Source organism: Schistocerca gregaria, chromosome 7 (genome assembly GCF_023897955.1).
Source record: "Schistocerca gregaria isolate iqSchGreg1 chromosome 7, iqSchGreg1.2, whole genome shotgun sequence".
Classification (NCBI taxonomy): Eukaryota; Metazoa; Arthropoda; class Insecta; order Orthoptera; family Acrididae; genus Schistocerca; species Schistocerca gregaria.
Window position 1 is genome coordinate 122,721,134 of NC_064926.1, and position 144,179 is coordinate 122,865,312.

The following is a 144,179-nucleotide window of genomic DNA, read 5'->3' on the forward strand; positions in this document are numbered from 1 at the left end:
TCCATCTCGCCGCCTACAGAATTCAAGGTAACGAGCGGCAGCCATTCCTGTTGTCTTCCGTCGGCGTGAATGCATACCGTGTGATAGTCAAATTATTTCCCCGACGCGACGTAGCAACTCTGTCCTTCGAAGAAATTTTGTCTGCCTTAGATGCATATTTCAAAGAGTCAGTCAACGTAGTTGCCAAACAGTATACCTTCTTTCGTACAAAACGTACGGCAGGTCAGACTAATCTGGAGTGGGTTGCAACCTTGCAAGGCCTTACTAGGGATTGTGCTTTTGAGTGTCAATGTGGACTCCCTTATTCGGATACTATGGTACGTGATGCAATTGCACAGAACGTTTCTGATGTTCGTATAAGGGAACAGATTTTGAAACTAGTAAATCCCTCCCTTCAACAAGTGATGGACGTATTGGATCGGCAGGAGACACTTGACATTGCTCAAGAATCATTTGAAAGTTCGCTAGCAGTGTGTCAGGTTAACCGCCCCCCCCCCCCCCCCCCCCTTGCGAGGTGCGCGTAGCAGTAAACAGCCCTCGCGCCCGGCCGCGCCGCTGCAGCCAGGCTCTCAGCCACGTGTGCCGCGCCGACAAGCAAATGCAGTGATCAAATCATGCCCGCGGTGTGCTACTAAACATTCGCGTGAGAATTGCCCGTCACGCCAATCTATTTGCTTTTATTGTAATAAAAAAGGACATGTTCAGAGTGTTTGCCAGAAAAAGCTCAGATCGGAAGCTCAAAACCGTTCCAGGCCCTTTGCTTCGCGCCGGAATCGGAATCGAACCAAGGTTACTCAGGCTCGCGAAACTTCGCCCACGGAAATTCATGTAGTTCATTCCAATCTACCCAGTGCCATTCTCTCTAACAGAGACTGTGTTCGTCCCAAAAATAGTGTGCGTCGACATCGCCGGAATTCCCGTCAACTAGCAAGTGATATGTACCAATGTCAGTTCTCGTTGCACGAGACAGTCGCTCAGGTCGTCAGCAGGACAATAAACTTTTTGTAGACTAGGACATTCACGGCAAAGTGATACCATTCCAGCTCGGTACAGAAGCTGCAGTTTCACTGATCAATCAAGACACTTTCAAACTGCTGGGCACACCTCCGTTGCGTGCCGCAAATGTTAAATTAAGTAGTTATTCAGGACAAAACATCCCCGTGTTAGGACAGTGCAACCTTTTTGCAACATACAAAGGACAAACAAAACTTATATCATTTTACGTCCTTCGTTCTTCGTCTACAGTGAACTTGTTTGGTTTCGATTTATTTCAGTTGTTCAACTTGTCTATAGTCAATCAAGTCGTATCAGTGAACTAGACGGTGCCTTCAGACAGTGTTTCTCGTCTATGTGAAGAATTTGCAGACATTTTTGCACCGGGCCTCGGTTGCGCTAAGAACTATAAAGCACATTTGGAACTGAAAGTAAACGCGCAACCGAAATTTTACAGAGCGCGCAATGTTCCCCACGCATTGCGTGATGAGGTTGCAAAAACGTTACACGATTTGGAATCACAAGGTGTAACTGAACGTGTGCGGGCTTCTCTCTGGGCATCACCCTTAGTCATTTTTCCAAAACCTTCCGGAAAGTTGAGACTTTGTGTGGACTTCAAGGCAACAGAGAATCCACAACTAGTGATTGCAACTTTTCCTTTACCCTGCCCGGAAGATCTTTTTGAAAAACTGTGCCTGGGTAAATATTTTTCGAAGTTGGACCTGGCAGATGTGTACTTGCAAATACCGGTGGACGAAGAATCCCAGCCCGTGTTGGTGGTTAACACGCATCTTGGTTTGAATCGATTCAAACGACTGCCATTCGGGTGTGCATCCGCCCCTGCATTGTTTCAGCAATATCTACAAACTGTTTGTGCGTCGGTCCCTACTGCAGCAAATTATCTGGACGATATGCTGATGTCCGGAAAGACGGAAGAAGAACATTTGGCCAATCTCAGAACATTATTTCGGGTCTTGCGACAAAATGGTCTACGCTTGCGTAAGGACAAATGTGTGTTTTTTGCTCGTGACTCGCCCTACTTGGCACATGTACTCAATGCCCAAGGCATACATCCCAGTCCAACGCACCTCAGTGCCATACAAGAATTGTCTTCGCCGCAGAATTTGAATCAGCTACAGAGTGTGCTGGGAAAAATAAATTACTATAACAAATATGTTCCACATGCCTCTTCCATTTCGGCTCCGCTTCATCGATTACGCCGTAAAGGTGTTCCGAAAGCGCCTTTCGCCAGTTGAAATCGGCGTTGCTTTCCAATACTTGCCTTATGCCATTCGATCCCCAGAACCCCTTTTTGTTGATGATGGTTGCATCGGATTTCGGGATCGGTGCTGTGCTTGCGCACAAAGATGGATCGCACGATCGCCCTATTGCCTTTGCGTCCAAATTACTCTCGTCTGCTCGAAGATTATTCACTGATCGAGAAAGAAGCATTGGCTCTCGTATTTGGTGTTACAAAGTTTCATGATTTCTTGTATGGTCGTCACTTTACCATAATCACAGACCACAAACCTTTGACATCGCTTTTTCATCGGACCAAGCCTGTACCTCCACGTACAGCGCAGAAATTCATTCGCTGGTCTATTTTCCTCTCGCAGTACCGCTACGATATCTTGTATCGGTCCACTGCTAAGCACGGAAACGCCGATGCGTTGTCCCACTTGCCGGTTACTGAGGATAGGGCATTCGATTCCTCCGACCTTGCTTGCATTTTCATTGATGCGGAAACCGATGACGTGGTCGAATCGTTTCCGATTGATTTTCGTCGTGTAGCTACAGCCACAGCTGCCGACCCTGTCTTTGCTCCCGTTCTGCGTTTTGTTGCTACGCAATGACTCTTGTCAGTCACGGATCGGGGACCCGTTGGTTCGCCGATTTTTTGCTCACAAGAAGAGACTTTTTGTTCGACGTGGTGTTTTGCTGTTGCGTTCTGATAATGATCAGTCGAGGGTCGTGGTACCACGTTCGTTACAGTCCTCTGTCTTGCAGCTTCTCCACCAAGCACATTGGGGTATGGTGAGAACGAAACAACTTGCTCGTCAGCACTGTACTTGGTTCGGAATCGATGCCGCGATTACGAATATGTGCTCTTCTTGTATGGTGTGTGCCGAACTACAATCAGCACCACCACGGAAATTCTTTGCATGGCCAAAAGCCACATCCCCTTGGCAACGCTTACACATCGATTTTGCTGGTCCCTTCTGGAATACTCGATGGTTGGTTGTGGTAGATTGATTCAGTAATTTTCCTTTTGTTGTCCAGATGTCTTCCTCGACGTCATTTGCCACCATCCAAGCGTTATCTGCTATCTTTTGCATTGAAGGTCTTCCACAGACTATTGTTTCCGACAATGGCCCACAATTCATGTCCGCAGAATTTCAGTCATTCTACAAGGCCAATGGTATTCAACATCTGACGTCTGCGCCGTTTTCGCCACAGTCAAACGGTGCCGCTGAACGATTGGTCAGGACTTTCAAGTCACAGATGTTGAAGTTGAAAGAGTCGCATTCTCGGGAGGACGCGTTATTGCTCTTTTTGTCCTCGTATCACTCTCAGCCCCGAGATGGTCGCTCGCCGGCTGAGTTGCTCCACGGTCGTCATCATCGAACCTTGATGTCTTTGCTACATTCGCCGCATCAGGTTCCTGTGCAGCGGCAGACACCTGCTTTTGCTCCAGGCGACGTAGTCTACTATCGCCACTACCGAGGTTCACGGCGTTGGCTCGAAGGGTGCATTCTTCGCTGCCTCGGACGCACTATGTATCTGGTTTTGGGGGCCTCTGGTGAGGTGCGTCGGCATCTCAATCAGCTGCGCCTCTGCCGTCGCACGGGATCTGCCGCTCGCCGTCGGCTTTCAGCGACGGTGCCGTCTGGTCAGCGACCTGGGGACCCATCTACTGGCTCTCCTCAGCCCCAGGTGTTACCGACGCTGCCTTCCATTTTGCCCCATGGCGAAGAGCCGCCGCAACCGCCGGCGCCGCCGCAGCCTGTTCTCCCGCCGGCGACGCCCGCAGTGGACGCGTCGCTGCAACGGCCGGGCGCTTCCCTGGGTCACGCGCCGCCGATCGCTTCCCGTGGCCAGTTGTCTTCCGACATGGAACTCGTGCCCGCTCCGGACCATATGTCGTCTTCGTCCGTCGGGTGCCCCGGCCTGATGGAGGTCGACCCTTCGGCCCCTCCTGTCTCTCTACGTGCGCATACACCGCATGTTGACGTGCACCCTGGAGCAGGTTTTCAGGCGTTTCCTAGCTCCCGCGGTCCGAATGGCAGGGTGCGGGTGGCACAGCCTCTCCTGTTGTTAGGCTCCCCACCTCGTCGCATACGTCAACATGCGGCCCTCCCCACGACGGGCGGAAGCCTTATGCCACAACCGTACGCCGATTTGCGGGGGAGAATGTGGTGTCACCGCCAAACACCACACTTGCTAGGTGGTAGCCTTTAAATCGGCTGCGGTCCGGTAGTATACGTCGGACCCGCGTGTCGCCACTATCAGTGACTGCAGATCGAGCGCCGCCACACGGCAGGTCTAGAGAGACTTCCTAGCACTCAGCCCCAGTTGTACAGCCGACTTTGCTAGTGATGGTTCACTGACTTCTACGCTCTCATTTGCCGAGACGATAGTTAGCATAGCCTTCAGCTACGTTATTTGCTACGACCTAGCAAGGCGCCAGTATCCGTACTATTGATATTGGGAATCATGTACCATAAAGAGCGACATTCTTCATTAATGGATTAAAGTTAAGTATTCCACCAGCTACGTCCGTTTTTCTCAATTCTCATTCCCTTGTCATGTTCCAGACCTCACGCCAGCCTGCGTGGGCTAAAACGCGTGCATTTCGGCCTCCTTTAGGAACACGGTTGGCTCTCCTGCCACCACAACAGCAGGCTTGAGCATAAATGCAGGGACTACACAAAGTTGCAGGTTGCGCTGTTGTATGTGACCACGAACGCCACATGTGCAATGTCCTCAGTAGCTTGTATGTACCAGTCGTGATCAGAACAATGTTCCGTGGTGCAGTGCTCGCATGGTCGCTGCTTTCGTAACCAAGGCAGTTGAAACGTTTGATGTTTCGAGAGGCACCATATTGATGATTTATACCGCATACATGGAAAGTGGTAGAGCGCCACTTGCTAAGTCACAACGCCGACGAATGTGCGTATTCAGTGATCCTCACAGACGGGTATTGAAGACGATTGTGACGAAAAAGAAAAGGACGAAAGCTGCAAAACACCTTGCTGACCTAAATGGAACATTCGCAAACCCTGGCAGCACAAGAACAACAAGACCAAAACTCCGTAAGCACGGAATCTCAGGGTGAGCTGAAGTTTCAAAACCACTCATCAGTGATACAAATATTAGTAATAGGAAAACGTGGTGCCAAAGATGTAAAACCCGGAGAATGGAGCAGTGTACAAAAGTCGGAAGAGTCTTGTCGCAGTTTTTCCAACTTCTGGCCGAGTTTTCGTCCCAAGAGTGAAACATGGATACAGCTGGTGATGATTTGAGTAGCCATATCATGGTTTTCCATGGACTCTGTGTGTACTCTGAAAGGTTACGCAGATAGGGCTGGTGATGATTTGAGTAGCCATATCGTGATATTCCAAAGGCCCCATGGGGACTGTGCAAGGTCACATTATTGCCAAGTATTGTGAGAACATTTTGGTTGATGAGGTCCATCCAAGATACAATGTTGTTCCCCAACGTTGATGCTCTGCTCCGAGACAGGGCTCCCTGCTCACACAGCTCATACTGTCCAAGACTGGTTTAGTCCGCGTGAGGCTAAATTGTCGCATTTCCACTGATCGCTACAGTCACCAGGATCTGTATTTGCACATTCCAAGACGACTGGAAACTCTTTTGCGTGAGAATCGTTTTCCTACACCATATTAGGTGTGATAACAAGTTGCGTTTTTGGTGCTTCCATAGTTTTGTCCACCCCCTGGAACTTTCATATGGGGCCACATTGTTTCCAGGTGGTCTTCATTCCTACCCACGATGAGCTTTCTGAACAGTCTAATAAAAGAAATAAGCGATGAAACATCTCGTAGAAAAATGACCTTCAGATCGTTAAATATATTCTTATGAAGTTTACTTAAATGGGAGAACATACTGAACTTACAGCGCTTCTAGCCTAAACGTTTTCGTATGCTGGATGATTTTCGATGTAATATCTCGTCAGTGGGCGACTATGTTGCATTCAGATGTTGTTGTCAAACACAAACGAGAATTTCTATTAAATAACGTACCTCCTTTTAAGAGCCCGAAAAAACAGGTACCATCTTCATATAGTTAAGGCTAATTGGCCATCGACCTTCTTCTTCTGTACCGCATGCACATGCATTGCCTGAACTCTTACGTGACTCGATAAGATAGTCTGAGGCGAGTAATGAGTGTAGTGGGCAGAAGCACTACGAATGGAGTGTGTGGACATTAAGTTCGGAATTTGGGCCTCACAGGGAACTTGCAAGGGATAAATCCCTGTAGTTATACTATCCTCTGTGCTCTTAGTGGCTCAGATGCATAGAATGTCTGCCATGTAACCATGTAACCAGAAGATCCCAGTTTCTAGTCCCACTCAGGGCACACAATTTTAGCTGTCCGTGTTGATGTAGGTATATCAACGTCTGTCGACAGCTTAGGGTCTTGATTTAATTATCATTTCATACACAGATAGTTTACTTACTTGCATTGTGAGAGGATTGCCTTAAATATGTGCAAATATAGTCATTTCAATACCCGTTATGTGCTCTAAATTTACGACGGTAAATCATGCTTCTTTTACTTTCAGCAACGTCTCCAGGGTTCTTAATTAAAATAGCGCAAAAAAAATTTATTTTCTCGAAGGTATCCCACATCCTATCACTATTTTCTTCATATGATCATTATATCAATAAAATTGTCGAATGTAAGTATCAAAACTAAATAATGAGGAGGTACTGAATAGAGCTGCTGAGAAACGTCAGTGGTGATACAACCTAACTAAAAGAAGGGATAGGTTGTTTGAACACATTCTGACACAAGAAAGGATCACCAGTTTACTACTGGAGGGAAGTGTAGACGTTAAAAATCATAGACAGAGACCAAGAGATGAATGCAGTAAGGAGATTGAGAAGGATGTAGGTTGCAGTAGTTACTTGGAGAAGAAGAGGCCTGCAGAGGATAGAGTAGCAAGGAGAGCTGGATCAAACCAGCCCTCAGGCTGAAGCCTACAACAACACAAAAAAGTGGTAAAATAAAACACATGTAGCCTATATTAAATGAAAACTCTGGTAAGTAGAATAAAATAATCTTTTTCATTATTTCAGTTTCAGTGGTTCTACATATTAATCATGTATGAGAGGGTGATGTAGCATGCTAGCACCAAGAGGAGCTTCTTCATGTAATTTATTCATATCATATGTTAGCAGTGTGCTGAAAAGATGTAAATATATGTATTCTTGGAGTCATGTGCAAAGCTTAGTAACATATCAGTATTTCACAGGCACTCACAGGTGTTGCATGTGTCATGTAATACTGGCGCTTTTTAAAAATTCTCAGATTTATAAGCAAGATTTTAGTTCCCCAATTAAAAACTTTATTGAGACCCACAAATGGAATTTTCATTTACTTAAAAAATACAATGTTTTTTCCTTATAAATAAGTTCTCCAAGATTGTGTTTATATATTTATCTGCAAACCAAGTTTTCCCTTCCTTATATATATATATATATATGTATATATATATCCCCAAACCATTTCTGTTTGTTTAAAATAATATTTATTACATTTTTTCTTTATGCACAAGTTTTCCAAGATCACGTTTATATATTTATTTACACCCACATACTAAATTCTCATTTTACTCAAAAATTAAAATTTAATAAAATTTCTCTTTATAAATAAGTTTTGTAAAATCTCCTCTATCCATACCATTTAAAAAAATTTCAGCCATAAATGTTTTAATACTTTAATAATCTAATTTTTTACTACAGAGATAAAATTAAAGCAAACTGTATTTCAAGGCTGATCTATGTCAAAACTTAGAAAATAATTGTAATGAAAAACATGGATGAAGATATACTGAATGTGAAAATTATTCAAATTAAACTAGAGAAGTTGATGGGAATTTGCTGATTATTTTAATATGAAGGAAATAAGGAAGATAGGACCGAGATATACAAATATAAAAGAAATGTGAAAAACTGCTAAAACAAAAAAATTAAAAAATTCGGAACTAAATTAATCTTTATTGATCGATCTTATACTAAATCATGTTGACAATATTAATAATAACGATAACAAATTGAAAAAGGAATTTTTAAAAGAACTTCATGAAACCTGTGAAACAAAAAATTTAAGAAATATTTATAATTTAATAAATTAAAATTAATCGGTCTTTTTTGAAAAGCTGTTGACAATATTAATAATAAATGTAATGAAAGAAACAGAATATTGTAAGGAACTTAATCAAATCTGTAAGACTAAAAGTGTAAAAATTATTCTTAACTTAATGAACTACAATCTTAGGGTAACATTAACAATATCAATTATCAGAAATAAACTAAACAAAAACTCTCTGAAAAGTTTTTCTGGTTGAAATTTTCTAGATTATGACAGTTTCTTTAAATCACTTAAACGAATTAATAGAAAAGACCCTGCTTTTAAATCAGGAGTAATAACACATGAGTTTATTAATCTTCATAACAGTGTTGAACAACAAGATTTTTTAAATCGAATTAAAGAAGAAATAATCACTAAATTTAAACATAATTCATATAAAGAAGGGCGATTAATTCTAACATGAAATTTTGTTGTAATTTTAAAAGACAAGACAAAATACAAGAATTTATTTTTAAGACAAGTGATGAATAAACTATTAACTAAATGGAAAAAATGAAAAGGAAAAAATCTGTTTCGTTTTATTGTATATAAATATTTTAGACTTAAGAATTACTAGGCACAACACAATTATTGCTTATTCCAATATCGATTTACCAAAAGAAAAGAAATATAAAAGAGCTCAAAATAATGTAAAAAATATAGATCAACAAGTTTTCTTTTTTCAATGAAATCAGCTTCGTATCAAGTTGATTGTGATGGAGAAAGACTTAGCAAATATAAAAATATTTGTTTATAATTAGATAGTTTTTGAAACAAAAAATCAATTTTACTTTCAGTTTACAGGTATTCCAAAAGATGAACATAAGTCTAATATTTGCATTAATGTTTACACTTATGATGAATAATTTTTTATTTGTACTTTTTACCATACAGAAAATTAACAAGGAAAAATATTGATCTCCTTTTATTTGGAGAAGAAAAAAATTCTAGTTACCAAGTGATAAAAAATCGATCTGGATTAGTTAGTTCACAATCAACTAAGATGGCCATCAAATTATTCCATTGGATAGATGTTTAAGATACATTTATTCTCAAGAAAAATTAAAAAACACGAAAACAATTGTTAAGGGCACAAAGACATAGAAACAGATACAACTGCAGAAGGTGAAACATTAAATTTAAAAATTACAACAATTCATTATGAGTACTTTATGCAGAACTTGAATGTCTTTTAAAAGATGTATTAACTTGAAAGAAATTATATTAATAAATACTTAAAACAGATACATTTTTATTTAGATACTGTATTACACGTTCTAATGGAGATTGTAAATGATCTATAACATATACTGGAAAAGATGCATGGAGCCAATTCGTTTAAATGTTAAAACAAGAATTTATAGAAACTGATGAAAAATATGACCAAAATATTACAATCATAATGCGAAATTAATATAACATAAATTTCTAGAATTCAAATACTTGTTTTATTTCTGAAAAGGAATTTGCTAAAGGAGAAAACAATTAAAAGATCTTTCTCATTTAACCAGAAAATATGGTAGAAATGATCATACAGATTGTAATATAATCAAGTAGATTGAATGACTGCAAAAGGAGATTATCTTTACAAATAAGTTAACAATGAAGAAAAAATAAAATAAACAAAATTGCACCAAACAATATTTTTATTCAAGATTTTATAATAAAATGTACTAGAACAGCAAAATACTATTGGCAAGCAAAAGCAGTTTGCAAAAAAATTAATATTAATAATTAAGATGGATATGCAAAATTATATAATAAGTCTGCTTTTTCAAGATTAGGAGCTATTTTTGAAACTTCTAGAGACGTGTATTAAATCATACAAAGTCCATCTATCTCAGTATTTTACAGAATGTGGTTTATCTTGGAATTCTGTGTTATAAATGACAAAAATTGAATTAGATTTATTAAACGATTATGAAAAATAATCTAATTACATAACATACTTAGATTCCAATGATTTATTTGAATGGACAATGTCTCAATTCTTATGATTTGGAAATTCCGTGTCGTTAAATTCAAATATTTTAGTTCTGAAAAGATCTAAAAACCAGACAATAATAATATGCTTACAATTTAAAAGTCCAGATAGAATATTAAAAATACATTATTTGCATAAAGATTTACCATTCCCACAAGGAGGAAATAGATTATTAAAAAATTCGTTAATAAAAAATATGTTTTACAACATAGAAACCTTAAACTTAATTTAATGTAGATTTAAATTTAACGAAAATCCATAGACTCTTAATATTTGAACAATCAGGCTGGTCTATGTAATGCATTGATTTTAATATGGAAATGAGAAAAAATGGACAAAACAAACTACAAAAACTTTTGATAAGTGAATAATTCATGTTTGAAAAACGATGGAGAATATTAGAGATAGACAAAATATTATAATAATAGCAGATCCAGAAAAATATGTGAATCATATTTCAAAACCAAATTATAAATTTTCTACTGTAGTTTCAAACAAATATAGTTACAGTTCACAGAAATAATCAGTAGAAAAACTGAGTAAAAAAATTATGTTGGTAATAATATTCTACATATTTTGAGAATAAAAATGTGTTGAATTTCATTCTAATGCAAGATTCGGTAATATGGTCATTATATTGGTTTATGTTACATGGATGATGTTTATTTTATTGATGATACAAAAACTGAAGCTTATTGTATATATGTATCATGATAAACGAACTTTACTCAGATGATTATTCAATAGATAATATTTATGAAATTCCATAAGTAAACAAGAAAGTTTTAGGAAAAATGAAAGAAGAAAATATAGGAACAATTGTCACAGCACTTTAATATCAGAGCAAAAAGGTACATTTATACAATAGTGTAATCTAAAATTTCAACTAGTTAAAAAATCTCTTGTAGCTAGTGAAATTAGTTTTGCTGATTATAAAAATAGTTACATAACAAAATAAAATAATACAGAAAAATACTTCATTAGATTATGTAAACAACTCTTGTTTAATACCAAAGATGTGGCAATACATATAGATTTAAAAAAAAAAACATAAAGCCTACTGCAATTTTTCCTCCTATCTATGTGATTATGTAGCTCTCAATTCGTTCGAGCAATCAGCCATTCATGATAGGAAACAATCACTCAAAATGATTCAGAAATTTTACTTATTAGAATGAAATCAGGCGATGATTCTTCTTCTCTGTAGGCTCGTGCTTTGCATCAGTCTGCTAATCTGTACAAATGAAATGTCTCATAATTTTGGGAGCGTTGTATAATCAGTTGGGAAACCTCAGAACAAGTGGATATTTGGCTTTGATGAAGTTTAACCTTCTGAAGAAGTAATGGAGCTCTTGGATTATTAAATGCAGGTTAGTATCAAGTCTTTCGGAAGTTCCCTTCTGATTAACAACTACTAATATATCGATGAATATCATTAATTCTCAGTTGTTAAATACACACCTTTGTTTGAAGGAGCAATATATATATATATATATATATATATATATATATATATATATATATATATATATATATCCCTTTAATCGTACAATTTCGTACCAGTTCTCTTTGGTCATAAATCTCAATAATCAGATTACAGTACTTCAAACAACGTTGAGGCTAATCGGCAAGCAGACAATCTCGAAAGCTTTTTTCTTCTAACAACCACCAGAAAGAGTACTACAAAGAATAATTATGTGCTCATGGCATAGCTATTGTATGAAACTATTTTGCACATGGATTCTGTGAGTATGAAGATAGAAAATTTGTAAACATCATTCAAGGGTAGAATTGTATCAGAATAATTCATCGAATATAAAGAGATATTACACTACAAACATTCAGATGATTAAGTTATTGTTTCTTCAGGAAAAGTTACACTCCCAGTCTAGTATTTTTACATCATTCAAAAACATGCGGAATGTAAAATAAAGCTATGAAGCACAAATAAACTATTTAAAAATCTATATAAAATTAAGCATAATCATTAAAATGGTCAGACGATATATGAAACATGTGTCACATGTACAGAAATTCTACATCAAACAAATGGATTAATGATAGTTTATCACCTCATGTTGGTCCTCAAACAATTGATGAAATTTTGACCTACTTCTGTTATTATATGATTATATAATAATAATTATTATTCCTTTGTATTGGAACCTAATAACAAATGTTCAGAAACAAAAAAAACATTATTAGAAACAGACATCCAAATTTTGAAGAATTATTAGGAATTAGTTATGTACGAAATTCTGAAAATGAAAGAAATTTTAAAAATAATTTCTTTCTCAAATTATTTCAATACTTTGAATAAGAATGAATCAGAAAAATTGTATGATGGCAAAACTAATCTACAAAACATTTCTTAGAATACAAAAAAATGCACTTTGTAATAATTAAATATTAAATACCAGTAATAACCATTTAACACATAATAAAGAAAATATATTAAAACCAGTTGATTTCATTAAATCAGGTTATAATTTTCAAATATTTCTAACATTTATTAATTTCAGTTAGCCTTTCTTTGAATTTCATGAGACACTCTACCCTTTCATTAAAAAAATATATACAATGAATATTATATTCAATATCTAACACGTTTAAATTTTCAATAACTAACTCAATTTACACATACAGTTCTTATTAACATTTTATAACACAGATTACTTTTATATACCCAACCATTGTATGAATTAAGAAATCATAACAATTTAACATATCTTTCTCTCCTTTCTTTGCAATATCACTTCCAAACGATAAATACAGGGTGGTTCAAAAAGAATACCACAACTTTAGGAATTTAAAACTCTGCAACGACAAAAGGCAGAGCTAAGCACTATCTGTCGGCGAATTAAGGGAGCTATAAAGTTTCATTTAGTTATACATTTGTTCGCTTGAGGCGCTGTTGACTAGGCGTCAGTGTCAGTTGATGCTAAGATGGCGACCGTTCAACAGAAAGCTTTTTGTGTTATTGAGTACGACAGAAGTGAATCGACAACAGTTGTTCAGCGTGCATTTCGAACAAAGTATGGTGTTAAACCTCCTGATAGGTGGTGTATTAAACGTTGGTATAAACAGTTTACAGAGAATGGGTGTTTGTGTAAAGGGAAAAGTTCTGGACAGCCGAGAACGAGTGATGAAAATGTAGCATGCATCCAGCAAGCATTTGTTCGCAGCCCAGGAAAATTGACTCGCAGAGCTAGCAGAGAGCTGCAAATTCCACAACCAACAGTATGGAGAGTCCTACGAAAAAGGTTAGTTATGAAACCTTATCGTCTGAAATTGGTTCAAGCACTGTCTGCAGCTGATAAGATTAAAAGAATCGATTTCTGTGATTTTATCCTTGCTCAAATGGAAACAAATGAATCTATCGTTTCAAAGATTGTGTTTAGTGATGAAGCAACTTTTCACACTAACGTGAAAGTCAACCATCACAATGTCTGTATATGGGGCACTGAGAATCCGTGGGAAACAACTCAGTATGAACGTGACTCGCCTAAGGTGAACGTTTTCTGTGCCATTTTACCCAATAAAGTTTTTGGTCCCTTTTTCTTCGAAGGTGCTACTGTAACTAGACTACAGTATCTGGAGATGTTAGAGAATTGGCTGTTCCCTCAGCTCGAACAAGAAGCACAACAATTCATATTTCAGGATGGAGCGCCACCACATTGGCAACTTATCTCTCCATAATTACCTGAACGTCAACTACCCGAGGCGATGGATCGGCCGCTGGCAGCCCGTGACAGAGCACTTCATCACTGGTCTCCAAGAAGCCCTGATCTAGCTGAACTAATTCAGCTTTCTGTAAAGTATCTGTTCGAAAAGAAATTACACTTTGTTCATGAAAGCTTTTCTTATTGTTGTATGTAATTAATTAACAATTTGCATTAATATTTAATCTAATACTCACAATTTTTTGACCAATTTGGGTTTCCCCATTTAGAAACTGAGCAATTATCTTCATGTCGAAGTTTTTCATGTTTGTTTATTAGTCTATCACTATTACATATTTCTGAAAACTTTTTTCTCCTCAAAGAGATGTGACTATTATTATCCATTTACATAGAATAAAAATTGTCTAACTTTTTCAACAAAAATAATTAACTTTACATCAACTTGAACCATTATTATTTAAACTGACCAATAGGTCCTTATCTTGTATCTTCGCTAAATTTGTTAGATTCTAAATACCTGCACTTTTATTTATTTCTATAACATCTTCATTTTCTATTTTTTGGTGTCCTTAACCTCTTCATATTTATTCAATAAATTATTTGTTTGGATTCACTTAATCTATTAACACTTTTGTCAATGTCATAATGTTTAATTTTTGGAATACTGTTAACTTCATCCAAATAATGTTGATTAAAAGGAACCATTTTATCCAACTCTCTATTTTCTTCAATAGCTGCCTATATCTTCTAGTCCTTCAATTTCTTCTTTAATTGTTGTGTTGATAACTCATTGATATTATCCTTAAATTTTATAGTTCGTTATTGATTGTTTTTCCATTCTTATAAGCCTTCTTGATTTGCTCTTTTACTTTCCTGTTTCATCTAGCTTTTCTGACAACCTATGGTTAGTATGTTTTGTTTATTAAGCATTAAAATACATTAATCATTTTCATTTTTTCTTCATATATGTTTAATGTTTTATGTCCAACATCTTATGTTTAACATCATCATGTGCAATGTCTTATGTTTAAAATTTTTATGTTTAAGGTTTTTTGTTTTACAGTAATATGTCTAAGGTCTTTATGTTCAATGTGTTATCTTCAACTTCTTGACTTTCAACTTCCTTATTTTCAATATTTCTATTTCAACATTCTTAGGTTCAACTTTTTATGTTGAATGTTTGAAAGGGTCTTAGTCTTTGCTCTGCATTTACCATTATTAATTTCTCTTTTAACATTTACTGTAATATACTATATTCATCTTTATTCCAACATTTACTGCCTGTATCATAAAAAAACATTAAATTTTCAATCTTCAGATTCAAATTCATGGTTAAATATAATACAAATTTGTTTCACCTTGTCTGCATATACTTAAAAAAGTAGATTGTCTATATTTTCTATTTTTGAAAGAGTTTGAGCTAAGTAAAAACAATCTATTCCTTTAGATCTACCTCTAGTAAAATACTCTCTAACTATATCTTGACTTTCGACAATTTCAACAAATTATTTTTCCATTCATCTAACACAATAATTAATCACTATTTTCAATATAAGGAGCAATATTTTCATTAATTTATTCATAAATGATAACAGCTTGTCACAAATTCTTGATATTTAGGTTGCTGTATGCTTTTTGATGAAACTAACAAATAATTAATTATTCCCAAGTTCACCATCCAGTTCTTAGAATATGATTTTCAACCACTTCTGTTTTTTTTCCACAGCCATTTGGTCCTATAATTGATCATCAAATGGAATTTGGTAAGTGTTTACTGTGTTTATTTTTTCAAGAATTATTATTTTTGGTATCCACTTTGTCATTATGAAACTTTTATTATTGTAAATGAGTACATTTTTCAATTGAATGATAATCCATCTATTCTCAAAAAGAATTAGCTCCACAAATAAAAGAAAAATGTTTCATTAGTTGTTTTTTGTTCAAGCATTTTTGCTCCAAAACAGTGTGAGGACATAATTGAAGAGCTTGTACGTACATATGTTAAATGAAGTGTGAATTCTGAATGAATCTGAATTTTTAGTATATCATTAATTAATTTCATGAACAACTGGCTGAGGAAGCCAAAGATATGTGGAATCAGGATAAAGTTGACATCATACCAATTATACTATCATTTACAGGAGCCATACCACAGAATATCCACCAGTGCATCAATGCAATACAGCTACATCCAAATGTATATATACCACTACAGAAATCTGTAATTATTGATACATGTTCATTTACCCAAAAGTTCCTAAATGCAATGTAACATACACCGTACAGTTAAAAGGAAGTCACACTTGATCAAGGTCCACATCACTTTCCATTTATAACCAACCATTTACTTTTTTGACCTGCATTTTTCAGTGCATAGATTATTAATAGTTTTAATTAAAGTTGTTTGTGACCAATCAAATGATTTACCATCGTAAATTTAGAAACCTTAACAGGCATTGAAATGACTATATTTGCACATATTTAACGCAATCCTCTCATGATGCAAATAGGTAAACTATCTGTGTATGAAATGATAATTAAATCAAGACCCAAAGCCGTCGACAGACGTTGATATACCAGCATCAACAGAGGCAGCTGAAAATGTGTGCCCTGACTGGGACTCGAAACTGGGATCTCCTGGTTACATGGCAGATGCTCTATCCATCTGAGAAACTAAGAGCTCAGGGGATAGTACAACTGCAGGGATATATCCCTTGTAAGCTCCCTGTGAGACCCAAATTTCCAACTTTATCCACACACTCCATTCATAGTGCTCCTGCCCACTAAACTCATTACAGGCCTCAGACAATCTTACAAGATCCCAATACCACAACAGATAAATGCAGACTTTGCAAACAGCAAATAGAAACAGGAGATCATGTCAAAAGCAGATGTACAATACTAGCAAATACAGAATACACCAAAAGACATGACAACGTAGCAAAAATAATACATCTACAACTTGCCATGCAACATAAACTAATAAAACAACACACTCCCACATACAATATGCACCACAAAATGTACTGGAGAATGATGAATACAAATTGTACTGGAACAGAAGCATTATAACACATAAAACGACACCACATAAAATACCTGACATCATACTCACCAATAAAAAGAAGAAATTAACACAACCAATCGAAATATCCCTACCCAATACAACATCTCATAGGGAGATAACGTTCAGATTGTTAAATATATTGTTACGAAGTTTACTTAAATGGGAGAACATACTGAACTTACAGCACTTGTAGCCTAAACGTTTTTGTATGCTGGATGGTGATCCTGAATTGCAATCATGAATCCTTCGATCTCACTGTATGTATTGCCTTTTCTTAGTCATGTGTTGGATGTGTCTTGATTGATGTGTGGCTGTGTTAGAGGATACGGGTACTTGCCATGTAGTGTTTTCTTTTTCCAATTTACTTTCTTCTTATCTGTTGATGTTATGTGGTCTAAAGGGTTATTGAAGTGGTTATGAAATTGCAGTGGTGTAGCCAATGTATTGATAGGAGTGATTGCTTTGTGTATTTTGCTAGTTTCGGCTCGTTCTAGAAAGAATTTTCTTAAATTGTCTACCTGTCCATAATGTAGATTTTTTATGTCCATAAATCCCCTTCCTCTTTCCTTTCTGCTTAATGTGAATCTTTCTGTTGCTGAATGTATGTGATGTATTCTATATTTGTGGCATTGTAATCATGTAAGTGTATTGAGTGCTTCTGGGTCTCTGTTACTCCATTTCACTACTCCAAATGTGTAGGTTGATATTTGTATAGCATAGGTATTTACAGCTTTTGTCTTGTTTCTTGCTGTCAATTCTGTTTTCAGTATTTTTATTAGTCTTTGTCAATATTTTTCTTTCCTTGATTTGTTGCTGCCAGCAGTTTTAGATCATCCGTGTATAGCAAATGTGTGATTTGGTGTTGGTATGTTCCAGTTATCGTGTATCGATAATTTGTATTATTTAACATTTGGGTAGTGGGTTCAGAGCAAGGCAGAACCAGAAAGGACTTAATGAGTCTCCTTGGTATATTCCACACTTAGTCTGCATTGGCTGTGATGTGATATTATTTGAGTTCGTTTGGCTATTAAGTGTGGTTATCAAATTTTTCATTACTATGTTTAGGAACTGTATCAATTTAGGATCTACTTCGTATATTTCCAATACTTGTAATAACCATAAGTGGGGTACACTATCAAAAGCTTTTCAGTAATCAATGTATGCGTAGTGTAGCGACATTTGTTCAGTTTTAGCTTGATATGTCACCTCTGCATCTATTATCAGTTGTTCTTTACATCCTTGTGCTCCTTTGCAACAGCCTTTTTGTTCTTCATTTATAGTTTTGTTGTGTGTTGTATGTGTCATTAATTTCTGTGTAATGACTGAAGTAAATATTTTGTATATTGTTGGTAGGTATGTTATGGGGCCATATTTTGATGGGTTTGCTGTGTGTAGTGGATCTTTAGGATTCAGATAAGTTATTCCATGCGTAAGTGTATTAGAGAGTGTATATGGGTCTGCAATGTAACTGTTAAATAATTTAGTTAGATGTGAATTTGTTGAGGTGAACTTCTTTAGCCAGAAATTTGCTATTTTATCCTTTCCAGGGGCTTTCCAATTGTGCGTAGAATTGATTGCTCGAGTGACTTCATGTTGCAAAATTATCACTTCAGGCATTTGTGGTATCATGTTGTATGTGTCTGTTTCTGCTTGTATCCACCGTGCGTGCCTGTTATGTTGTACCGGGTTTGACCATATGTTGCTCCAGAAGTGTTCCATGTCTGTTATGTTTGGTGAGTTGTCTATTTTAATGTGTATGTTATGTATTGTCTGATAAAATTTCTTTTGGTTTGTGTTCAATGTTTGGTTTTGTTTCGTTCTATTTTCACTTTTTTTGTATCTTCTAAGTCGTTTGGCCAATGATTGTAATTTATGCTTTTTTCATCTAACTGCTCTATCGCGTCTTGTTGTGAGATTTTACCTAACCTTTTTCGTTTTTGTCTGATATTTTATTTTTTTTATAAATTGTGTTAGCTGTCCGATGTCTTTTCTCAGTTTTTCTATGCTGATCTGTAGCCCTTGTTGCCATGCTGGTTTTGTGGGTTTCTTCTGTGTATTGGTTTGCTCTGATCTCTGCCTAGTGTGTATATTTGGTGTAGTGAGCGCTCCTATATAAACCAGTAGTTGTAACTCTTCCATAGTTGTATTTTCATTTATTTTCTTGTGTATGATTGTGCTGATAGTTGTAATTGTTGTTTCGACTTGTAGGTTATTTGGTGGTCTATGCAAGAATGGTCTAATGTCTGCATTTGTGTCTTTGTATTCTATAAATGTTAGCTGAAATTTTTGTTCTATACCCAACATGTGTGTCACTTCATGTTCTATTTGTGCTTGTTCTAGTGGCTGTCTTAAGATTTCATTTTCCTCTGATTGTTTAATTGATGTGTGGTGTTCTTTGTTTGTTTGCTCTGGGATGTTTGAGTCCATTACTGAATTTTCTTCTTCTTGTGATTATTTTGTTCCAGTATTTGTTGTACTTGTTGTTTGATGTTTTCTAATTCTGACTGGGGTATCCTGTTATTTTTTATTATTACACGGATCTGATCAGCTAGTCATTGTTCTGTTACAAATTTTAATTCTGGGTATCTGGTAATAAATTTTGTGTATACTTGTGATCTGTATCCAGTTGTGTTGGTTCCTAAGTTTGTTGCTAGGTAATAACAGAACATGAGATGTCGGTTAACTTCATCTGACCATCTCATCCTCTGTCTTTGTTTTCCTTCTAGAGTGGTTGCAGGAAGCATATCTCACAAAACATCTCTATTTGCATTTAAATTATTTTCCTTGTGGCCAGCAGTGTCGTTACCATTGTGGATGGGCATAGGGTCAAGCATCGTCCCTGACCATAACAGAGTTTGTCCGAGGCTTCATTAGTTCTGTCCTGAACCAACTAATCACACTAAAATGGGGGTTAGCCCTATTAGTGGTTTGTTGTTTTCGTCGCCTTTTACGACTGGCAGAATATACCGAAGGCCTATTCTTTTCCTGGGCCTCCATGGGGATAATAATAATAATAATAATAATAATAATAATAATAATAATAATTATTATTATTATTATTATTATTATTATTATTATTATTATTATTATTATTATTGTAATTATTATTATTATTATTATTATTACTATTATTATTGTCAATTAGTACTATCATTATTGTAGCAACTATAATTAACTTATTATTATTATTATTATTATTATTATTCCTGTAGCTATTTCTGCAATGTCTTTGATATGTGTCATTCCTGGTCACATACCTGTATAACACACTGATGTGGTCAGTGCAATAAATAAAGAAAGAAATCAATTAACCATATTCTTTTAGAGTATGATGCATGATACATGCCTAAGATGTGTCATGCAAAATGGCTGCCCAATCAAAAACATCTGTCCTGAAGTTTGCTCAGACTGTTGTAATATAGAGTTCAGCAAGTGATTGTTCTTGGCTCCAGACCACACGAGACATGGCAAGTATCAGGGAAGGAAGATTGTTATACGATGATTTTAAGGCTGTGCTGATAAAAGCAAGCTCCATACTACTTAGCATGCAAAACACAGTTTCTTTGTCAACATTTACCTTCAGCAATTGCGGTCATAAGGTACAATGTTGCCTTACATACTTCTCAACACTAACTTTTGTTTTTACACATTCCAGTTTTATTAGTCTTACTTTATTCTTGTCTTCCCAAAATCCTATAATTATTTAATTTTTTTATTCGTCTACTGTTATTTCATGCAATTAAATGACATGAATTTGTGTTGCGGGAGTTACAAGTAGTGAATCTACATGTATATAAACACTCTGAAAGCCATCTTATGATGTGTGGCAGAGTGTACTTTGTGTACTAGAGCCACTTCCGTCTTTTGTTGTTCCTGGGATGAATGCCCTGTGGGCAGAACGATTTTTGGTAAAGGTGCTTTCATACCACCACCACACTGCTTCCTGCGCACCAGTAAGGCCCGGCAATGATAAAACAAGCCCACGAAGTCTTACAAGTCCATTTAGCCTACACCATCGCTGCTCACCCAGCTGCACAGTACGATCCTTGCCCAACCATAATATCAAGCTGGTTTGTACTTCACCCCACGACTATTGCTGTTTGTCTTGAAACCTAATCTGTGATTGTCTGCTTTAAGGTCACCTCGGCAGTATCACGTTTGATTCTGCTGGCACTCTGCTTGCTATGTGAATAATTGAAGGACAATTACTCCCAACAAGCTGAGAGGCTTCACTACAAATGTAACAAGGTGAGCAGCGAGCAGTGAGGTCCCAACAGAGAGGCTACAGCATCAACTTATCCTGAATCGCACTGACTTTATCCTCATAGTGTCTTTACCATAAACATTTAGGAGAAAGCAGTACAACAGTTGATTCTTGTGGGACAGTGCGCTCTCAGCACTTTAACAGTAAACTATACAATGATATACAACCGAGCCAAATACCTCACGACATAAGCATCAAACGAAAAAAACTACGAAGAACGAAACTCGTCAAGCTTGAAGGGGGAAACCAGATGACGGTATGGTTGACCCGCTAGATGTCGTTGCTATAGGTCAAACGGATATCAGTTGCGTTTTTTTAAATAGGAACCCCCATTTCTATTACATATTCGTGTAGTACGTAAAGAAAAATAAATGTTTTAGTTGGACCACTTTCTTTTTGATTTGTGATAGATGGTGCTGTAATGGTCACAAACGTATAAGTACGTGGTATCACGTAACATTCCCCCCGCCCCCCCTCCACCCATCTGCCTTTGGCTCGGGAGTGTCATATTTGTGCCACCATTTTCGTGCAGTGTTTTACAGTGTGTGTTTTCCAGTGAGAGTTCCGTGGTGTGTCTTTAGGAAAGTGTAGCGAACAGCCATCATACTGTCGCTGGATGTGATTGTTTATCTCTTGCGAACAGAAACCAGACTGTCGCCATGTTTTTTAATTGTTTGTCTACTATGTTACCTGTCTGATTCCTGTGTATTTTATCGACATTACCAACCCCTTTTCCTTTCGATTTTAACTTTCCGCTTTTTCACGTCCTTTTACACTCCTGGAAATGGAAAAAAGAACACATTGACACCGGTGTGTCAGACCCACCATACTTGCTCCGGACACTGCGAGAGGGCTGTACAAGCAATGATCACACGCACGGTACAGCGGACACACCAGGAACTGCGGAGTTGGCCGTCGAATGGCGCTAGCTGCGCAGCATTTGTGTACCGCCGCCGTCAGTGTCAGCCAGTTTGCCGTGGCATACGGAGCTCCATCGCAGTCTTTAACACTGGTAGCATGCCGCGACAGCGTGGACGTGAACCGTATGTGCAGTTGACGGACTTTGAGCGAGGGCGTATAGTGGGCATGCGGGAGGCCGGGTGGACGTACCGCCGAATTGCTCAACACGTGGTGCGTGAGGTCTCCACAGTACATCGATGTTGTCGCCAGTGGTCGGCGGAAGGTGCACGTGCCCGTCGACCTGGGACCGGACCGCAGCGACGCACGGATGCACGCCAAGACCGTAGGATCCTACGCAGTGCCGCAGGGGACCGCACCGTCACTTCTCAGAAAATTAGGGACACTGTTGCTCCTGGGGTATCGGCGAGGACCATTCGCAACCGTCTACATGAAGCTGGGCTACGGTCCCGCACACCGTTAGGCCGTCTTCCGCTCACGCCCCAACATCGTGCAGCCCGCCTCCAGTGGTGTCGCGACAGGCGTGAATGGAGGGACGAATGGAGACGTGTCGTCTTCAGCGATGAGAGTCCCTTCTGCCTTGGTGCCAATGATAGTCGTATGCGTGTTTGGCGCCGTGCAGGTGAGCGCCACAATCAGGACTGCATACGACCGAGGCACACAGGGCCAACACCCGGCATCATGGTGTGGGGAGCGATCTCCTACACTGGCCGTACACCTCTGGTGATCGTCGAGGGGACACTGAATAGTGCATGGTACATCCAAACCGTCATCGAACCCATCGTTCTACCATTCCTAGACCGGCAGTGGAACTTGCTGTTCCAACAGGACAATGCACGTCCGCATGTATCCCGTGCCACCCAACGGTCTCTAGAAGGTGTAAGTCAACTACCCTGGCCAGCAAGATCTCCGGATCTATCCCCCATTGAGCATGTTTGGGACTGGATGAAGCGTCGTCTCAAAGGGCCTGCACGTCCAGCACGAACGCTGGTCCAACTGAGGCGCCAGGTGGAAATGGCATGGCAAGCCGTTCCACAGGACTACATCCAGCATCTCTAGGATCGTCTCCATGGGAGAATAGCAGCCTGCATTGCTGCGAAAGGTGGATATACACTGTACTAGTGCCGACATTGTGCATGCTCTGTTGCCTGTGTCTATGTGCCTGTGGTTCTGTCAGTGTGATCATGTGATGTATCTGACCCCAGGAATGTGTCAATAAAGTTTCCCCTTCCTGGGACAATGAATTCACGGTGTTCTTATTTCTATTTCCGGGAGTGTACACTTTAAGTCATCATTTTATCGCCTGTTTTTCCTTGTTTCTTTCTTCTTCCTTTTCTTAAAAAAATGTCTGTAGGCTGTAGAGCAGCGTACTGAGCTGCTACCAGCCCGCCCCCCTTCGGGGGAAATTGAAAATCAATAAAGAAAAACAAAAAAATAACATTCCGCCAGTGCGGACGGCATTTGCTCCTTATACATTACCCGTGTTAAAATGGACAGTTTACCAATTGCGGAAAAGGTCTGTATAGAGCTGATGTAGAGCTATTGTGATTAAAATGCGCCGGCCGGGTTGGCGGAGCGGTTCTAGGCGCTACAGTCTGGAATCGCGCGACCGCTACCGTCGCAGGTTCGAATCCTGCCTCAGGCATGGATGTGTGTAATGTCCTTAGGTTAGTTAAGTTTAAGTAGTTCTAAGTTCTATGGGACTGATGACGACAGAAGTTAAGTCCCATAGTGCTCAGAATCATTTTTTATTAAAATGCCCAACGGGCGTGTGCTGTGTAAGCTGCTCGGTATCCTGGACGATATCATCCAAGTGTCCGGAGCGTTCTCCAGATAGTTAAGTTATTTAAGGAAACAAGAAGTGTTCCCCCACGTGTGAAACGTCAACCACGACCTGCAACAAATGATGATGCTCAAGTACGAGTTTTAGCTGCTGTCGCGGCTAATCCGCACATCAGTAGAAGACAAACTGTGCGAGAATCGGGAATCTCATACCATCGGTCTTGACAATGTTACATCAAAACCGACTGCACCCGTACCATACTTCTATGCACCAGGAATTGCATGGCGGCGACTTTGAACGTCGTGTATAGTTCTGCCACTGGGCACAAGAGAAATTATGGGACGAACAGATTTTTTGCACTTGTTCTATTGAGTGACGATGCGTCATTCACCAACAGCGGTAACGTACACTGGCCAAATATGTAATATTGGACAACGGACAAGTGGAACATCAGCGACCTTGGCTGGTTAACGTATGGTGCGGCATTATGGGAGGAAGGATAATTGGCCGCCATTCAATCGATGTCAATCTAAATGGTGCAGTGTATGCTGATTTCCTACGTAATGTTGTACCGATGTTACTACAAGATGTTTCACTGCATGTCAGAATGGCGATGTACTTCCAACATGATGGACGTCCGGCACATAGCTAGCGTGTGGTTGAAGCGGTATTGAATGGCATATTTCATGACAGGTGGATTGGTCGTCGAAGCACTATACGTTGGCCCGCTCGTTCACCGGATCTGACGTCCCCGGATTTCTTTCTGCGGGGAAAGTTGAAAGATATTTGCTATCGTCATCCACCGACAACTCTTGACAACATGCGTCAGCGCATTGTCAATGCGTGTGCGAACATTACAGAAGGCGAACTACTCGCTATTGAGAGGAATGTATTGCCAAATGCATTGAGATTGACGGAAATCATTTTGAGCATTTACTGCATTAATGTGGTATTTACAGGTAATCACACTGTAACAGCATGCGTTCTCGGAAATGGTAAGTTCACAAAGGTACATCTATCACATTGGAACAACTGAAATAAAATGTTCAAACGTACGTATGTTCTGTATTTTAATTTAAAAAACCTACCTGTTTCCAACTGTTCGCCTATAATTGTGAGGCATATGTATGTGTCTATTACAGCGTCATCTATTACAAAGCGAAAAAAGTGGTGCAACTAAAACATTCATATTTCTTTACGTACTATACGAATATGTAATAAAAAATGAGGGTTCCTATTTAAAAAAACGTTGTTGATATCCGTTTGACCTATAGCAGCACCACCTAGCGGGCCAATCATAGCGCAATCTGGTTTCCCCCTTCAAGCTAGACAAGTTTCGTTCTTCGTAGTTTTTTTCGTTTGACGCTTATTTCGTGAGATATTTGGCCCAGTCACGATCAATGGGCCACCCAGTATATTCCTCACATGCAGCATCAAGATTACGATAGAATGCACTATACTATATGACCGCTACAACGGTATTATTTGAGGTCATCACTCAAAAATGGCTCTGAGCACTATGGGACTTAGCATCTCAGGTCATCAGTCCCCTAGAACTTAGAACTACTTAAACCTAACTAACCTAAGGACATCAGACACATCCATGCCTGATGCAGGATTCGAACCTGCGACAGTAGCGTTCGCTATGTTCCAGACTGTAGCGCCTAGAGCCGCTCGGCCACCGCGGCCGGCGTCACCAGTTAGTTTATGTCAAGAGCTGTGCAGGCTTTCCTTGAAACTAGTTACAGAAAGTGCCAGAAAGTAGCACTGGTATGGATCAAATTTAAAAAAGCAGTGGAACACAATTTACTGTAAACATTTCTGCGTATAAAGACTTGAAGATTAAGAATGTCACACTGAAAGATAAAATAAGTTGCAGTGTAGGATTTCACGCGTTTGAATTGCTCACGCTCGCATTAATCACATGTAGCCGAGGCATAAAGTGGAAAAAGGAAAAGGTACACAGCTACAAACGTTTGACCTTGACCTCAGTGGTCTGACTCTCCACTTTTCACACAATTGCTTTCGATGTAATAGAGATTGAACACGAGTGAACGTGTTCCGTCACTGGGAGACAGGTTCCAAAATACACTGAATGAATATTCAGAGCGTTTCAGCGGGACGTTGTTGCAGGGCTCGAACACTCTTGGCAGTCTCGACGTCGGAACTTGTGGGCGGGGTGGAGGCGCTAAGTCCCAAATTACCGGCCATTAGGGCTCCATCCGACAGCTGACAGCGGTCCGCGGCCGGCGGCCGGCGCGCTGAAATATTGCGCAACGGAAGAGCCGCCAGCAGTGCGTGCGTCCCGGCAATAGCTCTGGAATACACGGTCGGCGGGTCTGCCGGCCTTGGCGATGAAGCCAGCGGGGAGGGTAGCGGAGGTAGGGGCCTACAAGCTGCCGTGGCCGTCGACTCGCAGTTAAACAGTGGCAACGCACGGGACTCACCACTGTTTACTACCGTAAGGCAGCAAAACACCGCTCACCAAAGCTACCAAAGGTGTACCTGCAGTTTACATGACATTCAGTCTAACTAACAAAGCAGCCAACAGTTGTTGTTGTTGTGGTCTTCAGTCCTGAGACTGGTTGGATGCAGCTCTCCAAGCTACTCTATCCTGTGCAACCTTCTTCATCTCCCAGTACCTACTGCAACCTACATCCCTCTGAATCAGCTTAGTGTATCCATCTCTTGGTCTCCCTCTAGGATTTTTACCCTCCACACTGCCCTCCAAAACTAAACTGGTGATTCCTTGATGCCTCAGAACATGTCCTACCAACCGATCCCTTCTTCTAGTCAAGTTCTGCGACAGACTTCTACCCAATTCTATTCAGTACCTCCTCATTAGTTCTGTCATCTTGCCACCTAATCTTCAGCAGTCTTCTGTAGTACCACATTTCAAATGCTTCTATTCTCTTCTTCTCCAAACCGTTTATCGTCTACGTTTCACTTCCATACACGGCTGCACTCCATACAAATACTTCCCAAAACGACTTCCTGACACTTAAATCTATACTAGATGTTCACAAATTTCCCTTCTTCAGAAACGCTTTCCTTGCCATTGCCAGTCTACATTTTATATCCTCTCTACTTCGACCATCATAAGTTATTTTGCTCCCCAAATAGCATTTTAAGTGTCTCATTTCCTAATCTAATTCCCTCAGCATCACCCGACTTATTTCGACTACATCCCACTATCCTCGTTTTGCTTTTGTTGATGTTCATCTTATATCCGTCTTTCAAGACACTGTCCATTCCATTCAGCTGCTCTTCCAAGTCCTTTGCTGTCTCTGACAGAATTACAATGTCATCGGCGAACCTCAACGCTTTTATTTCATCTCCATGGATTTTAATACCTACCCCGAATTTTTCTTTTGTTTCCTTTACTGCTTGCTCAATATACACACTGAATAACATCGGGAAGAGGCTGGATCCCTGTCTCATTCCCTTCCCAACCATTGCATCCCTTTCGTGTCCCACGACTCTTATAACTACCATATGGTTCCCATACAAATTTGTAAATAGCCTTTCGCTCCCTCTATTTTACCCCTGACACCTTCAGAATCTGAAAGAGAGTATTCCAGTCAACACTGTCAAAAAACTTTCTCCAAGTCTATAAATGCTAGGAGTGTCGGTTTGCCTTTCCTTAATCTTTTTTCTAAGATAAGTCGTAGGGTCATTATTGCTTCAGGTGTTCCAATATTTCTCCGGAATCGAAACTGATCTTCCCCCAGGCCAACAATATGTAACCTGATTTATACTAATCGTGGATCATCTAACGTAATGAAGGTTTGAGCAGCAGTTTTCAATGTTTGAAAATTTTTTTCGGATTGAAATTGTGTGTCTGTCTACGTAAATACCGCACCTTTTGAGATATCCAAGCATGATTCAGTGCCTGTTCACAGAGTTAAATTCCGCCAGTATCTGTTCTCCTGCCTTTGAAACTTCAGAGAAGATTTTCTGCGTTCTTTGATGGACTACTACTCCTGGAAGAAACGGTTTTCCTGATAAACTGGTTTGTCACGCTGTACAGGACTGTTTCCAGAATGAATTTACACTCTGAAGTTGAGTTCCCCTTGATTTGAACGTCTTCGGCAGATGAAAACGGTGTGTCAAAGTAATTTTCAGCCTGGTACGTCTGTGAAATTTGGGGAGATGTATTGGGGGAAGGTAGCTACGAGGGTTCGTCGTAAATCTTGCCTAAGTAGGTTTATTATTAGAGTAAGAGCGGAGGGAGCGTGGTCTAGGGGTACCTTCTTTGATTCATAATCAAAAACGTCTTCGGTCCCGGGTTCGATCCCTGCCACTGCCTAAACTTTGATAAATAATCAGCATTGCCGGCCGAAGACTTCCGGCATAAGAAGTCAGCCTCGTTCCTGCCAACGGCCTTGTCAAAGAGGGGGGAGGAGCGGATAGAGGTTCAGGGCACTCTCTTGTCCTAGGAGTGAGAAATTGTCCCTAAAGGCGGAAGAATCAGCAATGATCAACGACATGAGGATGCAGAAGGCAATGGAAACCACTGCATTAAAGACACGGAACGTGTATCCACAGGACATGTGGCCTGTAGTTGAAGAAGTGTCATGATGATCTCTCCATTGGCAAAAGATTCCGGAATAGTCCCCCATTCGGATCTCCAGGAGGGGACTGCCAAGGGGGAGGTTACTATGAGAAAAAGATTGAATAATCAACGAAAGGATAACGTTCTACGAGTCGGGGCGTGGAATGTCAGAAGCTTGAACGTGGTAGGGAAACTAGAAAATCTGAAAAGGGAAATGCAAAGGCTCAATCTAGATATAGTTGGGGTCAGTGAAGTGAAGTGGAAGGAAGACAAGGATTTCTGGTCAGATGAGTATCGGGTAATATCAACAGCAGCAGAAAATGGTATAACAGGTGTAAGATTGGTTGTGAACAGGAAGGTTGGGGGTAGGGCAGAGGGTATGTTAGTGTGAACAGTTCAGTGACCAGGTTGTTCTAATCAGAATCGACAGCAGACCAACACCGACAACGATAGTTCAGGTATACATGCCGACGTCGCAAGCTGAAGATGAACAGATAGAGAAAGTGTATGAGGATATGTAAAGGGTAATGTAGTATGTAAAGGGGGACGAAAATCTAATAGTCATGGGCGACTGGAATGCAGTTGTAGGGGAAGGAGTACAAGAAAAGGTTACAGGAGAATATGGGCTTGGGACAAGAAATGAAAAAGGAGAAAGACTAATTGAGTTCTGTAACAAGTTTCAGCTGGTAACAGCGAATACCCTGTTCAAGAATCACAAGAGGATGAGGTATACTTGGAAAAGGCCAGGAGACACGGGAAGATTTCAATTAGATTACATCATGGTCAGACAGAGATTCCGAAATCAGATACTGGATTGTAAGGCGTACCCAGGAGCAGATATAGACTAAGATCACAATATAGTAGTGATGAAAAGTAGGCTGAAGTTCAAGACATTAGTCAGGAAGAATCAATACGCTAAGAAGTGGGATACGGAAGCTCTAAGGAATGACGAGATACGTTTGAAGTTCTCTTACGCTATAGATACAGCAATAAGGAATAGCGCAGTAGGCAACACAGTTGAAGAGGAATGGACGTCTCTAAAAAGGGCCATCACAGAAGTTGGGAAGGAAAACATAGGTACAAAGAAGGTAGCTGCGAAGAAACCATGGGTAAAAGAAGAAATACTTCAGTTGATTGACGAAAGGATGAAGTACAAACATGTTCCAGGAAAATCAGAAATACAGAAATACAAGTCGCTGAGGAATGAAATAAATAGGAAGTGCAGGGAAGCTAAGACGAAATGGCTGCAGGAGAAATGTCAAGACATCGAAAAAGATATGATCGTCGGAAGGACAGACTCAGCATACAGGAAAGTCAAAATAACCTTTGGTGACATTAAAAGCAACGGTGGTAACATTAAGAGTGCAACGGGAATACCACTGTTAAATGCAGAGGAGAGAGCAGATAGGTGGAAAGAATATATTGAAAGCCTCTATGAAGGTGAAGATTTGTCTGATGTGACAGAAGAAGAAACAGGAGTCGATTTAGAAGAGATAGGGGATCCAGTATTAGAATTGGAATTTAAAAGAGCTTTGGAAGACTTACGGTCAAATAAGCCAGAAGGGATAGATAACATTCCATCAGAATTTCTAAAATCATTAGGGGAAGTGGCAACAACACGACTATTCACGTTGGTGTGTAGAATATATGAGTCTGGCGATATACCATCTGACTTTTGGAAAAGCATCATCCACACAATTCCGAAGACGGCAAGAGTTGACAAGTGCGAGAATTATCGCACAATCAGCTTAACAGCTCATGCATAGAAGCTGCTTACAAGAATAATATACAGAAGAATGGAAAAGAAAATTGATAATGCCCTATGTGACGATCAGTTTGGCTTTAGGAAAAGTAAAGTCACGAGAGAGTTTCTGACGTTACGGCTGATAATGGAAGCAAGGCTAAAGAAAAATCAAGACACGTTCATAGGATTTGATTACTTGGAAAAAGTGTTTGACAATATAAAATGGTGCATGCTGTTCAAGATTCTGAAAAAAGTAGGGGTAAGCTATAGGGACAGACGGGTCATATGCAATATGTACAACAACCAAGAGGGAATAATAAGAGTGGACGATCAAGAACGAAGTGCTCGTATTAAGAAGGGAGTAAGACAAGGCTGTAGCCTTTCGCCCCTACTCTTCAATCTGTACATCGAGGAAGCAATGATGGAAATAAAAGAAAGGTTCAGGAGTGGAATTAAAGTACAAGGTGAAAGCATATCAGTGATACGATTTGCTGATGACATTGCTATCCTGAGTGGAAGTGAAGAAGAATTAAATGATCTTCTGAACGGAATGAACAGTTTAATGAGTACACAGTATGGTTTGAGAGTAAATCGGAGAAAGATGAAGGTAATGAGAAGTAGTAGAAATGAGAACATCGAGAAACTTAACATCAGGATTGATGGTCACGAAGTCGATGAAGTTAAGGAATTCTGCTACCTAGGCAGTAAAATAACCAAAGACGGACGGAGCAAGAAGGACATCAAAAGCAGACTCGCTATGGCAAAAAAGGCATTTCTGGCCAAGAGAAGTCTACTAATATCAAATACTGGCCTTAATTTGAGGAAGAAATTTGTGAGGATGTAAGCGTGGAGTACAGCAGTGTATGGTAGTGAAACATGGACTGTAGGAAAACCGGAAAAGAAGAGAATCGAAGCATTTGAGATGTGGTGCTATAGACGAATGTTGAAAATTAGGTGGACTGAGAAGGTAAGGAATGAGGAGGTTCTACGCAGAATCGGAGAGGAAAGGAATATGTAGAAAACACTGATAAGGAGAAGGGACAGGATGATAGGACATCTGCTATGACATGAGGGAATGACTTCCATGGTACTAGAGGGAGCTGTAGAGGGAAAAAACTGTAGAGGAAGACAGAGATAGGAATACGTCAAGCAAATAATTGAAGACGTAGGTTGCAAGTGGTACTCTGAGATGAGAGGTTCGTGTCAGGCTGCATCAAACCAGTCAGTAGACTGATGACAAAAAATAAAATAAAAATAAAAAGAGAGAGCCCGCAAATGACGCAAGTCCCAGGTATGAGTCCTCATCGGGCACACATAATCTGCAGAAGTTTCGAGTCAGCATACTATCCATTGCATAGAGAAAATTCATTGAAGAGTCAATTGTTGCCGTTCTTTACCGCTTCTCTTACATTATTTTGCTATGTGTTCAATTTTTCGACTTATTTCTTCTTTCCTGACTTGCAGACTTGTACTAAACTTTTATTTCTGTTTATTCTTGAACACATATTTTCTATGTATTTTATTTCTTGCTGCTTATTCCGCTTGCTATCAGAGTAAATAATCGCAATGAGTATCTGACCCCAGTACTTGAAAAAGGAAGCTGCTGATAAATGACCAGGCATATCTAAACAACCCTGTCGTAAAACTGGTGACAGAAGTAACACACACACACACACACACACACACACACACACACACACACACACACACGCGCACGCACACATACATATACAGAAACACCATATCCACACATACAGAAACACCATATCCATTAGAAAATACATTTCATAGTTGGCAACACTACATAACACTAAACAGATAGTGTGTGTACAGATTCTGTACTTTTCTGAAATCGTTTATTAACGATAGTGGCAGAGCAACAGCTTCAGCAGCAGTGCAGTAAGAGATCTTACACATCAGTATCAACATACCCAATGCAACAGACTCGAGAACTGCGCCCTTATCAACGCCGCCCCACTCACCCCACGTTATGTGTCGGAGGCAAGCAGGCAGCTGACAGACCGAAGAGAGAGTGCCGCACCCTATGCCCGGACACATTATAGCACGCTAGATTGTTTTTATGAACTGTCCCGTAGGAAGGACAGGATATCAAATCAGGGGGCAGAGCAGATAATTGGATGTCTCCACCTGGCGTGTGACGATAAATTCAAATGGGCGATATACAGTTTTATGAGAGAAATAATCTTTCCAGTTTCATGAGGAAACAATCGTTACTATAAATAGCATTTTCAGTAACTGCGTGTGCACTGTTGCTGAGAGGAAGTGTGGGAAAGATCACTCTGAAGTGGAACGGAGATATAGGACATCAGGAAATGGGGGAGGCTGATGGACAGGGCACAGCATAGCTGTTCTTAACTGGCGGCATGGAGCTTGTCCACTGAAGGAATTCTACCCACAATGAAGTCTGCATATGGTCCTCCCGTCTCAACGTGAGAATTTAGAAATTATGGGCGGTAAAAAAATGTTTAAAGATGATAGTAAACAATAATGTGATTGGCCAGAAGGATAAGAGCCAGAAAATCGAATGTAAGGCCTCGCCTAAGGACGTAACTCTGGAGAGCACAAATAGATTGCCTTGTAAGGGCACTTCTGATCGCACCGGTAAAGAAGACGTCGTCCACACGGAAAAGGGGAGACCTCCTGTCGACAGGTGAGAGGTGATATTTGACTTCTGAACACTTTCCGACCCACTGCCTGTGTGGACGTCCAGTTCCTGACAAGAATTTCTCCGCCCGCCCACTACACGCCACTACTAAGGCGTTGCCTGTTGCCTGGGGTGTGCCTTCCTCCATGCAGACACCAGAGTTATTACCGCCCGGCAAAAATGCACTACAGCTGTCCCGCTGTCTCATATATGTCTGCCTGACATTTCTGTTTGTCTCAGAGCAACCATAAAATTAACACCCTGCTAACGACCTTAAGAATTTTGTAATTGATTATGTGCAAAGTACTATTTTCCCTCTCCTATGAATAGATATAATTTGGAATTTGTTTGATTAACCGTGGAACAATGACGTTTTACATTTACAAGCGACTCGTTTTTAGGACTAATCTCCTTAAATCATTCCTGCTGGAACTCCGAATCATTTTCATTGAATATTCTAACGCCACATTCAAGTGTAATTTTATATACAGGGCTACTCAAAAAGAAGGAACAGATTTAAAACATTTATTGCTTGCAAACTACGTAAGATAGAAATATAACTGAAACCTTGCTGGAAAATCAAAATTTCAAATTTTTATGCATTCATTGCGAGAATTTTAAAAAAATTCTATAAGCACGTCCGAAGTTATCTGAATGACACCATTCCAGGATGTTCGATTGGAAGAGGAGAATATTCATCGCCGGTTACCTCCCAGGCTCCAGACCTCACACCTTGTGACTATCATGTGCGGGGCTATGTAAAACGCGTTTTTATCCCTCCTATCCCTGACGCTCTTGAGAGTCTGCGAGCTGTGAATTCGATAACGGGAGGCCATTTTCTTCTTGTGTGACAGTAAATGACCCACCGATTTGATATTTGTTGCGTAACACACGGTGCTCACTTTGTACGCATACAAAATTGAACTTCTCTCTTTGCAGGAACGTTGGAATTGTGTTTCTATCTTTTGTAGATTGGTAGCAATAAATGTTTCGAATCTGTTCCTTCTTTTGGAATGGCCCTGTATATTGTAACGGTCTTAAAATTGCGACCACTACTGCATTAAGTGATAAAACATGCACTGAGCTAAAAGTACCTCAGTCAGAAATGTTAGTAATTTACACGTATTGGCAGCAGAATACTAAATTTGAAAGTGATGCATACAAATGAACATGGCTTTCAGCACTATGGGACTTACCTTCTAAGCCCATAACTCCCCTAGAACTTAGAACTACTTAAAGCTAACTAACGTAAAGACATCACACACATCCATGCCCGAAGCAGGATTCGAACCTGAGATCTAGCGGTCGCACGGCTCCAGACTGTAGCGCCTAGAACCGCTCGGCCACCCCGGCCGGCCATATGAACATGTATATGTTGTACAGGCCATTGATAATGGCTTCATATTTGGAGCCGAAATGCGTCTGGTAAAACAAATATGGCCTTGTATAAAGAAGGTCCTAACCTAAAATTCATTGCTATGAAGATTATTACGTGCTTATGTTTGGTCAACATACCTGGAGAATGATCTATGATTCAAACCCTCGTGGATTATGGAACTTATAATCTTTTTATTCGTTTCCACAGTATGGAGCCTTATTTCCGAGGGAGTTCAGCCCATGTTACAATTATTTTCCGTTACTGGTTTTCGATACTTGATATCTCTCGTCTCATTGGCGTCTTACTCTGTAAAGTGTTCACTATCAAATTTTTTAAATGTGATCTTTTGACTGGCGATCTTCGATAAGCCATCAACTACTTCACTATATTTAATATTAACAAGTACCATAATCCGCAAAATTTTAAATTTTTTGCAACAGTTTATAACACTACCGTCTGCTACCGCTGTACCATAACCTTAAAGCCGGAAGCAGGTTGTGTGATAAAACTATTTTATTAAAGCAATTATAGTACAACGCAACAGAGCAGTGTTACCCTCTGAGAGGAATTTTGTTGTGTTGACCGTGTTGTACCTAACGGAGCTGGCTTATCGGAAGTGAAAGTCAGAATTACGGAAATATTTGAACAGTAACAAACAAAATTTTGCCTATTTGCACTGTTTAACAGGTAAAGAAAACGGTCGCCAGCCTAACTAGGCAAGAGAATGATTAACAACCTCGTTCAAGAAAATAGTTATGAGTAACTTTAATGGATAAACATAACCTATACTTTGTCACACGCGAGTGCAGTGAACTCTTGACACATACATATGTGTAAGGTAAGATTGAAACTAACAGTTAAAGCAGCACAAACTATTTACAAAATTATAACAGATACCGAAACACACTATTACTTTCAGGGCTTACACAAACTGAATGGTCTTTATAACGTTATTATTACTATTAACTGCAGAATCATTAATTGGATATAGGTTAAGTCTCTCTCAGGTAAATACGTTACTATTTATAATGAAAGTTAATTTGAATCCACTTACAGGTTGCTCCTCACTATCATTTGACTAAAGAAATTAGGGTTTTCCTAGTTAGTGGTCTTTCCGTTACTTGTTACCGAGCATTAACCCAATAGACAAACTGTGGATCCTGTTATATTGTTAATAAGCACTTCTAATACACAGGAGAGACAAACACTTAGCAAACTTGAGTATATAACGTTCCACACTGCAGTTTTCCACTTTTACTACATTGAGACACAAAATTAACATATATGTAAGATACTGACTCACCTTCTGCGATTTACAAGAGGCAGTAATGTGATCATTTACTAAGGAAAGCTTTATAAGCCTCAGTCTTCAGAACTTTTAATTTGAAGTTGGCAACAACACATTAATAAGCAGTTTTAATAGAAAAATTATTTCCTGCAAGCATCAATTACTTTAGTTCACTTTCTTGCCACTTTAACTTTCTTTTTACTATGTTCAAGAAACGTCAATTAGCAAAACACAGGGCTTTAATGTTCTTTCAGTAAGGACACTCGGAAATCACTTTAGTTCAAACGGAGAGGAACCTGAGAGGTGTTATGGTAAGGAGAAAAATCAAGGTAGGTACATAAATGCAGTTATAAATGACCTTATATTTGAGCAAACTAACACATCCATTTAGCTGATCCTTCACTGTACATTATTATAGTACTCCTTTACAGTGATTGCGCAATGTGGTGGCGATTGCATGTCGGTAGGTGGAATTGCAGGTAGAATTGCTGGACTCTGTCATTTCTTGGTGGTGATGATAGATACAAATTCCAGAATAGTTCCAGCTATTTATCCATCCATCCGAAACATTGGAAAGTGGCTGAAAATTCCTCTCTCGGGACCAGCACAATATGCAACATTTACATGGCAGTGCACAGTTTGGTAGCTCGTCCCCGACTGGTGGCTCGTCCCCGACTGACTCTTGTTCCACCTTTTCTACATGGGCCAACCACAATTTGCGCGCGCTACACAGTTCCGTTCCTGAGGGGAACCACAACACCTTATACATACAAACTAACTAAAAACCCTAAGTGAGGATCAGCAGTTTACATAACAGCAACTAAATGCATTACATAAAACAGAACATTTGCACACATTGACATTTCTTCAAAAAATTATTCACACAGATTACAATTATATACAGTAAGTTTTGTTCCCTCCAAACGGAACAAAGAATTTAAATGACAGATACACTACTTTGCATAGAATCAAATCACGACATCAAAGTTTGTACAAAGAAAGGAGTATACAATTTTATGTTATCGATTCAAACAAACACATTTACAGAAGCTCAACGATGTAACATTAAGTAAAACAAGCAAAATAAATCAGTGGAGTAACAGAGCTATGGTGTTACAAGTTTGCTTTTACTCAACAAGGCAATGTCTGTAACTTATGTCCTTGACGAAGAGCACGCGCTCCTGTCGTAGGCGACAAAAGCGATCTCACTGATGTGCCTTAATTGCGCCGCTGGTGGCAGAAGCAGTACTAACCGGATTCAGTCTCTGCCCTCGCAAGTTGATTACAGAGCATGTGATAAACGTCATTAGAATTGCATTTACTCGCAAGCCTAACACATGAAGTTTCAAGTCTGACACCACTGACGAGTGCAGTCAAATAACCCCGAGATTCTGTCACTGGCGGCGGAACATAAATAACTCATAGTCTTATACTGCAACAGGCTCCACGCAAATTAACCGCCAATCTCACTAAAGAAGAAAATCGCGAGATAAACTTTCAAAGATGTGGAAATCAGAATTTTACACCAAAATTAAATCCCCTTACATCCGAGTAAACAATACGGTTTGTTCCAAATTTAATAAACTGAGTTAACTATGTTCCTTTGATGAGTACTTCCTGTAGCAGACCTTGAGGCTCCTGCAGAGGAATAACATCAGCTGGACCTCAACCGCCGCACACTCGACTTTCTAAGTCAGTCGGGTACTACTGCTGCAAACTGCAAACAAAACTCACTCTTGCCTAAGCTCAATTGGAATTGGCGAAAACACTTCACATACAGGTCCTGCTGTATCTGTCTTCTGCACGAAGGTCCGCAATCGACTTCCCATTATAGCGCATCCTGAGCTGCTCAGAAAATTCACTGAACATTTGGCTCTTTAGCCAGTCGTTGCTGTTGCTACGAAATGTTTGTGTTATTCTCTTCACGGGCATACTTGTTATTACAACTTCTCAGCGGCACAACACTCGTGACTATAATATTGGTTTACCAATGACTAAAAACCTTTCCGAAGCGTTATGGGAAACACAGCGAACGGAAAGAATACATGAGTGCCGTAGTATGCACGGAATTGAGAAGAGGTCCACACTTCTCGGAATTGAGAAGAGGTCCACACTTCCTTAGGTTGTCCACAAAGGGTGTATCCCAAGTGCTGTGCAGTTCGCAAAGCCTTCCGCACGTTAAATTGCCATTTGACCTCATTTAAAAGAGTGTAGTTGGCTGTAGCATAGCAATTTAATCATGCAAAACTATTCTTCGGAAGGGAAAGACGATAGAAGAAGTACTTCTGTGACAACCCATTCCTGTCAGCATGGAAAAAATACGATACAATTTTTACTCAGAGTGTCACTGAAAATGTGTGACTGGGGGGGGGGGGGGGGGGGGGGGAGGATGTATAAAATATTTGAAACATTCCTTTCTGTCCAATCCCAGCCCTAACCGCTGACGGTAAGCGGAAAGAAAGATTACACTAGTGAACAGCCATTTTGCATCATCACATAGCACTCTCCGTCTTCAGAGCACAAGTGGCCCATCGCGATCATCCGAGCGCTGTGTCATCCTGAGGTGAGCATGCGGAGAGGAGGGGCGTCTGGTCAGCACACTGCTCTCCCAGTCGTTATGATGGTTTTCTGTGACTGGAGCCGCTACTATTCGGTCGAGTAGCTCCTCAATTGGCATCACGAGACTGAGTGCACACCGAAAAATGGCATCAGCTCATGGCGGCAGGATGGTCACCCATCCAAGCGCCGGCCACGCCGGACAGCGCTTAACTTCGGTGATCTCACGGGAACCGGTCTATCCACTGCGGCATGGCCGTTGCCCATTTTGCATCAGGGATGTGATAAATCAACTAGTATGTATTTTGGTGTGTAGAATCAGAATATACCTTTCAAAATGTTCTAGCACGTACCAGTTTTGAGTTTTAAACGTTTTTCGTAGTCAGTATTTCGCTTTTTGCTGTTCTTCTGTTTTGATGTTTAATTATTTGTTTTTGATTTGCAGAGGAGAGCTAGAAGATCTACAAGTCGTCAGTAAATGGTTGGTTTGGTAATCCAGTGGTGTTAAAGAGATCCTTAGACAGTTTTCCTGTGGAAGATAGTGCTAACATTTTGCGTTTATAACTTACACTAAGAAAAATGGCAACTAGTAAATCTCGTTGCTGTCTAAACCACCTCGACAACTTTTATTATGTGTATGGGAAATTCACTATAAGGCCCAGAGAAAACCAATCACTGATTTGGTATTTTGATTGTCCTGTTTTGCCTGCATAACCTGTGCTAAAACCTTAGCCTAGTGGTTGAAAGGAAAACCCTGAGCCATGGCATTCGCTGTTCCGATGGTGTGGTGTGAGCCTAATGACCATTATTCAGATTGTTACTTCTGTTTTACAAATATTTCTGGACATTCAAGCAAAACTAGACTTTATAAGTGCATTTGCCTGTACCCCATGATGAGGGGTTGCCTGTTGCTGTTTGTAGCTTGAAAGCCACTAAACCAGACACCATGTCAAGTGAATCAGAACGCACTGAACATACTGAACATACAGAAGAGTTCTGCCTTCAATATCATGACACTTCGCCTTAGCTCCTTAATCAAAAGGAATTGAACGATCTGGTTTCGCGACCTAAAACTTCCGGAACAGCAAGCTGAACTCTTGGGATCGAGACTACAACAACGGAATCTTCTAGCACCAGGGACAAAAATTTTCTTTTTCAGATCAGGAGGTGCTTCCTTCTCTCAATATTTCGATATGTAGAATTTAGTGTGTGTATGTAGAGATGTCAATGGTCTGATGTTGCAGCTAGGTGTACAACATAATCCACGGGAGTGGCGACCATTTATTGACTCCAGAAAAACCAGCTTGAAATCAGTATTGCTGTATGATGGCAATGCATTTCCATCGTACCCAGTAGACATGAAATAAACATGAAACCATGTCTTTGCTGCTAGAGGCAATCAAGTATAAGGATCATGAACGACAGCTTTGCTGTGATTTAAAAGTTGTTGCAACTACTTACAGGTTTACAGGCTGGAATCACGAAATACTGCTGCTTTTTGTGTCTTTTGGACAGCCATGACACCAGGACCCAATATACAGTCAGGGAATGGCCTATAAGGAATTCACATCTTCCTGAAACGTAAATGTGAACAACATCCTATTGGTTGAGCCAGATAAATTGGGCCTCATCAAGAACTTTGTAAAAGCTCTGGGTAAAGAAGGCGAGGCCTTCAGTCACTTAAAGGAAAAGTTTCCCAAATTAAGTGAGGAAAAGCTGAGAGAGGGTATATTTGTTGGACCACAAATAAGAAAATTTCTGAAAGATACAACCTTTGATGCCAAACTCGCAGATATCCAATTAGCTGCTTGGTCTTCTTTGCGAAGGGCTTTTTGGGTAACAGAAAAGACAAAAACTATGTTGCCGTTGTGAATGATCTGTTCAACAATAATAAGAACATGGGATGTACGGGTAGAATAACGCTTAAAATTGACATTTTACACTCTCACTTTGATTTCTTCCCGGAAAATTCGTAAACAGTAAGCGATGAGCATGGTGAACGCTTTTACCAACACATGCTTACCATGGAACATCGTTACCAAGGCCATTGGAACCCTCCAATGATGGGTGACTACTCCTAGGGTCTTCTTAGGGAGAGTGATGAAACGGCAAACAAAAGAAGAGTTCTGTCGTCGCATTTTTTAAAAACCAAAGACGATTAAAGGTGAAAATATCTACTGAACTAATCAGGACATGTTATTGGCATCATGCCATACAAAATAGTATTGATTTCAAACGTTCTGTATGAGAATTTTTGTTTGACTCAATTGTGTCAATTTTCGATATTACCCCTTTTTATTCTGCTCAGGTTCAGATGTATACTTTTCAGCAACTCCCTCCTCACTTCGCTATAGATTTGTTTTTAATGTAACTTAAATTCTCTAGTAATTATCATCAAATTAAAATGTTAACAAACTAATACTCCATCATAATATTCATAAAAACAGCATAATTTTTTTGTTAGTTACTAATTGCATGAAAAACTGAGTATTCACAATTTGTTAAAAACCGGCAGAAAAATATGAAATGTGAAGTAGGGAATAAGTCAATTTTTCTTTTCTGAAAGTTGAAGAGTATTATCGATGTATGAATTTTTTCATTAAAGAAAAAGATTTTTTTCACACCTGCATCCAATTTTTAATTTACTTTATGCTGCTAGTGATAATCACACCAGTAATTTCATAGCTCCAGTACTCAGATGCTGCACATTGGACTATGAGTGACTGTGTTAAAATTAACGAAATATTTAGAACATAACAGCACTTGAAGATGTTGTTAGCTTCAAAACTAATGTTTTAGAGTATTTCTGATACTTGTATCATCATACTTTAAGAACTGACATCTGGGCACTAACCTTTAAATCCTATAGGTAGGAAGGAAACTGAAAAGCGTGAGTTGGGCAGGTTGTCTTGCGACTCGATAGCTAGACGACTTTTATCAGTTACACCAAATAAATATTGGTCTATGCTGATTTGGCCATGTCTAACATGTAGCATATGAAAATTCAGACAGAAAACTCACACTTTGATGAACTTTTATGTTCTTTGTCTGTCTTGATAATAAATAATGTTCATACAAATCTCAGAAGGCTGAGCCAGAGTCAACAATACTCAGTGTTAAGCCGAGTACAAGACGGTTAACAAATGACAGAGAGCGACATCTATTTCAGCCTTAATCCTACGTGCAGACTGGTTCTTTAATTTGTGAAGATTTTCGAAAGGACAGGTACAATAATGCGCTGGTATAACCCCTCTATCACGCACTTCGGTGTAGGTATAAACAGTGCACTCAACAGGTGCAAGACAGTTTTTTGCTCTGGTTGTACATTTGTGGTTTGTTTTTCACTCTTTCCCTTGCAGCCCTCGTTCAGTTCTTCATCCGAAACTATTAACCACCTATGGCTTTTTCATAAGAGGCGTTCCTCTTTATCAGGTCAGTCAGTCTTAACAAAAGCAATATATTTTCACCATTAACTACATTATTTCCAGCACACAATGACTCTTTACATTGCATTGCTTTGCAGAACTCAGTTTCTAATCAGGTATGTCTAATGTTATTCTTAGGTCGTTTACAGCAAAACTTTATACGAGAAACAAAGAAAAAACAATAAGAACCATTTTAATAGAAGTAAACTGGTTTTAAAAAAGAACCATCAAAATGAGTCTTCATGTTCCCAAGAACATTTGATGATGCAAGGTAATTCACTGTTAACCAAAAGAACTCTTAATCGGAATATTCTTTCGAGTACAAACATGCCACTGCAATGGAAGATTTCTAACAGAACTAAGCGATCCAAATTGCCTGATAAAACCTATACCTCTGAAAGAAGATTCAACACTTTGCATAGATATAAATGAAAATTGACAGGAAGAGTTCCAAGAAATGACAGAGTTAGACAATGGTGCAGCCTGTCACCAATATTGACTGACAATTACAATACATGAAAATCAAAGGTTCGACCAAGAACTTTCCAGGGTATAAGGATTACACTATACACAATGCTCTATTCTGATCATGTATCCATTATAGAGGAGTGTGAAGATAAACTACAACATTCAATTTTTATTTTAGATTAGGCAGGAAAATCATATGCTCGAAGAGTTTTGTATACTAACAAAGACAGTGGTATACGCAGAGAAGTATTCAGTGAAAACAACATCAAGCAGTGTCGTTAAGAATATAATACTTGATCTGGGAATGGTATACAACTGAATAAAAACAGAACAAATTATTAGTGTTATTCATAAAAACATAAAAAAGTAGTGTTGTAAGGTTACATGTATGTAAGACCTCGACGCAACTCATAACTAAGATAGTGAAAGTTAATACCTCTGTCAAGAAGACTAGTTTCCGCTGCGTAGCGCAGATAAACAGTGGTTAGCATCTCAGTTATACTGTGGACTGACGTCAGTCAGTTACAGTAAGACGGGTGTAGAGTGTTAATTGGCAAAGTTCAATCTGATTATGAAACGTGGTCTGGAGAATTATGTTCCTAGTAAGTGGATAAAGGATGGATAAGACCCGCCATAGTTTAATAAGACATCCGGAAGATGGTGAAGAAGTAGAGGCTGTTGCACTCTCGTTTCAAAGGAGGGCACATAAATGACGACAAGCAGAGAAGACAAGAAAGTTCTGATCCTATGTAAATTCACTAAGTGGATCAAAGGCTTTCATTCAGACCCCTGTTGACAATCCTGGTGTGGCAGCAGTTTTAAATTTCTCGTTGAAGAGTGCGTGAACGCAGAAGAATCATACAAGCATCGGTAATTTTACCATCTGACAGCCTCCCTATGGGCGACATAGTAATAAGCATCCCTGGTGTAGAGGCACAACTGAAAGATTTGAAAGCAAATGAGTCACCAGGTCCGGATGGGATCCCAATTCGTGTTTACAAAGACCACTCTTACGGCGCTGGTCCCTTACCTAGCTTGCATTTATCACGAATCTCTATCTCAGCACAAAGTCCCATGAGACTGGAAAAAACCGCAGGTGGCTCCTACATACAGCAAGGGTAAAAGAACGGTACCGCAACATTACGGACCAATATCGCTAACTTAGGCTTGTTGCAGAATCCTTAAACATATTCCCAGTTCGAATATAATAAATTTTCCTGAGACTGAGATGCTTCTGTCCACGAACCAGCATGGCTTTCGAAAGCATCGCTAGTGCGAAACTCAGCTTGCCCTTTCCTCACACTGCGAACTATGGATGAAGAGCAGCAGGCAGATTCCATATTTATAAATTTCCGGAAAGCATCTGACACGGTGCTCCATTGCAGGGTGTAAACGAAGGTACGAACATACGGAATAAGTTCGCAGATACGTGAGTGGCTCGTTCTTAAGTACCAGAACCCAGTATGCTGTCTTCGACGGCTAGAGTTCACCAGAGACAAGGGTATCAACAGGAGAGCCCCAGGCAGGAGCGATAACACCACTCTTGTTCTCTATACGCAAAAATAATTTGGCGGACGGGGTGGGCAGCCATTTGCGGTTGTTTGCTGATGGAGCTGTGCTGGACGGTAGGTTGTCAAAGTTGAGTGATTGTAGCAAGGTACAAGATGGCTTAGACAAAATTTCTAGTCGGTGCGATGAATGGCAGCTAGCTTTAAATGTGGGAGAATGTAAGTGAATGCGGATGAGTAGGAAATACAAACCTGTAATCATAGAATAAAGGCTTTCACCTGTAATATTCGGATACAGCATTAGTAGTGTGCTGCCTGATGCATTCACGTTATTTAAATTTGTGGGCGTAACGTTGCAAAACGATATGAAATGGAAAGTGCGTGTGAGGGGAGTGACAGGGAAGGCGAATGTTTACTGGGAAACCGTATATAGGACGCGGGTGAGACTTATTTTTGAATACTGTTCGAGTGGTTGGGATCCGTAGCAGGTCAGATTGAAGGAGGACATCCAAGCAATTCAGAGTTGGCGGCTAGATTTTTTTACTGGTAGGTTCAAACAACCCGTAAGTGAAACGTCGATGTTTTGGGAGCTGGACTGAAGGCAACGTTCTTATCGAGGAACACTATCGTGATAATTTAGAGAACCAGCATTTGAAACTGACTGCTGAATGGCTCTATGCCGCCAAAACAGATTGCGCATAAGTTCCACGAAGAGAAGATACGAGAAGGCGCAAAATAAATAGGACATAAGGCATACAGGCAGTTGTTTTTCCCTCGCTCAACACGTGAGTGGAACAGGAAAGGAAATTACTAGTAGCGGCAGAGAGTACTATTCGCCACCCACTACAGGGTGGCTAACGGAGTATCAATGTATGTGTAGGTGTGGATGCAGATGTTGAAACTCAATGTGGAACATGAATGGAAAAAATCTGTACTACAATTATGCGGGAAGAAGTGAAATGTTTGAGACGCACACTTTGATATTCTTCATTAGATAGAACGAGAAACATTGATGAAATACAGTTAATTACAGTAGAACATTTCTGAATATACTGAAATAACACACAGCAAAAGATACGAGGGTCACTCCAAAAGAAATGCACACAATTTTTTTTTAAATCAATCTTTTATTCTACGTGTTTGAAAGATTTACAGTGCGTAGATACATCTTTTGGGAACAATATTTTCATTTCGCCACATTATTTCTATCCGTCTCAACTGCCTTACGCCATCTTGGAACCAACGCCTGTATACCCACACGGTAAAATTCTGGACCAACCTGTTGGAGCCACTGTTTGGCAGCGTGCGCAAGGGAGTCATCATATTCAAACCTTGTTCCACGAAGAGAGTCTTTCAGTTTCCCAAAGAGATGATAGTCACATCGAGCCAGGTCAGGACTGTAAGGCGGGTATTTCAGTGTTGTCCATCTGAGTTTTGTGATTTCTTCCATGGTTTTTAGACTGACATGTGGCCGTGCATTGTCGTGCAACAGGAAAACATCCTGCTTTTGCCAATGTGGTCGAACACGACTCAGTCGAGCTTGGCGTTTCTTCAGAGTCGTCACATATGCATCAGAATTTATGGTGGTTCCACTTGGCATGATGTCCACAAGCAAGAGTCCTTCGGAATCGAAAAACACTGTAGCCATAACTTTTCCAGCAGAAGGTGTGGTTTTAAATTTTTTTCTCTTGGGTGAATTTGCATGATGCCACTCCATTGATTGCCTCTTCGTCTGTGGTGAAAAATGATGGACGCATGTTCCATCACCTGTCACAATTCTTCCAAGAAATTCATCTCCACGATTCTCGTAGTGTTCCAAAAGTTCGCTGCATACCGTTTTTCTTGTTTCTTTGTGAGACACTGTCAACATCCTGGAAACCAATCTGGCACAAACTTTTTTAATGCCAACGCTTTCAGTATTCTGCAAACACTTCCTTCCCCTATCCCACCGTAGCGTGACAATTCGTTCACTGTGATGCGTCTGTCAGCAGTCACCAATTCGTTAACTCTCAGCACATTGTCTGGAGTGTGTGCAGTACGAGGCCTGCCACTGCAGGACAATCATCAATATTGCCGTGCCCGCTTTCATCACGTAACCTGCTTGCCCACCGACTAACTGTACTGTGATCGACAACAGCATCTCCATACATCCTTTTCAACTTCTTGTGGATGTTTCCCACAGTCTCGTTTTCACAGCACAGGAATTCTATGACAGCACGTTGCTTCTGACGAACGTCAAGTGTAGCAGCTATCTTGAAGACATGCTGTGACGGCGCCACTCACAGGAACAGGTTGAACTAAGTTTGAAAACAAGTGGGAAGGATGTATCTACACACTGTAAGACTTTCAGACATGCAGAATGAAAACTGTATTTTTACAAAAAAAGTGTGCATTTCTTTTGGAGTGACCCTCGTAGAATAAATATTCGAGATCGATACCTAGCCATGAATTACCAGCAGCAGCCATAAATTATCACCCAAAACGAAAAATTCATCTACGAAGTGAAGGGGGAAAGAAGAACAAGTAGGACAATTTGTCATTACATATAAAAAGTTGTATTACTCACATTGTTGCTGCCTTCGTTTACAAACTGATCTATGGGAAATGACTAAGATTAACCAAAATAATACAGGTGAACCATTGTTTTCAATCTACACAGCAAGTAAGACAAGGTATGAAATTTGTTCTTTTCGCTACATCTCGTATGTGTTCAGAGTCAGCTATGGCTCAGCAGTACTCAATCGGAATTCAAGGGGAAAACAGATCTTAAAAGTGTAATTAGGAAGAACAATCAACTTATAAAGACAGTCCCACTGCTTTACCCCATCTTTTAACGCTGCAGTAAAGTTAGAGTACTTACCATAACATGTTTCTGAATGTTTCATTTGACTGAACTTCCTCAGTTCTGAAATAAGTTTGCCTTGTTTAGCTATTTGTTCTACGTTTGGCGGGAGACATTGGTGTTCCAAAGTCTCTCGCTTTCGAAGATTACAAGGATTGCTTTTATTGCTTCCGATTATCAAAACGTCTCTCATAGTGGACGAGTCAAGGTTTTTAATCACGTTGCTGTGGCAGAGAATATACATCAAATCCTCCGACTACGAGCCTTTTACGTAAACCCTCACTACAGATATGGGGATGAAGCGTAATTCTAAACGTCTTCGTTACCACCTTACTTTCCGATTGTAAAAGGCACCACTACTCCTCCTGTTCTTATTTCTCTTATTCTTTTTCTACTTCTTCCTTTTCTTCTTCTTCTTATTTATTTGCATCTGAGGAGCTAATGGTGATGTACCAACACCCCAATCTCCCTCCAGTGACTACCATTTTGAGTTTGCTCATTGCAAACTCAATTTTCACATGTCTTTGATTTTATCTGCCTATTCTGGTGTCAACTACGTGGACCTGTCCTCACATGGCTTCTCGTAATTACAGCTATGATCAATTATGTTCAAAGATACAAGCTGCATTTCATACCCACTGGAGTATTTGCAATTTGCATTCTGTACCATTTTTCTTAGTGTTGACATTATCAGAAATCTTATATGGATCAGTGAATGCTGATGGTAGGAGTTAGTTAAATGCCCAGTACAAATATGTCTCATACCTGAGCCATAAATCATTCCAAACATTCAGGGTCAAAATTATATGGGCGGTAAAAGGTTCTAAACTATTTCAGATACGAGGAGATACTGTTCAACATTGTGTACATGGCATGTGTTTCTGAATTAATTACGTTTTTGTATCGTCATCGAGTTACCTTGTAAAACAATACAGTAAATAGGAACCTAGTACTTGTCTCCGTTGTACAATAGATAAGAGGAGCGGATGAGCCAGTGAGCTAAAGTTTTATGCACTGTTGAAATCCATGCATTCAGACCAGCAGTATACATCTGTCGATTTGAACTTACTTCTGTAAAACGTAGCTTGCTTATGCCAGCAAAAAGCTAAATATTAGTCCCATACCTGAAAGAAATCAGTATTCATGATCCTGTATCACTTGTGTAATTTCGACGCTAAGAGTTTTGGTGTGTGTGTGTGTGTGTGTGTGTGTGTGTGTGTGTGTGTGTGAAAGCTTATGGGACTTAACTGCTAACGTCATCAATCCCTAAGCTTACACACTACTTAATCTAAATTATCCTAACACACACACTCATGCACGAGGGATGACTCGAACTTCCACCGGGACCAACCGCACAGTCCATGACTAAGGGTTCTGGTACACTGTGTGTAGTTAATTTCTCTTACTCGTAGTCTGCCTGGCAATTTTCACAGATATGACTAAACTATTATCATAACGCTGCCGAACGACATTTTCACCATTACTTTTACAATAAAAATTGCATTTCTTTCCTTAAAAGGCGCTAGTCTAACAGACACGTTAAATAAACAGAGGGAACCCGAACTGTATCGACAATTTTATGGAGGTCGTCTAAGCGTATGAGGGATATGTGTTCTGCGATGGTTCGTTACGGAATCTATATAAATCTATATAAATGACCTGGGTGACAATCTGAGCAGTTCTCTTAGGTTGTTCGCAGATGATGCTGTAATTTACCGTCTAGTAAGGTCATCCGAAGACCAGTATCAGCTGCAAAGCGATTTAGAAAAGATTGCTGTATGGTGTGTCAGGTGGCAGTTGACGCTAAATAACGAAAAGTGTGAGATGATCCACATGAGTTCCAAAAGAAATCCGTTGGAATTCGATTACTCGATAAATAGTACAATTCTCAAGGCTGTCAATTCAACTAAGTACCTGGGTGTTAAAATTACGAACAACTTCAGTTGGAAGGACCACATAGATAATATTGTCGGGAAGGCGAGCCAAAGGTTGCGTTTCATTGGCAGGACACTTAGAAGATGCAACAAGTCCACTAAAGAGACAGCTTACACTACACTCGTTCGTCCTCTGTTAGAATATTGCTGCGCGGTGTGGGATCCTTACCAGGTGGGATTGACGGAGGACATCGAGAGGGTGCAAAGAAGGGCAGCTCGTTTTGTATTATCGCGTTATAGGGGAGAGAGTGTGGCAGATATGATACACGAGTTGGGATGGAAGTCATTACAGCATAGACGTTTTTCGTCGCGGCGAGACCTTTTTACGAAATTTTAGTCACCAACTTTCTCTTCCGAATGCGAAAATATTTTGTTGAGCCCAACCTACATAGGTAGGAATGATCATCAAAATAACATAAGAGAAATCAGAGCTCGAACAGAAAGGTTTAGGTGTTCGTTTTTCCCGCTCGCTGTTCGGGAGTGGAATAGTAGAGAGATAGTATTATTGTGGTTCGATGAACCCTCTGCCAAGCACTTAAATGTGAATTACAGAGTAGTCATGTAGATGTAGATGAATTTCTTTCACGGTATTTGTTTTGCTTTTCTAACCACTCATGTAAAGCGATATGGACAAGTTTCCTGAGTTGGTCGATGTGCAGTTAGTTTAGTATTCAATGAACGCAATGAACGAACTGCAATACGACACTATGCTTCACTGTTCCCGGGTTTCCCTGTACATTAGTAACCAAGGCGCTCTCCTATAAGGACATGAACCCTCTGGAAAGTAACTCTCTCTGTTCCAGAAGCTCAACTGCTAATTCTTTCTGAACTGTTTAGCGTTTTTGAGACCATGCATTAACTTTCTTCTGAGGTAGATGCAACGAGTTCACACCTCTCTTCAGTGGGGCACCAGATACAATGTCACTGTTTCAAACAAATGATAGCTACACGTACGTTCGTGGGGTTACCTTCAACAGAAACTGTATGTCACGTATCCGTAGTGGAGGTTTCGGAAACATTTAGTACAAACGTAAACACGTATCCTTTGCGATGCGGTCCGTATATGTAGCTAAATAAAAAGGTGTTTCTTTGTGCTATACGCGTTTCATTTCCTTTGTTTTATACAGGGTGTAAATTTTAAGTTGACAAACCAGAATAATTCGAAAAATAAGATTCACACGAAAAAATGTGTAGAATCCAAAGTTGATTATTTTCGAGAGGGACATCTGCTCGTGCTAAAATTCGCCTGCCACCTCAGCCCCTTGGGGGTGGAATGGGAGGTACCTTGAAAATTTCAAATTGGAACCTCCATTTTTTATTGCAGAATCAGATTCTACATAAGAAAACTACATACATTTTGTCTTAATCATCTGTTTTGATTGGCGCTGTAATTCAAGGAAATTCATGTTCTCATTTTTGCGCGGAAAATGGTTACGGATAAATAAAAAATACTTATTTACTTCGTAAATTTTGATTCGCTAAAACTAAAACTCTCCCTCTCTCCCAATAGGGTGGGGTTTGAGAGAGAGAAATTAGAGTTTTACAAATGTTGACCGAATCCTAATTTGCGGAAAAAAATTAATATTTGGGTGAACATTTGTAAAACTCTAATTCCTCTCTCTCAAACCCCAACCTAATTTTAGCGAATCAAAATTTCCGAAGTAAATAAGTATTTTTTATTTATCCGTAAGCATTTTCCACGCAAATATGAGAACATGGATTTCCTTGAATTACAGCGCCAACTACCAAGAATCAAAACAAATGAGTAAGACAAAATATATGTAGCTTTTTATGTAGACTCTGATTCTGCAATAAAAAAATGGGGGTTCCCATTAGAAATTATAAAGTTGCCTCGCGCCCCACCCCCAAGGGACTGGGGTGGCGGGCTAATGTTAGCACCAGAGATGTCCCCCCTCGAAAATAATCAACTTTGGATTCTACGCATTTTTTCGAGTGAAGCTTATTTTTCGAGTTATTCTGGTATGTCAACTTTAATTTTACACCCTGTATATGTAATAACTGCATTACATAGTAATTGCTGATATGTTGTTATATTACTAATATTTGTCATTCTCCTGTTGTTAGGTGAGAAACAACTTTTTGCAGCCAAGGTTTCGTGAAGTTAAATTAGTGTTCGCTTTCGTTTTTGATTTACCATCTTGTAAATTTATCATCTTATAAATCAATATGGAGTTGCATTTAGTTGCTCTGCGTCAATGAAAGTCCTATCAGCGGCCTTTCTAAGCATTTCGATTGAATACCTCATTTTTCACTGCTCTCTAGGTGTTGACTGTTTGTGTTTTTTGTATGTAGTGTTACCAACTGTCACTATGTTTGTCATTCGTCCTTGGTTTTTCTTGTAGTGTCTCTAAGTAGTTTGTGTGTGTGTGTGTGTGTATGTGTGTGTGTGTGTGTGTGTGTGTGTGTGTGTGTGTGTGCGTTCGTTGTGTGGTAATTGTTTTAGTGTGTTTACGTTCTCCATCTGTGTTAACAGTTTAGTGGCTAATATGATCAGTAAGTTACTACTTATATCGACTTCGCGATTTATTACTTCCTTGTTTATTGTATGACAGTGCTTTCTTCTGTGTCCAGCAAATGCAAAATGGCTGTTTCCATACTTGCAGCATTCTTTGTTTATACCTAGATTTGATATTTCTGCCTTCATGTGATGTCACTGGGCAATAATAGCGACTGGTTTGAAGAACATCCAAGATCACCCAATATGAATGGCATCTAACAGTTGCGGGCACTTTCGCAATTGTGGACGGGTGTAGAGGCAGCATAGCTCAACATTTCTGCAGCGGACTTCCAGCTACTTGTTGCCCACATGCAAAGTCGAGATGCTGCAAAATTCCATGCAAAGGAGGTCCGAGACGACATTAGGAGGTATTCCACAACTTTTGTCGTCTGTCATTCTCCAGCGAGCAAAAAATATTTTCGACAGCTCTCACCTCAAAGTTCCATAAGGGGGCTAAATACAGAATAATAAATGTGCTTCGCAATGTAACCGGTTGCTTCGTTGCAGGCTGTCCTCGATGGAAGGCGACGGCAGAGAGTAATCCTATTCACAGGTATATTTATCTTTGTGCCTGTTTATGTGGCTGAGATGACAAATTCCTGACTCTCCCATCTAAAATGGTTGTTTGGTGAGTACAAAAACCTTCATCACGCTCCTTTTCTTGTCTAGGTTTTGTCTGTTTTGCATAAGACAAGAGTTAGAAAACAAAAATTTTATGTCTGGCATGCTTAAGAAAGAAATATGTAAATTTTGGAAAAAAAGAAGAAGTCGTTCCCGCCAAACATTTCGTCGGCTGTATACAGCTGCTGACGCACCTTACGGTTAATACTCTTAACGCCAGAAGTGATGACGGCACGGAACTCAGACTTACTGGCAAATTTGAGCGGGAAGGACTTGCCACAAATGCTGTTACTGAAGATCACCACTGAGGTGTTCACATAGTATCACTTGCGATTTATGTCTCCGTACATGATTGGATTTTTTTTAAGTGAATGCTTCCTTCATTACTGAGACACAGAATTTTATGTTTGTCATTATTCAAACGATTCTTGTGTAGATTCAACGAAAACACCAAAGGCGTAGAAAAAGTCGATGTATACGGGACATAGGAGCGTACAATGTGCTATGTGATTGCAAGTCGTCCAAATGTATGTACAGTTTAAAATCAAAGTACGGGTACAATATAAAGATCATATAGCCTTTCTGAGAGATCAAAACCAGATTTACAGGCAGTGAATTAAATGTCATGAGGCCACCAACAGCTTATGAACCTACTTCACTATAGGACCAGCACTAACACGAGTAGTTTTTAACTATGTTTTCGTGTCTATGCTTCGGGCTCCCCTCATATCTCTGGGAATGCGTCAAGATGTTCCGACGGACTACACACTACTGTGCTCAACAAGCACATCCAACAGGCACCAATAATTATGATTCAATGATACCATCTTACCTGCGGATTCTGTAGCCTTGAAGTATTAAGTTACTGGTTCACGACCGTCTGCCTTGTGAATATCTGTGTTTTTTTATACTGTCTAGTTCATTAAAACATTTATTTTTGCGATATTTTGTTACCAATGGTCTGCGCGCTGCTGTCTATTTGCTCAAATTGTAAGTTTTGGCTTTCAGATTCACCTCGTCGTAGTCTAGAACGTTCTGACGTCCATTTGCCGCAAAGCCGCAGCATGCCTGGTCAGTCAGATAGCTGCTGGTTAATTGCTGAACTGCACTGTCAGGTGGTGAAGGAAGGACGTGTTCCTGGTCACAGGTTAATGTTTTAAAAAAGTCTCGACAGGGAAGGCACACTCAAACACACCCCCGCGGTGTCACAGACTGGGCGTGTACCTCGCCCTCACACCATATTTAAAGAGGCGTGGGTGACTACTCGGTGCGGGAGCATCGTTCCACCTAGCACACACGGACAGCTAACACAGCTGTCAGCTTCCTTCTCCACGCCTACTGCAAGGACAATGAAACCTGCGACAGCGCTTGTCGATTTCGTTTTTTAGCAGCCCGACGCTTTTCCAAAGTCCGTCGTTAAGATGTGAATGGACGCTTACGTTCTTTTTATTTGTACGCTACGGAAAAAGTAGACGGCTGTTCCTCGTTGCTACTTAATACAGAAATACAACAAAATAAAAAAATAGAGATTTTCAAATATGAATGTGAACATTTAAAAGTGGGTGCACGTGAGTGTACACAGCGTGGTCCATTGATGGTTACCGGGCCAAGTATCTCACGAAATAATCATCAAACGAAAAAACTGCAAAGAAAGAAACATATCTAGCTTGAAGGGGGAAACAAGATAACGCTATGCTTGGTCCGCTAGATGGCGCTGTCATAGATCAAACTTATATCAACCGCGTTGTTTTTTTTTTTATAGGAACCCCCATTTTTATACTGGTACGTCAGATCCGGTGAACGTGCGGGCCATGGTATGGTGCTTCGACGACCAATGCACCTGTCATGATATATGATATTCAATACCGCTTCAACCGCACGCGAGCTATGTGCCGGACATGCATCATGTTGGAAGAACATCGCCATTCTGTCATGCAGTGAAACATCTTGTAGTAGAACATTACGTAGGAAATCAGAATACATTGCACCATTTAGATTGCCATCGATAAAATGGGTCCAATTATTCTTCCTCCCATAATGCCGCACCATACATTAAACCGACGTGGTCGCTTATGTTCCACTTGTTGCAGCCATCGTGGATTTTCCGTAGCCCAATAGTGCATATTATGCTGTTTGTGAATAACGCTTCGTCGCTAAATAGAACGCGTGCAAAATATCTGTCATCGTCCCGTAATTTCTCTTGTGCCAGTGGCAGAACTGTGTACGACGTTCAAAGTCGTCGCCATGCAATTCCTGGTGCATAGAAATATGGTACGGGTGCAATCGATGTTGATGTAGCGTTCTCAACACCGATGTTTTTGAGATTCGCGATTCTCACGCAATTTGTCTGCTACTGACGTGCGGGTTAGCCGCGACAGCAGCTAAAACACCCACTTGGGCAATGTCATTTGTTGCAGGTCGTGGTGGACATTTCATATGTGGCTGATCACTTCCTGTTTCCTTAAATAACGTAACTATCGGGCGAACTGTCGGGACATTTGGGTGATGTCTTCCAGGATACCGAGCAGCATACATAGCTCATGCCAGCTGGGCATTTCGATCAGAATAGCCATATTTTTTGTCTCCATATATTCTCTCTCATGAGTGGAAAGGTAAGTTTGGTTGTCTGGTGCTGAATTACTTGAGAAGGGATGAGGAAAATGGTTGAATATTCATTCAGCATGAACTCTGAGAGATACATCGACGTTTTGTAAGCTTGTACGCTGGAAACTATTTGATCTCTTCATCGAACAGTGGTCATTTCTAGATCTGCTGTGCACATTGTAAAAATAGCGTAAACACACCGGAAATCACAAAAATGGGCCGAACATTCACCCAGAAATTTCGCTGTTGAAATGGCACGCCAAGTATGGATCCTTGAAATACATAATCGAGCATGTTTGGACACTAACGATTAAAACTGGAAACTGTGTCATGAACGTACTCAATAGATATTTAGGAATCATATTTTCCTCAGTCGGAGAATAACAGACGAGTATCAAGAGGTACTGTTTGTACGCCCCATTTAAACACTTCTGGCTTGTAATACTAATTTCTTGCTTAAGTTAGTAGCGTTTTTGTTTTCCATGCTGTTGATCTGATTGATGTTGGTTTATTTATCGATTTTCGTTTTTTAATTGTAGTTCACTGTTGCTGTCTCAGTTTGCATACTGTCATTTTGTCACTTGGGTACAATGAATAGAGCTGTGGACGCCAGAAAATGGAGTACTAAGTGGAGAAAACGGAACATTTCCCACATATTCTTCTGCGAGTTCAATAGACGGGGCCACAGCAGCAGAGACAGCCAGAGACATTTGCGCCGTGTGTGGGGATAATGCAACTGGTCAGAGAAAGGGGTTTCCTCGTTTTAAGGGAGATCGTTTTGACACTAGTAACTTCAAAATTGCTCAAATGGCTCTGAACGCTATGGGACTTAACTTCTGAGGGCATCAGTCCCGTAGAACTTAGAACTACTTAAACCTAAATAACCTAAGGACATCACATATATCCATGCCCGAGGCAGGATTCGAACCTGCGACCGTAGCGGTCGCGCGGTTACACACTGAAGCCCCTAGAACCGCTCGGTCACAGCGGACGGCAATTAGTGACTCTCCACTTTAGGAAGACCTACCGGGTTTGATGAAGATCGCTAAAACGCTGTAATCCACAACGATCCACGTCAGAACTGCAACTCGAGAACTGCAACTGTGATGAACAGTGATCATTTGTGCAACATCTGCATACAATTTATAAACGTTCAAAAGCCGAGGGACAGCTTGGTCTGCGCGGAAGATCCTAGTGCAGTCCTAGTGAAGTTCTTCTGTCGGGCACGGATAGGAAATTTCGGTTCAAGGCTGATTTTTCAATGTTGTCGAACCACACAAAAACTCTTATCTGGACGAATGTGGCCCGCGGGCCGCAGTTTGCCCACACCTGGTCTAGACCAAGGGTCTACAGCCATTTAGTACTCAGAGGCCACAGTGTCGAAATACGAACGTCTTTTTGCTCGCGTATGTTTCCAACTTAATATTCTAAAGATGTTGAATGAATAATAAGCAAAACTACAAAACTTTTATTCTCTGCTAGTAACATAGAAATTAGTGTAAGCAAACCATACAATGGTAGCCATTAAAACTGAATACCGTGTAGGCGACGTGCAACAAACGTTAAATTGGCATTAATGTTTGGCTATCAGCATTTCAGTGCAACTACATAATATAGGTATGAACCATGGCATCTAACATCTTTGCATAAGGTTACACACCGGGTTATTTACTCAGAAATCGCACCTGAATATTTGTTGTTTGTGAGATGAACGTGGTATGCCTTGTCTAAGCAAAGAGAAACGTCTTCCAGGCGTAGGGGGCGACGAAATCGTTGCATATTATCACTGTGTAAGATTTATACCTTATTTTTGCAGTTCAAGAAAAGTGTTGTGATTTCTAGAGTCACCTGATGTGTAATACCTCATACACTACGTCATCAAAAGTATCCGGACACCCCCAAAAACATAAGTTTTTCATATTAGGTGCATTGTGCTGCCAGGTACTCCATATCAGCGACCTCAGTAGTCATTAGTCATCGTGAGAGAGCAGAATGGGGCTCTCCGCGGAACTCAAGGACTTCGAACGTGGTCCGGTGTCACTTGCGTCATGAATCGTACGCGAGATTTCCACACTCCTAAACATCCCAAGGTCCGCTGTTTCTGATGTCATAGTGAAGTGGAAACGTTAAAAGGACATGTACAGCACAAAGGCGTACCAGGCCGATCTCGCCTGTTTACTGACAGAGACCACCGACAGTTGAAGAAGCTCCGAATTTGTAATAGGCAGACATTTCTCCAGACCATCACACAGGAATTCCAAACTGCAAGTACTATGACAGTTAGGCGAGAGGTGAGAAAACTTGGATCTCACGGTCGAGCTGCTGCTCACAAGCAACACATCACGCCTGTAATTGCCAAACGACGCCTCGCTTGGTGTAAGGAGCATAAACATTGGACGGTTGAACAGTGGAAAAACATTGTGTGGAGTGACGAATCACGGTATACAATGTGGCGATTCGATGGCAGGGTGTGGGTACGGCGAATGCCAGGTGAACGTCATCTGCTAGCGTGTATAGTGCCAACAGTAACATTGGGAGGTGGTGGTGTTATGGTGTGGTCGCGTTTTTCATGGAGTGTGCTTGCACCTGTTGTTGTTTTGCGTGACACTATCACAGCACAGGCCTACATTGATGTTTTAAGCACCTTCTTGCTTCCTGCTGTTGAAGAGCAACTGGGGGATGGCGATTGCATCTATCAACACGATCGAGCACCTGTTAATAATGCACGGTCTGTGGCGGAGTGGTTATACGACAGTAACATCCCTGTATTGAACTGACCTGCACAGAGTCCTGACCTGAATCCTGTGGAACATCTCTAGAATGTTTTGGATTGCCGATTTGGTGCCAGGCCTCACCGACCGACATCGATATCTCTCCTCAGTGCAGCACTCTGTAAAGAATGGGCTGCTATTCCCCAAGACACCTTCCAGCACCTGATTGGACGTATGCCTGCTAGAGTGGAAGCTGTCATCAAGTCTAAGGGTGGGCCAACACAATACTGAATTCCACCATTATCGATGGAGGGTGCCACGAACTTGTAGCTCATTTTCAGCCAGGTGTCCGGATACTTTTGATCACATAGTGTATCTGTGTACCGTACATTTTTGAAACAGAGCTTTTGAATAGAGGCTAAGTAACTCCATAGCGGTCATGAGTAGAAAAAATGTGATTTTTGGTTGATAGTGGCTTTATCGTTGCTGTAGCATTCTAAGAGAAGCTAGTAAGTTGGATGTTGGTCATGTTATTGAGCGATCTGTTAATGGTTTGCAGAGCACAGAGGTAAAAGTGCGGAGGATGTGAAATTTTGGAAACCTTATATTGTAAAAATTAATTTAAGAACTGAAGATTTCCAGGTACTGTCATTACTGCAATACTCGCTCGCGCGTAATTTATGTTGTGTCTGTAAAAAGCAAAATTGTACTATGATTTTGCTTTATTATTTTGGGGAGGTTAGTTTCATTGTTCATTAAGCAAAGTTATCAACAACACAAGGTACGCTCGGAAGTTACCACTCCTTTACCATTTCAACAATTAAGAGTCATATTTTAAGTAAGGAGTAATTTTTGTGGAAATGGTTATAATAGACAATGAGTTTTATTATTCACAATACAGAAGGGTTGCCCAGAAAGTAATGGATCAAAATTTTTTTCTCAGCTGAAAACAGTGCTACGAATGCGAGACGGCATGTATGCGTTATTTGAAGTCTCCTGAGTGAGCGTGACAAGTTTCCGTCACTTCCGACAGATAGCGTAGATGCAGTACAGTTTCAAAATGGTGTCTGTAGGTGATGTACGTGACAAACAACGTGCCATCATTGAATTTCTCACTACAGAGAAAGAAACTCAGGGCAGTATTCATAAGCGCTTGTGGAAAGTCCATGGAGCATCTGCTGTCCATAGAAGTACAGTTAGTCGCTGGGAACGTAGGGTGAGGCATCAGAAGGCCGTTCGGCGGAACTCCACGATTTGCAGCTGTCGGGGAGACAATCTACGGCGTCGCAACTGACAGCCGTCATGTAGCCCCCTCACACTTCCGCTTGTTTCAGCCATTGAAGGATGGCATTCGTGGAAGACATTTTGAATACAATGAGGATGTGATTGACACAGTAAATCAATATCTCCGCCTCTAGGATAAGGATTGGTACCGACATTGCATACACGCCCTTGTTTTGCGCTGGAGGAAGGCCATAGAACGGCCTGGAGGTTACGTGGAAAACTAGGGTGTGTAAATAAAATGCCATTCTTTCGTGTGTGTAATGCTCATCATGTTCAATAAAGAATTGTTGAAGAAAAAAAATGCGGTGCATTAATCTCTGGGAAACCCTCGTAGTTCTTTAAACGGGTTTAGCGTTCTTTTCAGTCGGTTAACAAGCCTGCACAACCGTCTCCTCACGAACGTTTATTTTATAGTTTTGTTTGTCGCCGCACGGCACTGAGCGGAACAAAGTTGTTTAAAAATAAACCTTGATCTGACTGGTATAGTTGCACGTCCTTGCATTATATTGCGCAGAGCGTTTTGTTTATTTAGCTGATTTTCTGCTGCGGTATGTATTTATGTTCATCGCTTTGAGCAGGACCGAGTTTCCGTTGCCACAGATAAGACATGAAAATTTGTTACTGTTAGTTACAGTACAGTCAACATAACAAGATCGTTCATAGTTAGATGTTGCATTTCAAAATTAATGTCAGGGTAACATTAGGTGCATTTAATTTCAGATCTCATTTCTTACGCAGACTGTTTTAGCTTTATATTGCAGTGTTACATTTGGGAATGTATCATGCAGCGTTTGGAAATTTATTTAATCAGTTCGCGTTCGTAAAGTTACAGAGCATTTTCAGATAAACATTTTAGGTAAGTTCGTTTTGTAGTTGAATGCAGCACTTTTATTTTGTTAGTCTTAAGTTTTGAAACTGTAGGTAATTTGACGTCTAGCACTGCAGCACTGTCCACTGAACTTCAAAATAAAGAACTGCGAGGGAGAGCGTTTTTATTATTCAGTTTTATGTTGTGGTAAACGGTTCATCTGAATACATTTAAATACTATAGCACATAGTTTTGGCGACTCATCTAATCAAACAACGTTTCCGTAAGTACACTACTTGTATTACAGACACACAAGGTTTAAGATAGGTCCAATCTAGGTCCATTTCACGATAAATAAACATTTTTTATTTAGAAAAGTTACAACAGGAATCTATCGTTCAGCAACACTATTGCTGGTCGCTCATGCGAATAAAGAATCCATGGGTTGGAGAGGATCATACTCTACAACATGTCGATCCCAACGGCCGCACGTGACTGGTGCCCTAGAGGAGCAGCATATGGCTTACTCTGCCTTGCTGGATCGCACAGCCACGACAAGGCCCTTGGATCTCGACTAACGCGAGCAGCAATGTCACGATACGATAAACCGTAATCGCAATAGGCTACAATCCGACCTTTATCAAAGTCGGAAACGTGATGGTAAGCATTTCTCCTGGTTACACGAGGCAACACAACAAAGTTTCACCAGGCGACGCCGGTCAACTGCTGTTTGTGTATGAGAAATCGGTTGGAAACGTTGTAGGTGTCGCCATCGGCGGCAACCTTGTGTGAATGCTCTGAAAAGCTAATCATTTGCATATCACAGCATCCTATTCCTGTCAGTTAAATTTCGCGTCTGTAGCACGTCAACTTCGTGGTGTAGCAATCTGAATGGCCAGTAGTGTAGATTCAGCGCATCGGTAACCGTGAAGGTATGAGAGAGACTTTCACGTGGAAAATTATGTGCGCTGTAGACACTGAGATTCGTTCCAGAACCACAGTACTCAAGAGGAGTCATTACATCGATTGGTGTCAGACTGCAACAGAAATAGTAATATTTAATAGTAGTTACTTCAAACTGTTTCGAACAAGATCGGGCCAAGGTATATACGGAAAGTTCTGAAAGTTCTGTTTGTGTAATTGTTCTGATTTTCCTCTCTGTGCTTAGACAGTGCTCTCTTTCCAGACAAAAGGATGATTAACGTGTTTTTGCGAGCATGCACAGACACGATGAAGGCTTTTGGCGATGAGAACGTTTAATGTTTCTGAGACATATGTCGAAAGCAGGACATTACACGTGACGGACGGGCTGTCCCGTTAGGACCATCAGGAGAAATGCATTCTGCGTTATTCTGCGCTATTTTCGTTAACAGGTCCTGTTAGAACAAGAACCTCCATTCAGACAAGCTGAGGCGTCACGAAAGATACAACAAAAATGATAGTTAACTATTTCTGTGAATGTTTACCAAGTGCTAGAAGGGGTTAAAAAGTAATGGATGGCTATCCCATTTCATCTTTCTCAGTTCTGGACCAGCAGTTCTGCATCATCGCGCCAACAACGTTGCCTAGGTGAACAGGTATTTCGACAGGTATTTCCCAGGTGCCATGTATGAAAGGGATGCCGCCGCATCATCCTTGAGGAACCTGAACTGACATCTGCACGTGGTTCCGCAGCTGATGGCTTCAACTTCATGGAGCTGCCAGTGCATCCTGACTCCTGGCAGTATGTGCGGTTCAGTGAACAAGGGAAGGTGGGTGGTGTGTGCTTCTCGGTCGATTCTTAACTGTGTAATTACGTATGATGTGTGTGGCATCACCGTATTCATTGTGCAATCAGAATAAAATGAAGGGTGCTCGATTTAATTACTTCTTACAAGATCTGCATCTTTCCAAAAGGCATAGAATGATGAACAAGAGAAATCAAACACCAGAAAACTTTTTTTGTATAAAGAAACAATATACCCTTGAATTTCCCTTCATGATATCCTTTCTCTCCACAATATAGCAGCCAATTTCCAAGTAGGGGAGAGGGTGAGGGGGGTGGGTGGGGATGGGTGGCATGGATGGGATAAATTTGCTGAAAAATTCTTTAAATAAAGAAACTGTATTCCATACACTGCCCTGAATCCCCTAAATTATTTAAATAAACAATATTACACACATTGTGTAAATTGTTTAAGCAATATTCCATACACTGTAATCGATTTCCTGACAAATTTCTTAACTAAGTAAATAAATTGTATTCCATGCACGGCCATAAATAGTTACACAATGTTAACAGAGTCTTCCATATGTTCTTGGTACAGCAACATTGTAATAAATCAAAAGCACCAGTTTGCTTTTGTTCTACAATATTAGTTTTATTGTGTTAATCTGTTTTCGGCTCACAAGGCCATCTTCAGACATTTAGTATTGTTACGAAGAAGTTACAATGTAACAAGTAAAAAATTGAACAATAAATAAATAAAAATGGAGTAGACACGAAACACTTCAACACAAAATAGGAAGAGCATGCCTACATAACAGTTTCTGTTAATAAACAAAACTAAAAATAGTTACTTGACAAGGCTACATCAGGAGGTATAAAACATGGAGAGAGATACACAAACCAATTAAAATAAGAAAAAATCATGAATGTAACTACAGAATACATAAGGAACATAAGCAAAATCAATAAGATAAACAAAAATAAATAAATTCAGGGAAAGTAAGGTGCTTGAGAGAACATACAGTAAATTCAATCTTTGAGATTGTGGTGGTACTGCATTTTAGCATTAACATTATATTCATAACAGTGGCTATGGAACAGTTTGTATTAAATAAATGAACAAAGGAAAATATGAAAAATATTTGATGAAACAACTACAAGAGGTGTTAAACATGGACAGTAATACAAGTACCAGTTAAAAGAAAATCTTAACTATACACTATATGGAATACTTAGACAACTTTGATAAAACAAAAGAAATTAATGAATACAGGAAAATGGGAATATGTAGGAACAGACAGTGTGGGAAGTAATGAATAACAGAGATGATTTTATAAAGTTGGTGTGTGGGAAATTGTTGAGCTGTGTCTGGTCTAAATGATTGGGGGGGGGGGGGAGGGGGAGGGGACACAATAGCTTAAATGCTTGTCAATCAAAAGCAAGGATTCTTTTAGCAGAATAATAGGTTAAGTGCCTCTCAGCCAAACAGAAGGATGCTTTTAGCAGAACAATAAATTAAATATCTGTCAATCCAAAGAGAACAGTAGGTTAATGACCTGTCAGTAAAAGGAGTACAATAGGTTTGTCACTGAGTGCATACCTACCACTGATGTAGGCAACCCCCACTAACAAAATGTGCTCGTATTAACTTTGCTCCACTACTAATGCTCAGCCACAAACTGCAAGTGCGTCAATAACAGTCATGCAAAATTTTCGATTGTAAGTGTTTGGTGACCCACCATACAGCCCTAACATGTCTCCTTCTGTTTTCCATCTCTTCGCTCAAATGAAATGCTGGCAATGCGGACAACATTTTGGCACAGACAACGAGCTGCAGCTCAGAATGGGGAATTGGTAGAAAGCACCGGGGGCTACCTATTATGACGAGGCAACTAGAAATTTGGTGCTACAGTACTACAAATGTCTAAGTGAGAGCAGCGACAGTGTAGAAAAAAAAGGTAGGGGAAGCTGAAAATTAGTTTCAATTTTCGCTGTTGTTAACACATCACGGCATATCGAAGGTTGGAAAAAAGGTGTGCGTGCGTGTGTGTGTGTGTGAGAGAGAGAGAGAGAAAGAGAGAGAGAGAGAGAGAGAGAGAGAGAGAGAGAAGGAGAGAGACAGAAAGTAGCGGTTGTATAAACATCTTCCTCTGTTACGTGAAATGCTACGTCCATCTTTCGTGATTTTGCTCCTATAGCTTCACTTTCGCCTCCACTAGTGTTGGCATTCTTAATTTAAAAATGTCTTGAAGTAAACATTCTGGAAAAATATTCTCCTGCGCAGTCGGGGAGCTGCTACAGACATCAAAGAGAGGATGGCATTAGCTGCGAGAACGTGTGTGCTCAGGTATACGGTGCAGAGGACCCGAAAGTGCGTATCAACAGACTAGCACGAACTGGCGAGGAGCACGGCAGCGTCTGAGGAATTACTGTAAAGCCGCCACTGCTCCACGAGACTGGATGATTGAGGGTCTCGCCCGAATCTGATCAGGTAAATGCAGCGAGGCAGGGTCCGGGAGGGTTCTCCAGTCGGCGGCGGAGGGATCGCCGACGGTCCAGGGGGCGGCGCGACCGCCCCTCTCAGCAGGGCGGGCTGCCGCTGCGCCTCTCTCTTTGCACAACGCGCGGCCCCCCAGTTCCGTCATCCTCGCAATCTCGCAGCGGCGGTCCGCCCCCCGGATCGGAGCCGGCGCCGCTCCTGCTGCAGTGGATATCAAAGCGGAAGACGGGGCCAGCGGCGGTCGTCTGCACTCGTGCGCCGCCGCCGCCGTCGCTGCAAGGGGAGCGCACCAGCTCTGCGGAAATTAATAACGGGCGCTGCTCCAGCCGGCTACCGGCCCGCGGCGCTGGAGGGCGCGCAACTGTTTCAAAAGTGCGCCAAATAAAGGCCAGCTGAGCTGCGCCGGACCGGCCCGCGATGCACAAAAGGCGAGTCTCCCCTGGCTGCTTTGTGAGCGCTGCCGGGCAGTGACTCAGGCGCTAATCTCCGGACCCACAGTCTGGAAGGTGACTTCGGGAGCGTGCGCGCTCTCGTTTGTCTGCGAGCACACGGATGAAAGGATCGAGTTAGTCAGTGCCGTGATATTGAAAACCGGCCCGCCTGCCAGCAACGGATTTTGTTCAGATTTCATCCACAGTTCGATGCTTAATCTAAGAAAAGAGTTCTTCACAACAAACAGTATATATCATGTATGGACTTCAGAAAGTAAGCTATACACATTTTCCCATACTGAGAGAATCGTGCCACAGGAGTGGCTCATTGTCAGCAGGGAGTATACAAAAATGTTAAGGCTTTCGTTGCCACTTGTTGCGAACTGCCTATTGACTTCTGTCTCGGTTTCTTCGACCGAGCCGGCCGTGGTGGCCGTGCGATTCTGGCGCTGCAGTCCGGAACCGCGGGACTGCTACGGTCGCAGGTTCGAATCCTGCCTCGGGCATGGATGTGTGTGGTGTACTTAGTTTAGTTAGGTTTAAGTAGTTCTAAGTTCTAGGGGACTGATGACCTAAGATGTTGAGTCCCATAGTGCTCAGAGCCATTTGAACCATTTTTTTCTTCGGCCGACTTTCATCTAATGATTTTGCTGGCGTTTCGCCAGCACGAGTGGCTGGCTTTGTGAAAGCTTCATCCTCCATTGCCGGTGGTGAACTGGATCCGAGCTCGCGGCAGCAGATTATATTTACCTGGCGCGCCAACATCCGAGGGCTGCTCCCCGATCACTTCTGGTGCGGTTCTCCTCTTGCTACCTGGGACACAGTGTGTATCGACAACCGACACTCACGGACCGATACCTGCACAAACTACCAAACCACCACCCGAGCCAGAAAAGAGGCATGATTAATACGCTCGTAACGCGAGCAGGACTAATATGTGAGTTTCAGCACCTCAGACGCGAAATGCAACATCTGGAAAGAGTTGTGAGGAGCAATGGGTACTCCACAAATGATATTAGAAGTGTAACAGAGCCAAACACTCGGCGAAGTAAGGAATCAGAGAAAGAAACGTTGGGTACGGCCATTCTGCCATACATTCCCAGAGTGACGGACAGAATCGGCCACATCTTTCGCAAGCATGGCGTACAGATGATTTTCAAACCGACAAGGAAGATCAAAGAGTGTCTTAGACCGGAAAATGAAAGAAGGGACCCACTTGCAATGTCGGGAATATAACGTATACCATGCACATGCGGAAAAGTTTATGTCGGAATGACTGGACGATCAGTTAACACCAGGGTCAGAGAGCATAAGCGACACTGTAGTTTGGGGCCGGTGGAGGAATCTGCCGTGGCAGAGCACGCACTGATTGATACCGACCACGTAATAAAATTCGCCGACACGGTAGTTTTAGCTATAGAGAAGCTCTATCACACGCGCTTGTTCAAGGCAGCTATAGAAATACAAAAACACGCGAAGAGCTTCAACAAGAAAGAGGAAAGCCTTAATGTAAACGGATCCTAACTTCCCGTATTGCAGAGATCGATCGTCGCAGGTAGCAAGAGGAGAACCGCACCGGAAATGAAAGCGGAGAAGCCCTCGGACGTTGGCGCTCCAGGTACATATAGTCTGCGTCCGGGAGCTCGGCTCCAGTTCATCACCGGCAATGGAGGGTGAAGTTTTGACAATGCCAGGCACTCGTGGTGTCGAAACGTCAGTAAACTCATTAGATGAACGTTTGCCGAAGAACCCGATACAGAAGCCAATAGGCAGTTTGTCAGAGAGTATACGCTATCCAATCAAAAATAAAAGGACACCAAAGAGTAGACACTAATATTGGGAACGCCCACCATTCTTCTACATGACGGCTTGAACTCTATCGCTGAAAGTTTCGGTGAGAAGTTTGAGTGTCTGTAGGGGAATGGCAGCCCTTTCCTCCTCAAGAGCCGAAACCATACAAGGAAGATGTTGGACGTTGAGGTCTGGAACATGTCGACATTGTAAGCCATCCCAGAGGTATTCGATTGGGGTGAGGAACAGACTCTTGGCATCCCTGCCCACTTCAGGAATGGTATCGTCCACACACCGTCACCACACAGATGATGTTTTATGACAGGGTATATTAAACTTCCTGGCAAATTAAAACTGTGTGCCCGATCGAGACTCTTTAAACCTGTGCAAAGACCAACACAAAGTGAGGAACAACTTATAACTGAAAAGTAAAACATATGACCCTATTTGAAGCTCCTGAATAAACGCTTAGAGCCACAGTTCCCCTAACGTTGGATGGCAAATAAAAATTTTCTTAAGTCCTTTCCACTTTCTGTGATCATTACCAGCAGACTGTCCAATCTTGCCGTTATGAATACAGCTGAGTCTGTCACAGCTGCAGGTTAAACAGAAAACTATAGCCTTGACTGTGTGCTAAGGTAGATGTGGTCTGTACTTGCAATAACCAAGCAGAAGTATCTCCTGTCCGTTGCCAGCGTAGTCAGATGTACAGATACCTGCTAATGTCGTAAAACAGTCCGCCTGACTCAGGAAATAGCAGAAGAACTCTGAAGAATGAAATACGAAAGGAATGACGAAGCTTCACATTTTCCCAATTTCGGTCATTTCTTACCTACCTCTCCCAATCACAGGACAGAAAACAGTGCAAAGAGTATGTATTGCAAAACTAAAAAGAAAGTCTGTCTAATTCCGCATATTTTTACATACTATGCTTGTCTGGGATCATCTCCTGTCACCCCTCTGACGGCATGGAGTATAAGGCAACGAGTATTTCTCTTTCTATATGTTGCTAAAGTCACAGCGTTCTCAATTCAGTTCGAAAGTTCTCTAAAAAGAGCAAGACTAAACATCTGTGGTCGGGGGACGGATTTCACCGTCCCTCTGCCGAAATTCTTAAGACCTTGACTTCGATGACAGCTGCGTCCCCAATATAGGGTGCGGAACGGAACGCTGTTTCCCCCTGCAATGCAGTGAAAAGTGAAACCTTTTTCAGGATTTCCGCCGAACTTGAAGCCTATTATATACCTCATGGCAAAATTGTCTACTGCCTGCTGCAGATTGAACCGTAAATTTACTTACAATTTTTTCTTAAACAATTTACTTTATTTACTAGCGATTTACCATGAACATTAACACACTTAACCACACTAGGTGAGCGTGAAAGTAGTTGCCAGGAAGTAACTGATGGAAAATCAAATTACCTTTAACAAATGTGAATTTTATTCCTAAAGCCTTTTAAAAAACAGATTGAAAATTACAATCAGAAAGCACCCTCTGTAGGCACCTTCGGGATGAGAAGCTTGCCTGGTCCCTTTCAACACGGCCGTAGTCATGACCTCTCACAACAACCTCTGAAAGAGTACACGGGTGAAAATTGCAACACACTAGCCTACTTTAAACAAAAATTTTTAACAACACACACAAACACGTAAACTATGCGACCCGTAAGAGGGATGGAAATGGTATAACACTCAAATTATTTGCCACCGAAAGTGCAATTTGTTTTCTTTTTTAAGGACTCTTACGGTGGATGGGTGGCTACCTTGTAACCTAAAATGACTATTTACATAAAACCCATAAAATAAAGACTTGCATAAAATGTACAACATGCTCTACATTACACATATACCACCTCGTAAAATGGTAGGCAAGATATAAATGTTGTTGTTGTCTTCAGTCCTGAGACTGGTTTGATGCAGCTCTCCATGCTACTCTATCCTGTGCAAGCTGCTTCATCTCCCAGTACCTACTGCAACCTACATCCTTCTGAATCTGCTTAGTGTACTCATCTCTCGGTCTCCCTCTACGATTTTTACCCTCCACGCTGCCCTCCAATGCTAAATTTGTGATCCCTTGATGCCTCAAAACATGTCCTACCAACCGATCCCTTCTTCTAGTCAAGTTATGCCACAAACTTCTCTTCTCCCCAATCCTAAATATATTTCAAGAATTCGGCCTTTCAGCAATAAATTCGTTAACACCGAATCCGACAAACATGACAGATGCAGCTATTAACGTACGGCATACCGACAGACAGACAGACACTAACTGGCTAGCAAATGCGGACGAGAGACAGAGGAGCAAGCTGGGGACGAGAGACTGACCAAGAAACAAGTAAAATTTAACAAGTAAATGAACAGCATATCACCCGCCACATAACTTCTAATAAACTAAGATTTCAGGCGAAGACCTGGCGCAGCACCCTCAAAACGCTCTCCCGAACCGTCCGCTGCTGGCCGCTTCAACGGACGCAGGAAGGCGCGCCCATCTCCCGTCTCACGGCGTCGCAGCTCGCCCCGGCCAGACCGACGTCGTGGGTTGACTCCTGTTGCTCTCGTGTCGACCGCGAAGCCATTACCCCTCGCTATACTGCGCCGCCACTGGACTTACGTGGCGACCTCACATGCGCCGACGCTCCAGGCGAACTTATCATCTTGTGCGCTACCGACCAACCGATCGATTCAACCGCCAATGCCCATTGCCTGAGGTAACTCGAGCAGACTGGCGGTCTAACATATACTAGCCCTCCGGACGACCGACAGATACAACCGCCTCACCAATGAGGACGAGAGAGAGACCCAGACTAACTTGGCTGATCAACTGACCAGACTCGCCCAGACTGACAAGCTGACTGACTCAGACCGACCATCTGCCGAGCTCATAACGCCCCTTAAATCCACGTTGACAGGCAACTTTTCGCCTTTCACACCAGAGGGAGACACCAAAGCTGCGATTGCCACAGCGGCGCCACCGCCAGCAACGGAGGGCGACTGCTTTACACTACACGCTGTGGCGCGCTTTTCAAAACAGTAATTTTTACTGCGGCTCACCGAGCACATGCTGTGACCCCTTGTGCAACCGTAGCGTCCATCCCAGAGGGTGATGCCACCCTCATGACGCCCTCGCCTCGCCGGCATTGAATGCATGCATCTAAAAGCCGTAGGTTTGCTGCTGGTGTGAAACCTGGTTTCTCGCTTGGCACAGTCTGCTCTGATATGTGCCAGCTTACTGCAGCAGATCCTGAACTACAATTATATGAATGCGTGATGTCTCTTATTTCTGGCGTTCGTATAACTGATTCGCCTAGATGGTCCTTCAACATTGCGGCTGCACGACTCCGTGTGACTTGCTGTGGGGACCTCAGAGTAGCGATCATGGACAGGGTCTGCAGGTAGCTGGCGTTCGGTGGGAATTTGGGTCAGCCGAGAGCCGTGCCGAGATATTCCATGCGGTGATGAAAACACTGTGTCCCTGATGGCGCAGCGGTTGACGCACCTGCGTATTAACCAGGAGATTCCGCGTTTGAATCCCAGTGCGGTTCACGTTTTCACTCGGCCGCTGATTCTGCGTAATGTCCCGATACAGCTGACATCAGTAAATCCTTCCATTTCCTTTCCTTACTCGCCCCTCCTCCTTCATTTTACATGTGAACTGCAAGCGTCATAAGAAGCAGAAAGAAGGTTATTGAACTTATGCACACTCATTGACTTCTCATTCTAATAACATAACAAATTCGCATGGCCTTTCGATTTAATGCTCTGTAAGACACTCAAAATGATAGTTTTACATCAATCAAAATATGAAAGATCGTCGACATTTATTATTGTGCGAGTGAAATATTTAAATAAATATCTCTATGTAGTATATACACTCCTGGAAATGGAAAAAAGAACACATTGACACCGGTGTGTCAGACCCACCATACTTGCTCCGGACACTGCGAGAGGGCTGTACAAGCAATGATCACACGCACGGCACAGCGGACACACCAGGAACAGCGGTGTTGGCCGTCGAATGGCGCTAGCTGCGCAGCATTTGTGCACCGCCGCCGTCAGTGTCAGTGGCATACGGAGCTCCATCGCACTCTTTAACACTGGTAGCATGCCGCGACAGCGTGGACGTGAACCGTATGTGCAGTTGACGGACTTTGAGCGAGGGCGTATAGTGGGCATGCGGGAGGCCGGGTGGACGTACCGCCGAATTGCTCAACACGTGGGGCGTGAGGTCTCCACAGTACATCGATGTTGTCGCCAGTGGTCGGCGGAAGGTGCACGTGCCCGTCGACCTGGGACCGGACCGCAGCGACGCACGGATGCACGCCAAGACCGTAGGATCCTACGCAGTGCCGTAGGGGACCGCACCGCCACTTCCCAGCAAATTGGGGACCTTGTTGCTCCTGGGGTATCGGCGAGGACCATTCGCAACCGTCTCCATGAAGATGGGCTACGGTCCCGCACACCGTTAGACCGTCTTCCGCTCACGCCCCAACATCGTGCAGCACGCCGCCAGTGGTGTCGCGACAGGCGTGAATGGAGGGACGAATGGAGACGTGTCGTCTTCAGCGATGAGAGTCGCTTCTGCCTGGTGCCAATGATGGTCGTATCCGTGTTTGGCGCCGTGCAGGTGAGCGCCACAATCAGAACTGCATACGACCGAGGCACACAGGGCCAACACCCGGCATCATGGTGTGGGGAGCGATCTCCTACACTGGCCGTACACCTCTGGTGATCGTCGAGGGGACACTGAATAGTGCACGGTACATCCAAACCGTCATCGTACCCATCGTTCTACCATTCCTAGATCGGCAAGGGAACTTGCTGTTCCAACAGGACAATGCACGTCCGCATGTATCCCGTGCCACCCAACGTGCTCTAGAAGGTGTAAGTCAACTACCCTGGCCAGCAAGATCTCCGGATCTGTCCCCCATTGAGCATGTTTGGGACTGGATGAAGCGTCGTCTCACATGGTCTGTACGTCGAGCACCAACGCTGGTCCAACTGAGACGCCAGGTGGAAATGGCATGGCAAGCCGTTCCACAGGACTACATCCAGCATCTCTACGATCGTCTCCATGGGAGAATAGCAGCCTGCATTGCTGCGAAAGGTGGATATACACTGTACTAGTGCCGACATTATGCATGCTCTGTTGCCTGTGTCTATATGCCTGTGGTTCTGTCATTGTGATCATGTGATGTATCTGACCCCAGGAATGTGTCAATAAAGTTCCCCTTCCTGGGACAACGAATTCACGGTGTTCTTATTTCAATTTCCAGGAGTGTAATTATTAAAGTAGATGTTGTTTATTATCTTGTCTTCTGTGAAGTTTTGTAATGAACTCTAGTGTTCATGATAAGTACAGACCTAAGTAGTACCTGTACTTGGATTTTTAGTCCAACAGCGGCAGTCGTTGTACTGTTGAACACAGCGATTCCCAATCAGTTACTTCGAACACCAAACGAGAAGGGTGAAACACTGCTCTTACACGTTCAATTTGTAAAATAAACATAGACTTACTTCTTACGTGGTTCTCAAACCAGTAATTAAATTACCCATGTGCGAATCCTACCAGACCGCTTCCTGCTTCATTCCTTTCTCCTACTACGTTTATTTTATTAGTTGTCCTGCTGCTGTACTGTAGTCTCCATCACAGTTACATTTGTGTCTCATGTAACGAACTTAATAATAATATTTTTTCTCTCCACTTAGTCTTTCAGTGACTTAATCATCTGCAGTGTTATTAGGCATAAATACTTGTACTACCGTTGTCTTACGTTCTCTATGCTGTTCGCAGTACCTCATCCGAACTCGTGTTCTGTTCTTTATTATTAAATATCCTCTTACATTACCGGTATTTTAGTTTGTGAAGAAAACCCTCTGATCACCGGTCTAAAATTTCTGTTCATCCTTCAACCATAATTCACGAATTTCTATAGTGTGACATCAACGTTCCTCTTTTCTGGGTCTTTAACCTTCCTCATTAAGTGATATAACATTTCACCATGCGATCTGCAGAATGCCAACCTTTTTCTTTGGAACGATAGCATCCTCCAGAGTATCCTTTCCCTTCCCCCTGGTGAAGAAAGTGGGAGACTATCTCATCACTCAAATATTTGACCCAAAAGTGCGCCAATTTCATTGAGTAACACAGTGCAGCGTAAATTCTTGAGGAAATTTGATAGTATAGTTTCACCTTGCTTTCATTACCAACAAAGAAAGTCAATTAGCGTTGCAATGCTGTATCCATCAGCTATCGAGACTGTTGTCACTGCAACTTCTGAAAAAGCTGCTGCCCCTCTTCAGTAACCACGCGTTAGTCAGGCCTCTCCATGGATACTCCTACCATGTTTATACAGCTGTATATAACGTCGACGCACGCTAGCAATCCTTCCGTGGCAAAGCCACGTTTCTTAATGGGGACTTAATGGGGTATATAACAAAAAATAATTGCAAAATGCATCGAGGGAACTTCCGATTAAGTTACTCATTTAAATACACGAAAAGTCATAAATCGTATCCTGGAGTATATTTTTCAAACGTGAATGGAGCACATGAAAATATCTCTTTAATTCTTGTTCCTTGAGACACTGAACCTACATCAGACAAAATCTGAAGCGGTATGAGGAATCGAACCGGGGTTATTCATCACTAAATGCAGCAGCGATAGCCGCCGTTCGGCTACGAAAGCGGTCGGTACCAGAGCTATACGTGCAAAAAAAAAAAAAAAAAAAAAAAAAAAAAAAAAAAAAAAAAAAAAAAAAAAAAAACCTAGTACAAGAAAAAAATTTAATGGAATGAGGCGTCTGTTAAGGAGTAGGTGACAATTTGAAGCAAAGGATTACAGAAACTGTACAGGATATGACGAAATAGTTGACAGGCGAACGGACGGATATCAGTGTCCAACGGCCACAATTTTCGGCAAGCAATCAAGTTATCACCATCAGGTGCAATGATGAACTGACAACTACCTGTTCACCAACTATTCCCTCATGAACTGCGATGCGAAAGGCTGAAAAAAAAATGGCTCAAATGCCTCTGAGCGCTATGGGACGTAACATCTGAGGTCGACAGTCCCCTAGAACTTTGAAATACTTAAACCTAGACCGAACAGGTGGCGCAGTGGTTAGCACACTGGACTCGCATTCGGGAGGACGACGGTTCAATCCCGTCTCCAGCCATCCTGATTTAGGTTTTCTGTGATTTCAATAAATCGTTTCAGGCAAATGCCAGGATGGTTCCTTTGAAAGGGCAATACCGATTTCCTTTCCAATCCTTCCCTAACCCGAGCTTGCGCTCCGTCTCTAATGACCTCGTTGTCGACGGAACGTTAAACACTAACCACCACCACCATTTAAACCTAACTAACTTAAGGACATCACACACATCCATACAAGAAGCAGGATTCGAACCTGCGACAGTTGCAGCAGCGCGGTTCCGGACTGAAACGTCTAGAACCGCATGGCCTCCGCGGCCGGCGCGAAAATCTGAATAATCAAATCACAGAATATGCTGAATTAATCAGAACTAGTCCTACGCTTTCAGAGAGTAAGAAAGAAGTTACTATATGAATTTCATAAGGTAAATAACTGAAAACAGTAAGACAATGAAGGATATATAGCAAAAAAGAATTTTGGATTGTGGTAATGATATATGATGAGCTGATATTGTATAGGGCAATCTATGACGAAACATAGCAAGATGAGTAGATGTGACATACATGTACAGGCAAACCAATGATCACGATTCAGAAAAAAATTGATGATTTATTCAAGAGGAACACCTTAAAAAATTTGATCGGTTAATAACAAGTTCGTATAACTCTGATCATTATGTAGGCAGTTATTCGGCTTGAAATTAATTGATGGAATTGTTGGATGTCTTCCTAAGGGATATCGGACCAAATTCTGTCCAATTGACAAGTTAGATCATCAAAATCCCGGGCTGGTTTCAGTGTCCTGTCCATATCGCTCTGAACGTTCTCAACTGGGGAGAGATCCGATGACATTACTGGCCATGATAGGGTTTGGCAAGAACGAGCAGTATAAACTCTCGCCATGTGCGATCGGAAATTATCTTCCTCAAATATAAGCCCAGAGTGGCTTGCCATGAAGGGAAACAAATGGGTGGTTGACTATCACTGACATACTACTTTTATGTAAAGATGCCGTAAATGGCAACCGACGTGGTCTTGCAATGAAAAGAAGTGGGATCCCCGAAAATCACTCCAGTAGTGGGATAAAGTGGGTTCTCCAACAGTTCTAATATCATATTTTTCTGAGCAAATTCATTAAATTTTGCCAACTGTTTCATTTATGACCTCAACCTGTTGTTCTGCTAAATACTTTATCACTCCCTGAGGGTTGATGTATGAACCATTGGAGATAATCTGTCCTTCCAAGAAAGACCCTCATCCCATTCCAGTTTCCCTTCAGCTACCCCACCCCATCCTCTCCTCCTCGCCGATACTAGCTCACTTTCAGGACTGAGTAATTCGAATAGTGCCCTACTGCTCTATCAAATAATTGATTAATTAATCGAATTGAACAATTAATTTACTCTCCCTTACCACTCACTCCTCCTTCCCCTCCTCCATCTGGAAACTGGAGTCAAAAAGGCTCAGCTAATAGGTTATTTGGCGGGAAATCGATTTCAGTGCATGGGAATGCAATTTCTGTTAGCCAAGGCAATGTGTGGATTATTGTTTACTTAAACAACCTGTGGAATAGAAAGCTGTGTTTCGAATAGAGCTTATTTATTAATTCAAATAATTTTTCAGGAAATTGAGTGCAATGTATGGAATAGACTTCATATAAAAACTTTCAGAGTGGCAAAGCAGTATGGAATATTTTGAACAATTGCGGCCCTTCTTTTTACAATCGCACAAGGAATACCAGCAACGTAACACACCACACATAATTACACTGTTAAAAAATCTTCCAATCGTGAAACACATGTCGTCCGCCACTTGCCGAACTGCACCACATTCCAGCTGCCTCGCGTATTCCCACATGCACTGGCCGAGAAACAGGCTTGCACGCGGTGCCAGCGCAGGTGGTGCACAGAAGTCATGCTAATCCCCTGAACAAAGGCTTCATGTGGCGGCAACTCTCTCCCATTGAAATCTGAGAAATTTCTGCCGAAACACCTGCTCTCCATCTGTCTTTTTTTCCTCTCTCTTTCCAAGGTGCAAGTTTCCTGCCTGTGTGGAGCAAAGTATGCGAACACACGTAGACCAAGATGCCTCACAACCGTCCTCGCTGTCATCCCTTGCCATCCTCACCTGTCATGCAGACCTGGCATTGGTACTCAACACTTCCACTGCTACAAAAGCCTGTAGCGGATAGCACAAAGACGTTCAAGAAGAAGTAGGTAAGTAGTGGGAAAAAAAGAGGGCACAGGTGTAATTTTTATATCAAATTACAGAATGAAATTTTCACTCTGCAGCGGAGTATGCGCTGATATGAAACTTCCTGGCAGATTAAAACTGTGTGCCTGACCGAGACTCGAACTCGGGACCTTTACTTTTTGCGGGCAAGTGCTCTACCAACTGAGCTACCGAAGCACGACTCACGCCTAGTACTCACAGCTTTACTTCTGTCAGTATCTCGTCTCCTACCTTCCAAACTTTACAGAAGCTCTCCTGCGAACCTCACTCCTAAAAGAAAGGATTTAATATCTAATTAATTGATCAATTAATTAGCTGCATTTCCCCAGCTGCAGCTGGATCATCGGCAGGCAGCCCAGGGAACAAATGGCAGGAAAATCGCATATTATGTGGGGAGCTTCTGGACTGGGAGCACCTCTCGACAATAGACTAACATAGCATCCATAAAACGTAGTTTAAATAATTTTTTCCATGAACCATGGACCTTGGCGTTGGTGGGGAGGCTTGCGTGCCTCAGCGATACAGATAGCCGTACCGTAGGTGCAACCACAACGGAGGGGTATCTGTAGAGAGGCCAGACAAACGTGTGGTTCCTGAAGAGGGGCAGCAGCCTTTTCAGTAGTTGCAAGGGCAACAGTCTGGATGATTGACTGATCTGGCCTTGTAACAATAACCAAAACGGCTTTGCTGTGCTGGTACTCCGAACGGCTGAAAGCAAGGGGAAACTACGGCCGTAATTTTTCCCGAGGGCATGCAGCTTTACTGTATGATTAAATTATGATGGCGTCCTCTTGGGTAAAATATTCCGGAGGTAAAATAGTCCCCCATTCGGATATCTGGGCGGGGATTACTCAAGAGGATGTCGTTATCAGGACAAAGAAAACTGGCGTTCTACGAATCGGAGCGTGGAATGTCAGATCCCTTAATCGGGCAGGTAGGTTAGAAAATTTAAAAAGGGAAGCGGATAGGTTAAAGTTAGATATAGTGGGAATTAGCGAAGTTCGGTGGCAGGAGGAACAAGACTTCTGGTCAGGTGACTAAAGGGTTATAAACGCAAAATCAAATAGGGGTAATGCAGGAATCGGTTTAATAATGAATAGGAAAATGGGAATGGGGGTAAGCTACTACAAACAGCATAGTGAACGCATTATTGTGGCCAAGATAGATACGAAGCCCACACCTACTACAGTAGTACAAGTTTATATGCCAACTAGCTCTGCAGATGACGAAGAAATTGAAGAAATGTATGATGAAATAAAAGAAATTATTCAGATAGTGAAGGGTGACGAAAATTTAACAGTCATGGGCGACTGGAATTCGAGTGTAGGAAAAGGGAGGGAAGGAAACATAGTAGGTGAATATGGATTGGGGCTAAGAAACGAAAGAGGATGCCGCCTGGTAGAATTTTGCACAGAGCACAACTTAATCATAGCTAACACTTGGTTTAAGAATCATGAAAGAAGGTTGTATACATGAAAGAACCCTGGAGATACTAAAAGGTATCAGATAGATTATATAATAGTAAGACAGAGATTTAGGAACCAGTTTTAAATTGTAAGACATTTCCAGGGGCAGATGTGGACTCTGACCACGATCTATTGGTTATGACCTGTAGATTAAAACTGAAGAAACTGCAAAAATGTGGGAAATTAAGGAGATAGGACCTGGATAAACTGAAAGAACCAGAGGTTGTACAGAGATTCAGGGAGAGTATAAGGGAACAATTGTTAGGAAAGGGGTAAATAAATACAGTAGAAGAAGAATGGGCAGCTTTGAGGGATGAAGTAGTGAAGGCAACAGGTAATCAAGTAGGTAAAAAGACGAGGGCTAGTAGAAATCCTTGGGTAACAGAAGAAATATTGAATTTAATTGATGAAAGGAGAAAATTAAAAATGCAGTAAATGGAGCAGTCAAAAAGGAGTACAAACGTCTCAAAAATGAGATCGACAGGAAGTGCAAAATGGCTAAGCAGGCATGGCTAGTGGACAAATGTATCGATGTAGAAGCTCATCTTTAGGGGTAAGATAGATACTGCCTGCAGGAAAATTAAAGAGACCTTTGGAGATAAGAGAACCACTTGTATGAACATCAAGAGCTCAGATGGAAACCCAGTTCTAAGCAAAGAGGCGAAAGCAGAACGGTGGAAGGAGTATATAGAGGGCCTATACAAGGGCGATGCACTTGAGGACAATATTATGGAAATGGAAGAGAATGTAGATGAAGATGAAATGGGAGATATGATATTGCGTGAAGAGTTTGACAGAGCACTGAAAGACCTGAGCCGAAACAAGGCCCCCGGTGTAAACAACATTCCATTGGAACTACTGACGGCCTTGGGAGAGCCAGTCCTGACAAAACTCTACCATCTGGTGAGCAAGATGTATGAAACAGGCGCAATATCCTCAGACTTCAAGAAGAATATAATAATTCCAATCCCAAAGAAAGCAGGTGTTGACAGATGTGAAAATTACCGAACAATCAGTTTAATTAGTCACAGCTGCAAAATACCAACACGAATTCTTTACAGACGAGTGGAAAAACTACTAGAAGCCGACCTCGGCGAAAATCAGTTTGGATTCCGTAGAAACACTGGAACACGTGAGGCAATACTGACCCTACGACTTATATTAGAAGAAAGATTAAGGAAAGGCAAACCTACGTTTCTAGCATTTGTAGGCTTAGAGAAAGCTTTGACAATGTTGACTGGAATACTCTCTTTCAAATTCTGAAGGTGGCAGGAGTAAAATACAGGGAGCGAAAGGTTATTTACAATTTGTACTGAAACCAGATGGCAGTTATAGGAGTCGAGTGACATGAAAGGCAAGCAGTGGTCGGGAAGGGAGTAAGACAGGGTTGTAGCCTCTAACCGATGTTATTCAATCTGTATACTGAGCAAGCAGTAAAGGAAAGAAAAGAAAAATTCGGAGTAGGTATTAAAATTCACGGAGGAGAAATAAAAACTCTGAGGTTTTGCCGATGACATTGTAATTCTGTCAGAGACAGCAAAGGACTTGGAAGAGCAGTTCGACAGTGTCTTGAAAGGAGGATATAAGATGAACATCAACAAAAGCAAAACAAGGATAATGGAATGTAGTCGAATTAAGTCGGGTGATGCTGAGGGAATTAGATTAGGAAATGAGACACTTAAAGCAGTGAAGGAGTTTTGCTATTTGAAGAGCAAAATAACTGATGATGGTCGAAGTAGAGAAGATATAAAATGTAGACTGGCAATAGCAAAGAACACGTTTCTGAAGAAGAGAAATTTGTTAACATCGAGTATAGATTTAAGTGTCAGGAAGTCATTTCTGAAAGTATTTGTGTGGAGTGTAGCCATGAATGGAACTGAAACATGGGCGATAAATAGTTTGGACAAGAAGAGAATAGAAGCTTTCGAAATGTGATGCTACAGAAGAATGCTGAAGATTAGATGGGTAGATCACATAACTAATGATGAAGTATTGAATAGGATTGGGGAGAAGTTTGTGGCACAACTTGACCAGAAGAAAGGATCGGTTGGTAGGACATGTTCTGAGGCATCAAGGGATCACCAATTTGGTATTGGAGGGCAGAGTGGAGGGTAAAAAGTCGTAGAGGGAGACCAAGAGATGAATCCACTAAGCAGATTCAGAAGGATGTAGGTTGCAGTCGGTACTGGGAGATGAAGGAGCTTGCACAGGATAGATTAGCATGGAGAGCTGCATGAAACCAGTCTCAGGACTGAAGACCGCAACAACAACAACAAATAATTTTTAAGACTATTGTTTATTCTTTTCTAAAATCGCATTTAAAATGTTTACATTTTAAATGGTGTTAAAGAATTGAGGTATTTTTAATTTTATTGTGATATTGAAAGGTACCACATAGTTACAATGTCACAGAGTGCGCTAAACAGATCTGACAAAATTTTTCAAGCATGCTGACTCCGCCAGACTCTACCACACTAAAGTGGCCGGACAGTTCCTCATCAGCTAGCGCCTGGCACCCGACAACTGCAGGGCGACACGAAGCATTTCCCGTCGCACTGGAAATACTCCCAGCATTTCCCCTAATCACTAGCAAAATTTCTTTGTGTCGCATGGATACCCCTTGTTGTAGAAAACTGACTACTTCAAGAGTCATTAAATCTGATGTTTAAGCAATGTGCGGAATGTTGTCACATACATACGTTAAAGCTTTCACAACAGTGAGCAAATGTCGCTTCAGGAGACGTGTCACAGGATATATTAATGAAACAATTCGCTTCACAAACTAAATATATATCGCATAACTACTGCTCGAAATACAATTGCACACAAAGCACTCTGGCAGCTGTAATTAGAAATGAGACCATCTCCAGACTCTGAAATTACACGAATATTTACTGCTAAGCTAGATGAATCATAAATGATTCGCCAGTCACCAATTACTTTACCGATCCCGAAACCGATTTCAGCTGCAATATCCGACTTAACACGCCAAAACAAAGATATTTAGAAGTTTAAAAAAAATTTCTGTAACCCTTAACTGTTTGTTTGAAGGCACTGGCAGCGAGAGAAAATATTTCTGCTTTGGTGTTCATCACTTTCCTGAAACTCTGAGATGCTCAGTTTACATTTGCTGCTGGAGTCAGGGATGTTAAGGTCCTTATTTTTTAGTTTCCGCGCTTTTCAAAGCACACTAGTGTCTAAGTACAGATGGAGAAATCAGAACAATTACATACCAAAGACTTCATGACTTATTTCGAAACGCACAACAGATCGCGAAAAAAAAGAAGCAAACAGTATTCGAGCAACTGTCCATAGACCAGCAAAATGGCTGGAATTTTCGATTCCTGCAATTTCGGTATGGAGTTGCTGTAAAGCCATAATGGAGGGTGGGGGAAAGCATCCAACCTCTCCAGATAAGAGACGGCTGGTTTCATTCGACTTGTCCTTGAGCACTCGAACAAGAAAGACATCGCCTGAACTTCCATAGATACCTTGCCCCTGCAGAGGCTCCTTAGCCCCAGCAAAGGATGTCCTATTAATGGAGTTTTCTGATTGGTTCTTACTTAATTTACCCGGCAAGTTGCTGCTGCCAGTGATGGAGCCCTGTTCGTCACTTTCTGCAGATGGACAAGTGACTAGAATTTTGTACAGATCGAAAAAAGATACAGCACCACTTTGCACCTAAAGCTAAACCCTGTAAAAGTGGTCTACAGGTCATAAAATATGGCAGCTATGGTAAAAGACACGTCCTTAATTACACACCTCTGCTGCTATCGAGGAAAACTTGAATTTTTTGGGGTGCAACCGATCTCCAACCACGCTATATCATCACAAATGTACCACCATAGCATATCGATATAAACACAACTGGTACGATGCACTAGATATTTCCTGGGAAGTCGGTCGGACATCTACAACGGCTACCAGTCACAAGAAAACCGCCCCAGCACACACTGGCCTGATGCGCTATCAGAGCGCCCTCCGGGGCAGCAGTTACTTTCCGAACTGGTCGACAAAAGTTGGGCTGATCTTCCAGCACAAAGGCGTACGCTATCGATGCTGTTTCCGATTAGGTCTGCTTGCTGCCGTGGTTTCTTCAGTAATCTGCGATCATCTCCAGATTCTAGGATTACTAGAACACTTCAGAGCACTGTCGATGAGGAATGCTTCGTGAGCCGTGAATTAATTCACCGATGTCGAAACCGATATCACCTACAATATACTTTTACACTAAAATCACTGAGTAGCACAAGACATTTCCGGATTTCATTTATTTTCACATGGTTTGCCAGAATATCATTCCATGTACGCATATGTTCTCCATATCAACCATATAGCAGTATGCGACCGATCGTTTGCACAGCACAATTCCGAACAAATTGGAAATTTGAGGTAAGATTTTATGGGACCAAACTGCTGATGTCATCGGTCCCTAAGCTTACACACTACTTAATCTAGCTGTAACTAACTTGCGCTAAGGACAACAAACACACCCATGCCCGAGGGAGGACGGGGCGAGCTGCGCGAACCGTGACAAAACGTCTCAAACCGCGCGGCTGTCCTGCGCGGCACAGTTCCGGAGATAGGGTGGAAATTATATCTTTAGAGACCCGAAACTTAAGCGAAGTTCTTATGTGGGACATGCTGCAAACCACTGAGTACCTAGAAACTTCTCTCGGCTGTGAAAATCTTTACATTAAAACTCGACAAAAGAGGAAACAGGTAGCTCCACTCTTAATTTTTAACGAATGCCGATGTCAATGATATAACAGATTCGAGGTCATCCTTGTGCCTTACAAAATCATCTAAGCTTCTAATAAATACAGGGTGTTTTCGTAAGAGCTTGAAAAAATGTAAAGGGGCATAGAGAATGCTCCACTAAACAATTTCAGGCAGGGAGAAGCCAGCTTACGGAGATAAGGAAGTAAACTTGTCTACCGCTTTGCCAAGCATTACTGTTTTTCACCTTACATACCATTAACATGCGTACATGTTTTTATGTACCGTGCTGTTTATTCACTTGCACATTCTTTATTTCCTGCAAGGGAACAAGGAGGACGACCCTGATCACTAGGAAGTCATGATGCAGATTTATTTTACTTTACTCGTCCATAAGGGGGCTCTGTTTCATAATATTTACATTGTCCAATGACATAACGTGCTATGAATCAATGACAGACTCACTCATTACTCAGAGCTATTCAGAGACGTACATTACGATACGACTGAGCAGTAACGGTTTTTCCTGGTTGCTGGAATGATAGGGGAGGTCCTATCCCATAAACTGCGAGTTCAAAAAAATGACTCTGAGCACTATGGGACTTAACATCTATGGTCATCAGTCCCCTAGAACTTATCACTACTTAACCCTGGTTGCTGGAATGATAAGGGAGGTCCTATCCCATGAACTGCGAGTTAAAAAAAATGGTTCTGAGCACTATGGGACTTAACATCTATGGTCATCAGTCCCCTAGAACTTATCACTACTTAACCCTAACTAACCTAAGGATATCACACAACACCCTGTCATTAAGGGGCAGAGAAAATCACTAACCCCGCCGGGAATCGAACCCGGGAACCCTCACGTGGAGAGCGAGAACGCTACCGCACGACCACGAGCTGCGGTCGACTGCAAGTTCATCTGACCTGAATATCCAGAGTCACTCATGTATGAGACACCAGTGGGCATACAGATGGAATTAGTCGTCACAATTATAGATGCCTGTGATGTGATTCGAAACATAAGAGGGATATTTGTTACGATGCATCAGAAACTTGTTCACCAATATCATGCTTCCATTGAGATTGATGACAGCCAGCCTCAGCACATTTTGTCAATGATGATATTACCAGTTAACTGTAATGTCAATAAAAATGTACACAGTGACGTGATTTTATTCCTATTATCTTCTTAAGTTGGTTTCTCTGACCTCAGGTTCCCTATCTCAAAGTGTTCAGTGAAGTATGCTCTACGTCCTGTTAACCTTCTGCATGCTCTTTCGAAAATACCCTGTATAATCGTATGCGTTTCTTATGTCTAGAGAATCAGCAAAAGCCTCTTCAACCACTTTTTCACCATCTAGATGCAAACAACCCACATATCACAATCGATGCTCTCTCAACCAAACAAAGGCGGGAGGGAAATGTGTGGCATGGCGGCATTAACAGTTAATTGATCAGGGAATAACTGTCCAGCGCAAGCACTCGCCATACTGAATCATCTCAAATTTTCACATAAAAGTCGCAAAATACTCGCAACACACGCGGTCATGAAGGCTCCCCAGCCGGACGGAGTGGCCGTGCGGTTCTAGGCGCTACACTCTGGAGCCGAGCGACCGCTACGGTCGCAGGTTCGAATCCTGCCTCGGGCATGGATGGGTGTGATGTCCTTAGGTTAGTTAGGTTTAATTAGTTCTAAATTCTAGGCTACTGATGACCTCAGAAGTTAAGTCGTATAGTGCTCAGAGCCATTGGAACCATTTGAAGGCTTCCCAACATATGAAGGGGTTATTTCAATAGCGGTACAAGTCCATTTTTGTTCATTATGAGATGCAGAGACCTAAAGTTAAATGAGCGCTGAAAAATCTGCAGTTGAGATACCAGAAATATTCTAGCATATGGCTTCTTGCTAGAGATTAACCTTTCTTACTGTTTGTTTGGATCATTAATTTCAGAAGTATTATAGGCAGAAAAGTGGAGGTAATAGACTTGTACCACTATTGAAATAAGCCCTTCATATACAATATGTGATCAAAAGTATCCGGACACCCCATAAGACCTACGTTTATAATGTTAGATGCATTGTGCTGCCACCTACTGCCAAGTACTTCATATCAGCGACCTCATTAGTCATTAGACATCGTGAGAGAGCAGAATAGGGCAATCCGCGGAACTCACGGACTTCGAACGTTGTCAGGTGATTGGGTGTCACTTGTGTCATACGTCTGGATGCGAGATTTCCACACTCCTAAAACCTAGGTCCACTGATTGTGATGTGATAGTGAAGTGAAAACGTGATGGGATATGTAGGGCACAAAAGCGTACAGGCCGACCTCGTCTGTTGACTGCCTCAGACCGCCGATAGTTGAAGAGGATCGTAATGTATAATAGGCACGGGAATTGCAAACTACATCAGGATCCACTGTAAGTACTATGCCAGATAGGCGGGTGGTGAGAAAACTTGGATTTCATGGTCGATCGGCTGCTCATAAGCCACACATGACGCCGGTAAATACGAAACGATGGCTCGGTTGATGTAAGGAGCGTAAACATTGGACGATTGAGCAGTCGAAAAACGTTGTGTGGAATCACAAATCACGGTACACAATGTGGCGATCTGATGGCAGGATGGGGGTATGGCGAATGTCCGGTGAACCCATCTGCCAGCGTGTGTAGTACCAACAGTAAACTTCGGAGGCTTTGTGTTATGGTGTGGTCATGTTTTTCACGGAGGGGGCTTGCACCCCTTGTTGTTATGCGTGGTACTATCACAGCACAGGCCTACACTAATGTTTTAAGCACCTTCTTGCTTCCTACTGTTGAAGAGCAATTCGGGGATGGCGATTGCACCTTTCAACACAATCGAGCACCTGTACATAATGCACGGCCTGTGGCGGAATGGTTACACGACAGTAACATCCCTGTAATGGACTGGCCTGCACATATCCGTGACGTCAATCCTATAGGGCACCTTTGTGATGTTTTGGAACGCCAACTTCGTGCCAGGTTTCACCGACCGAGATCGATACCTCTCCGCAGCGCAGCATTGCATGAAGAATGGATTGTCATTCCTCAAGAACCCTTCCAGCACCTGACTGAACATGTGCCTGCGAGAGTGAAAGCTGTCATCAAGGCTAAGGGTGGCCTAACATTGTATTGAATTCTGGCATTTCCATGGAGGGCGCAACGAACTTGTAACTCATTTTCAGCCAGGTGTCCGGATACTTTTGATCACATAGTGTACATAGCTTGCCATTCGCCCACCTAAAGGGCGATATTCTTATGTCAGCTGCAGTTTTATATCCCGCATCCCCAGTCTGGTCAACTCAACAACAGCTCTAAAAAACCAGAAATTTCAATTTTTTCAGGTACCAGCTGCCTCTACCACACACTGTGCATGCCAAACAGTGGTGTCCTAAGAACCCAGACACATATTTATCACTGTAATTACATTGAAATATTACGATTGCAGACACAGTCTGGTGGCGTTCTACAGTGAGCGAAGTGCCGAAAATACCTCCTCCTGATGGCATATCAGTAACATGTAATGAATAAAATTGTTCAGACTTTCGTGGCCAGTAGTTGTATGATAATCATATACAGCTAAAGCCAAAAATCCCGAGACAAAAGCTAACAGGCTATGTAAACAATAAATTAATGGAAGAAAAAACTGTTTTCAGTGTTAACTATGGGACCATAGAATGATCTGAAACACTTCTGTAATCAGGTCCATTGACATGACGAGTGGATGGACAGCAAAGGAAATGTGTTGAAGTGCAAGAATGATGTAGAGAGATTTTGATAAACTAAATTAGAAAAAAAACAGTAAAAAGTCAAATCCTTACACAGAAATTTAGTTATTATTCTTAGATATTTAAAACAGGATGTATGTGTGGATTTTTATTGTTCCCTCATAAACTACTGGATCGATTTTATCTAAATAAGGTACTAATATTTGGTGGGTTCGAACCTCATATCTCCCATCAGAATGGAGATACATGCAGAGAACGATTTTCGACCACTGACATGTAGGCTGCTCTGCATGATATGCATGTTGTGCAGGTATTATTGGCATGTCTTGCAGGGGCTACCTGTGCAGATGGGTATGGCTGAGTAGAGGGGATGCATGGATGGGATACCGCGGCGCCAAGCAATTTGAGGAGATGGTGAATACTGTTACCGACCCAATGGCACATGGCTGAAGATAGATGACATGCAAACACGTTACATCAAAATGTGGCAAGACTCCATTAACCACGCGCCCAGCAGCATTGCGTCAACTGGTTGCACATGCTACCGCATCTAGACAGATTAACAATATGGCACGAGGGTGTTACAAATAGCTGCCTACCAGCAGCAAAGGTGACAACAAAGAGAAAAGCGAATCAAGTTTGAAGTTTAGTGAATCGTCAACAGCACTGTCATTACCACAAACTCGGATTATGGAAGGATGTGGAAGGATGCCGACTATGACCTTTTGAAACAAACCATTCTGATATTTGCGATTTAGGGAAAGCTCTGGAGACCGAAACCTGGGTGGCTTGATCTAAAATTTAGAAGTCGTCCACCGGAATGCGAGTACAGTTTACTAACTGCAATGCCATCTCGCTATGTGCAGCGATGAGTTTGGCGACAGAGTGCAATGGAACTGTGGATCGGGTCAAGTAGCCACCTGTGGCCATGTGCCGGTGATGCTGTTTAGGGTACAAGGTTCGACGCCTTCGGGCTGCCACTAGAATCCAGTGAAGCTTTCCCTAGTCACCGCCATCTGTGATAAAGGCACTCCAGGATCTACAGAGTGTGCGATGAACCTCCTCACGTTCACTGTTTTAAAACTTGGTTTAACTACAGATCCTTTACTTTCCCAGATTATGGATAGCAAAATGGTTCAAATGGCTTTGAGCACTATGGGACTTAACAATTGTGGTCATCAGTCCCCTAGAACTCAGAACTACTTAAACCGAACTAACCTAAGACATCACACACATCCATGCCCGAAGCAGGATTCGAACCTGCGACCATAGCGGTCACGCGGTTCCAGACTGAAGGGCCTAGAACCACACGGTCACACCGGCTGGATTATGGATAACACATTAAATATGAACCAAGACACGGTACTCTTGCGATCGCGAAGGGATATGCACAGAGAAAGTGTCCATTATATTCCTCTTTGTTGGTTACATGCTCTCGGTTACCGTGACCACGACGCTACAGCCTGCGTGGGAACCGTCGACGTGTTCGATAGCAGCAATCCCGTCTGCGCTTCATCTGTGTGAAGAAGCGGAGGTTGGATTCAAGCTTTGACTTGCGGATGCGGAAGATGGCTACTGTTCGAGGTGATCCACAGAAAGCAGCAGCCGCCCAAACGCCGAAAAAAGAGGAGGCTGTCCGCAGGAAACGTTTCGCAAGACTGTGACATTTTGCAGGAAGATGAAGACGATCTCTCTGCACACTGGGCTGTGGACCCCACTCGAGCAGTTCCTGGTTCCCTGCTGACAACCACCGCTCAAGGGCAAAGACAGATTGACGATACTCAGTTTACTGATGGTATTAACAGGTGAACGTCATCCGTCGCCTAATGTTCTGCACCACCTTTGTTATTGGGTGTCTGAGATGGAAACAATGTTGTCAGACTCGAGCGACCACATGATGCAAGCAGCAGGAGGGTCATATGACGTATATCTTGTCCCGGCTGACCACTAACATGGGTGTTGCCGGTCACAGGGATGGTCATAGAGCGACTTTGGCGCTTATTGGCCCAAATGCCTATGGGATACAACATTGTACTAACCAATGGCTGAGGTGCATCGGATTGTTACAGTCACTGTCAACAGGTTACGATCAAAACCCAGCTATTAAAGGTCATGACTCGGGTAACGGACATTGACCTGATGCTTCTTCAAGAGGTCTGGCCTGATCTGCACCTGGATGTTTATGGGTACTATTCTTATGGCAACCCAACTACTGAAAATGGTGATGTTATGGCCATACTAATAAGCAATGGCATAACAAAGTGCCGTGCTCATTATCGATGTGGTCTGTCTTGTCAATCTGTATGCCCCTCCTAGAATGATGAATCGTATAGAGTGAACAGTCTGTTACTCTACCCATGTAGCTCCTCTGTTTCAGGGAGCCACAAAGCACTTATTGATGGGCGGGGACTTTCATATTGTCTTCACGCTGAGGATCAGGTCCATCACCTTGCCCTGTGTCCAGACCTTCATGCAACCTAGCTTTGCACGAACAATACGGATATATGTCCTTTACCAGCCGCTTGGCCAGACGGTTGGACAGGATTTACGTTTCGCGACATCTTAGGGCAGCGACTGTTGGTGCACAGTTGTTGCCCTCTGCATCCCCCTATCATCATGTCTTCATCTGCGCTTTGACCGTGCCACGACAACAGACGACCGGTAATGGACGATAATGGACTCTAGGAAGAGGATTAGGCTTGCGATTTAGCCACCACTGATACCTGGCACAAATGCGAACGGCGAAATCATACCTATGACGGTGGTGGACATACTGTGACAAATCGTTACATGCTCATGGCATATGGCGAGTCAGGGCGCTTTGGCAATGGTCGGCCTCTGAGATCTACAACACGAAGGAACAAGCGTCGCAGCCACCTTCGTCGCACCGCAAAACGGCCATCCATTGGACACAGGCGTGACCCCTATAGGTCGAGGCAGACAGACTAGAAGACATTCGAGTTCCAGTGAGGTTATATGAGTCCCAGATGAACATGCCCATATCAAGTCTTCAGAGAACAGAGACATCGTGAGAGGTTACTCATCACGGCAGTTATTGCGCGGAAGGCACAACGTGTAGAGACACAGGCCACCATCTCCTTTGTCACCACGAATTATTATTATGCTCTCTATCTGGCGGTCAGTGGCCTCACAATGACGTTAAGAACGTCCTGTAAGACCTGCCGCCTTCGGATAGAGCATAAAGAGACGACACGTTTTTGACAGGCGTCACTCTGGATGAATTTTGCGTGGCCCTGTCGTTGGGCGCGAGAAACAGGTCACCTCGACATGACGGTCTTCCATTTAAATTCTATAGTACATTTTCTGACCTGATGGATGAAGCTTGGCGGCAGATGTGCTGCATATTTTTGGAGCGCATTGTAATTCCTGTTCCCAAGCCGAGGGGCAGACAGTACGACTTCCACCCAAAATGTTGTAGGAAAGAATTCCGGGAAGACCTTTCTCTTTCACTCTGCGTTTCAAGCTATAATTGACCTTTCAACGACGCGGAGATCCTCCACAAATGAAACGTAACTCGGATTCCACGTTAGGCTGTAGCTCCACTTTTCCCGGTCTTGCATCTGGTTAGTGACACGAACGTCCACTGGTGAGGAAGAGATTCAGCCCTTTTAAGTATCATAAGGACATGGGCACATTCTTCTTGAATGGAATTCAGAGAGCCGGCCGCTGTGGCCGGGCGGTTCTAGGCACTTCAGTCCGGAACCGCGCTGCTGCTACTGTCGCAGGTTCGAATCCTGCCTCGGGCATGGGTGTGTGTGATGTCCTTAGGTGTCAGGTTTAAGAAGTTCTAATTCTAGGGGACTGATGACCTCAGATGTTAAGTCTCATAGTGCTTACTGATTGGAATCATTTCAGACAAACTGCATGGTGAAAAGGACTTGTGAGTCAAAAACCCGTCGTTTTAAATTATTTATTCATAAAGTAAAAGGCAGCATGGGATGCAGCTTTGATTTGTCTTTGTTAAAGGAAGTTTTACAGCAGTGCAGCATATTGCTCAACTTTCAGCTTTCTGCTTCCCTTGAGTCAAATACAGATGCGACAACGATTCTCTGCATGGTGTGGGAAAATATATTCGTACTACCTGTTTGCACACTTTCAAACTACGTAGAAGACTGATGAACGAATCTCCACAGGCGTGAAAGAGATTCAGTCCTTTTAAATGTCATAAAGAGATGGGCACAGTCTTCTTGAATGGAATTCAGAAATTTCTTCAATGAATACGCACATGGTTGAGAGACGCACATCGAAATAGGGCGACAATTTCGGACTGCAAATTTCTGCTTCCCTCACAATAGCAAGCGTAGTTCGCACTATCAATTCACAGCAAATTTTTTGAATGATGGGCAGTGGGCTGCCCAAATTTTAAGTATTCTGATAATTGTGAGTAGTAAGTAAAAGATTACCACGTCATTTGGTGATATGAGGCTTACAATTTGAAATAAAGAAATATTTTTAATCAGTAGTTCACCTGCAGTTGTTTGAAAACACCTACTTAGCGAGAAAACGTGCGAATGCAAAATGACTGATGCTGTATTTCTTTGTATCTCAAGAAAAACGTTTTCCCGAAAAACTACTTCAGTAACTTTGCTTAGTTTACATGCAGGGCGTTCATTTAGCATACACACAGATGACTTCAAGTTTTCTGCCTTCCTTGAATCAAAGGTATATGTGGCCACAATTCTTTACGGTAATGAATTCATGACAAAGAATTGCAGCAATGAGTCTAGACAATGCATCACGGTACGTACTATGTTTCACAAGATGTGTGCTGCAGCACGAGCAAAAATGTAGTTCATTCGTTTTCTTTATTTATTTTAATTTTGTCTTTTATTTATACCACCTCAGTTAGCCTCCGTTTCATACTGTATCATTCACACACATACACGCAAGAATAACATACATTACTTATATTTGTTCTAAACAATTTCTTACATCACATTGTGCTCTTAACTTATCTGTGAGATTTCATTCCAAATGCCAATCCGATATGGAGCTCATAACAATCATGCATCCACACAACTTTTTGTAAGTTATATGAAAGTTACTTGACATTGTTCTCTGAATTTTTTAACCTCCGATGCAAACAGAGGGGTGTTATAAGTTTAAAGGGTGTAACTTACTGCGGTGTATTATCTCCCATGCCGGCCGGAGTGGCCGAGCGGTTCTAGACGCTACAGTCTGGAACCACGTGAACAGTACGGTCGCAGGTTCGAATCCTGCCTCGGGAATGGATGTGTGTGATGTCCTTAGGTTAGTTAGGTTTAATTAGTTCTAAGTTCTAGGGAGCTGATGACCTCAGAAGTTAAGTCCCATAGTGCTCAGAGCCATTTGATCCATCTTATCTCACAAACTAAATGCCCGATTTTAATGCAGGCCTTTTTTAATTTTTTATTTGGAAACTAGTTTAACCGGGATGTTTATTAGCCATGTTCATCAAAGTCTGTCCAGCCGTTTAAATTTAATTAGCTAAATTAAGTAACTATATTTTCCGCCAACGCGCTCTATTGACACACACTATGTAACACGTAAGAGATACATCGTATTACATAGTATCAGACTGTAGAGCTCGAAAAGATCTAAATAGGAGACCACGAGAGAATATGTTTTTCTTTTACGGCTGACCAACAATGATGATTTTTATCTTTTGAATTCGCCCTGCTGAGCATCTTCAAAGCAGAAGGAGGGTGAATGTTATTCTATTGTAAAGGATAAACGTGTCCTCCACAGCCTTCTTTGCTGTTCTTTCTGAGGTCTACAATGCAGTATTAAGTCAAATGGTTTTGTCCTAATATTTAGGTAGCCTTTTGCAAGAGAGCGAAATGGCACCCACTTTATTGCGGCTTGATTTAGACTTTTCGCTACTGTTTATTGCCTATGTTACCGAAATTTGCCAAATATATAATGAAACACAGTCACTGAATATACGTGTGAATTTAAGAAAGGAACATGTAAAAAGCAAAAGTAACAATGGTAAAATTTGATGATTGTGTTCAATAAATTTCAATTACTAATGTAACTACAAGGGAGAATTGCGAAGTGGGATATTTCATTAGCAAAATCTTGCAATTGTAACAATACTTATGAAAATAGATATACTGTCAGAATATGCAGATGTCATCGAGGCAAGATGAGGCGTCGCTGTTTCGTGATTCACACCGAAAGTATCTGTGTGAATATGGGGATAGACTGTCGATCGCAACGTGTCTGCTGGTAAAACATAAAGCTTAAAAATCATGACATAAAACTTAAATTAAAAATTTGAAAAACCTCGTCATAAAAACATTTCAAAAGTAAAAAAATGTATTGCCCTACAACTTTAACAACCAAAATTGAAATTGAAGTAAGCTACCTAGACAACGCCCGAAAATATCAGAACAACGACATCAAATCGTTGAGTTACGTCTTAATTATATTACTCCGTAAATTTGCGATATAGACACAAGCGTCAGCTACTCCTGTCTGTTCGGGCCTCCGCACCTGGTCACGCCCCGCGCGCCGCAAACCACACCCCCTGTTTAATGAAGCGTCAACTAGTAAGCTATCATGAAATCACGGCAGGACGAAAGCCTCATAAGATAGGTTAATAAACGAAACTGATTTCGTATGAGAGAAAATAAACAGCAAATGCTGTTCTTTATCAATGTCAGGCAAATTAAAGACGAACAGGTTTTCATATTTTACGTAGTAAGTAATTATAATTTCACTAACTATTTTGAGGTGTGGATGCAGGACGCGCAGGGCTGGATGAGATGACGTCAAACAGAAGAGGCTCATACCCAGCGAGTTCCGTCCTTTTTTTTAAGCGATCACCCTGTTCCACGTTAGAAACAGAAACTTATATTAAACCCATAGGGGCAATATACAAGGTGATCCATTGATCGTGACTGGGCCAAATATCTCTCGAAATAAGCATCAAACGAAAAAACTACAAAGAACGAAACTTCTCTAGCTCGAAGACTGGCATCCCGGTCTCCTGTTTAAACTCCAAACCTACGCCCTTCCTGTCAACTACATCCATCTGATGGCCTGCTTCCTGTAGCGCCGCCCCTCCTATGTCATCATCCATAATACCACTTCCCATACCTTCTACCCCTCTGCAGGTGTGCCCCAGGGGTCTGTCCTCTCCCCTCTCCTCTACCTCCTATACACGGCAGATATGCCCCAACGCCCCCACCCCCTCCTCCAGTGCACCTCTTGCAATATGCCGATGACACCGCATTCCTCGCCCTCGCTCCTACCTTCCAACGATCCCAACGCCTTCTCCAGAGTAACCTTGACCTTTTGCTACATGGTGTAACCAGTGGCTCCTGAAAATCAATCCTTCCAAGACCCAGCAATCATCGCAGGTCGTACCACTAGCTCCTTCCAGCTCCTGGATTTCTCCCTTACCGTCTGCGCCCATCCTGTCCGCCTCACCCCCACCCTCACCTACCTTGGCCTTGGCCTCACTATTGACCGTCACCTCACTTGTATCCCCCATCTCCGCTCCATCCAAACCAAAGCCCACAACCGCCTCTGACTCCTCAAACTCCTCTCTGGCCGGACACGGGGGTTGCACTCCTCTACCATCCTCCACACCTACAAATCCTTAATTTGTTCCATCCTCTGTTACGCCAATGCCACCCCCCGCCACCCCAAATGCTACAAGTCCCTCCCAATCCTTGAGCATCATGCACTCTGCCTCGCCTTCCATATATGCCTCCCATTCCCCAAGTAGATCCTCTATGACCTCATTCCTTTCCCCCATCTGCTCCTATTCCTTGAACACATCTGCATACACTACACCTCCTGCCACCTTGATCCCCTTCACCCCCTGGTTGCTCCTCTCCTCTCCCATCCCTGCCCCTGCCACATCTTCACTGTTGTCCCCCCCTACCCTCCATCTCTACACCCTTCATCTCCTTTCCCAAGATGGCTTCCATCAACTCCCCCTCTCAGATGATGCCCTCCCTCCCTCCATTTATCCCTCCTATCAACTCTGATCCCCACCCCCCCTCCTTTCGTCCGTCCTTTTCCTGGGCTCCCTCTCCCCTCTTCCATCCTCCTTTTTCCCCACCTACCCTCTCTCTGCCGAGTCCTTTTGCATTTCCCTCCTCTGCCTTTTCCCATTCCCTCTTGCGTCTGCCCTGCCCCTCCCTTATGAGTCCTCTACCTTCTTTGGTTCGCCCCCACCTTTCGTTTTTCCTCTCCTCCTTCCTTGTTTTCCCCCTGATCTGCTCAGGTCCCCCCCCCCCCCCCCTCCATCTGCCCTTGGCTATGGTGTGTCATCTTTGTGCCGACATTTTAGTGCACTGTTTACAGTGAGCGTTCAGTGTTGTGTGTTTTTTCCGAAGTGTTGCGAACGGAAATCATACTGTCGCTGGGTGTGATTTTTATATCTCTTGTGAACAGAAACCAGACTGCCGCCATGTTTTTTAATTGTCTGTCTACTATTTTACCTATCTGCATCATGTGTATTTTATTAGCATAGCCAACCCTTTGTTTTATGTTTTAACTTTCCACAATTTTCCGACATTTTACAACTTAAGTCACCGTTGTATCTCCTGCTGTTACTGTTTCTTATCTTCTTCTTACGTTTTAAAAAGCTTGTAGGCTGAAGAGCAACGTACTAAGCTGCTGACAGCCCAGCCTCTTGGGGGGGGGGGGGGGGGGGGAGGGAATCGAAATTCAATAAAGGAAAAAAAAAGAAAGTAGCTCGAAGGGGGAAACCAGATGGCGCTATGGTTGGCCCGGTAGATGGCACTGCCATAGGTCAAACGGATATCAACTGCGTTTTTTAAAAATAGGAATCCCCATTTTTTATTGCATATTCGTGTAGTACGTAAAAATATATGAATGTTTTAGTTGGACCATTTTATTCGCTTTGTGATACATGGCGCTGTAATAGTCACAGTCGTATAAGTACGTGGTATCACGTAACATTCCGCCAGTGCGGGCGGTATTTGCTTCGTGATACATTACCTGTGTTAAAAAGGACCGTTTACCAATTGTAGATATCGTGTTGATGTATGGCTATTGTGATCAAAATGCCCAACGGGCGTGTGCTATGTATGCTGCTCGGTATCCTGGACGACATCATCCAAGTATCTGGACAGTTCGCCGGATAGTTACGTTATTTAAGGAAAGAGAAAGTGTTCAGCCACATGTGAAACGTCAACCACGACCTGCCACAAATGATGATGCCCAAGTAGGTGTTTTAGCTGCTGTCGCGGCTAATCGCCACATCAGTAGCAGACAAATTGCGCGAGAATTGGGAATCTCAAAAACGTCGGTGATGAGAATGCTACATCAACATCGATTGCAGCCGCACCATATTTCCATGCACCAGTAATTGCATGGCGACGACTCTGAATGTCGTGTATAGTTCTGCCACTGGGCACAAGAGAAATTACGGGATGATGAGAGATTTTTTTTGTACGCGTTCTATTTAGCTAGTTACTGAAATAAACACACATATGGCCCGCATCTCGTGGTCGTGCGGTAGCGTTCTCGTTTCCCACGCCCGGGTTCCCGGGTTCGATTCCCAGTGGGGTCAGGGATTTTCTCTGCCTCGTGATGTTTGGGTGTTGTGTGACGTCCTTAGGTTATTTAGGTTTAAGCAGTTCTAAGTTCTAGGGGACTGATGACCATAGATGTTAAGTCCCATAGTGCTCAGAGCCAAACTCACATATCCTCTCAAACGTTCAAGTTTCAGTTCCCCCTTCCCGTTTGCGTATGTAACATTTCTTGTCAGCCATTGCATAGAACATATGAGAATTGGGAAGATACTCAGAGGTAGATAATGTTTCCCTTGTATGCCTAAGTAAAAATAAAAGAACAATGTCACATATTTGCAAAAGAACCGCCGAACATTACTCCTTCCGTAGAGCATTCTGGTGGAGCCGCCGCTGCCAGAGAGCCCAGCAAATGACGGCAGGGGAGCCGGCCGAGCTGGCCAGCGACCAAATCCCCGTGCCCTGCCTCCTTCCTGCCGCAGACCCTATCTCCATATAGAGTTTCCGCACCATTACCTCTTCTGAAAACCCTTTCGCTGCCCTCCGGCTTTCAGTGTAGAACTGTCGCGTATAACTCATAGACCCCCGCGTACAGACGGGGGGAGTGCGTTGCCGCCAAAGAAAGACGGGGAGGGCGGTAGGGGCGCCGGGCGTGGTAAAGGGTGGGCGGAGAGGGTTGGATAGAGCGGGAGTTTCCTCTCCCACCTCGTTACGAGCTTCGCACGCTGCAAGAATTTTGTATAAAATGATTCTCGGAAATCCATCGCTTCCCTGCGGACAGCGGGCGGCGATTTCTGCAGATTAAAGTGCTCAACCAAAAGGTTGGCTACGTGCCTGGAGAAGCTGAGGTGCGACCCGCTTGCAGTGAGTCAGTTGAAATCGATAGCAGTTGGGAAGGGAGGGGACTCGCCTGTGGGCGTAGTCGGGAACTGAGACGGGTGGAAGTCAACTTGGCTGGCTATAGGGACGGACTGTTGGCGAGACGGGATTAAGTTAGTAGTTTTTGTCAATACGCCGGGGCCCGTGCTCCAAATATGCCGTCTTTTGCAGCGGGCGCAGATGGAGAGCTTTCGGTATGGAAGATCCAGTGTTGGCTTCACAACAACTTGAATACGCTGTGCGCGGAACTCGAGAAACTTTGATGCACGTAGACCTCTTTACATTACAATTTCCTCACTAATAGCAATGCACCGTAGAAATCAAGGAAGGTACTGACTACGATTCGGACGACGTCCACACCTTCTTCTTCTACCTCAGTCCACTGCTGGATATACCGGGTGATCAAAAAGTCAGTATAAATTAGAAAACTTAATAAATCACGCAATAATGTAGATAGGTAAAAATTGACACACATGCTTCGAATGACACAGGGTTTTATTGGAACAAAAAAAAGTTCACAAAATGTCCCACAGATGGCGCCGGACAGAAAAACGTCAGTGACTGCGCATGACAATCGTGTATAAAAGGAGCTGTAATGAGAGAGAGAAATAGATGCCCCAGCAGTCGCAGCATGTTGACGTTACCTAAAAAGGCGCTTTTAGTGAAACTGTATTATCAGAATGGGGAATGTGCTAGTTCAGCGTTACGATCCTATCTCCATAGGAAGGGGATTCGGACGGGCAAAGATCCATTGACAAATGCAGCTGCGGCGAGAATGATTTCGAAGTTCGAACCCACTGGTTGTTTAGACGATAGACCCCGTAGTGGCTGACCGAGTACAAGGCGTAATGCTCCTGAGACAGTTCAGGAAGAAATGGAGACTTTAGCGGGTTCGTCGCGCCGATATTCCATACAGTACCGTTTGGTTGGCACTTAGGCGTACCCTCCGATGCTGTCCGTACAAACTCCAACGCCATCATAAACTGTTACCTGGCGATTTAGTGAAGCGGAGGGAATTTCCGGTGTGGGCGTTTCAAAAGATGGCGGAAGATGACGATTGGTTGTGTAACCTGTTGTGGACCGACGAAGCTCATTTCATGCCCACAACTGCAGAATTTGGGCTACCGAAAATCCTAGAACTGTCGTGGAAACTCCTTTGCACAACGAGAAAGTCACGGTATGGGTTGGATTTACCACATCTACCGTTATCGGACCTTTTTTTCTTTGAGGAAATGCGTGATTCTCGTTTTGTAACTGCTACCGTGACTGGTGAGAGGTACGCCGATATGTTACAGAATGGCATCATCACCACCACGGCTGATAATCACCTGCTGGAACGTACGATGTTTATGCAGGATGGCGCTCCACCCCATATTGCTAGATGCGTGAAAGATCTCTTGCTCACGTCGTTTGGTGATGATCGTGTACTCAGCCGCCGCTTTCGTCATGCTTGCCCTCTCAGGTCCCCAGACCTCAGTCCGTGCGATTATTGGCTTTGGGGTTACCTGAAGTCGCAAGAGTATCGTGATCGACCTACATCTCTAGGGATGCTGAAAGACAACATCCGATGCCAATGCCTCACCATAACTCCGGACATGTTTCACAGTGCTGTTCACAACATTGGTGGACATATTGAGCATATCGTGTAAAGAGCATCATCTTTGCTTTGTCTTACTTTCTTATGCTAATTATTGCTATTCTGATCAGATGAAGTGCCATCTGTTGGACATTTTTTAAACTTTTGTATTTTTTTTTTTTTTGTTCTAATAAAACCCCATGCCATTCCAAGCATGTGTGTCAATTTGTACCTCTCCATCTACATTATTCCGTGATTTATTCAGTTTTCAAATTTATACTGACTTCTTGATCATCCGGTATATCTCTCCCACCACTTTCCGAAGTCAACGATTTTGAACCGCCTAGTACTATCGTCAGCTTCGCGTCATCAGGCCAAAACTTTGGGGGCCGCCAGTGAACAATCACACTCCACAACACAGCAATAAACATTTCGGTCTGCAGAGGAGTTTGTGACGTTTTGAAACTTCCTAACAGATTAAAAATATATACCGCCCAGGGCCATAAATAGAGAATCTATTATCTTACCGAAGGAACTATCGAAAAGAAATTTTCCATACTACAGAAACCTACTTTGTACTGATAACGACTTCAGTCTTTCAAGTATTGCATGTTACTCTCGTTTCGTCCGACTTTTATTTAATATACACTGACACGAAAAAACGCAATATCAAAAAATTATTAATGTAGTGTAATGAAATTTCTATAATACATTTATCTAGGTAACATATTTAAGTGAATGACATTATAGAATCAAATATCATTGTAAGCGCGAAAAAATCAATTGAAACTTTAAAATGCTGTTGCATTAGTAACCAGTGTAAACGTCAGAAAGTTGAAGGCAAGCATACATTGTACTGTACAAGTCCCGGATGTCAGATTGTGGAATGAAGTTCCATGCCTGTTCCAATTTGTTGGCCAATACACTGACGGTTAACGCTGGTTGTGGATGAGGCCACAAATGTCGTCTGAAGATGTCCCATGTGTGCATATATGCATGTGCTCGACTGGAGACATATCTGGTGATGTAGCTGACATCTGGTGACGCAGGATAGAACGGATCAGGTTATGGTTATGGAAGGGGCCGTAAACAGTTACTGTTAGTTGCACAAACCTCACCAACTTTTATTTTCCTAAGAACCACTTAATTACACATTGCTTTAAAAGGATCAGATTAAAACAATATGGCTAAAGGCCTAGTTAAGAAAACTTGCGATAGCTCCTGGGCTGAAGGCCCAAAACCACACACAAACAAGAACGGATGAAACCTGAACACAAGCTATAAAAATTGCTTTAAAGAATACACGTGACAGAAGGCCTTACTTAAAAAAATATTTCACATAAATACTCTGCTGAAGGCCGCACACAAGACATTGAACAACTCAAGGCATAGGGCTTGGATAAGCAGAATTTCAGAGGGAGCAAATGTTTTAAAAAATAAACAAATTAAATTTCAAAATTTTAATTTAAGTTGGCAGAAGGCCTTATCTTAAAATATTTCACGTAAAAGCTCGGCTGAAGGCCACACACTGGTCACTGAACAACTCCTTAAGGCCTGGATAACAAGAAACTCAGATAAAACAAACTTTCAAAATTTAGTTTTTAAAGAAATCAATTTTCAAATTTCAATTTAAGTTGGCTGAGGGCCTTATCTTAAAATTAAATGAAACTAAATTAATAGACAGCTGAAGGCCTCACACAGTACATCAGACTAAATTGAAAATCAGAATCTAAAATCAACAGAACAGTGGTGCTCAGAAGTGTTTGAAGTGTCTGCCTGAGGAGGTAGCTCTAACGTAAGGTGAGGTGAGACAGGCAGCCAACAGCAAGGTTAAATAATCAGATTGCAACCCGACCCAGGGATGGCTGAAAAATCGACCAGCAACCTAACTAGTTCCCTTCCGCCTGACCAACGGCACGACAACGGAAAATGTCAGCCAGGGATGAAGATAGCAGCCACACTATTTCTTCAAAATTGGCTTCTACCAACAGCAAAGTCACAATACCCACTCCCCCCATGAACCATGGACCTTGCCGTTGGTGGAGAGGCTTGCGTGCCTCAACGATACAGATAGCCGTACCGTAGGTGTAACCACAACGGAGGGGTATCTGTTGAGAGGCCAGACAAACGTCTGGTTCCTGAAGAGGGGCAGCAGCCTTTTCAGCAGTTGCAGGGGCAACAGTGTGGATGATTGAGTGATCTGGCCTTGTAACATTAACCAAAACAGCCTTGCTGTTGTGGTGCTGCGAACGGCTGAAAGCAAGGGGAAACTACAGCCGTAATTTTTCCCGAGGGGATGCAGCTTTACTATGTGGTTAAATGATGATGGCGTCCTCTTGGGTAAAATATTCCGGAGGTAAAATGGTCCCCCATTCCGATCTCCGGGCGGAGACTACTCAAGAGGACAGCGTTATCAGGAGAAATAAAACTGGCATTCTACGCATCGGAGCATGGAATGTCAGATCCCTTAATCGGGCAGGTAGGTTAGAAAATTTAAAAAGGGAAATGGATAGGTTAAAGTTAGATATAGTGGGAATTAGTGAAGTTCGGTGGCAGGAGGAACAAGACTTCTGGTCAGGTGACTACAGGGCTATAAATGCAAAATCAAATAGAGGTTTTATAATGAAATGGAGGTTTTATAATGAATAAAAAAAATAGAAGTGCGGGTAAGCTACTACAAACAGCATAGTGAACCTATTATAGTGGCCAAGATAGACACAAAGCCCATGCCTACTATAGAAGTACAAGTTTATATGCCAACTAGCTCTGCAGATGACGAAGAAATTGAAGAAAAGTATGATGAGATAAAAGAAATTATTCAGGCAGTGAAGGGAGACGAAAATTTAATAGTGATGGGTGACTGGAATTCGGTAGTAGGAAAAGGGAGGGAAGGAAACATAGTAGGTGAATATGGATAGGGGCTAAGAAATGAAAGAGGAAGCGGCCTGTTAGAATTTTGCATAGAGCATAACTTAATCATAGCTAACACTTGCTTCAAGAATCATAAAAGAAGGTTGTATATATGGAAGAATCCTGGAGATACTAAAAGGTATCAGGTAGATTATATAATGGCAAGACAGAGATTTAGGAACCACGTTATAAATAGTAAGACATTTCCAGGGGCAGATGTGGACTCTGACCACAATCTATTGGTTATGAACTGTAGATTAAAACAGAAGAAATTGCAAAAAGGTGGGAATTTAAGGAGATGGGACCTGTATAAACTGACTACACCAAAGGTTGTACAGAGTTTCAGGGAGAGCATAAGGGAACAATTGACAGAAATGGGGGAAAGAAATACAGTAGAAGAAGAATGGGTAGCTCTGAGGGATGAAGTAGTGAGGATCAAGTAGGTAAAAAGAGGAGGGGTAGTAGAAATCCTTGGGTAACAGAAGAAATATTGAATTTAATTTATGACAGGGGAAAATCAAAAATGCAGTAAATGGAGCAGTCAAAAAGGAGTAAAAACGTCTCAAAAATGGGATCGACAGGAAGTGCAATATGGCTAAGCAGGCATGGCTAGTGGACAAATGTAAGGATGTAGAGGCTCATCTCATTAGGGGTAAGATAGATACTGCCTACAGGAATATTAAAGAGACCTTTGGAGAAAAAAGAGTCACTTGTATGAATATCAAGAGCTCATATGGAAACCCAGTTCTAAGCAAAGAGGGGAAAGCAGAAAGGTGGAAGGAGTATGTAGAGGGTCTATACAAGGGCTATGTACTTGAGGACAATATTACGGAAATGGAAGACGATGTAGATGAAGATGAAATGGGAGATACGATACTGCGTGAAGAGTTTGACAGAGCATTGAAAGACCTGAGTCGAAACTAGGCCTCAGGAGTAGACAACATTCAATTAGAACTACTAACGGCCTTGGGAGAGCCAGTCCTGACAAAACTCTACCATCTGGTGAGCAAGATGTACGAGACAGGCGCAATACCCTCAGACTTCAAGAAGAATATAATAATTCCAATCCCAAAGAAAGCAGGTGTTGACAGATGTGAAAATTACCGAACTATCAGTTTAATAAGTCACAGCTGCAAAATACTAACGCGAATTATTTATAGACGAATGGAAAAACTGGTAGAAGCCGACCTCGGGGAAGATCAGTTTGGATTCCGTAGAAATGTTGGAACACGCGAAGCAATACTGATCCTAGGACTTATCTTAGAAGAAAGATTAAGGAAAGGCTAACCTACGTTTCTAGCATTTGTAGACTTAGAGAAAGCTTTTGACAATGTTGACTGAAATACTCTCTTTCAAATTCTAAAGGTGGCAGGGGTGAAATACATGGAGCGAAAGGCTATTTACAATTTATACAGAAAGTAGATGGCAGTTATAAGAGTCGAGGGGTATGAAAGGGAAGCAGTGGTTGGGAAGGGAGTGAGACAGGACTATAGCCTCTCCCCGATGTTATTCAATGTGTATATTGAGCAAGCAGTAAAGGAAACAAAAGAAAAATTTGGAGTAGGTATCAAAATCCATGGAGAAGAAATAAAAACTTTGAGGTTCGCCGGTGACGTTGTAATTCTGTCAGAGACAGCAAAGGACTTGGAAGATCAGTTGAACGGAATGGACAGTGTCTTGAAAGGAGGATATAAGATGAACATCAACAAAAGCAAAACGAGGGTAATGGAGTGTAGTCAAATTAAGTCTTGTTATGCTGAGGGAATTAGATTAGGAAATGAGACACTTAAAGTAGTAAAGGAGTTTTGCTATTTGGGGAGCAAAATAACTGATGATGGTCGAAGTAGAGAGGATATAAAATGTAGACTGGCAATGGCAAGAAAAGCGTTTCTGAAGAAGAGAAATCTATTAACATCGAGTATAGATTTAACTGTCAGGAAGTCGTCTCTGAAAATATTTGTATGGAGTGTAGCCATGTATGGATGTGAAACATGGCCAATAAATAGTTTGGACAAGAAGAGCATAGAAGCTTTCTAAATGTGGTGCTACAGAAGTATGTTGAAGATTAGGTGGGTAGATCACGTAACTAATGAGGAGGTATTGAACAGGACTGGGGAGAAGAGCAGTTTGTGGCACAATTTGACTAGAAGAAGGGACACGTCCTGAGGCATGAAGGTATCACAAATTTAGCATTGGAGGGCAGCGTGGAGGGTAAAAATCGTAGAGGGAGACCTAGAGATGAATACACTAAGCAGATTCAGAAGGATATAGGTTGCAGTCGGTATTGGGAGATGAAGGAGCTTGCACAGGATAGATTAGAACTGAAGACCACAACAACAACAACAAGAAAAAAAAGAACAAACAACTACATACCATGCTAGACAGCATCAACATGGCGAGGAAAAACACACTACCACAAAACTGTAAACGACCATGGCAGGTAACTGGGGTGTTAATGGCCACAAGGCAGAAAAAACACTGATAAGTAACAACCACTTTAGTGGTTAAACACGAGACAGGAAGACGGCTGCAAAGTTTCGGCGACTCCAACACACCATACATTGCTGCTATCCGAAATGGCCCAGGAAGCAACTACCGACAATGAACGAAGAGATGTCACAGTATTTGAGCTTTCATAACAGATGAACTGTTGACTCAACTTCAATATCCACGTTCGGTGGGAAACAAATTTTATAGCTCTCGCAGCCAGCACCTCACAATCCGATAGCGCGTGAACGCCAGCAGTGGTCCCGGCCTGTCCGTGCACCATGGAGACGTCCTCACTGCTCTCTGACTGCCTCAGTCCAGCTTGCAGACAGCATTAAAATAACTGCTCCGTCAAAAGTACACAAGCTACACAAGGTACCACAAAACACTTCCAGAAACAACTCTATGTCTTCAAAATTGACGTCTAGAAACAGACAAGGCACAATAACCGCTCTTAAGAAAAAAATAAAGAACAAACAGCACTAAGACCAGTTACTGTGGGACAACTACGAGCAATCACAAGTCGACACACACAGAGAGCACGGAAGCGGTTGACGACCACTTACACGTTGTCTGATGAGACGACCGACCGAACGACCAACCAAGGTCGTCCCCAATGAAGTCATGTGTGCCGGCAATAGTCAGCGAGTCATGGCTGTCCGCACCTCACTGCTACTCCATCCCCCACTGAACTCCCGACACACGACGACCCGGAAATACTAGCAGTCACTCCAAAGATAGTACGACAGTTCTCTTATCGATAAGCGCTGCTGCTGCCACTCACGGGCAGGCATGCCAGCATCTTAGTGACACCAGTAAATAGAATATGAAACGGGATGGCAGTGCTGCGAAGACAAGATGTCAAGCAATAAACGGCATGAACACGAGCTTTGCACGGCTCATTAGCAGACCAAAGTAAGATGTTGACACACTGTAGAACACTTTGACTTACAACAGAGGTATGTGGACAAGCGTTATCCTGTCGAAAAACATCCTCTGATTTGCTGTCCAAATATAGCAGCACAACAGGTCGAATCACCAGACGTACAAATTTCCGGTCAAGGTGCTCCTACTGTCATACGATATCGCACTGCAGACCGGACCTTCTGGTCTAGGTCCGGTATGTATAGTACTCAGACAGGTTGGGTGCAGGTCCCCAACTCGCCTCCTTCTAATCAACATACGGCTATCACTGGCACTGATGCAGAACCAGCTTTCATCAGAAAACACAACAGGTCCCCACCCTGCCCTGCACTGAGTTCTCGCTTGACACCAGTGAATTTAAAAATGGCGGTGGTTTGTGCTCAGTGGAATGCACGCTGCAGGGCGTCTGTCTAGGAGACGCCCTCTGAAGAAACTGATTCGTAAGAGTTAGTTGTGTCACTGTGGTTTCAACTGCTGCTCAGTTTCCTGCTGCAGATTCAGTACGATGCAATAGAGCCATATGCCACACATTACTGTCACGTGGTTGTCTGGAGCTTCACCCCTGTGACCACACATTGTCGTGACCACCGCTGCCAGCGATCACGTACGCTGGCTGCATTCCTGCCAAGTCTTTCTGCAGCATCGCAGAAGGAAAATTCAGCTTCTCGTAGCCCTGCTACAAGGTCTCGTTCACACTCAGTTTGCTGTTGATAATGGCGTGCTTGTCACGTTAAAGGCATTCCTGACTAACATCACCCAACCACTTCCATTCTCAAACGTAACCAAGACACACTACCTCTACAGCATGTACTTAAACCAAACCTGATTTGCATTTTCATAGTGACGCTAGTTGCGTCTCTCTTAAGCGCCTGGCGTGAAATTGTAATAAACATCATCTTTCTGATGTAAAAACAAGCTTATCGACTCTCGTTTATGTCGCAGAGCTCCTTCTTGGCATTACGATTTCTTTTTCATGAGTGCATTTTTCTGACGTTTGATTAGGACGGGAGTCTGACATTGTCAAAAATATACACTCCATTGCTGGCACCTGGCTTTCCAGCCCACGAACATATGCAGGGTGGCGCACGAAATGTGTTACCAACTGTTTCTTTCACAATTTACGACGCACATTAGTTATCCCGCTGGTATCTCTACAGCAGTACCAGCAGAGCTTGGAAAAACAAATGAGTTACGAAATGACGTGTAATTCACGATACTGCCGCTAGGAGACTAGTAAGCAGCAATGTCTGACAATGGAAGACTGACGACACAGCAACGATCGGCAATTGTGTCACTTTTTCATGAAACGAAAAGCCTTGCTGTGACTCAGAGGCGTTTTCGACGACAGTTTAACACACGATGGGTCCCTTGCAAGAAGACCATCCACTGGTTGTACGATAAATTTGTACAGGAAGGAACAGTATTGGAAGCAAAGCGACCTCGGCCTAAGCCGGTTTGTTCACCGGAGAATATTGAAGCGGTACGAGTTGCTGTACCAAGAAGTCCCGGGAAATCGTGTAGAAAGGCAGCAGTGCAACTGGGAACATCCAGACGCTCCGTTCAACGCATTCTTAAGTGACCTCCATATGTACTCACACAAGATGACCTGTGTACAGAAGCTCACTGAAGAACGCAAGCAGCAGAGACTACTGTTTGCTCAGTGGGCGGAGGATAGGGAAGAAACTCTCAACAACGTTTGGTTTTCAGACGAGGCGCATTTTTATTTAGACGGTGTGGTTAACAAACAAAATGTACGCTTTTGGGCAACTGAAAACCCACAAGTAATTAATGAACGACAAGATTAAGCTCCGAAATTACAGCGTGGGCAGCAATTTCCAGTCGCGGACATATTGGACACTTTTTCTTTGAAGAAACTGTGAACAGCGAGCGTTATTTGAGCATGCTTCGCAATAGCTTCTTTTCACAGCTTCTTGCTACTGCTTTGACCTTCAACACGCAGTGGTTCATGCAAGATGGAGCAATTCCACATACTGCAAACACTGTGTTGGAGTTTCTACACTAACATTTCGACATGCGGATCATTTCTCTTCAATGACGGACAAAATTGACCCCCCCCCCCTCCCCAATAGTCCGTATCTCAATCCATGTGACTTTTACTTTGGGGGTACCTAAAGGAAAAAATTTTCCCTAAACGTCCACGTGATTTAATGGAGCTCAGTAGACTTATTCTTCAAGCTTGCAGTGAAATTACGGAAGACATGTGCCGTAGGGTAATCACTAACTTCAGTGTTCGTTTGAAGGAAGTTAGGAAACGAAATGGTGGACATAATTAGCATGTGCTAAGTTAGAACAAATCTCCGTGGAAGGCTCTTCATTGTAGTATATGTTCCTTTCAGATTGTATTCACAATAAAATTTATATTCAAAAACAAAATGGTAACACATTTCGTGTGTCACCCTGTATGTATCTGTCGAGCCAACGTCTGAGGCTTATTAGTGCTTATTTCCATTACAGTTCTTCCCTTGATAAATGCAACAATCGTCTACTACAGCACGGACATCCAGACACTGTCAAATTACTTGAAAAGGCGAAATTTTTACATTTATAGATGCCCCAAGGCGTAGCTTGAACAATTTTTTTGTACACTACATTTTGCAACAAAATCACGTATAAGAGTAATTCCAAAGCTATTTGTTATAATATCTAATATACAGGGTGTATGAAAACTATTTCAGGAACTTTAGGCATTATTGCTTACCCTGAAAACATTACAAAAAAGTTCAAATGAAATACGTTCCAAAATCCTTCGTTGTGGAGGTATGAAAGGAAATCAGTGGGGTGATGCGTGGCCATGTAACCAACCTCGAATGTGTATTTCTAAACACCTTCTTGTTTACAGTTGATAATTTCATTTTTTTATCTTGTCGGAGTGTTGTGCGTTTCGTTTGAGAATAACTTCCATCACAACGGGTATTCAGTGCCTGAAATGACGACTACATGTTCGGCCTAGGAGAAAGAATACGGACTCATGCCGTCAAATCTATGCTGATTGTTATATTGGGAGTCACGTACCTTGTGCAAGAAAGTTTGTGCGACTCCACCAACGCTAGCGATAGACAGGCGCATTGAAAAAGAGAGTTGCAGGTGGTGGGAGACGAGCCGAAGTGCGAACACTTGGGCTTGAAGATCGGGTTCTTCGCTTTCCTGAGTAGACTCCTATAACTAGTGCAAGGGGAAATGCTGCAAGGGAGGGCGATAATTCTACGACGATCTGAAAGATTCTGCATGAGAATCTTCTGCATCTGTATCAACCCTAACGGGTGCACGGATTCAATGAGGCAGGCTTACAGCCAAGAATAACCAATCACCAACATACGTTACGGCACTTCTTAGCATGTACGTTATTCAGTTATGAATCTACACTACTGGCCATTAAAATTGCGACACCAAGAAGAAATGCAGATGATAAATGGGTATTCATTGGACAAATATATTACACTAGAGCTGACATGTGATTACATTTTCACGCAATTTGGGTGCATAGATCCTGAGAAATCAGTACCCAGAACAACCACCTCTGGCTGTAATAACGGCCTTGATACGCCTGGGCATTGAGTGAAACAGAGTTTGGATGGCGTGTACCGGTACAGCTCTCCATGCAGCTTCAACACGACACCAGGGTTCATCAAGAGTAGTGACTGCCGTATTGTGACGATCCAGTTGCTCGGCTACCATTGACCAGACGTTTTCAATTGGTGAGAGATCTGGAGAATGTGTAATCCAGGGCAAAAGTCTACCATTTTCTGAATCCGGAAAAGCGGTACAGGACTTGCAACATGCGGTCGTGCATTATCCTACTGAAATGTAGGTTACACAGGGATTGAATGTAGGGTAGAGCTACCGGTCGTAACACATCTGAAATGTTAAGTCCACTGTTCAAAGTGCCGTCAATGCGAACAAGAGGTGACCGAGATGTGTAACTAATGGCACCCCATACCATGACGCCAGGTCATACGCCAGTATGGCGATGACTAATACACGCTTCCAATGTGCGTTCACCGCGATGTCGCCAAACACGGTTGAGACCATCATGATGCTGTAAACAGAATCTGGACGTTTTACCATTCGTGCACCTAGGTTCGTCGTTGAGTATACCATCGCAGGCTCTTCTGTCAGTGATGCAGCGTCAAGGGTAACCGCACCCATGGTCTCCGAGCTGATAGTCCATGCTGCTGCAAACATCGATCTGTTCGTGCAGATGGTTGTCTTGAAAACGTCCCCATCTGTTGACTCAGGGATCGAGACGTGGCTGAACGATCCGTTACAGCCATGCGGATAAGATGCTTGTCATCTCGACTGCTAGTGATACGAAGTCGTTGGGATCCAGCACGGCGTTCCGTATTACCCTCATGAACCCACCAATTCCATATTCTGCTAACAGCCATTGGATGTCGACCGACGCGATCAGCAATGTCGGGATACGATTAACCGCAATCGCGATAGGCTACAATCTGACCTTTATCAACGTCGGAAACGTGATGGTACCCATTTCTCCACCTTACACGAGGCATCTCAACAACGTTTCACCAGGCAACGCCGGTCAACTGCTGTTTGTGTATGAGAAGTGGGTTGGAAACTTTCCTCATGTCAGCACGTTGTAGGTGAATGCTCTGAAAAGCTAACCATTTGCATGTCGCAGCATATTCTTCCTGTCGGTTAAATGTCGCGTCTGTAGCACGTCATCTTTGTGGTGTTCAAGTTTAATGGCCAGTAGTGTAGTTAATCGCGGGATAAGATATTCAGCTATCATAAGAATTATTTCAGAGCTTATGAAAACCATCGTGATGTGTGACAAGACAGACGTCAACGGAGGTTCAACCTCAACTGTGGGATGCAGTCATTGTGCTCATCTCATTTACGCCTACTTCTTTCCACAATTTCTTACTAGACAAACTTATCTCCACTTTGTCGAACGTTAATTACATCATTTACTTGATGATATACCTCTAGACATCATAAAGCTACATGGTTTATACGCAATGGTGCTCTATTTGACATAACACGGAGAGTTCGCCAGAATCTTGACAGTTAGTTTTCAACCGTTTGGATTAGCACAGGGGTAGCCATTGCATATCGGCAGATGTGAATCCAATGGATTACTTCCTTTAGGGACATTTAAAATCCATGGTTCATTTATCTTCCGTACCTAGTCGGTATTCTGAAGGGGCGTATCCAAAATGGATTTGACTAAATACAGAGCACTTGAGGAATTTTCCACAATGTACGGAAACGTATGGAACGGAAGCTCGCGGGATGCATGGAAGCAGGAGGTGGCCACTTCGAGCAATTTTCGTAAATGTAAATGTATTTGGCGAATGTGTCGTTTTCCTCCAATGAACAACAAATCCTTTCATGCCTGTAAATGTGTTCGACAGATGTGTCATTTCTGTGCAGCGAACAATAAACACTTTCATATAAGTAAACGTGTTTGGCAAACACACTTTTTATATGGGATGAACAATAAATCCTTTGGTACACGCAAAAATGTTTATTAAATGTGTCATTTTTGTGACATCAATAGTCCATGCTTCCATACCTCCCCAACGAACGTTTTTCGGACGCCTATTCATACAAACTTTTTGTAATGTTTTGATGTCGACAATAAGTTTTTATACACCCAGTATTCCATTTACCTCTTACCTTCCGCCAGACGAGGATACTTATAAGCTAACGGACATTATCCATTCGAATCACCGATTACAACTATCCTCCACTTAATAATACAAGTAAAAGCTAATACTGATAATAACGAGACAGAAGTAATAAAATTGTAGAGAAGGGGAATAGAGAGAAGACAATGAGAATGAAAGAAAGATATTTGCCATTATTACACAAATGTGAAGAGGAGGCGACAAGAACGATAACAATGTTCAGAGCAACCATTAGAAATTTTAGTGGTTACGTTACTGCACGTCCAATTTTCTTTTCGCACTATGTTTAGGAGCTTCGTGGATCCGACACATGTCCGACGGTGTAGTGGTGTATTTTTCGTTTTACCACCTGTTTGGTCGGTGAAGATCCAGTCTCTCTTTCAGACTCGGAGTCCAATGCAGTTCAGGTCCGGAAACGAAAACTAAATGACGGTCTAGTAAAGCTTCCATTCGCAAGCTGATGTTGAGACATTCCCCACTACCACAGATTTTGCTATGAGTACGAAATAATTGGCACACTTACCGTCTCCTGGCAGTTTTTCAGGAAGCTGACATTTCTTTAATGAAGAAAAATTTCAGATCATTACTCACTGTATTGTAGATAGGAATGACCTGAAGCTCTTGCCTCCCTCTTTTCATCAACGACTCCTAAGCAGGACCTTTGAGTGCCTGTAGCTCCTCTGTCACAGCTGGGCTGCTCTTTTCTTTCTGGGACTTATACAGGGTGTTTCGCGAGAAATCGTGAACATTTAGGGGGTGCTATAGACTCATTCGTATATAAGATTCCATATAGCATGTGTCCAGTTTTCTTGGTTACAGTTGCGGAGCTGTTGGAATTTACCCCAAACAAATAGTCATACAAGGTATTCAGCAAATGCAAGTGTGAAAGCTGATTTTCATAATGTCCACCAATGATTCACTTGAGTTTCGAATTGTCTTGACAACATCAACATTAGCTCTTCTGAGGTCAAGTTCGATTTCTTTTATGAGGGCAGCACTATTCATAAGCTTTGACTTTTGCGGTTACTGTTGCCTAGTAGGCACAGGAAGAAATCTGAAGGGGTAAGATCAGTGGATATTGGTGCCCAAGAAACGTGGCTGCTTCTGCCGATATACGTTCTGGTGAAAAAATGAGACCATAAACATCTTCCAGGGAAGAAAAGTGACCACATCTACCGCACCATCTTCTGGGAAAGATAAATTCGCCAGATATTGCCAAACGTGTAAGATGTCGTGGTCTCCTGACCTTCATTGCTTACATATTCCGCCCTTACAATCATATTTTGCACATCAAGACGCTTCATTGGAACCCAAACTCGATAAGATAAAGTCAGTGTTGTATGAATTCATGTAAATGATATGCAGATAACAAATAAATCGCAAGTGCGCACCAAGATTGAAATACTCGAGGCTGGCATACACACTCACACACACACATTCAAGACACGACGGTCACAAAAGGTTTTAGTTCAGGAGAGGCAAACTGCATTCCTGGAGGCTGGTCCCTTCAGAGGACAAGTCAACCTATCTACATCGGCCAGCGACCACCGTAGAGCAGACAGCGTTTGCCAGAGTGAAAGGGAGAACGACCCCGTGTTCTGCTTAAAAGCAAATTCCGCTACATTGTGTGGGAGCTCCCAGCCTACACATTCTTTACAAAGATAGAACGCAGTTTCAGAGGTTTTCACAGGGAGACAGCAAACGACAAACGCCGATGCTACAGATTTTCGGACTGGTCGCCTTAAACGAAATGCCATTCTCCCGTTTTAGAAGAGCAATGCTGATTGGCAGACAATACTTCTGACTCCTTGAGCTGAAGAAGTAATGGAAGAGACCAAAAGATATACCCCTTCACGTCTGGCATGGAGAGGGGCCATTCCTTTGTCACTCTAGGAGCAAAAACACGTAATGAGAGCGTGTGCGCTAATACGTGTACTCAAAGAGCGAGGAACAAGTCTCTCCTTAGTACTTCACTGGAAGAGCATCTCTGTCGAGAGCGAATCAGAGTGCGACACAAAATTGAGTCCTTGTGATTAAGCATTGTTCACTGTGTTGCCTGCCATACTTATTGTGCGGTGTGAACAGACAAAGTTATAGTTAAACGCCTGCGATCTAATTTTTGAGTGGCATCGCAGTGGACTGGTTATCTGACTGGTGTACCACGCCAATAGTTAGACTAGGGGCGAATAGGGGTCCTTTTCTTCATCCAGGCGTGGGGAGAGTTTGATTGGCGAAGGTCAATCCAGATAGAACGAGAGTTACCTTATTTGTGAGCAGCGATCGGCGCAGACAGCAGTTACCGCAGCTTACGGTATTGTGCGCTACAGCTCTTGCGAGCCCCATATTTCCTCCACAACAGTACACTTCACTGCATTTCACACGCAACAGCCATGACCATACCTAGCAACATTCTAACGGATAATTATTCAAGTTGAGTAGGCGCGGCTCTTAGCTCTCAGCCATTCTGCCAAGTGAATAATAACCTTAAACTTTGTATAGAAGTTTCATTAGCGAATCCTATCTTTAAGACGTAAATACACATTCAAAGAAGAACCTGGAAATAACTTGTTCAGTTAATTACTAAAAGTGCCATTGTGATTTCTCAGAATTTTTTCAAAAAAAATAATAATTTTCGTTAGTTTGGTGTTTTTCTTACACTAACTAGCACTACTCCAGTACCCAAGTATCGTACTAGTTACATAAGAAATTTTGTGAATTTTTGTGTCATTTAATTACAGCGGACAACTCCAGAAGATACTTATTGCTGGAAGTTCTTTAGGCATTTCTCTTTATAACGTTAGGAGCGTCTGTCTGACTTCTGTAGTAGTGTGGGGGTGGAAATTGCATCTTGCAGGAGCCACAGGGTAAAGGGTACTTCTCAGATTAATCCGTTGCGCAGAATGACAGTATAGCACCCACACACACTCTCACAACTGTCTTGGCCACCAAGTTCCCTGGGACTCACCCCTCCTGTGTTAGTTGTTGAAAGGTGATGTCTGAAAAGAGAAGCCAACACGAAAGACGAATTGATTATTGTTAGAAGTGCTGTCACTACAAAATAAAGTCAAGGTGACCTCATAAGAGCCAAAAAGGTTGTTGCTAAAAGAATTCGAATGTATATCCACTGTGAAGTAAGTAATTGGAATTTGCTTAGCACCTTCTATGAGCATTTCTTTGGATTATATTATAAAAGCTATGTGACTGTAATCAATAAAAATTGATCACGTGTTAGAGGGAATGTTTATCAATTAGCTTACACCCAGTGTATTATGATCTATCAGATCGTCACTGCCTTGGGAGAGATGATGAGCGTTGTTCCTCCAAGCACTTCTGGACATTGTCTCGATCAGCAGTTGGCTGATTCCGGTATTTTCCTTGACATCCTTTGCGTCTATCCACCTGATACTTGGTATTCTTCTGCGTGTTTGACCTTTGGTAATTCCACACATTAGAGCTTTTTCTTGTGACTCTTCCGCTCTCATTATACACCCGAAGTACCTCGATACCATGAGCGATATTTTGACCTCCAAAATTACTTTTCGACTTATTCATTTACTTTTTCAGCGAATTAACTCCTGATGTTACTTCTCCAAACCATTATTTTGAAAGGTTCGATTTTCTCGCTATACATGTTTTATGCTGCACACGACTCGCATCTACATAAAATTATTCTACCAGCAAAAATGTTTACTATTCCTTCAGAAACACCCTGTATAGAAAATGTAGAATCAAAACACTTTTCAGCCGTCTGAATTTCCAATTGTTATTTTATTTGAGCAACCAGTTTCAGCGTTACATTACGCCATCTTCAGGCCCCTGTGGTATAGGCAACTAAGGTAATAAATGCATAACTAAGAGCTAGTGTAAATATTACATGCAGTGGTAACATGTAGTAACACATAACAATACCAAACAGCACCGGGACTAATATGAAACTCAAAGATAAATTCAAGAATAAAAGAGGAGAACAGTTGCACACTGTACTAACATAAATAAAAACAAAAACTAAAAACAAATTATGCACTGATGCACCAAAGAAACAGGTATGCGTATTGAAATACAGAGATGTGTAAACTGCAGAATACGGCAGTGCGGTCGGCAACGCCTATACGAGACAACATGTGTCTGGTGCAGTTATTAGATGCATTACTGATGCTACAGTGGCAGGTTATCAGGAATTATGTGAGTTTCAATGTGGTGTTACAGTCAGCGACCGAGCGATGGGAAACAGCATGTCCGAGACAGCGATTTAGAGGGGATTTTCCCGTACGACCATTTCACGAGTGTACAGTGCATATCAGGTATTCGGAAAACATCAAATCTTCGGCATCGCTGCGGCCGGAAAAAGTTCCTTTAAGAGCGGGACCAACGACGACTGAAGAGATTTGTTCAACATGACAGAAATGCAATCCTTCCGCAAATTGTTGCAGATTTCTGTGTTGGGCCATCAGCAAGTGTCAGTCAGCGTGCGAACCATTTAACGAAACATCATCGATATGGGCTTTCGGAGCCGAAGGCCCACTCTGTGTATCCTTGATGACTGCACGACACAAAGCATAACGCCTCTCCCGGACCCGTGAACACTATCATTGGACTGTTGATGACTGGTGACATGTTGCCTGGTCGGACGAGTCTCGTTTCAAATTATATCGAGAGGATGGACGGATACGGAGAAAATCTAGTGAATCCATGGACCCAGCATGTCACCAGGGGACACTTCAAGTTGGTCGAGGCTCTGTAATGGTGTGGGACGTATGCAGTTGAGCTGATGTGGGACTCCTGATATGTCTAGATACGACTCTGACAAGTGAACTCAATCGAACATGGCTGGGATAGATTGAAAAGGGCTGTTTATGGACGACGTTACCCACCAACCACTCTGAGGGATCTACTCCGAATCGCAGTTGAGGAGTTGTGGGACGATCTGGACCAACAGTGCCTTAAAACACTTGTGGATAGTATGCCACGACAAATACAGGCAAGCATCAATGCAAGAGGACGTACTATTGGGTATTAGATGTATCGGTGTGTGCAGCAGCCTGGACCGCCACCACTGAAGGTCTCGCTGTATGGTGGTACAATATGCAACATATTGTTTTCATGTGCAAAAAAAAAGGGGGAAAATAATATTTATGTTGATCTGTATTCCAATTTTCTGTACAGGTTCCGGAACTCTCAAAACCGAGATGATGCAAAACTTTTTCTGATGTGTGTATATTGTTACGACGATGACTGTTTTGCTTCAGGTGTTTCACTGAATTGATTTTAGCGTTACACTGTGATTATCTGTGCATAATATGTAATATTGACCTACGTTTAGCAGATTCTTTTTTACGATCACATAGCGTATACAGGGTGGTCCATTGATCGTGACCGGGCCAAATATCTCACGAAATAAGCGTCAATCGAAAAAATTATAAAAACAAAATTTGTGTAGCTTGAAGGGGAAAACCAGATGGCGCTATGGTTGGCCCGCTAGATGGCGCTGCTATAGGTAAATGGGTATCAACTGCGTTTTTTAAAAAATAGGAACCCCCATTTTCTATTACATATTCGTGTAGTACGTAAAGAAATACGAATATTTTAGTTGGACCTCTTTTTTCGCTTTGTGACTGATGGTGCTGTAATACTCACAAACATATGGCTCACAATTTTAGACGAACAGTTGGTAACAGGTAGGTTTTTTAAATCAAAATACAGAACGTAGGTACGTTTGAACATTTTATTTCAGTTGTTCCAATGTGATACATGTACCTTTGTGAACGTTTCATTTCTGAGAACGCATGCTGTTACAGCGTGATTACCTGTAAATACCACATTAATGCAATAAATCCACAAAACGATGTCCGTCAACCCCAATGCATTTGGAAATACGTGTAACGACACTCCTCTCAACAGCGAGTAGTTCGCATTCCGTAATGATCGAACTGGCACTGACAACGCGCTGGCGCATGTTATCAGGCGTTGTCGGTGGATTACGATAACAACTATCCTTCAACTTCCCCTCGGAAAGAAATCAGGTGACGTCAAATCCGGTCAACGTGCACGCCATGGTATGGTGCTTCGACGACCAATCCACCTGTTATGAAATATGCTATTCAATATCGCTTCAACCGCACGCGAGCTATGTGCCAGTCATCCATCATGTTGGAAGTTGAAGTGTTTCATGCAGTGAAAAATCTTGTAGTAACATCGGTAGAACATTACGTAGAAAATCAGCATTCATTGCACCATTTAGATTGCCATCAATACAACGTGAGCCAATTATCCTTCCTGCCATAACGCCGCACCATACATTAACCCGCCAAGGTCGCAGCCATCGTGGATTTTCCATTGCTCAATAGTGCATATTATGCCGGGTTACGTTACCGCTGTTGGTTAATGACGCTTCGTCGCTAAATAGAACGCCTGCAAAAAAACTGTCATCGTCCCGTAATTTCTCTTGTGCCCAGTGGCAGAACTGTACACGACATTCAAAGTCGTCGCCATGCATTTCCTGGTGCATAGAAATATGGTAAGGTTGCAATCGATGTTGATGTAGCATTCTCAACACCGACGTTTTTGAGATTCCCGATTCTCGCTCAGTTTGTCTGCTGCTGATGTGCTGATTAGCCGCGACAGCAGCTAAAACACGTTCTTGGGCATCATCATTTGTTGCAGGTCGTGGTTGAACACTTCCTGTTTCCTTAAATAACGTAACTGTCGGGCGAACGGTCCGGACACGTGGATGGTGTCATCCAGGATAGCGAGCAGCATGCATAGCACACGCCTGTTGGGCATTTTGAACACAATAGCCATACATCAACACGATATCGACCTTTTTCGCAATTGGTGTACGGTCCATTTTAACGCGGGTAATGTATCACGAAGCAAATACCTTCCGCACCAGCGGAATGTTACGTGCTACCAAGTACTTCTACGTTTGTGACTATTACAGCGCCATCTATCACAAAGTAAAAAAAGTGGTCCAACTAAAACATTCACATTTCTTTACGTACTACACAAATATGTAATTAAAATGGGGATTCCTGTTTTAAAAAAACGCAGTTGATATCCGTTTGACCTATGGCAGCGCCATCTAGCGGGCCAACCCTAGCGCCATCTGGTTTCCTCCTTCAAGCTAGACGAGTTTCGTTGTTTGCAGTTTTTTCGTTTGATGCTTATTTCGTGAGATATTTGGCCCGGTCACTATCAATGGACCACCCTGTATATTTTGTTCCTTGGGTTATATAACAGTGTGTGCCACTGCCCTCTTATTTCATTCTTCGGTATATTTTGGTATTGTTATATGTTGCTACATGTTGCCAATGTTTATAGTACTTATACTGCTTCCTTTATTGTGCACTTCACACTGTTAGCATTGTTGTCTGTACAGAGGTGCCTGAAGAGGGGGAATTGTAGCGCCGAAACTTGTTGCTCAAATAAAATAACAATCGAAGATTTATACAGCTGCTTATACTGAACAGCCGGCGTCCCGCAACCATCTGTATAAAGATGGATTCACAGAGACCGTAGAGGAAGAGTGATAACTTTGTGGAAGTGCAGGCAGAACTGTCGCTGATGGATTGTCTGTCTGCGCGGCCATTGCCCGTTGTGTTGCCCTGGCTGCCGTTCGGAGTGCGGCAGACCTGTGCCGCTGCACTCCCAGTGGCGGACCGTAAATTGAGTGGCAGCAGGCGCGATTGCCGCGGGGCTCCTGGGCCAGCCGGCCGGCCTAAGCTGCCGCGCCGCTCTCGGCCCCCGCATTACTCGCTATTACGCCCGGGTCGGCGCTGATCCCTTAATCGGGGCTCCCGTTAATGGGCGGCGGCTGGCGGCCCGCGCCGTCCGTCGCTGCGCCGCGCCGCGACGCTGATTACCAAACAGCGGCGCCGGCCACATGCGGCCGATACGCCGCCGATACCCGAGACCCGGCGCCGCGTCCCCTAAGCTGGCTGGTCGGGTCTGGCTAGCCACTCGGCGAGACCGCCTGCCCGAGGACAGAGCCGGCGCTTGCCTGGCCAGTGGCTGTCGAGAGAGACGGGGGGGCTCCTAAGAAGGTTGGACACCGAGGGCCAATAGAGTTGCAACACTACGTAGGTTGTTTACATATTTCATTGACAGTACAGAGTAAGGTGGGTCGCATGCTTGAAACATCCCCTTAGAAAAAAATTTATAAGTGACAGTTCTGGGAAACCGCTACGTTATTTAATTTTCAAACAGCTGAGCAAAACTGAACGTACTCACACATTTCTCTCTTTGCTTATTCTGATCAACACTAAACTGAAACACAATACTTTTAGCGAAACGCAATCTGACTTTCGCCTTGCCGCGGTGGGTACACGGGTTCCCGTCAAATTACCGAAGTTAAGCGCTGTCGGCCGTGGCCAGCACTTGGATGGGTGACCATCCGGGCTGCCACATGCTGTTGCCATTTTTCTGGGTGCCTCGTGATGCCAAGTGAGGAGCTACTTCACCAAAGAGTAGCGGCTCCGGTCAAAGAAAACCATCATAACGATCGGGAGAGCGGTCTGCTGACCACACACTCCTCCTATGCGCATCCTCATCTGAGGATGACCCGGCGGGCGGATGGCCCCGATGGGCCACACGTGGCCTGAAGACAGAATGTTTAATCTGACATTCAATAATCCATACAAAAGAATGACCCTGATTAACAATAACTTATACCTTTCATGGACCACTTGTTGTTGTGGTCTTCAGCCCTGAGACTGGTTTGATGCAACTCTCCATGCTACTCTATCCTGTGCAAGCTTCTTCATCTCCCAGTACCCACTGCAACCTACATCCTTCTGAATCTGTTTATTGTATTTATCTCTTGGTCTCCCTCTATGGTTTTTACCCTCCACGCTGCCCTCCAATACTAAATTGGTGATCGCTTTATGCCTCAGAACATGTCCTACCAACCGATGCCTTCTTCTGGTCAAGTTGTGCCACAAACTTCTCCCCAATCCTATTATATACTTCCTCATTAGTTATGTGATCTACCCATTTAATCTCAGCATTCTTCTGCAGCAGCACATTTCGAAAGCTTCTATTCTCTTCTTGTCCAAACTATTTATCGTCCATGTTTCACTTCCACACATGGGTACACTCCATACAAATACTTTCAGAAATGACTTCCTGACACTTAAAATCTATACTCGATGTTAACAAATTTCTCTTCTTCAGAAACGGTGTCCTTGCCATTGCCAGTCTACATTTTATAACCTCTCTACTTCGACCATCATCAGTTATTTTGCTCCCCAAATAGCAAAACTCCTTTACTACTTTAAGTGTCTCACTTCCTAATCTAATTCCTTCAGCATCACCCGACTTAATTCGACTACATTCCATTATCCTCGTTTTGCTCTTGTTGATGTTCATCCTATATCCTACTTTCAAGACACTATCCATTCCGTTCAACTGCTCTTCCAAGTCATTTGCTGTCTCTGACAGAATTACAATGTCATCGGCGAACCTCAAAGTTTTTATTTCTTGTCCATGGATTTTAATACCCACTCCAAACTTTCCTTTTATTTCCTTTACTGCTTGCTCAATATACAGATTGGATAACATCGGGGAGAGACTACAACCCTGTCTCACTCCCTTCCCAACCACTGCTTCCCTTTCATGTCCCTCGACTCTTATAACTGCCATCTGGTTTCTGTACAAATTGTAAATAGCCTTTCGCTCCCTGTATTTTACCCCTGCCACCTTCAGAATTTGAAAGAGAGTATTCCAGTCAACACTGTCAAAAGCTTTCTCTAAGTCTACAAATGCTAGAAACGTAGGTTTGCCTTTCCTTAATCTCTCTTCTAAGGTAAGTCGTAGGGTCAGTATTGCCTCACGTGTTCCAACATTTCTACGGAAGCCAAACTGATCTTCCCCGAGGTTGGCTTCTACTAGTTTTTCCATTCGTCTGTAAAGAATTCGTGTTAGTATTTTGCAGCTGTGACTTATTAAACTGATAGATCGGTAATTTTCTCATGTGTCAACACCTGCTTTCTTTGGGATTGGTATTATTATATCCTTCTTGAAGTCTGAGGGTATTTCACCTGTCTCATACATCTTGCTCACCAGATGGTAGAGTTTTGTCAGGACTGGCTCTCCCAAGGCCGTCAGTAGTTCCAATGGAATGTTGTTTACACTGGGGGCCTTGTTTCGACTCAGGACTTTCAGTGCTCTCTCAAACTCTTCACGCAATATCATATCTCCCATTTCATCTTCATCTACATTCTCTTCCATTTCCATAATATTGTCCTCAAGTGCATCGCCCTTGTATAGACCCTCTATATACTCCTTCCACCTTTCTGCTTTCCCCTCTTTGCTTAGTTCCAATGGAATGTTGTCTACTCCTGGGGCCTTGTTTCGACTCAGGTCTTTCAGTGCTCTGTCAAACTCTACACGCAGTATCGTATCTCCCATTTCATCTTGATCTACATCCTCTTCCAATTCCATAATATTGTCCTCAAGTACATCGCCCTTGTATAGACCCTCTGTATATTCCATCCACCTTTCTGCTTTCTCTTCTTTGCTTACAACTGGGTTTCCATCTGAGCTCTTGATGTTCATACAAGTGGTTCTCTTATCTCCAAAGGTCTATTTAATTTTCCTGTAGGCAGTATCTATCTTACCCCAAGTGAGATAAGCCTCTACATTCTTACATTTGTCCTCTAGCCATCACTGCTTAGCCATTTTGCACTTCCTGTCGATCTCATTTTTGAGACGTCTGTATTCATTTTTGCCTGCTTCATTTACTGCATTTTTATGTTTTCTCCTTTCATCAATTAAATTCAATATTTCTTCTGTTACCCAAGAATTTCTACTAGCCCTTGCCTTTTTACCTACATGATCCTCTTCTGCCGTCACTACTTCATCCCTCAAAGCTACCCATTCTTCTTCTACTGTATTTCTTTCCCCCATTCCTGTCAATTGCGCCCTTATGCTCTCCTTGAAACTCTGTACAACCTCTGGTTCTTTTAGTTTATCCATGTGCCATCTCCTTATATTTCCACCTTTTTGCAGTTTCTTTAGTTTTAATCTACAGGTCATAACCAATAGATTGTGGTCAGAGTCCACATCTGCCCCTTACAATTTAAAACCTGGTTCCTAAATCTCTGCCTTACCATTATATAATCTATCTGATAGCTTTTAGTATCTCCAGGGTTCTTCCATGTATACAGCCTTCTTTTATGAGTCTTGAACCAAGTGTTAGCTATGATTAAGTTATGCTCTGTGCAAAATTCTACCAGGCGGCTTCCTCTTTCATTTCTTTGCCCCAGTCACCTACTACGTTTCCTTCTCTCCATTTTCCTACTACCGAATTCCAGTCACTCATGACTATTAAATTTTCATCTCTCTTCACTATCTGAATAATTTCTTTTATTTGATCATACATTTCTTCAATTTCTTCGTCATCTGCAGAGCTAGTTGGCATGTAAACTTGTACCACTATAGCAGGCATGGGCTTCGTATCTATCTTTGCCACAATAATGCGTTCACTATGCTGTTTGTAGTAGTTTGCCTGCATTCCTATTTTCTATTCATTATTAAACCTACTCCTGCATTACCCCTATCTGATTTTGTGTTTATAACCCTGTAGTCACCTGACCAGAAGTCTTGTTCCTCCTGCCACAGAACTTCACTAATTCCCACTATATCTAACTTTAACCTATCCATTTCCCTTTTTAAATTTTCTAACCTACCTGCCCGATTAAGGGATTCGACATTCCACGCTCCCATCCGTAGAACGCCAGCTTTCTTTCTCCTGATAACGACATCCTCTTGAGTAGTCCCCGCCCGGAGATCGGAATGGGGGACTATTTTACCTCCGGAATATTTTACCCAAGAGGACGCCATCATCATTTAATCATACAGTAAAGCTGCATGCCCTTGGGAAAGATTACGGCCATAGTTTCCCCTTGCTTTCCGCCGTTCGCAGTACCAGCACAGCAAGGCCGTTTTGGTAATTATTACAAGGCCAGATCAGTCAATCATGCAGACCTTTGCCCTTGCAACTACTGAAAAGGCTGCTGCCCCTCTTCAGGAACCAGACGTTTGTCTGGCCTCTCAACAGATACCCCTCCGTTGTGGTTGCACCTACGGTACGGCTATCTGTATCGCTGAGGCACGCAAGCCTCCCCACCAACAGCAAGGTCCATGGTTCATGGGGGGAGAATGGATCACTTACCTCACAAAAATCTTCGTTACTCGAGCTACTGCAATACAGCGAGCGCCAATACTGCCAGCTAAATAAAAGATTCTAACTACTGAAGGCGTAGTTAGCAAATGAAAGATTTTGTTGGCGAACAAACAATGTATTTACCTTAATAGTGTTCAATCCAGTCTTACAAACTTCCTTTTTCTGATGGACACACGTCCAGATCGTCCGCTCTCAAAATTCTGCTATCTCTCTCCCTACATCCACCAGTGCTGGCGGCTCACCTCCAACTGCGGAACGCTTCGCGCTGTTCACATCCAACTGCCCAACACTGCAATAGCAAATATTCCAACAATGCAAACCAGCCACAGACTGCACACAGCGCAGTCAGTGATTTTCGTACAAAGCGCTGCGTGGCGTTACCAACATAAAAACCTAAACAGCCTACTTACAACTTCTTATTGTCACTCTTATTGGTATGCGCTTATTAACGCTGTTTTAAATATCATAAAAAACTTAATATAGAAAAATTTCTCTAAGGTTACAGAGAATTTAATGCTTTGTTAAACTGGTTCTGTATAATTTGTTTCTACCTACTTGAGAAGAATGTAATTTTGTAGCGCAAATGTCAAAAAATGAGTAAATAAATAAATAAAGTAACATAAATAAATTACTTCGTACGTGGCTTGCAACAAAAATCAGTTTCATGAATTTGCGATGCCTGTTCTTTCGGACGCATTCGAAAGAACGGACACAACGCACTCATATAACTGATACGCCTAGCTGGACAATGGATCCATTATTTTCAGTGCGGATGCACAAAAACGTCAGACCTACTGTGGGAATCTCAGAGTAGCGAACCATGAGTAAAACGGAAAGCGCTGCTGATAGGTGGCGCTCGGTGGGAACGTAAATCCGCCGTAAGGCGTGCCCAGATAGTCCGCGGAGTTGCGATAACGCTTTGTCCCGGATGGCACTGGTTAGCGCACCTGCCTGGTAAGCAGGAGATTCCGGGTTCGAATCCCTGTCCGGTACACATTTTCGCTCGTCACCGCTAATTCGGGGTAGTAGTCCGCGATAGCCGGCAGCAGTGATCCCCTTCAATTAAAAAAAAAATAAAAAATCAGTTCAACATGAAGTGTTTCCCACGCTTGGACGGTTCTAGGCCCTACAGTCTGGAATAGCGCGATCGCAACGGTCGCAGGTTCAAATCCTGCCCGGGCATGGATGTTTGTGATGTCCTTAGGTTAGTTTGATTTCAGTAGTTCTAAGTTCTAGGGGACTGATGATCTCAGACGTTATGTCCCATAGTGCTCAGAGCCATTTGAACCATTTTGAACCCATGCTTGGAAATGCAAATAATTAACGATGTAAGCCCACTTCTTTTTGTGTACAGGTTGCCCCAAAAATACCGACACGCTTAGCATGGTGTGCAGAAAGGCAAACTGATCGGTTTTCAAGGAGGAACTCACATACGGAAACGCACCGCTTGGTCGCTGCACAGTGTTGAAATTTGTAATCGAACGGTTGTGATGAATTGTTCCGACTGAAAACGTAACGTATGGGACCTTTTAGGCATCTGTTATCTGCAGAAGGATGACCTGAGCCTATTAACATTCCTGCACATTCGCTACATTCCTCTCTCAGACCTTGGGGGCATCCTAGTGCGGACTTGGCGTGTTTTGCCAATACAGTAACGTAGTTGGCAACAGTTCGACATGTATCAGTAGACAGCTACGGAAATGCCCGACATGGTGTTTGCATACGGCGGAGTGGGTTGCAGTGGGGGAGCTGCTACAAGATAGTACGTGGAACGTTTTCGAAAAAGACGTTCTCTACATCATTTCATGTTCGCAGCTGTCGAGAGACAGACCAGAGAAGCAGGAAAGTTGCACGTAGGTATTTTCTGCCTGAGATGTGTTCGTTGTACAGTAATGTAGCAGCACTTCATGCCTAGTACTTCTTAATGCTATCCAAAGTTCACAGTTTGTCCTCTGGTATGTGGCGAAACATGACAAAGGTCTTCCACGCTCAGCTTGAAGACTACAGTTGGCGGTCAACGACCCAGCAAACGGCACTCAGCAAGTGACACAGGAGCAACACAGGTAAAAGTGATGTCTGGTGTGTTGCCCATGAAAACCAGCTCCATCCATACCATGTACAGGAAGTCCATGCATTGTCGAAAGAGGACTACCCATGACGCAGTGGTATTTACAACAATTCATACTCCAATTACAATTCCCAAGCTTGGTGCTATTCACCGATGAATCCACATTTTCTAGAAACGGCATATTAAACTCGCAAAACGTAAGTGTTTAGGCCAAAAAATCCTCATAGTCAGATGACTCAAAATAGCCAACACAGGTATGACATTAACACCTCGACCGGGATAACTGGTCACCATATTATTCTGCCATATCTACTGTCAAACAGAGTAACAAGACTGCACTACCTCAAATATGTTAAAGATGTTTTGCCTTGCCTATTGGATGTAGTGCTTCTAGATGTTTTGATGGACATGCGGCTGCAACACGACAAAGCTCCTGCATTCTTTGATGTCGGTGTGTGGTATCTCCTCAACGTCTCGACAGGGGAAAGGTTACTCTCTCACCATTTTTTCGTATACAGAAAATTATTAAAGATTTTGTTACAACCCGATGCACCTTGAGCAAGACTCTATAAAATTAACGGCCTAAGCAGATGTTGGTGGAGCCTGCTAGGGCGCTAAAGGCATGACGTATTTTCATGATTCTTAGCTCATAGAAATGGCATGTTGGGAATTTGAAGCAATAGGCGGCGAGCCCATCCCTCAATAAATCGTGCCGTACAGGCCCACAGCCATACAGGGCAGACAGACAACCACTCGGCGAGACAGGCTCCCAGCAGAACTATGCCGCAGTACCTGCATTGTCACGAGTCTATGCCTGGGCTGGGGTTACGGACTGACGGTACACATCTACACAGTGCAGTCGTTAACAGGACATTGTGTGCAGAGCCACATGTAATAAAATTTCACAAGTTTTTGTGTTCACCAATACTGCAAATAGGCCTGTAACTAACATCCATCGGCCTCCTCTGTTGTATAAGAAACTCTGACGTCTGAGAAACGTTTAGAGACAGAATCTTTATTACTCCTCACAGCTAAGACTAACAAGCTCCAATGCACAGGCGATTTAGATTAATATCTTTAAGATCGTATCTGTCCGCTTGTTGGCATGGGAAGCAACATGACTTTAGAGAAATCATATTCCCCCTCTGTGAAAACTTAAAAAACCAGTAATTCTCGGTTTCCTTATTTTACAGAGGCGCAGGTTTCGTAACAATTCTCCTGGTTCGACATAAGTTTTTGTTGTTATGTGGGAGGGGAGATTTAGCGTGTCTAGAGCTCAATATGACATGAAGGCGGTGTCGTTCGTGCACTTTACGCGCAAACCGATTTCTTTTCTGAAGAGGTGCAAGGCACGTGTGTGCTGGACATTGGCCCGGTAAGAGGACTTCTGATCGATGCTCTGCCATGTTTGGTTGGTACTTATGACCTGTTGAAAGACTGACTTCACTAGCGAGTAGTTACAATGGAGAGCCTGTGGTGAAGTACTTATTCATTCTTGGTTTACCAGTCTTCACATTTGGTATCCTTGTGCACTCTGTCATATAAGTGAGCCAAATTGGTCCTTTGTGCGACGAGCGAATGGGTGTGTCACACACTGAAACCTACACTGATTTCAGGGCTCTGGTAGAGAGTAAATTGCGATCCATCTGCCTGATCACTAAACTGTGAGATTTTTGCATTTCTTTCATGGCTGCGATCGATTCACAGGTGTCGCCTCACGTCTCACCTCCACCGCATACATCTTGCCAGCTGCAAGTTTCATTGCCGTATGAAGCAAACAGGGTAACGTACTGCTGCTCCAGCCTTGTCAGGGCGCACAGATCTCAATCGCCACTTGCTCTCAGCTGCACGTATATAGAGAAAATCTGCTTGGTGTCATATCATTTCAGATTGCGTTATCCCCTTTTTTATGGCCAGAGTATTTGACTCAACTCTTCCATACAGGATCCTTGTCCATTGTGGTCTTAAACCACCTCTTAGTTGTTTACAATATTCAATCATTACTTGTTTAACATAATTCATGTAGGTTTATTTCTGTAAAAAAATGTTATTAGAACTCTAAAACTACTGCTAACATCCTCAGTCATTTTATATAGTTAGCCTCATGGGTTCATGGGTTACTTTGCATTGTGGTGACCCTGCCAGGATCTCACAATGATGCCACCTTCTATAACAGTCAGATCGCAATGATTAGTGTAGTCACTCAATTTGACGTCCATTGCGATGAATCTTGGATTGATGGCGCCCTCTTTTACCGTCAGATCGTGTTGCCTAGCGTTGTCATTCAGTTTGAGGTCACTTGTGCAGAATTTTGAATTGATGGCAACTTCTGTGATCATCAGGTCGTAGAATTTTCTGTTCCCCATGTTTAATGTGCTGCACTGGGTAGAATAGATTCACGTTGCTGGCACCTAGACATAGTACTAATATTTAATTATTCTACATGTGTCCAGAATGAGATTTTCACTCTGCAGCCGAGTGTGTGCTGATATAAAACTTCCTGGCAGATTAAAACTGTGTGCCCGACCGAGACTCGAACTCGGGACCTTTGCCTTCCGTGGGCAAGTGCTCTACCATCTGAGCTACCGAAGCACGACTCACGCCCTGTACTCAAAGCTTCACTTCTGCCAGGTAGGAGACGAGATACTGGCAGAAGTAAAGCTGCGAGTAGGGGACCTGAGCCGTGCTTCGGTAGCTCAGATGGCAGAGCACTTGCCCACGGAAGGCAAAGGTCCCGAGTTCGAGTCTCGGTCGGGCACACAGTTTTAATCTGCCAGGAAGTTTCGTTATTCTACGTGTGTATTTTCATGTTGTGATTGTGACTTATGTGTCACTTCGATGTTTGTTTCTGATGGCGAATGGCATTGTGCTGACTTGTTAGAGTTCAGATTTTCGTTTGTGAGCATAGACAAGTGTGCTGCTATTTGAATTCAATGTTAGGAACTAGGAATCAGTAGCTCACAGGAACATAATTTACAATAAAATCTGTGTGGTATAGGAATTCGTTTGGATCAGTATTAGAGTGCTTGCTTAAAAGAAGCAAGGCACAATTGCAACAGAATAGCAGAAGTAATTGTGTTTTGTTAACCATGGATCCACGTCTGATTATTAGCGGTAATCAAGCAGATATTACACGAGATTCTTAGGTAAATGCAGTTGCAGACCGAGCAGAAACGTCGAACGTAGAACCTGCAAAGTGTATGACGACACGTCTCAGTTAGGTGACGAAAGTGAACGAGAGACCGCGGCAGAACGAAGTGTAGGCGCTGCTGGTACGAAACACAGAATCTATCGGAACGAGCGTCAGTGAAACTGGAATGCCATAATTACAAACGAAACGTCACAGAACGATGGAATCTCGTTCATCTAGTCCGGAAGGTGATAGCGGTGGATCTCACTTTGAGGCTCTGTTGCAATTCATGCAAGAGGCAGAAAAGAAGAGACAAGATGCAGAGAAAAAGAGATGAGATGAAGAGGAGGAAAGAAGGAAAAAGTCATAAGAGCGTCCACAGACGGTATAGATGGAGTCAAGAAAGAGAGCACAGGAATCCAATAAGTGCTAGAGAATGTCAAGAAAACGACAGTAGAAACGCGCGAGGTCACGAACCAGGCGAAGCGCGATGCCAAAACAGCGCGATTGGTAGCGCAAGTAGAACGAAAGTGCGCGACAGTGGCCATAGAACTAGTGAAACTGGCAAGAACTGAGATGTGTAAGACAAATAAGTACTTGAAACTCTCCAAACACAAGGCAAAAAAAAATAGTTTAAGAAACGCAGGAAAAAATGAGTGAGATTGCGAAGCAAATCCCAACAGATAGAAATCAAACAGCCCGAAATCTCTAAGTTGAAGATCAGCAGACCCGAGTCGCCACACAACAAAACGAGTTGGCTGTTCGGCAGGCACATGAGCGGGTTGTAAACACGATCTCGTCCGGTAGAGCGACATCCAGAGCATCACAGAAGTGAAGAAAATGTTTTGCCACTCTCCTAACCGCTATATGAGGACACATGCCCTACGCGTGAGCGAATGCAGCAGGAATATGCTCCTGCCGTGGCGAAACGCTCCGTCGGTAACACGCAGCACGTCAGAGACCGAAAACAATTGTACACATCAACGGAGGTCAGAAACGTTATTACGTGAATCTGACAACACGAAGGGATACCATAACAGTGCACGAGGAACGATGGGGCACGGATACATGGAATCACGCGCTGCAGACGAGAAGGTAAATTCGTACGGCGGATACGTCGAACCTTTCACCACAAACGTTTCTTCAACCATCCAGAATTTTCAAGTCTACGAGGAGGCAAACAACGCACTACATCCAAAGACCTGGATGGTACAGTACGATCACGTGCTACCAGAATCTTGGCCACTGAAGTACAAGCTCCAGTTTATTTATGGTTTCTTAGAAGGGTCGACTGCAGAACACATGCAAGAAGTTATGGGGAGTTGTCTCTCCTACGAAAAATTTAAGGACGCATTCCTTAGCACATATCGGTCGCAAGACACACAGGAGAGGATAAGACAGGAGATAATGTTAGGAAAGGACTTAGGAGCGTCAATATTCCGCAGTCCGGTCAAATTCTTCGAATCCCTCGACAAGAAGAACCGATTCTAGGATCAACCGTACTGTCCCAAGGAAATTATAAGGCACCGCGTATTACATTACCTGTAAGTAACCAGCAACTGCTCATCGGAAGATGCAGCGATTCAAGTGAAGCTTTCAAGAGCGCGTTGTGCAAACTCGAGCACGTGAATGAAATTCACACCTTGCGGGAAATAAGTAGAAATAATGACCGTAACTGGCCGTATTTGCCAGAGAGGAATGACGATAGACGAAAAGGGGGAAAAAAATCGATCGAATCGATACCAAAATTCAAACTTCATTGGGAATAACCAGCCATCATAGGAAAATAGAAGACTAGGAAATTATAATCATAACAACAACCACTACCGACGAAACGGAAAATGGAAAGAGCAACAGAACTGGAACCAGGATGATCAGGATTTTAGCAAAGCAATAGCAGGATATACAGCGGCCAAGATCTATTGAATGACTAACGTAACGAATATGTGGAATGCTAAGTCTCGGTGTGATATGAGGCATCGCCTAGAGTGCGATTTAGCCTGTCTCGTGATGGAATTTTGCCAGCGCCATGTGAGCGCCATCGCCAAAATATTTTGTATTGGGAATTAGCACGGAAAAGTGCAAGTCAAGGTAGAGAGGCGAACCCCAGACCCGGAAATAGGAAGCAGAACCGAAATGATATACCATGGATGAGACCCATTGTAAAATTTCGTCTACATGATCATAAATGCCACTTCTAATATTTCAAGCTAATCACCAACACCTGAGCGAGTAGACTCACTTCCTGACCACTTCAGCGTCAGCACACAACAACGCTGGACATAGAAAAATAAAAGATGAGTATACCAGGAATAAAATGCAAGAAAAACCGCTTTGGTAGTATTAGCAAAAGTATAGTATAGTACAATAAGTTAGTATTTGGTATAGGGAGAAGTCTGCACGTTTGGTGGAGATGTAAAGGTTGCGCCAGCGTAACATTAGAGTGCATAACAGGAATAGTACTAACGAGAAACTAACAAAAACACGTGCATACACAAAGACACCTCACACCACATAATTTACGTCCATACAACGTTAACAGGGCCCTGCAGTCATTAAATTTATTTTTTGATTTGTGTCCTTACTAATAAAATAAATAAATAAATATATTAAGTAAAGAAACAATTTTGTTCATAATTATTTTCTTTTATGTAAATGGTTTATATCGATGTAATGACATTTGTGAGAGAATATGGCACTTGTCCACTCTTGAGGATTGTGCAGACTCCAGAACCAACATGGCAGACTAAACGTCTCGGCCCATGCCAGCCAGTGAGGGGTGAAGGGAGCAGGCAGCCATAACGAGTCACCTGTATCTGCCCAGGCGAGCAGGGGACCACCTGCTGCAACAGAACCGGGCTTCGGCCAGCTGACACACCTATGTCATGCAGACCGGTTGTCTACCGGTACAGTTAGCACATCACAAGCCAGCACAGACAGCGGAACGTCACCACTTGCCTACAGCAACCACCTAGTGGCCAATGGCCTGCCAGACCACTATTCAAGGGACAAGCGAGTCCCATGTCACTGCAGTCAGCATGCATGCCAAGCCTAACTGACTCAGCGGATGCCGAGAGGCAACAGGCGAGTTAATCCAATGCCCTGCGCCGGCAGGTGTGTTCCGATGCCAAGGCAAATGGGAAGAGCAGGGCTGCCCCCGGTCCACTAATGTTGAATCCATTTCTACGCAAGGTGGCGGGTTGCGTGTCAAATGCAACACTCCCACACCACTTGCTGACGGCTAACTGCTGCCTGACCAGGATAATGCCAAGGGTCCAGCTGCGGTCCAGAAGCTCCCCAAGATGTTGGTTGCTGCCCAGACACCAGATGCTGTGAGACAAGAGGAAACGCCAGAGATGTCTGCCGCCACTTATGTCACGAAACGTGCTGAGTGAGAGACCATTCCACTCTGGTGCAAATTGCAGTTCTCCTGTCTTCCCAGTCACAGTTCGTGTGACGGAAAAAGAGCAATGTTTTCAATTCATGTGACATATTCAATTGTAAAATTTGTCTCCCCAGGTATGCATGAATTGAACTGTCTTGATTGTGACATATATGTTTGTTCTGCACATTTATTAATCCCATGATTATGTGCCTGCATTGTTTTCATGTAATAGAAAAAAATATACAATTTTATACAACTTAGGTAATAAGACAATCAGATCACACATATGATTTCCTTGTTAATTGAGAATTTGAGAATGTATGTGTTTAATGATTGAGACCAAATGAGTGACAGGGCAGGGGTAAATCAGTGAGCAGAGAACAGTTCATACTCCAGGACATTGTAAATTATTAGGGACATTAGATATCTGTGACCTCAGGATATGGTGTGAATGGGTATATTTCTTTGCTGCAAGGCCTTTTAATCACCCATCAAGTGTTTATCGGAAGTCTGTGATGTAGCAATCACCCCTGGGTCTAACAAAATTCATACTACTCATGGAAATGTTTATATGTACTCAAGCTGGCTTGTAGCTTCATGCGAGTAAATGACCCCTGGAATGAATGAACCCAAGCTATGGTGTATTTTAGCTATAGACAATCCTGATTGGCAAAGTTACCTGTCTCACATATAAATCTGTTATAAGGACGGGATTCTCCTACTGTTTTCGATGTTTTTATGGTTCTTAGCTCATAGAAATGGATGTTGGCAGCAATTAATGGCGAGCCCTTCCCCCAGTAAATCTTGCTGGAGAGGCCCCCAGCTGTACAGAGCAAACAGTGCAGCCCCTCACTGAGACAGGACTCCACCAGAAGAATGCCAGAGTACCTGTATTGGCGCCAGCCGAAGACTGACCACAGCCGTACAGAGCAGACAAGTATCCAGCAGAACAATGCTGTGGTACCTGCACTGGCGCCAGCTGAAGCCTGGGCTGGGGGCGTGGACAGAAAGGACACATCTACACAGTGGAGTGGTAAACTGGGTATTGTGTGCACAGCCACATGTAATAAAAATTAACAAGTTTTTCTTGTTCGCCAATACTGAAAATAGGCCTGTGACCCACTTCCATTGCCTGCCTCAGTTGTATAAGAAACTCTGGTGTCTGAGAAACGTTTAAAGATACAATCCTTATTTCACCTTGTAGCTAGGACTAACAAGCTCCAAGACACAGGCGATTTAGATAAAGACCTTTAAGATTGTATCTGTTCATTTGTTGGCATGGGGAGGGATGCAACTTTGGAGAAAACATTTTTCCCCTCCTCAAAAACGTAAAAAAGCCAGTAATTGATGGATTCCTTTTTTTCCTGAGATCCAGGTTTCGTAACTATTGCCCTGGTTCGACATGAGTTTGTGCTGTTTTGTGGGAGGGGAGATTTAGCGCATCTAGAGCCCTATGATTGGCTCAAGATGGCATGAAGGCGGTGTCGTTCGTGCACTTTGTGCGAAAACCGATTTTTTTTCTGAAAAGGTGCAAGGCACTCGGGTGCTGGATTATGGTCTGGTATAAGGACTTCTGGTTGATGCTCTGGTATGTGTGGTTGGTACTTGTGACCTGTCCTAAGACTGGTTTCACTTGCAAGTAGTTACACTGGAGAGTCTGAGGTGAAGTTCTTACGTGCCGACAGTGTGACTTCAAACATCTCGGACTACTCGTTTGCCGAGGGCGCACTTATTCATCCTTGGCTCACCTGCCGTGACATTTGGTATCCTTGTGCTCTCTGTCATATAAGTGAGCGCAATTGGTCCTTTGTACGACCAGCGAATGGATGTGTCACACACTGAAATCCACCCTGATTTCGGGGCTCTGATAGAGGTTAAATTGCGATCCTGTCTGCCTGATCACTAGACTGTGAGATTTTTTATTTCTTTCATGGCCGCAATAAATTCACAGGTGCCGCCTCACATCTCACCTTCACCGCACACATCTTGCCAGCTGCAAGCTTCATCACCGTACGAAGCAAACAGGGTAATGTACTGCCTCTCCATCCCTGTCAGGGGGCACAGATCTCAATCTCCACTTGCTCTCAGCTGCACGTATATAGAGAAAATTCTCTAGTTTTGAACAGTCGAAGTCTGTTCAGCGTCATATGAATTCTGATTGCGTTATCCACATTTTTAGTTCCAGAGTACTTGACTCACTTCTTCCACCCAGGATCCTTGCCCATTGTGGTCTTCAACCATCTCTTAGTTGTTTACGATATTCAATCATAACGTGTTTAGCCTGATTTACGTCTGTTTATTTCTTTAAAAAAATTAATGTTGTTAGAACTCTAAAACTCCTGCAAACATTCTCAGTCATTTTATACAGTCAGCCCCATCGGTTAAACTGCAGTCTCATTGGTAGCAGTGCACCAGTCCACGGCCAGCCTGGTAGCCAGGTCTGGCATCTGTCGAATATTTTCTGTGGGTAGTATGGAGAGTATGGTTTATGGCACATCTGTAACGTCAGTACAGGACATTATTGCTCGAGTCCAGGTTGCGAATAAAATACTTCGTAGACAGCACCGCTGATGTAGGCTCAGCACTGACATAGAATTTACGCAGTTCGAAGCACGTTTGTAGTGTAGACAGCGAGATTGCTATTCATGTTGGGCTTATTGACCCATCTCAGATTCGACGCTGTCCAGCGCCCAAGCCGTGCGTTTCCGCATATGGGGTCCTTCTTGAAAATCGCGCATGTTACGTGGTGTTGATAAGTAAATCGTACTATTAATAATAAATCGATTCTTTACTTTATATGAGCAAATATTACAGCATATGAAGCGGCGTCTGTCCAAGGTTTTGGTGAATTGACTACAATTCTTCAGTAAGTGCATCTTCGGTCAGATGATACACATCAACACGGTAATACAGCTCTTCTCATACTCAGTTTAGCATGTTCTCCATGATGTTCTGCAGTGCATATTGTATTCTACCATACACTTACTCGAGGGACACGGGCGCTGGTGGTACTTACTCGATCATTCGCACCCCCCCCCCCCCCCTCCAAAGAAACAAGTTGCAACATACAGGGTTACAACGTTTATAAAACATCCTTACTTGCTTAGTGCTTTGGCTCTGCTTAACAGCGCGAATAATAATCCCAGTACCATCCTGGCAGATTAAAACTGTGTGCCGGACCGAGACTCGAACTCAGGACCTTTGCTTTTTAACGGACAAGTGCTCTACTAGCACGCGAAAAGCAAAGGTCACGAGTTCGAGTCTCGGCCAGCTACACAGTTTTAAGCCACCAGGAAGATTCATATCTGCACACACTCCGCTGCAGAGTGAAAAATCTCATTCTGGAAATATCCCAATACCGTTTGCATCAATTTTTGAATAATAATTTCTGTTAATAAAAATGCAGCATTAATTTTAATAACGAATAAAAAATAGGAGTGCGGGTAATCTACTAGAAACAGCATAGTGAACGCATTAGTGTGGCCAAGATACACACAAAGCCCATGCCTACTACAGTAGTACAAGTTTATATGCCAACTAGCTCAGCAGATGATGAAGACATTGATGAAATGTATGATGAGACAAAAGAAATTATTCAGGTAGTGAAAGGAGACGAAAATTTAATAGTCATGGGTGACTGGAATTCGAGAGAAGGGAAAGGGAGAGAAGGAAACATAGTAGGTGAATATGGATTGGGGGTATGAAATGTAAGAGGAAGCTGTCTGGTGGAATTTTGCACAGAGCATAACTTAATCATAGCTAACACTTGGTTCAAGAATCATGAAAGAAGGTTGTATACATGGATAACCCTAGAGATACTAGAAGGTTTCAGATAGGGACAGATGAGGACTCTGACCATAATCTATTGGTTATCAACTGTACATTAAAACTGAAGAAACTGCAAAAAGGTGGGAATTTAAGGAGATGGGACCAGGATAAACAGACTAAACCAGAGGTTGTACAGAGTTTCAGGGAGAGCATAAGGGAACAATTGACAGGAATGGGGGAAAGAAATACAGTAGAAGAAGTATGGGTAGCTCTGAGGGATGAAGTAGTGAAGGCAGCAGAGGACCAACTAGGTAAAAAGACGAGGGCTAGTAGAAATCCTTGGGTAACAGAAGAAATATTGAATTTAATTGATGATAGGAGAAAATATAAAAAAATGCAGTAAATGAAGCAGGTAAAAAGGAATACAAACTTCTCAAAAATGAGATCGACAGGAAGTGCAAAATGGCTAAGCAGGGATGGCTAGAGGATAAATGTAAGGACATAGAGGCTTATCTCACTAGGGGCAAGATAGATACTGCCTACAGGAAAATTAAAGATACCTTTGGAGAAAAGAGAGCAACTTGTATGAATATCAAGAGCTCAGATGGAAACCCAGTTCTAAGCAAAGAAGGGAAAGCAGAAAGGTGGGAGGAGTATACAGGGTGAGCCACCTAACGTTACCGCTGGATATATTTCGTAAACCACATCAAATACTGACGAACCGATTCCACAGACCGAACGTCAGGAGAGGAGCTAGTGTAATTGTTTAATACAAACCATACAAAAATACACGGAAGTATGTTTTTAACACTAACCTACGTTTTTTTTAATGGAACCACGTTAGTTTTGTTGGCACATCTGAACATATAAACGAATGGGTAATCAGTGCCGTTTGTTGCATTGTAAAATCACATCCTAAAGTTGACGCTTGAAACTTCCGGCGTTCAGTTGCGTGTTGTAACAAACACGGGCCACGGTCGGCGAGCAGCATCTGCAGGGACATGTTTACGATGACGACCGTGTTTACGAGTGTGGCTGTAGTGCACTGTTGTGGTTTGGTCTAGCTGTCGGAGTGTCCACATGTAGCGCTTGCTGCTATTGTTATTCTGCATTCGTCTCCGCACCCAGAACAACTATAGTACACCGTGTTACCAGACGTCTGTGATAGTGTACTGTTGTAGGAACTATGACCATGGTGTATTCGAACTCTGAAAAGGCGGAGATGATAGATGACTATGGCGAGTGTTGACGAAATGTAGCTGAAGCCTGCAGGGTGTATGCAGAACGGTACCCAGACAGAGAGCATCCAACGTGCCGTACATTACAAAACATCTACCGCCAACTGTATGCAACAGGTTTGGTCGTAGCAGGCAAACGGGTCCGTAACAGGCCCGTCACAGGAGAAGCGGGTGCAGTTGGTGTGTTAGCTGCTGTTGCCATGAACCCACACATGAGTACACGGAACACTGGGAGAGCCGGTGACCTGAGTGAAAGTAGTGTCATGCGCATACTGCATCTTCACCGCTTTCACCAGTTTCATGTGTCGCTACATCAGCAATTACATGGTGACGACTTTAATCATCGAGTGCAATTCTGTCAATGGGCATTAACAGATAATGCTTTGCAGTTTACCTGTTTACCGATGAAGCGGGTTTCACAAACCACGGGCAGTGAATCTACGGAACATGCATTACTGGTCCGTGGACAATCCTCGCTGGCTCATACAGGTAGAGCGACAGCGACCGTGGACTGTAAAAGTATGGTGCGGAATCATTGGCGACCACCTCATTAGTCCTCACTTCATTGCAGGGACCCAACCAGCTGCAACATACATCGCGTTTCTACAGAATGATCAGCCAACGTTGCTCGAAAATATCCCACTGGAAACGCGTCGACCTATGTGGTATCAGGACGATGGTGCACCTGCACATTGCGCAATTAACACTAGGCTGACCCTTGGCAGGATGTTCGACGGGCGCTTCATAGGACGTGGAGGACGCATAAATTGGCCAGCGCGTTCTCCTGATCTTAGGCCCCTGGACTTCTTTCTGTGGGGTACGTTAAAGGAGAATGTATACCGTGATGTACCTACAATCCCAGAGGATATGAAACAACGTATTGTGGCAGCCTGCGGCGACATTACACCAGATGTACCGCGGCGTGTACGACATTCATTACGCTAGAGATTGCAGTTGTGTGCAGCAAATGATGGCCACCACAATGAACATCTATTGGCCTGACATATCGGGACACACTCTATTCCACTCCGTAATTGAAACAGGAAATCACGTGTGTACGTGTACCTCACCCCTCATGGTAATGTACATGTGCGTCAGTGAAAAAGACCAATAAAAAGGTGTTAGCATGTGGACGTAATGAGCTGTTTCAGTCTCTTCTGTACCTAAGGTCCATCACCGTTCCCTTTGGATCCCTACGTAATTCGGTGCTCTCCGATATCCGATACACACGATCGAACAACGGAGGAGTGGTACTCAAGCGTCAACTTTAGGTTACAATATGTCCGGATGTAATTAACATTTTACAATGCAACAAACTGCACTAATTACGTATTTGTTTATATGTTCAGATGTGCTAACAAAAATAACGGGGTTTCATTTAAAAAAACGTAAGTATGTGTTAAAAAACATACTTCCGTGCATTTTTTATGGTTTGTATTAACCAATTACACTAGCCCCTCTCCTCACGTTCGGTCTGTGAAATCGATTCGTCAGTATTTGATGTGGTTTCCGAAATACATCCAGCGGTAATGTTAGGTGACTCATCCTGTATAGCGAGTCTATACAAGGATGATGTGAGCCGGCCGCAGTGGTCTCGCTGTTCTAGGCGCGCAGTCCGGAACCGTGCGACTGCTACGGTCGCAGGTTCGAATCCTGCCTCGGGCATGGATGTGTGTGATGTCCTTAGGTTAGTTAGGTTTAAGTAGTTCTAAGTTCTAGGGGACTAATGACCACAGCAGTTGAGTCCCGTAGTGCTCATAGCCATTTGAACCATTTGAACGAGGATGATGTACTTGAGGACAATATTACGGAAATGGAAGAGGATGCAGATGAAGATGAAATGGGAGATACGATACTGCGTGGAGAGTTTGACAGAAGACTGAAAGACATGAGTCGAAACAAGGCCCCGGAAGCAGACAACATTCCATTAGAACTATTGACGTCCTTGGGAGAGCCAGTCCTGACAAAGCTCTACCATCTGGTGAGCAAGACGTTTGAAACAGGCGAAATACATTCAGACTTCAAGAAGAATATAATAATTCCAATCCCAAAGAAAGCAGGTGTTGACAGATGTGAAAATTACCGAACTATCAGTTTAATTAGTCACAGCTGCAAAATACTAACGCGAATTCTTTACAGACGAATGGAAAAACTGGTGGAAGCCGACCTCCGGGAAGATCAGTTTGGATTCCGTAGAAATGATGGAACACTTGAGGCAATACTGACCCTACGACTTATCTTAGAAGACAGATTAAGGAAAGGCAAACCTACGTTTCTAGCATTTGTAGACTTAGAGAAAGCTTTTGACAGTGTTGACTGGAATACTCTCTTCCAAATTCTAAAGGTGGCAGAGGTAAAATACAGGGAGCGAAAGGCTATTTACAATTTATACAGAAACCAGATGGCAGTTATAAGAGTCCAGGGGCATGAAAGGGAAGCAGTGGTTGGGAAGGGAGTGAGACAGGGTTATAGCCTCTCCCCGATGTTATTCAATCTGAATATTGAGCAAGCAGTAAAGGAAACAAAAGAAAAATTCGGAGTAGGTATTAAAATCCATGGAGAAGAAATAAAAACTTTGAGGTTCGCCGATGACATTGTAATTCTGTCAGAGACAGCAAAGAACTTAGAAGAGCAGTTGAATGGAATGGACAGTGTCTTGAAAGGAGGGAATAAGATGAACATCAACAAAAGTGAAACGAGGATAATGCAATGTAGTTAAATTAAGTCGGGTGATGCTGAGGGAATTAGATTAGGAAATGATACACTTAAAGTAGTCAAGGAGTATTGTTATTTAGAGAGCAAAATAACTGATGATGGTCGAAGTGGCGAGGTTATAAAATGTAGACAGGCAATGGCAGGGAAAGCGTTTCTGAAGAAGATAAATTTGTTAACATCAAGTAGAGATTTAAGTGTCATTAAGTCGTTTCTGAAAGTATTGGTATGGAGTGTAGCCATGTATGAAAGTGAATCATGGATGATAAATAGTTTGGACAAGAAGAGAATAGAAGGTTTTGAAATATGGTACTACAGAAGAATGCTGAAGATTAGGTGGGTAGATCACATAACTAATGACGAGATATTGAATAGAATAGGGGAGAAGAGGAGTTTGTGGCACAACTTGACAAGAAGAAGGGACAGGTTGGTAGGACATTTAGCATTGGAGGGCAGCGTGGAGGGTAAAAATCGTAGAGGGAGACCAAGAAATGAATACACTAAGCAGATTCAGAAGGTTTTAGGTTGCAGTAAGTACTGGAAGATGAAGGAGCTTGCACAGGATAGAGTAGCATGGAGAGCTGCAACAAACCAGCCTCACGAGTGAAGACCACAACAAGAACAATTGTTGGCTGCTTTGTTAGTTATAAGGACTGAAGACCACAACAACATGAACAATAAAAACTTCATTTTTCAATAAGTTGTTTACTACCTACGGAAATGATAAATGAATTTAAATGTGGTGTGAAATCAAACCACAAATTTGTAACTTAAAAACAGGAAGAGCAACGTTACTAACCTAAGACATTACAACACCAATCAAATAAACTCCTTAAATTAACTATCCTACCACTGGCACAATGGAAACTCCGCCCCTTTACCTAACTTGTGCTGGTTGATACTGGTCACCCAAGTCGTTGTTCTACTGAAGCTCCACGTAGACGGACACGAAATCAGAGAGCTCAAGTAAAGAGCTAGTGGAAAACGTACTCATTTATAATTTCAGTGCCCTTCCTTTCAGCTGTTAGCGCTAATATCACCGTAATTCAATATGAAGATCACGACGGTCGGTCTATTCACCGGCTTGATGTCGTCTTTCCCTTTGAAATCTCGATTTTATCTAAAACCGTGGACGTGCTGTCCGTCCGGAAACTCTAGACTGTGAGTTGCTCAACTGCTGAGTCTGTCACTTGTCGATACATACTGTACTTGCACAAATGCGAGAAGTAGTTGGTAGACTCATGACGTGCGCAGCAGCATAGTAAAAAATAATGTTGCATTTGAACGTCACAGGTGAGGACAAATCTGTTTTCTCTCCTCAGAGCAACAGATGATTCTGATTTAGTGGAGATTTATGCACTAACTCTGAAAAATCTGGAGAGGGATCACTGGTCGAAATGCAAGCAATATCTCAAATTCTAGCTACAGTACTGGCCATTAAAACTGCTACACCACGAAGATGGTGTGCTACAGACGCGAAATTTTACGTACAGGAAGAAGATGCTATGATATGCAAAAAAAAAATAGCTTTTCAGAGCATTCACACAAGGTTGGCGCCGGTGACGACACCTACAAAGTGCTGACATGAGGAAAATTTCCAACCGATTTCTCATACACAAACAGCAGTTGACCGGCGTTGCCTGGTGAAACGTTGTTGTGATGCCTCGTGTAAGGAGGAGAAATGCGTACCATCACGTTTCCGACTTTGATAAAGGTCGGATTGTAGCCTCTCGCGATTGCGGTTTATCTTAATCCGACGTTGCTGCTCGCGTTGGTCGAGATGCGATTACTGTTAGCACAATATGGAAGCGGTGGCTTCAGGAGGGTAGTACGGAACTCCGCGCTGGATCCCAACGGCCTCGTATCACTAGCAGTCGAGATGACAGGCATCCTATCCGCATGGCTGTAATGGATCGTGCAGCCACGTTTAATGGCCAGTAGTGTATGTCTAGGCCTCCACTCCCAGACGAGACACTCCGTGTCTGCCGAGCACAACCCAGAAACCAAAGTTCTGCCTCTTGTTGCCGCCAGACTTCCCAATTCCTGTCACATGTGTCCCTATGGGTTTTCGGCCTATCAGAACTCTGAAATTTCGCGCCGTCCGCCCACTTTTCATGGGTTCGCCGTATTTGTGTCCCGTTCCGATCGTTGTATAGCCGCAGCGACGAGTAGCAGTCTCGCATGTACGCTCTTTCTCTCTCTCCTTCCACCTGTGTTGCCTCAGACTCGCCCGGTGCCCAGTGCGGCCACAGGTGACACTCTGCTTACAAAGAAGCCGCCATGTGCATCTCGGTTCACCCCCGGCTACCTCGCTTCATTTACAGCTCAAAACAGCTCTTTCCTTTGTCCGTCCAAACCAGCTTTCCATTGATAACACGCAAAGTTCTCAAAATCTTCATAAAATACGCTTATGCTTTTGAAGTCAGATCTGGAAGATGGAAAGATATGGAGAAATTGAACAACAGTCCCTAACCGTTCTTTCCACCAACCTGTCGTCTACTTACTCTGCCGGCCGCGGTGGTCTCGCGGTTCCAGGCGCGCAGTCCGGAACCGTGCGACAGCTACGGTCGCGGGTTCGAATCCTGCCTCGGGCATGGATGTGTGTGATGTCCTTAGGTTAGTTAGGTTTAAGTAGTTCTAAGTTCTAGGGGACTGATGACCACAGCAGTTAAGTCCCATAGTGCTCAGAGCCATTTGAACCATTTCTACTTATTCTCAAGTTATGTACCCAGCGCAGAAGACAGCTCGTCGGTCGTGGGATCTTCTTCGGCGGAGGCTGCTATAATGTGATCTCGGACCTGTCTGTTTGCTTTTTATGGGATGCCCGTTGCCCACGTTAGTCTCTATATCTACAGAAGGAATGATTGTAGTACTGACAATGATGGTAGGTGACACTTCTCTTCTTTATATGTTTTGACGATGCCATTACGGCCTTATCACTTTAGGACATGGTGTAGAAAAAATCTAAGGAAGGCCATTATGGACTGAAACCGGCCATCACCAAAAGAATTGATATTGTGATCAAAGACTTGAATAAAAACCATTTGAGAATAAAAAATAGCTGTATACAGCGTCCTCTGGTGGCAATGATATGAAGTAAGCCAGTTGGGTTCTGGAGCTCGTGGTGGATACACAGGGTGCAGCCATCTTGATTAACAGTACTTGCGTCATCGCCTGATGTCAGGATTGCGCCCTCTGGTGGCACCGATATGAACTAAGCCAGTTGTAGTCCAGACCCAATGGAGAACAGACCTGCTTGAAATTGGTGAAATAATAAAGACAAGTACTTATTCCCTATGTGTACGAAAAGGGATTCGCTACGCTTTCGACTGCCTAGTTTCAACTACTTTTGCAGGTTAGCCAACTACCCTCTGCTTAGCAAGAACAGCTTTTCCTGACAAAAATCGAAATACAGTCTCCCATTTACGAAAATCCATTCACGTCTTTCGCTTAATTATAGCATAAAACAGCAAGAACAGGCATGCAGGATTAGCCGAGCGGTCTAAGGCGCTGCAGTCATGGACTGTGCAGCTGGTCCCGGCGGAGGTTCGAGTCCTCCCTCGGGTATGGGTGTGTGTGTTTGTCCTTAATATGATGTAGGTTAAATAGTGTGTAAGCGTAGTTACTGATGACCTTAGCTGTTTAGTCCCACAAGGTTTCACATACACAAGAGCAAGCATACGTAGCTGGGTGACCTGGAAAAGTAGTTGAAACTAGGTAGTCGAAAGCGTAGCTAACTCCTTTTGCCGGCCGGAGTGGCCGAGCGGTTCTAGGCGCTACAGTCTGGAACTGCGCAACTGCTAAGGTCGCAAGTTCGGATCCTGCCTCGAGCACGGATGTGTGTGATGTCCTTAGGTTAGTTAGGTTTAAGTAGTTCTAAGTTCTAGGGGACAGATGACCTCAGAAGTTAATTCCCATAGTACTCAGAGCCACTAGAACCATTTTTTTAACTTCTTTTCATACCTATATGAATAGGATTAAAATTGAAATGGAATTTAGTCCATAGGTAACTGATACATTAGATGAGTGATGTTGGTGTCACTTGTGTTCAGTTAAATTGGTTAGCATATATACAGAAGTCTGTGTCCACCGCGAGTATGAGGGTGCGGGCTTGAGCCTGTGATTTTAACGGATGCTCGCGGGCCGCTGAAGCAGCGCGTGTCCGGTTATATCGCGCGCGCACGAGAGAGCATCTGACTTCATGGTAGCGTCCTCTGGTGGCCACGATATGAACTGAGTCAGTTGAGTTCTGGAGCTCGCGATAAACACAGCGGGTGAGTCATCTTGAATACCGGTAGTTGCTTCATGATCTGAAGTCAGAAGAGAGGTCTCTGGTGGCACCGATATGAACTAAGCCAGTTGGGCTCTGGGGCTCGTGGTGAACACACTGGGTATGGCCAACTTGAATAACGCTACTTGCGTCATCACCTGCCGACACGGTGGCGTCCTCTGGTGGCGACGATATGAACTAAGCCAGTTGGAGTCCAGACCGAGTGGAGAACACATCCGCTTGAAATTGTTTAAATATTAAAGACAAGTCCTTTTTTCCCGCCATTTTCATTGCTTGGTAGAGATAACCAGGGTGTGTCGCATTATCCTGCTGGAATTTGAACTTCGCGACACTTTATCTGGGCGACTGGGGTGTGGCACTTCCCCGTCAAAATTGAAACTTCCGCCAAAATCCGCCATCTTGATTGTCGTCATCGCCACCATTTTGGATGATGTCGTCGCCATCTTGGATAACGGTACTTTGGTGTAGACCACAGGTTGTTCCAATACTGGCGTATAAATAGGGTCAGTATTCTAAATGATGATTGAAATTTCCATGACTTTTAGGTTCAATAGTTTAATCTGAGACTATTTTTTGCAGTAGCTGCAGCGCATGTGATGACTCGACAGGTGGCATGTAAGCAGAGCAGTACACTTGGTAGCGAGGATACTCTTAGTACAAATCAGAACAATTTCAGGTGATGATTGTTCTGGTTTGGGAAGGAAAGTGTATATTGTAGGAGAGAGGAGGCAGCATTTTGTAAAGGAGACAGGATCAAAGAGAAGCTTCGGTAATGGTTGACGGACAGAAATTTGGCCAGGCAGGCATGCGAAGTGAAGCGGTGACTGACGACGGCCAATGAAGAAGAGTCAAAGATGGAGAAGGAAAGGCGGCTGCTGGTAGACGAGTGAATACGGTACAAACTGCCGAGAAGAATCGTATCAACTAAGTGGCAGATGTCGAGCTAACACTACGGGGTGGCTCTAGTCAGTCTAGTCACAGCTGCCAGAAAATAACGAAGCTTAAGACTAGATACTCCAGGTAATAACATATAAGTAAACTGTTCCTGCTAAGCTGCGCAGCTATTCCTGAAAGTCTCTTTTAGACATGCGAATACTTAGCAAAAATAGCCGCGTGGGATTAGCCGAACGGTCTCAGGCGATGCAGTCCTGAACTGTGCGGCTGGTCCCGGCGGAGGTTCGAGTCCTCCCTCTGGCGTGAGTGTGTATGTTGTTCTTAGCATAAGTTAATGTAAGTTCGTCTTAGTAGTATTGGCAGGTTCCCACTCCATTCTGTGGCATCTAATAGTGAGGCCTACTAGATGAGTGGCTTGCCAAGAGAGTGCAATTATTGTTCGTAAATCAGAAATATTTTCATGATTATCATACCCACTGCAACTGTGCTTGAAATGTGAGCCCTAGTGCCTTTCAGATAAGCTATAATTTATTCTCGTCCTTACTTTTTAATGCAACGGAATGCATAACGCATCTGACTAAGAGCTATTGCACATTTCTGATGGACTCAATCCACCCTGACAAGGCCATATTTCCTTCGCGTCGTATATATATCCAAAGCTTGGACAACCCAGCAAGAAAATAGTGGTTATATTAGAATACGTCAACAGAAATGGCTACCCACAACTCAGTAATCAAGACCATTATTTGTCACATATATCTCCTCTTTTATTACAATAAATTCTTTCATGCTAATGTTGCAAAATTTCTTGCATTACACTTAAACACAATAGTGATTCTGCACCCAATGTGCATTATATTACATAAGCATTTTACTATTCTATGGTCTCGTAATGTTCCTGTCTAGGCGGCCGGCGTGGCCGAGCGGTTCTAGGCGCTTCAGACTGGAACCGCACGACAGCTGGTACTTCTAAGTTCTAGGGGACTGATGACCTCAGCAGTTAAGTCCCATAGTGCTCAGAGCCATTTGAACTTGTTCCTGTCTATTGCTACTGTGCACTTCCTGGATTGGTAAGGAATCTTTTGCTACTTCATTCTCTCCCACACTCTCGTAATCTCATCCATTAGCAACATAACGAATTTACTGACTTTCGTACTGTACTGGGAAAAATCATACTTGACCCACTAAATTCGCTGCTGTCTCATGCAAATCACACAGATTAAATACACATAATAAATCACACTGACAGTGTAAAACACATCTCTAAAAACAAAATGTTTGGATTTATACTCGTTCTGCTTTCCCACATCAAACAATAGCCCAAATTCATTCGTCACTGACCCACGTAATAATTTTCCTACCACAAACTCTGGAGGATTTACGCACATCTTCCTGTGCAATGCAACCCTCAGATAGTTGCCGGGTAGTTGGCAGACTCACCTTAATTCACTCTAAAAGTATCTGAATATCATGCTGCCGTCACACGAATGTACATCATAATGGAAGTTTTGGTATCTTATTTATTTCAAACACGGATCCTCAACTGGATGCTAGGACAAGTACTTCTAATTCTTTTTACTGTCTCATAGTCTGGATGAGACTCACACTGTACTCACCACGTGGAAGTGCTTGTCTCTAATTCAGGTTCTGTACACAGAAATCTTAATTATTTCAACTTAGATTTACATGGGCAAGAATTTCATCTTAATACTGGCACTCGCTAGAATTTCATCTTATGATTATAACAAGTGATTTCTTTGTCACTTCCGAAGAATCCTATGTTCCCCATGAATTTTTACCTGCCTATCCTTTTCAGAACAATT